The sequence below is a fragment of the Cupressus sempervirens genome, chromosome 4, assembly GCF_028749045.1.
Source record: "Cupressus sempervirens isolate cs-2001-9-10 chromosome 4, ASM2874904v1, whole genome shotgun sequence".
NCBI classification, from domain to species: Eukaryota; Viridiplantae; Streptophyta; class Pinopsida; order Cupressales; family Cupressaceae; genus Cupressus; species Cupressus sempervirens.
The window spans coordinates 914,704,019-914,848,197 of NC_143121.1; positions in this window are offsets into that span (position 1 = coordinate 914,704,019).

The following is a 144,179-nucleotide window of genomic DNA, read 5'->3' on the forward strand; positions in this document are numbered from 1 at the left end:
AATCAGTTATTCAAGGTCTAAATGCCCTAATAATATTTTTTCACCAATTATAGTGAGCCCATTAAACTATTCATCCATCCAAGCTTAAATCATCCATCAATAGCAAGTTACAAAAAATCAACACATAAGAATAAAACAAGCAAGATCAACACATGACACAATGATTTATGTGGAAACCAATTTTTAAAAAAACCATGAGTAACCTGCTACTCAATTCTCACTCTTCTGAAGTGATGCCCTGTTAAAAGCTTACAACACACTGTTAAATGTAACCTTATTAGAGGATTTCACCATACTATTAGGAATGGGCCTGGTCAAAGGACTTTTGAACATTCACTTGGAATGTCACCTTGTTAAAGGATTTACAACATGGCTATTAAACCAACCTGAGTCCATAAGATTTATACTAACTATTAAAATTGCTAGAGAGTAACAATAATGGCTTTTGATCTGATACAACTTACAACATATCTTGCAGATTACAGATCACACTTCAGTTCAATCCTTTGCTTGGCCTTAATCACTGCAGCTCTGACAACTTGTCATCTCAAGCTTCGTCACCTTGAGTCTTCTAGCTCATCATATCAATGCAATCATATATGTGGTCATCTTTCAAAATAGAGTATCTATGCTCTTTTTCTCCTTAGCACATTCTTTAGCACTTCATGTTTTCATGCTTGACCCTATCTCCTACTTCGTGACCTTATGACTCCTTATATAGAAATTTAGAATAGCTTTCCTGCTTGATTCTTCCTCCAACTTTAGGGTTTCAATAGATTAGGTAGGATACAATGTATCTGTCCCATATCTTGCTCTTATCTAGAAACTTTGTCTAGAATCCAATTGTATTCGCTAAAAACATTTTACATAGTGTTATATGCCACTAGCTCATCATTCTTATCTTTTATCTAGTTCACAAAATTCTAGATAACTACCATGTCGACTCGAATCTTCGATTTTCAAAATAATGTATCAACTTTGCATTATTGATTTACTGATGCTCGGCTCCTTCCATGTTACTCGACACTTGAATCATGCTCAGCACCTAATCTTTAGTCGAAACTCACTAAAGTTAAACTTTGCTCAGCTTCAACTGAGAATTAGTTTTCTCGGCTCTCTCTAATGAACTTCGTTAGACTTTACAAATGACTTAGCTAAACCTTACATCTTTGATGTGTTTTAGTGTGCCCATTCTCTGTGTCTTAGAGTATGACATCAATACACTATTTCATCAATGGTTTAGCTGATCCTTATACTTCATTATAACATCATAACTTCAACCTTTCTCTAGGTGCTCTAGTTACATCTTATTGATTGCCTCCTCCTTGTCAATCAACCAATTGATAGTATTTGGATCACTTAAAGAAATTTTCATTCTTGCAAGTAGCAAGTTTGAAATCAATGACAAAATAATGATTGACAACATTCTGTACCAGTTCCATTACTTTTCATTCATGATATTTTCAATCATTTCCAACAATATCCCTCTGTGGCATTGATGGCAAACCAAACTGATCAATTGTGATCAATTTAGTTACCACCAAAATTAGATACATTTTCTACTACTTTCTGCTTCTCCCTCTTGACTGCTACATCCTTACTACTAATCTCATATGTCTCCATATCTTTACCTTTTAGTTTCTCATAAATCTCCCTCTTTCATATATATCTCCCTCTTACTTTGTATTGATCAATTTTTTGCATATATCTCCCTTTTTGACATAAATGCCAAAGATGTAGCATCTTTAATATGTGAAATATAAGCTTTGCATCTCATGTTTTTTCCCTCTATCACTATGCTTGTGACTGATTTGGAGTTTTTATTCCTGTTGTCATCCTCTGCATCATTCTTCTGATATTTCAATGATTTGATCCTGTTGATGCAGGGTAGCTTCTTTGTTGCTTTAAACTGCTTGAGTTAGGGGCATTACCCCCAACTTGCCTCTAAGATATTTAAAAGAATCCTTGGGAAATGGTTTGGTGAAGATATCAGTAGTTTGTTCTTTTGTATTGATATATTCCATCTTCACTTTTTTGTCTTCTACCAATTCTTTGACATAGTGATACTTGATTGCAATATGCTTGATTTTTGCATGCATTACTAGATTCTTGGATATGTTTATAGCACTTGTATTATCACAATAAAATATCAAAGGTTTGGTTACCTCTTCTTTCATTCCTTTCAATAGATGTGTGAGAAACACAATGTTTTTGCAATTGACTACTACTACCACATATTTTGATTCTGCAATGGACTGAGATGTGCATGTTTATTTCTTGCTAGTCCAAGTAACTAGCCTTTTACCTAAAAATAATGCACCTCCACTTGTGCTTTTCCTGTCATCAATATTGCCTCCCCAATCTACATCTGTGTATGCATTTAGCTCAAAGTTTTCATTCTTTTTGTAATATAGGCCAAAATCATCAGTTACTTTGAGATACCTCATTATTCTTTTTACTGCTATGAGATGATTTTCTTTAGGATTAGTAGAGAATCTAGCCACTATTCCAACTGCTAATTCTGTGTCTGGTTTGCTATGTACAACATATTGTAGTTTTCCAATCATGGATATGTACATTATTTGATTGACTTCAGCTGATACATCATTTTTGGATAGCTTATGTCCTGTTGCCATTGGTGTGCTGACTAGTTTGGAGTCTTCCAATCCAAACATTTTAAGTATCTCTTTGATGTACTTTGATTGTGTCACAAATATTCCATGTTTTAGTTGATGTACTTGCAATCCAACAAAAAATTTGATCTCTCCAAACATAGACATCTCAAACTCATGTTTCATTGTGTCAGCAAAACTTTTGCAAAACACTTCCTTTCCTCCAAAAACTATGTCATCCACAAAGATTTCAGATACAAGAATATCCTTACCTTCTTCTAATTTGATGTACATGTTGTTATTATCATTAGTTCTTTCAAATCCTATTTACACTAGATACTTGTGAAGTCTCTCATACCATGTTCTAGGTGCTTGTTTCAGAGCATAGAGTGCTTTATGTAGTTTACAAACCATATCCGTATTGTTCTCATCAACAAATCCTTCTGATTTTTCAATATAGACTTCCTCTTCCAATATACCATTCAGAAAAGTAGACTTTACATCCATCTGATAGACTTTAAAACCTTTATATGTAGCATATGCAAGTAAAGTTCTTACTCCTTCCATTCTAGAAATAGGGGCAAATGTTTCCCCATAGTCTAATCCTTCCTCTTGAGCATAACCCTTACATACTAGTCTAGCTTTGTTTCTAGTAATATCACGATTCTCATCTAGCTTGTTTCTGAATACCCACTTGGTACCAATTACATTCTTGTCAACTGATCTGGGAACCAAACTCCAAGTTTTGTTCTTCTTTATTTGATCAATCTCTTCTTCCATAGCCTTATACCAGTCACTATTTTGTAATGCATCATATACTATCTTAGGTTCAAATTTTCTTAATAGACATGATTCATTTCTTAGTCTATTCCTTGTCATTGGTCTTGCATCTTTGTCACCAATTATCTATTCAGCAGGGTGATGTCTCTTCACATATTTGGATAATCTTGGTTTTTTCCTTGTTTCCATGTTTGATCTTTCAGATTCAAGGCCATTATGCAGTTCATTGTTAGGTAGTTCTACATCTCTTTTATGTGTACTAACTTCAGAGTCAGAATGTGCATTCTCTTCATTCTGCAACTTGACTTCTGAATACAGCTCAACATTCACTAGTTGTGACTTGGCTGAAACTAAAACTTGCTATTGAATCCCAATTTGATTGATAGCATCCTTGTCAATAGACATTCCTTCATAAGAATACACAAAGGTTCTGTATTCATCCATTCTCTTTGGTTCTTCAACTTGGACTTCTGTATGCTCATTAAAGTTTACATTTGCACTTTCCACAATTTTATTAGTGTTAGTATTCAAACACTTATATGCTTTACTTCTAGTGGAGTAACCAAGGAATATGCCTTCGTCACTTTTTGCATCAAATTTTCCATTTATAGAATCTTTAAGGATAAAACATTCGCAACCAAATACTTTGAAATGTTTTACATTGGGTGAGTGACCATACCATAATTCAAAAGGTGTTGCACTTGTACCTTTCTTGACTTGTACTTAGTTCAGTGTATGAACTATCATACTTATAGCTTCTCTCCAATATTTTAGAGCAAGAGTCTTTTCCATCATTAATGTTATGGCAAGTCAATCATAGATATATTTCTTCTCTCAGCAATTCCATTCTGTGGGGGAGTTCTAGGAGTTGATGTTTGTCTCTTGATTCCTTTGTCATTGCAAAATGTCTCAAATTCATTTGATGTGAATTCACCACCTCTATCTAATCTCAGGCATTTCAAACTGTTTCCTATTTCCTTTTCAACTCTAGCCACATACAACTTAAACATTTGAAAAGCATCAGATTTTTTCTTTAAGAACATAACGGTTATCATCCTAGAATAGTCATCAACAAAAAACATTATATATTTATCTCCTTTGTAGCTTTGTACTTCTATTGGACCACATAAATTAGTATGGAGTAACTCACATACTTCTTTAGATGTATAGTTTTTACTCTTGAAACTTGACTTAGTCATCTTTCTTAGCTGACATTGTTTGCACATGATGTTATTGGTCTTCTTCAATTTAGGTAAACCTCTAACTTTCTTCATTTTACTGATATTGACCAGATTATTAAAGTTGACATGACATAGCCTTCTATGCCATAACCACTCATCATCAAATTTTTCAATAAGACAAGAAGCATTTTCCATATCAATATAAAACATATTACTTCTTGTTTGATCTCCTTTTCCTATCAATTTAACATCAATATCATAGATTTTTGTAGTTTTATTTCCAAATTCTACTTTGCACCCTACATTGCCTAACTATGAGACACTTAGCAAATTGTAGTTTAGTCCTTTAATATAGTATGCATTATCAGATGAAATTTGCTCTGTAAGCTTAATGGAGCCTTTTCTTTTGATTTGACATGGAGCATCATTACCAAATCTAACACTATTTCCATCATATTGAGTAAAGTCAAAAAACTTACTTTTGTCTCCTGTCATGTGATGTGAGCATCCACTATCTATGATCCATTTGTCATTCTTGTTCATACATGTTACTAGTGCTGTAGGCTCTTCTTCATTAGACTAGTCCTTCATGGACACATAAACAACTTCACCATCATTATCATCGGAATCCTCTTCAGCAATATAGCACTTCTTACCTTTGTCTTTGTAATCTCTATTGTCATCTTCTCTTCTATGTTTGTACTTATTGCCTTCCTTGTATTCCTTTTTCTATGTACACCTTGTAGAAATATGTCCTACTTCATTGCAATTGAAACAAATGATAGGCAGCTTACCCTTGAATTTTCCTTTGCCTCTATGAAATCTTCTAGCTAGTAATGCTTCCAATTGTTCCACATCTTCCTCATCAGTGCTACTATCACTGGATACATATTTTATCTTTCTTCCCTTCTTTGATTTCACCTATTCAGTATTTTTTAGTGATAGCTTAGCTTTGAAAGTAGATTCAACATTCTCAGGTCTATAGTTGTCAAAGTTAGATAACTCAAATGCAGTGAGTCTACCCACTATACCTTCAAAACTTAGATTGTTTCCTGGTACACATCTTAGCTCTTGTATAACTGATACTCTAATAGCATAGATAGGGAGAAAGGTTCTTAAGAACTTACTATTAATAGTATCACCATCTAATTGACCACTTAAACATCTTATTACACTTACCACTTCCTTTATTCTAGAGGCATACTAAGCAACATTTTCACTTTCCTCCATTTTCATATCATCAAACTTTCCTCTGAGGCTTTCTCTTTTTGCTCTTTAGATATTCAGATATCCTCCATAAATTTATGATAGGGCTTTCCACATCTTGAATGCAGTGTTGCATCCTTTGATATCATTGAATTCAACATAGTTGAGTGCAGAAGAAATTTGCATCATTGTCTGATTGTGTTCCTATTTGTTTTTCAAATCTTCTCTAGTAAGATTACAAATAGGAACAAAGTAACAAAGTATCCTTCTCTAGTTTTTCAAATATTCTCTAGTAAGAAAACAAATAGGAACACAACATCTTCAAAGTGTTCCTATTTCAAATCTTGTATCCTTTGATATCATTGAATTCAACATAGTTGAGTGTAGAAGAAATTTGCATCATTGTTTGATTGTGTTCCTATGGATACAAGATGTAGCTTCATAAAACTTTTCCATGTAACAAAGTTGTCTTTGTTGAGCTTGGGAACTTCTCTCTTAGGCATTTTGATCTTTTTTGCTTCTAGTCCCTTTAAACTAAGTCAGCAGCAAGGCTCTGATACCAATTGTTGGAATTATTTAGAATAACTAAGGGTGGGGGGGGGGGGGGGGGGGGGAGAATCAACTATTCAAGTTCTAAATGCCCTAATAATACTTTTTCACCAATTATAGTGAGCCCATTAAACTATTCATCCATCAATAGCAAATTACAACAAATCAACATGTAGGAATAAAACATGCAAGATCAACACATGACATAGTGATTTACGTGGAAACCCAATTTGGGAAAAACCACCAGTAACATGCTACTCAATTCTCACTCTTCTGAAGTGATGCCCTATTAAAGGCTTACAACACACTATTAAATGTGACCTTGTTAGAGGACTTCACCATACTATTAGGAATGGGCCTGGTCAAAGGACTTTTGAACATTCACTTGGAATGTCACCCTATCAAAGAATTTACAACAAATCTATTAAACCAACTTAAGTCCATAGGATTTATATTAACTATTAAAATTGCTAGAGAGTAACAATAATGGCTTTTGATCTGATACAACTTACAACATATCTTGTAGATTACAGATCACACTTCAGTTCAATCCTTTGCTTGGCCTTAATCACTGCATCTCTAACAGATTGTCATCTCAAGCTTCATCTCCTTGAGTCTTCTAGCTCATCATACCAATGCAATCATATCTATGATCATCTTTCAAAATAGAATATCTGTGCTCTTTTTCTCCTTAGCACCTTCTTCAGCACTTCATGCTTTCATGCTTAACCTTGTCTGCTACTTCATGACCTTATGATCCTTATATAGAAATTTGGAATATCTTTCCTTCTCGATTCTCCCTCTCCAACTTTCGGGTTTCAATAGATTAGGTAGGATACAATGTATCTATCCCATATCTTGCTCTTATCTAGAAACTTCATCTAGAATCTAGTTGTATTTGCTAAAAATGTTTTACATAGTATTCTGTGCCATCAGCTCATCATTCTTATCTTCGATTTGATTCACAATATTCTAGATAACTACCATGTCGGCTTGAATCTAGCGAATCTCTTTGATTTTCAAAATAATGTAGCAACTTATAATTATTGATTTACTGATGCTCGGCTCCTTCTATGTTACTCAATACTTGAATCATGCTCAGCACTTGATCTTCACTCAGCACCTGAAGACTGCTCGACATCTGATCTTCACTTGGCACTTGATCTTCACTCAGAACTCATTAAACTTTTCTTAGTTTCAACTAAGAATCAATTTTTCAACTCTCTCTAATGAAATTTGTTAGGCTTTATAAATGACTTAGCTAAACCTTACATCTTTGATGTGTTTTAGTGTGCCCATTCTCTGTGTCTTAGAGTATGACATCAATACACTATTTCATCAATGGCTGAGCTGATCCTTATACTTCATTATAACATCATAACTTCAACCTTTCTCTAGGTGTTCTAGTTACATCTTATTGATTGCCTCCTCTTGTCAATCAACCAATTGATAGTATTTGGATCACTTAAAGCAATTGTCATTCTTGCAAGTAGCAAGTTTGACATCAATGAAAAAACAATGATTGAAAACATTCTTTACTAGTTCCATTACTTTTCATTCATGATCTTTTCAATCATTTCCAACATGAAGTTGTTTGCAGTGATGATACTTTGTTCTGCTAATTGATATTGTAATTCCTCTATTTTGCTAAGTCACCTTGAATGTCCTCTTATCACTTCACCGATGTACTCCTTCTATTATTTTCTCACTTACACTCTATTCTACCTACGAAAATATGAGGCTTCGACCTCCTTGAAAGGTTTTTGTGACTTAAGGTTAGATATGAATCTATGACTGAGATTCATCCTTTTTTCCTTTTTAACATTTCATTTTTATGATTGGTTACATGTTAATTACATAGAGAATCAAATAGGTTTGATCTTATCTCTAAGCTTTGAGATCTTTCCATTAGCTGGCATGCACAATGGTTTACATCTTAGTTTGTGAAGACACAAACTCTTATGTCAATACTGTGTTACTCGACACTTGATAAAATTGTTGCTCGACACATAATAAAATTATGTCTGGCTCGATACCTAAATATTCTTGGCATCTATTGTTGACTCAACACATATACTCGCTTGGCACTATCTATTTGCTTGACATCTAAGTGACTCAACACTTACTCTATTTCTAACTTGGCACCTATTGCAACTCAACACTTGCATATACTATACTTCAAATATGTTGCTAGCTCAGCATGAACTTAGAAAATAACTTAAGTGTGTTGACACTCAATTGTCAAAACCATTTTGAGATCGACATCTAGGTGTAGATAGTTACCTTTTGATTCCATTTTCTTCAGAAAATATGTTAAATTCTCTACAAGTGATATCTCCTCCTCTATCAGATTTTAAACACTTAATCTAAACACCAGATTCATTCTCAAATCTCTTCTTAAATATCTTAAACTTATCTCAAAAGCTTTAGATTTCTCTTTAAAAAATACTACCCACATCATTCTAGTGAAATCATTAACAAAAATCATAAAATACATTTCACCATAGAATCCTCTTGTTCTAGAAGGACCACTCAGATCTGTGTGAATGATCTCTAGCTTCTCTGTGGTAGTAAAATTCTTCCTAGGGAATAATGTTGTCTTCTACTTAGCCAAAATAAATTCCTTTCATAGAACATTAGTTAGCTTGAAAATTTTAGGCAAACCTCTAACTGCAAATGTTCTACTAACCTTCACCATGTTATCAAAGTTTACACAACCAACTATTATCCACTTTGGTTACCAAACATGTCATCTCAGTAGGATTCAACTAAAATACATTACCTCTACATCTAGTGCTAGTTCTAATCATCTTACTATATCTATCTTTGATAGTGAAGATCTTCTTAGTAAATTGCAACTAATAACCTTTGTCCACCAACTATCCAACACTCAAAAAGTTATGTCTTAATCCATCAACAAAATAGATATCATCAATGTTACTTTTACCATCAAGAGTAATGTATTTAATTCTCGTTATATGATAGGTTGCATTGTTACCAACTCTAACAATACCTCCATCATGATTCTTGAACTTAAAAAACTTATTCATATTGTATGCACCCTAAAATTTTCAAATTGACTATGGGCCCCCATTATTATATTAATCAAAGTTCCTAAATCAATGGTTTGCAATATGTTATTAAATCAATTTAAAACAATTTCTTTGATCAAATTGTAATTAATTCAATTATAAAAGCACTCTGTAACTCTGCTATCCAATGCCACCCCTTTTCAAATTTTGAATTCATTCATGGTGGGACCTAAGCTTCTAGACCCTCCACCCTACCTTGACTTGTAGATGGTGTTAACCTTATGCAGAGATTTGGAGGTCATGATAGATTGGAGTGGGGCTATAGAGGTGGAGAGGAAGACTTTATTTGGCCCTACTCTCTTGGGAAATGGTGAACCTACTAGTAGTCTAGTGGAAGGCAGATAGAATGTGACAAAGGGGACCCTTGGAGGTTGGAAGAATGCACTTGTGGGTTCCCAGGTGGTTAGTGTTTCTATGGAGGATCCCAAGATTGCTCATAGTGCTAATGAACTAGTGAACTCCCTCCTAGATACTTTGGTGGACAAGGTTACCTCTAGCCTCAAACTATGTGTTGTGGGTAGATTTGTTGTCTTTAGACCCACGATAGAGATGATTCATAAGTCGGTTAGCCAAAAATGGAAGATAAAGGGTAGTGTTGGTAATCCTTCAATGCCAAACAACCTTTTCTATTTTAAATTTACTGTAGAAGAGGATATGAATTTTATACTCTTAGGAACTTGGCATTATGGAAAGCATTGTCTTGCTTTAACAAGGTGGCACCTGGGCTTTCATGCTAGCATAGAGCTCAATAAGCTAGCTCCCATTTAGGTATGGTTACCTAGATTACCCCTTGAATTTTGGAATGACAAGATCCTAAGGTGGATAGGGGGTTCCTTTGGTCACTTTGTTACTACAGACAAGGTGACAATACAAAAATCTAGACTGGCATATGCTAAGTTCTATGTGAATGTGGCATTAAATTAGGCTCTCTCGACTATGGTTACTCTAAAACCCAAATGGGGAGAGAGATTTCAACCCATAGAATATGAGAATGCAGGACTTTTTTGACAAAAGTGTGGACAATTTGGGCATCTTATAGTTGACTGTAAAGCCCAACTATAGAAGGAGAAACAAAAAGAAGGATCATTGAGAATCATAGAAGAAGCTATTGGGGAACTCTTAGAAGATCCAAGACTAGAGGAGGTGGTTGCTGACACACTAAATATGGAGGTTGAAATGATTCAAGATAGCCCTGCCAAAGGATCTGGGGGGCAAAGTGAACCTCAAGTTGGGGAAGCTTTAGAGGATAAAAAAAAAAAGGAAGAGTATCCATTTAGACATGAGATAGAGGAATTAATAAGTTCACCCTTGGGGAGACTTAAGGAAGGAGAAATGATGGTAGAAGGTGAAATAGTGGCACACCACTCCCTTCCTAGTTCGCTAGCAAGTTTGAGAGATAAGGGATTACAGGAACATATAGCTGCATATTGTTCAACCCAGGAGTGGGTATACACCCCTCTAAGAATTATAAAGGCCTCTTTAGCGGAGATAGTAGCAAAAATGATGGAAAGTTTAGATAAAGATGAAAAGGAACTAAGCCCCACTTCACCACATGAGGGTGATAATAGGGAATGGGAAGTTTAGAAAAAGAAGAGAAGGGGGTCAGGGGAGAAACTAGATGTAGGAACATGTGGGACAACTGGAAGAATGACTAGTAGAGAAATTAGGACAAAACAAGCAGCAAGGGACATGGCTAGTGGTAAGCAACTTACACTAGAGACTGTAACAAGAGGTAAGAAATGAAATTCCTCTCTTAGAATCTAAGGGGGCTAAATAACCCCCAAAAGCAATATGCTCTAAAGCAATGTATATTCTAGGAAAAGGTTGACTATGTGTTAGTTCAAGAAACAAAAATTTATAGTGCTAAATTTGATAGATTAGTAAGTCATGTTTGACCTGGGGCTGCCTTCATGTATATGGATGTTGACAGAGCCTCAGGGGGTATTTCCACCACGTGGAACTTGTGTTCTATGAATGGGGTTGAGATGTGGAAGGACACCTTTTTTTATAATAACTATGTTCCAAACTAAAAATTAAAAATGACGGCTTATAAATATTTATGCTTCTAATAACAAGGTAGTGAGGAAGTAAACTTATGGAAAGTTAGAAAGGATTTTAGAAACTATAAAGGATAAATAGTTAATGTGCATGGGATATTTTAATACTCCTCCTTTATCACTCAAAAAAATTAGGTGGAAAAAGAGACTGTCCTAAAAGCTTGCAAGATCTTCATGATTTTATGGGAAGAATGGATTTAATTGATGTTGAATTAAGAGGGAACCCATTCACATGGACTAATCATAGAAAAGGAAGTGATCTCATTCAAGTTAGACTGGATAGACTATTGGTGATAGGGGACTAGAACCAATTAAGTAATTCCCTTTTGGAGAACCTCACAAGAACTACTTCTGACCATTCCCCTTTAACCTTTTATTGGGAGGATGGTTTAAAAGGAGGACCAAAACCTTTTAGGTATGAAACAATGTGGCAATCCCACCTAAAATTCAAAGATCAATTCCAAGAATGGTGGAACATAAGGATAGATGGTACTACTATGTATAGACTAACTCAAAAGTTAGATAATATAAGGAGAAATGTTAAGGGCTAGGCTAAGAGTTCCTTTGGAGATCTATTTAAAATCAAAGGTGAAGTGGAGGAAATACTTAAAAAGCTATAAGAGGAGATTATTGAGGGTAATAATTTGGAAGATGCTACTTAGCAAGAGGAAGAATATAGAAAAAAATGGAAGGACATCATTTTGAGGGAAGAATTTTTTTGGAAGCAAAGATGAAGGGTTCAATGGTTAATTGTGGGTGACAGGAACACTACCTTTTTCCATAGGTCAGCTAAAAGAAGAAACACAATCAATAGGTTGGAAGGTGAATGAGGAAGAGTATATAAGGACAAAGAGGAGATGGAAGACTTGTGGTGGATTATTTTAGCAGGGCTTATAAAAAAGATAATAGTATAGAAAATCATGTTATCTGAAGAAGTTTGATAAATATGATCCCACAGGTGCTTGGAGAAGTGGAAAATAATAGCATTCTAGGAAACGTCTTAGAGAAGGAAGTGAAAAGAGCTATGTTTTCTATGAAAGTCTACAAGGCCCCAAGACCTAATGGTTTCCCCCCAACATTTTTCTAGCAATTCTGGGAGGTTGTTAAAGGTGAGCTGATTTGAGAAACTAGAGATTTCTTCAAGACGAGGAAGATGCTAAAGAGGATAAATAAGACTTTTATTGCTTTGGTCCCTAAGACTCCAACACCCATGAGTCTCCTATATTTTAGGCATAGAAGCCTTTGTAACACAATGTATAAGATTTTTGCAAAAGTTTTGGTCAATAAGATTAAGCCCTTCCTTGAGAACATCATAGGAACACCATAAAAGAGGTTCGTGCCAAGAAGAAAAATTCTAGATGTTGTGATAACTACTCATGAGATCATACATTCAATGGAGAGAAATAAAAGACTTGGTATGGCCTTCAAGCTATATATCTCTAAGGCATATGACAAGGTAAAGTGGGACTTTCTTTATCATGTGCTTGAAAGAGTGGGGTTCAATGGCAAAGTCATTAACCTTATTAAGATGATGGTGGGTATGGTTTAGTATGTAGTCCTTCTTAATGGTTCTCCTTGGGGTAATTTTGAAGTGGAGAGAGGATTAAGACAAGGGGACCCACTATCTCCCTATCTCTTTATTATGGTGGCTAAAGTGCTAGGGAGATCATTTTCTAAATTGGTTAATATAGGATGTGTTAAAGGAATTAAACCTGTTATTGCTACTGATATTGAAGTGTTACAACAATTTGTTGATGAAAAATTTCTCTTTGGAGAATCCTCTATTATGGAAGTTGAGGCATGGATGAGTATCCTTTGAAATTATGAAGATAGTTTAGGTCAACAAATAAATTACTCTAAAAGTAAGCTCTATTTTTTTAACACTGATTCTTTTATGTAGAGGAAGAGTAGGAACATTTTAGGCTATCAGTTAGCCAACCTCCCGAATACTTATCTTGGCCTTCCATTAACCACTAAAGAGGTGACCAATGATTTCTAGAATACCATTGTTGAAAGAATCCAAAAGAATTTGGTAGGATGGAAAGGGAGAATTTCAATTAATGCTGGTAAACTACAGGTACTCTTTGTGGCTCTCCAGGGCATCCCAATCTACTTTCTATCCCTTTTTAAAATAAACCAAAATGTGGTAGACAAAATTGAGAGAATATAGAGGAATTTCCTTTGGTTAGGAACAAAGGAAAAGAACAAATTAAGTTTGGTCAACTGGGAGGATGTCTATAAACCAAAGGAGGGGGGGGGGGGGGGGTTGGGAGTGAGAAGACTTTGTGATCTAAAAAAATCTCTTGTTGCACAAATTGGATGGAGACTAGGAAAAGACAATACAAATTGGAGTAGTATCATGAAAGCTAAATATCTATCAAACTCCCTTTTCACTCATAATCTCTTAAATAATGATCTCTTGGGAGATTCCAAAACATGGACGAATATTGTTAAGAGTAGAGGCATGTTGAGGGAAGGGGCAAGGTGGATTATGGGAAATGGGCATAGCATTAGGTTCTAGGAGGATAATTGGATGGGGGGGAACCACTAATTTACAACAAATTTAAAAGACTAATGGAGAAATTGAAGGAGGAAATGGGGTTGAGAGTGGTGGATTATATTGACCTGGGAAGAAAATGGAAGAAATTGCAAAATGATACATATTCCTAGGAGGATATTCAACTTCTTAAAGAACTGGAAGAATTGATAGAAGCACAAAGACTCCCAATTCTAATTTAGGAGGATAAAGTGGTATGGGATTTAACTCATAGTGGCAATTTTACTGTCAAATTGGCTTATAAACATCTCTTGAGTAAGGACTTTTGTCCCCCAATATGACGTAAAGTTTGGATTAGTAATCTCCTTCCCAAAATCAAATTTTTTTGGTGGACTGTTCAACTTTGTAAAATAACTATGTTACTTGGGGACATGTTTCCAGAAAAAATTGACCTCCTCCCCATGTCCCCCCATCCTAAAAACTTGAAAAATTCCAAAAACCTTTCCCTTCGCTATCCCATAAAATTAATGTTTCAGTTTTGATAATTTGTTTGATTTCCACTCTCATGTGAACTTTAAAGTTAAATTATTTAACACAAACATTATATGTTAAGGTTCTATAATTTATATAAGCATGTGTTAACCATATTTTTTTAATGAATATTTATAATTTCCTTTTACGTTTTAAATTTTCCCTACTTTTTTATATAGTTGTTCCTACTGTCATCCCCTACTCCAAGAAAAAAAATCCATCCCAAAAACTTGTTTCCCTGTCCCCACGTCCCCCCATCCTGGAAACCTAGGGTAATATAGTAAAATACTAATGCTGGACAACCTGAATAAAAGGGTTTCTCTAACACAAATAGATGTTATCTTTGCAAAGAAAAAGAGGAGAATATCTCCCACCTATTCTTGGACTACCCGTATACTCTAAAGGTTTGGGCACTAGTTTGGGAGAAATTTGGACTATGTTGGGTGTTGAAGGATAACTTATGTCAATTTTTGGAAAATTGGGACTGTCCCTTCTATCACCCTAAGCTAGTATTCCTATGGAGAATTGTTCCACCATATATAATCTTTTTGGAGGAGGAAAAACTTGAGGAGGTAGTCATGGGAGTTATGGAGAAACTGCTGAAGGAAAATATAAGGATTGCTATGTGTAAGACACCAAAGGAAGAACTAGGTAGGAAAGAATGCCAAATATTGGAAAGATAGGGTATTTAAGGGGATTTTAACCTTTTTTATAACTCTAAGGTTTTAAAGAGGTAGAAAACAAGATGGAATCCACCAACTTTAACACAACTTAAGCTAAATTTTGATTATGTTGCAAAAGGGGGCATAGGTGCAATGGGGGGAGTGTTGAGGAATGGAAATGGTGATGTAGTGCTAATCTATTTTGGGAGTGTTGGTGGAGGAAGTAATAATTTGGCTGAAGTGATGGCTCTACTTTGGGGTCTACAATTGTTTAGTGATATGAAAATAAAGGAAATAACTATAGAAGGTGACTCCAAATTAATAATTGATTTGACAAAGGGATTTTCCCAGCTAGGCTGGAATATCCAAAATATCATCATGAATATTAGACATATTATAAATGGGATGGAGAAAGTCCAGTTGTAGCACATATAAAAAGAAGGTAATATGGTGGTAGATGTTGCTACTGCCATGGGGTTAAAATTAAGGAAATGATGTGTTGGAGAAGCATAGATAACCTAAACGAGGAAATTAAGGCCTTGATCTACAAGGAAAGGGGGGGAGCAAAAGTTAAGTATCACTAGGAAAATAAAGGTCAATGCCAATTTTGGCAATATCATATCTAAGAAGGCAAAATTTTCTAAATTGAATACAAAGTTTAAGGGAAGAATGATGAGACACTGTTGTATTAATCAGATAATAATAAATGGATGTAAAATAAGGTGCAATGTATTTCAGCATTATGGTAACATAATACAAAATTTAAAATATTTCCTTTTTGAAAGTACAAATAATATCATCACTAAGGTTGTCAAAGATTTCAAGGATGGTAGAATAATGATGCTAAGTACGCACAAATCCCATAATGAAATTGAATGGGATTTCAAAGTGCCCTGAAAACTAGCTTGTGAATCATTTAAAAGTCCTATAGATGTTATTTATGTCATTGCTGTGCTGTTGGGGATTAATAATATTATTCTTCATAGAAAGCTCAAAGGAAAGAAGGTTCAGATGTAAATTATTGAGGTTGGAGGATCAAAAATTAGTAGGGAAGAAATGGGTGGAGACTTCAATTGACTAGAGCCAACAAAAATTAAAACTTTAAAGATAGGATGGAAACTTAGTTCCTATTAAAAGAGGGGGGATTTCTTCTTTATATGTAGTCGATGGTACGGTATGACGAAAATTGTGCTCTCCAGTTCATGAATGGGTGGAATGATCATAAGGTTACCATAAATGGTATTACATTCCAAGTTAATGAGGAAGTAATTGCAATGACCACTAGGCTGTCCATGAAGGGGGAAAAATGGAGGAAGGTTATAAAAATGCAGATGAGGCTAGCATGATTAGTTTTTTCATAGAAGATGAAGAACCAATGCACTATAGGGGAGGATTTAGGAGGGATAAGCTTTCGACTCCTTGGGATGATGTCTATTTGGTGATAATGAGATATCTCACACTTGAAGGTAGGTTTGGAGTTTATTACTACTATTAATTTCCCCTCCTGAACCATTTTAGAAATAGAGATCTTTCATTTCTATTCCATTTTTTCTATTACATTCTCTGGAGGATATAGTTAGTGATGCTAGGGAAAAGAGGAATAAGGGTTAGAATTTTACCATTATTCACTAGGGCCTAATTTTTAGACTTTATCAATTCCATCTTGCCCTTTGCTCCCCTAGGTTGTTGTGGTTGACAACTAGCACCACCACTAGAATTCCCCTTTGAGTACTAGCACTAGAACTAGAATCCACACCTTGTGCCCCTCACCTAGTAGAGATAATAAGAAAACGAAAAAACCAAAATTGGTTATTGAAAAAAAGGGTAGTTAAAAAAACAAGGTTGAAAAACTAGTGGAGCTAGAAATTGAGGATTAAGAAGAGGAGGGAGGAGGAAAGGGTAGGAGAAGGTCGGGAAGGATTGCAAAAACCTAGGTAAGGTATAAGCAAAAGTCTAATAGTTTTAAGGTTGAAGAGGAAGAGGAGGAGAGTTCCAAGAACAATGAAAGGGAGCTAGAGGAGGAGAAACATTCTAACTCCAAGAGAGAAAAAGGGGAAGAGGAGAAAGAAAAAAGTGGAAACTCTATTGATAATACCCAGGTGTCTACTAGAAATACCTAGGGGTCTACTAGAAATTCCATTACCACTAAGACTACATGTGTTAGCCAGCTTTACCTTGCAACCTATTACCTTTTGTGAGGACAATAGCAAATTGGACACCTCCCCTATAACCATTTCTTCTCTGGTAAAGGAAAAATCCAATATTTTTACTAACTCGTAGGTTTTTTAGGATGAAAACCAAGTGACAAAGACTAATGAGGGGGTTAGGAACATTGAAAAAGAAAGCAAGGAGAAGGAGGAGGAATAGAATGAAATGACTACATAGTTGGAAAAAGGGTCAAAATTTTAAAGGAGGGGTTCTACCCCTTCTCTAAATTTGTACTGAAGGTCACTCATTCTATTGCTACCACCCTCCAACTTCTAGCTCAGGAGAAGGATGATACGGGGATGGACATGGAGGAGAACAAGCTCCTCTATAAGTTCCTAGCTAATGATTGAGCTCATCTTCTTCTAGATGGGAAAGGAAAGGAAAATAATGAGAAATAATATGGTTGTTTTTGGGGGATCTTTTGATCCTAGTTGTCCTTTGTTTTTTAATGCTACCCAGTTTATTGGTCTATAACTATTACTTAGACTTGGATTGGCCTATTTATGCCAACAGTTTTATATTTTGAACCTTATTAGTATGTTTAGTACTATATCTTTCCACTATAGAATAGATGTTACTGTAAATAGTAGTGGGCTATTTCTGGGTTGGGTTGGTTTACTTATGCCAAAAGTTAATACTTTGAACAATCATAGTATGATTAGAACTATAGCTGTAAAGTTAGATTAGCTTTCTTCTTGTTGGAAGTCTCTTGGTTGTTAGTGTAGTTCTCTATTGCTGCGATGCCTTCTGTTGGTTTTTGTTGGTAGTATGTTGGTTACTAGCTTTTTTTTTGTAGGGGCTGACCCCCTTGTTTTGGTCACTTTTTATTTCAATCACTTTTTATATCAAAAACATTTCCTAAGGTTTGATCACTTTATCCAAAGTCTTATTTAATTTTTTTTTAAAACATCTCTTTTAATTAAATAACTAATCCACATTTAGTTAATTAAGAGAAAAACCCCTCTTTTAATTTAATTACATATTTCCTATTGAATTAAAAGAACTTACTCCCTTTTAATTAAATAAAATACCACTCGAAAAAGGAAATAAAATAAATTAAAATTAAATAAATTCTTTTTTCCTTTGCACTTAAATGCACATATTTCTAAGTGAGATTCCATTTCATTTTCCCCCTCTTTTCTCATTGGTGGAATTTAGTCTCACACGGATCATTCTTTCTCCACCCTTGATTAAATCCTATTGCCTCTTAATCTTAATCATCCATTCTTCTTTGTAAGGGAGAGCCCTATCCTCATTTTTGACATCCACTATTATGCTATTGTTATGTTGCACATTTGAAGGACAATTTTTAGAAGAGTTTGGGCATTAAAAAATTTTGTGAAGAATTTCTATCTTCTTGTCTTCTTCTCTCATGTGTCCATGGCTTCCATCATCATGCTCCATCCTTGCATTTTCATATTAGCTTATATCCATGTTTTCTTTCATAGATTAATATTGCATTGTTATTTCTTTTCATAGATTAGATTTCCTTTCTTGCTTTACTTTGCATTGTTATCATTTAGATTAGCTTGCATCTTCATTTACAGTCATATTTTGATTCTTGAATCGCTCATTTATGGTGTACTTGCATGGGCACAAACTAGGTCAAAATTGAGGGCCTCTACTACAAAACTTTTCACTCCATGACTAGAGAGCTATGAGCCATCATTCGAAACCTCATTCTTGAGAAATCTTAGATATAATGAATAATAGAAGTGTGCTCAAATTTTAGGCATACATTTTTGGCACCCTTCATGGGCCAACCCACCTTTACTTGTTGGTTTTAGATTTTTTTGGAGCTAACCCCCTTATGCGAATTTGTTTGGAGACAAAAAATGCTATGTCTTAAAGATTTGATCATATCTCCCAAAGCACTTAGTGTTTTGGTCTAAATTTATTTTTTCAGGTTGGCAACATATCAGAGAAGCTTTAGTGAAAGTTTCAAATTTTTTAAAAATATTTTTTTATTTTTTATAACTATTTCTTAATTTTTCATGAAAAATAATTTTAGGGCACAAATTAGAATTTTTTTCAAAAATGTATACATTTATGGAAAGGCCTCTATATTTTAAATAGGCTTGATTGTTTGTGTTTTGATTATAGAGATCATATTAAGGCTCAATAATCTAATTTGTAAAGACTAGTCTATTTTGACAAAATGGCTCCCTAAGGCATAAATGAAAAGATCTTTTCAAAATTTTGACATTTTTGGAAATTTCTATAATTTTTGATAGGGGTCTCATTTCTTCATTTAGGGTTTTGGATCTAAATTCATATAATATAGGTCCAATCTTGTTGACTAGGTCAAAAATTATTTTTTTTAAAAAGGGCATTTAATGAATAGCTTGCGTTTTATTTTTCACATAGATCAATACATTATGTGAGATTTCGTTTGGGTTATTTTCTGGTTATTATCACTCTTAAAAATCATATTTTCTATCTAACCCAAGTTTTACATAAGTTGGATATATATTGCATATCTTGTGTTTGCTTGTTTTGCTTGTTGCATTATTTATTGTGAGTGAGCGTTCAAGAGTAAATGAAAGGTACAATAGAGAAAAGACATGTTCCAAGGATTACTAGGTATTTTGGTGGATCTCTATAACATTTGGATTTGGAAATAAAATGAACCCTCTTGCTTTTATGTGCTTTCATAGATTCACACTTCATTTGGTGCTCTAAAATTGGATCTAGATTTACTTTCATGCATATGTGTTTCACATAGTAATTAGGCCCTATGAACACTATTTTTGGAGTTCTTAAGGGAATGTACTTTATTTACTTTCCTTACATGCAAATCTCTTCTCAGTGATAGATTCCCTTGTAGATAAGGAAGGATAGTTGTTATTATCTCATTATTCTACTTGGGTTTGTCTTCAACATCCATTGGTGCTTTCTCTTATGAGATTGGTGGTGTTTGTTGTTGGCTTTTCCAAAAAATTGGTGAGCTGATTTTGAAATAGTGTATCAAAGAATCTTGTTTTCTATGTTTGGGTAGGGTGAAGAGGCTAGAGGAGTATGCTCTATTCCCTCTTGGGCACATTAGAAACTTGGAACCCTTGAATCTAAACCAAGTCCCCATGTGGTACAACTTTGTGATTCTTCTTTGATTAGAGAGGGTTAACTTTATTGGACATTCCCTTTATTGGGTCAACCATGTGGATGGAACCTCAAGAAATAATAGCCATTTTTGACATGGTAGTAGAAACTGCTATATAAATGTCCTTGTAGGGGGAATCCTCACAAGTGTAGTGTTTTATTGGGTTGTCAGATCTCCCCAATATCTCCAATTGATTGAATTCTTAGAATATGTCAAAACCCTAGTGCACTAGGATTGGATTTTGCCCACTCAAGATTGAAAATTTTTTAGAGTTGAACATTACTAAGAACCATAGTGCAGCCAAATTTTATTTTCGAGGTCTATGTGCATGATTGGAAAACATTTTGAGAACATACACAGTGGTGATTGTAGGGATTAGACTGATACTATGACACTATTCTTGTTCATGTGCAAGGTTGCTTTGTCCCTCGCTCATTTTTTGAAGATGTTTTCTTGAAATTATTGATTATTTTCTTTCATGCCTGGTTCATGATTCAAAATTTATCACACCTAGTTGGATATTTAAAACAAATAAAATCTGAGTTCCTAAGTTAAGACTTTATGATCAAACTACTTTGTTATCCTATTATTCCTAGTCTCCCTAGGTTGATCTAGTTTAGATTAGGATACTTAACCCCTTGTTAGAAGCTTGTTTGTACCTTGGGTCATTGTGCTTTGACCCCTTGAATTAGTGATCTTTGATTTCACAAGTGACATTGTTTGGAGTCGATGAGTTAGAGACTGTTCTTGTTGAGAAAGATATACCTTCAAATTCTTTCATATTATGCTTGGAGATTCTTAGTAATCTCTTGTCCATCCACTTTCATAAAAATTCAATTTTAATTATTTATAATTAGGGTAAATCACCCTCCTGGGGTAGTGTTGTTTCATGCCTATTGCAAAATTCTATCTTATCACATCTCTTTTGGACAAGTGAATGCTTTTACTATCCTAGTTTGGTACTAATGTTTCTTAGGGTTATCCTATCACCTAGTACCTTTTCTTTCAACCAATTACAAAAAGATATCAAGTAGATCAAGGAAAGTGACCTCAAGTCATCTTTAAATAATTACCTTTAGTTCAAACTCATCAAAGACATAAGGGAAAAGAACCTGTGTTTGTTCAATCACTTGAGAATATTCTAGAAGCTTGTTTGACCCTAGTAGATACCTTATTGAGTTGAGTATTCCCTTAGCATCACCTCACTTAGATATGGATATGAATTTCACAATGGCTCCTCAAAAGAAGAATCAAACTGGTGAAAACTATTTTGACCTTTTGAGTGATGATCCTGCTCATGAAAATAGACCAACCTCACCCCATATTGAGGATAGATATTTGGATTCACACCAAATGGATAGGAAAGGTAAGAGTTATACCTATCAAGAAGATAAATCCCAATATGATGATCAACTAGTGAGCCTTCTAGTGCTCATGTGAATGCAACATTTACTAGTAACTAGTTTAGATAGTCAAGATTGTGTACACCGCTCATGACACCTTTAGGTTATGTGAGTGATAAAGTCAAAATACTTGAATGTGAGAGAAAAACCCTTCTAGAGGAACAAAATAAGAAGGAAGAATAATTTAGATGCCTAGAGGAAGAAAGGCAAGTTGTGATTGAGATAGAAAGGAAAGCTAGTCAAGAAGTATAAGACCTTCTCATGCCTCCACAACTTGACAATAAATTCAACAATGTGCAATTTAGTGGTGGAAGCAATTCTCCTCCAATCATTACTCTCAAGACTCCAAGAAATGGAAAATATTGGAGAACACCTTCACCATCTCCTAGTCCTAGAGGAAGGAGAGCTTCAAGACATGATTATTATAAGAGACCAACACTTGCTAGAGTTTCAAGGCAACTTTCACAACATGCTCATCATGGTTCACAATATGGAAGTGGTAGCTCTAACTTTGAGCACAATTATTATGATTTAATGGCTATGCAATGAGACCCCCATTTTCAGCAACATATGCAAGCACATATGGAGCAAAAAAAAGATGCATGCTTTTAACATTTAATCAACAAAGGTGCTAAGGTCCCTTACAACTTTGATGTAGACAAAAAGATTCAAAAGCACAATAGAAATAACTAAAGCAAATATCATCACCCAAGAGTTATTTTTCACTTGATTTAGTTTGTCCTAATCCTTTTGATAAGAGTGTTGACATGAAAGATTTTCCTAGAAAAAATGAAATCCCCCAATATGACAAATATGATGGAAATGGGGATCCAAATGATCATGTGCATAAATTCTATACTATGAGTTTTGAGTTTCATCATGAGGACTCATACGTTATGATATTATTTCCAAGGAGTCTTAAGGGTCAAGAAATAGAATAGTTTACCAATACAACTCCTATTAATATGCTCCCCAAGTTAATTCAGATTTTGTTTAACACTTTGCATACGATCTTTCATGATATGTCTCACTATTGGACTTATGTCACATAGAGAAATATCAAGGAGAATCCTTTTTACTTTCTTATAAAGATGGAGACAACAGTGCTCTCACTATTCTAGGACTATTCCTGAGAAAGAAAAGATTAAAATCCTCATTAGTAACATGGTTCCTAAGATGAAGTACAAAGTTAAGAAGATGGTTTCTGAGTCCTTTGATACCATGGTTGAAGTCACATTTAGAATTGAGGATGTTTTGAGAGAGAAAGTTATTTTGACGAAAAATAGAAATAACAACAACAATAACAAGGATAAAGGAAAGAACACATATTGGAATAAGAACAAACAGGTGATTAATGATGGAGTTGTGGATTCCTCTAAGCCTAATAACCAATTTTTTCTCTATTTGGCTAGTGCTAATCAACAAAGTAAAAAGCCAAGATATCAAGAAAGGCCTAACTTTACACAATTGGGTGACTCATATGAAGAGATATTAATGAAGTTCATTTCTCATAATCTTGTGTGCCTTTATGATGTCACAAAGTTTTTCATAACTAAACTTAAGCCATGGTGGTAGGATGAGAACACCTATTGTAAACTTCATAATGGCATTAGACACGATATTGAAAACTATGGGAAATTTAAGCATATTGTTAAAGATATTATTGAGAATGGAAAACTTGAAATAGTTGGATTAAATACCAATGTTGATCACATAGCATTCAAAGAGCCTTTTCCCAAGTATGAGAAGGGGGAAGCTTCCCAACCTAAGAATATAAAAGATGCAATCAATTACACTTATGCAGACACAAAAAATGTTGTCAATATGCTTGAGGTTGTAGAAGAAAGTGTCAACCTGAAGATAAAGGTCCCAGTGATTATGATTTAAATTTGAGCTCTTCTATCCTTGGTGAAAAACCTATTTTGGTGCTAAGGGATGCTCACTCTACAGAGTCATCTCAAGGTCCCATTGTCATTAGAGGACCCAATTTTAACCAATCAAGTAAACTCAAGTGTCTTCCCAAATTCTCAATGTTGTTACATGAAGTCAAGGTCCCCTTGTCATCAAAGGACCTAGTTCAAACCAACCAAGTAAGCCAAAACAAGTGTAATCCAAGTATGTTCCTTCAAAACTAGTGGTTAATCCTAGGTAAAATTATAATCTTGTTGATCAATTATAAATAACCGCCGCTCAAATTTTGATCTTTGAGCTTTTAGAGTTGTCTTTGCACCACAAACAAGTCCTTGAGGATGTTTTACACATGGTGAATGCCCCCAACAATTTAGATGTTAATCAATTCCAAAACATGGTTAATCATACTGCTAGCCCTCATTACCTTTCATTTTTAGAGGAAGATGATAAATTTTTGAGCCATCTATGCAATCTTTCCCTTCATATTGAGGTCATGATCTATAGAACCCATGTTAGGCATGTATTGATAGATGGGGGTGTTGGGCTTAATATTTGTTTTTTGAGTCTTTTAAAGACATTGGTTTTCTCTAAACAAGTTATTGATACTAGAAGGAAGATTATTATCAAAGCCTATGATGTGATAGAGATCAGTTCAAAGGGATTGGCCATCCTTCCTATTAGGATTAGTCCTATTGAAAAAGCATTTATTCCAAATAGTTGATGTTGGACCCCTTGCATACAATATTTTACTTGGTAGACCATGGATTCATGATATGCAAGTAGTGTTGTCTACCTATCATCAGTGTGTTAAGTTCCCTTACAATGAAATAAAGATTTGTATACCTGGGGATAATACTTTGTTTATTAACTCAACTTCAGGAAGTACTCATGTTCACCTCGATAGAGAAGTAGATGATTTTGATGCAACCTTAGCTAAATGTAATGACAAGTTAAAATCCATAGACCTTGGCATGGGGGGATATCAACTCAACTCCCTCGTAGCATTACTAGTTTCACCTAGGTCTTATGGTAAACCTTCACAAGAGATGAAACCTTCCTCTTCAGCTATGACATTATTTGACACATTTGTATAGTTTTCAATGCCTATTCAAGATGAGAAAGAAGATGTGGCTATTAGAGATTTAATTTATAGAGAAGAGAAGTATATGCACAATGAGAAATTCACTCCCTCTCCTAAAGCTTATGGAAGATAGTATAATTTTGTCAAGAAGATGGGCTATCCTAGACATGTGATGGGGACACAACCCAAGATCAGAATGGACACAACAGAAATGGGAAATTGTATTAACTAAAAAATAAGCTAGTACATTCAGTACAGAGAAAATAAACTTCAAAACATGCCCTAAGGGCTTACAATAGCATAAATGTGGAGATAATTTCTCCTTTTAGTACCTCCTCTCAAACTCCACTTCGAACTGCCTTTTACAATGCCAAAAATCTCCTTAAATAGACCCTAGAGGGTTAACGACTAGGAGTACATTCTAGAAAGTACTAGTAGGCATCCATCGACCAAATAGAACGTTCCAAAAGCTGCGTTAGAAGTCAATGCAAATCTAGAAGAATCCAGAAATGGTAACCGAACTTCTGGGAGGCATAACCTTTGAACCGTAGCTTCGATTGATGAACCGTTTACATTTTCAAAAAGTTCTTGAAGCGCTCTATAGCCCTATGGACAAGCTTCACTCATCCCCCATTTTTTGGCCCTTTTTGAGGTCATTTAATGCCCTTAACCTAACTTTGAAGCATTCTAAGGAGGTCTCCACAACCCAAAAAATTGCAATAACTTTCAAACCGTGGGGCCTTTTGACCTAATTCTTTTTCTGGAATGCTCTAAATTACAATTACATTAATCTAGCCAATTTACACCTCCTAGTTCACCAAAATGATGGCTCAATCACATACTCCTATTTTTTCAGGATTTACACGAACACTGATAGTGGAACTGTGAGATTTGGAACCTTTATTTGACCCAAATGGGTATCCAAAAATGAAAACACATGAAACAAAAACTAAGTCTAAGTATATTTTTTGGGTGACACAGGATTGCCCTTCTGCCTCTGGATGCTCCTGCATCAACATGGCCCTCTTAGTAATAGATTGGATGCTAGAGTTGAACCCCTTGATCATGGTCTTTTTAGACACAAGTCTAAGAAGCCCATTGGCATGGGATATCCAAATCACAATAAGAATGTTGCTTCTATCCTTAATAAGTTGAATACTGAAGAAGAATAAGAGTACATACCTAATTTGCAAAATTAGCAAGATATATGTGAAGATTGGGTCCCTTACACTAATTTCCTTTAGGGAGATTCAGATAGTCTAGTATCCCATGATAGATTTGAAATTTTAGAATAAGAGAGTGTGAACCTTGATGATATTAAGGCTTCCACATCCAAGCATCCCAAACCTTACTAGTGTAAGCATCCTAGTCAAGATTTAGAAATAAATTCTAATGAGTATGAATGGGACTCCCTCTCAGAGCCTTCTACATTTGGTATGGATATTTATATAGTTCATACATATAGTTCTCAATCCAAGTTATTTGATGATTGAAATGTAGGATTAGATGATTTGAACTCACATGTTACCTTAGTGGATGATTCATTTCTTGTTAGGATGAATCTTGATTTGGGTAGTTTAGGAAGTTACTTGATGGACCCTAACTCTTTGGTCACCAGAGATATCACTCATATTCATAACCTTGAACTAGTCATTGATTTACCCCTTGTTCATCCTAATTTGATTGATTGGTCCCAATGTAATCATGAACTTGAGCTTTTAATGCTTTAAAATGATTATGAGATAGCTTGGTATTTGAATGCCATTGAACCCATAGTCTCTTCAACCAATGAACTAGCTACCAACATGATAGAGCTAGATATCAAGTACCTTAGTCACAAAATAAAAAGAAAGGAAAACAAAAAGAATAGGATTTCTAATGGTGAAAACCACTATGTGGCAATGTCAGAACCAAAAAAAAGTAAAAAGAAAGGACATATCTGAGTGTGAAAACCTCTCTAAGGTGCCTAAGGATGAGGTATTTGATTGTCTCCCTATTTATTTTCAAGATAGATCTTCAATCATTATTGAACCAACACAAGCAGTCAATTTGGCTATGGATGAAGCTCCACAAATGGTATGTTTGGTCTTTATCATCACAAGAAAAAGAAGCCTACACTAAGTTTTTACGAGAAAAGAAGAGCAATTTTGCATGGACTTATTCAAATATTCTAGGGATGGACACTAATCTTATTTTGCATCACTTATCCATAGCTCCAGGTGTTAAACTAGTTAAGTAGAAATGGAGAAAGATGCATCCTCCTATAGCTCTCCTAGTCAAGGAAGAATTAGAGAAACTCCTTGGTGCAAAATTTATAAGAGTTAATGACTATGCTGAATGGATATCAAAAATTATACTAGTTCAAAAATATGATAAAACCATTTGAGTTTGTACAAATTTTAGAGATGTTAGCAGAGCATGCCCAAAGGATGATTTTCCACTTCCTAATATAGACATGATAGTGGATATGACTGCAGGTTATGAGATTTATTCCTTAATGGATGGTTTTTCTAGATATAATCAGATTAACATAGCTTCTGAAGATCAAGAAAAGATCGCATTCACTTGTGCATGGGGTGCCTATTATTGGAATGTTATAGCTTTTGTATTAAAAAATGAATTAGCCATGTATGAATGAGCTATGGAAACTATTTTTCATGATATGATGCATAAAAACATGGAAGATTATGTAGATGAAACCTTGTCTAAGTTTAAGAAAAGAGATGCACAATTAGATGATTTAGAAGTCATTCTAGATCACATGGAACAATTTCAACTAAGGTTAAATCCTAGAAAGTGTGCATTTGAAGTTACCTCTACAAAATTACTAGGATTCATTATTTCAAAAAAGGAATAGTGGTGGACTTTGAAAAAGTTTAAGCAATTATGGATATGCCACCTCCTAAAAACATTAGTAAATGAGGAGTCTTTAAGGGCATCTCAATCTATAAGGAGGTTTATTTCATAGTTGGTAGATAGAGCTCAACCTTTAAACAAGAACTTGCATAAAGGAGTCAAATATATATGGAATGAAGAATGTCAAAAGAACATAGGTCAAATAAAAAAATACTTGGCAAATCCTCCTATTTTAATGTCTCCTATCCTAAGAAACAACTTATTCTATACATTTTAGTGATAGATTCTTCCTTGGGGGCATTTTTAGCTCAATTGTATGAACATGGGAAAGAAAGATCAATATACTACATTAGTCGTACTCTTATTTCATATGAGTTTAATTACACTATTATTGAGAAAGCTTGCCTTGCAGTTGTGTTTACTTCCCAAAAGTTGCAACATTATATGCTTGCGCACACTATATAGCTCATAAAAAAAATTGATACACTCAAGTATTTACTAGGTAACACTACCCTCAAGGATAGACTTGCTAAATGGATGATGATCCTTTCAGAGTTTGACATAGAGTATGTTGAACATAAATCAATCAAAGGGCAAACCATAACAGATGAATTGGCTGATTTCTAACTATAAGATGATGCACCTATTCAAGTTGATTTCCTAGATGAGAACCTCATGTAGATGACCAAAATAAAATTGAAGATGTTCTTTGATGGAGCCTTTATGCACAATGGTTCTGGAGTTGGGGTGTTGTTTGTTTCTCCTCATGAGTACACGATTCCTAAATCTTACAAGTTATTATTTCCATGTACAAATAACATTGTTGAGTGTGAAGCTTTAAAAAATGGAATTAAGATGGCTAAAAATGGAGAATTATAGACTTACACATCTATGAGAATTCACAGCTAATAATCAACCAAGTCAATGACAATTATTTAACAAAAAATGAGAAATTGGTACCTTACAAACAAATAGTTGATTCCTCGAGATGTTACTTCACATTTGTCTCATTTCATCAAATCCCTAGAGAAGTAAAAAAAGTAGCTAATGCTATGGATACACTTGCTTAACTTATTCAATTAGAGCAAGATGAATCAATATTTGAATTCCTAGTGGAAGAGTTGCATCACCCTATCTATGATTCCCAAGAAAGTTATGTTACTTTTTGGTCGTCAGTCATCCTGTTATGGTGCCATTTATTGATAGCTTCATGATGGCATTATACATGAAACCTCTAATTGATTTGAATGCAGAAACCTTATTTGAAATGCCTCACACCATTCCATTATCTCTAGTGATTTATATAGGAGGAGTCTAGATGGAACACTTCTTAGATGCTTAGGAAATGAAGAATTTGATCAAGCGTTAGTTGACATCCATGAGGGCATTTGTGGGGAACATTCTAATGGTCTTTCCATGGCTTGAAGGTTACTTAGGGTAGTGTACTATTAGTCCACAATGTAGATTAATGCAGTAGCTTTTGTAAAGTCATGTGAAAAGTGTCAAAAATATGGTAACCTGATACATGATCTAGGTAGGTAATTCATTCCTTCTATCTCTCATTGGTCATTTCAATGTTGGGACTTTGATCTTGTTGCATAGATTCATCCCAACTCATCATGGTAACACAAGGTTATTATCACTGCTACTGATTACTTCACTAAATGGGTAGACATTGTCTCACTTTTTGTTGTCTCAGGAGAGACAAATTCTCTATTTATTCTACATCATATTATCTATAGATATGGAGTTCCTTCCAAGATTATCACTAACAATGGAGGCTAGTTTAAAAATAAGGACCTTAAACAAATCTATTATAAATTCAAGATAAAACAACATTGGTCCTCCATTTACTTCTTGCAAGGAAATTTTCAAGAAGAAGCATCAAATAAAACCATTCTCAAAATCTTACATAGAACAGTTCATAAGAATGGTAGAGATTGGCACTTATAGATAAATCTGGCTTTGTCGGCCTATAGAGTGAGTATTCATACTCCTTCTAGGGCTACTCCTTTTTCCCTTACATATGGTGTTGAAGCAGTGTTACCTTTAGATGTTGAGATTCCTTCACTCAGAGTTTCCCTCAAACATCTAGTTATAGATGAAGACTAGTGCACCATGAGACTTCAAGAGTTAGAACTTCTAGATGAGAAATACCAAGCATCATTTGACCATATGATGGTCTATGAAAAGTGCATGTTAAAAGCATTCAACAAAAAATTTCACCCTAGAGAATTCCAGGTGGGAGATCTTGTCCTATGTGAAAATCCTAAGAATCAATAGAATAGAGATCAAAAGGGTAAATTTGAACCTAATTGGGTTGGACCTTACATTATTACAATAACTTTTGGGTTTGGTGCCTATTTATTGTCTATAGAAAAGGGAGAATGGCTCCCTAATCCTATTAATGTCTTACACCTGAAGAAGTTATACCCATGATGATTGTTCTATTTGGGGGCATATTTGTACATATTAATTGAACTTGAAAAAATACCAAAAATTGATATATTTCAAAAATTCAAAAAAATGATATACTGTCAAAATTCTAAAAATTGGAAAATGTCCTGAAAAAATGATCATCTTAGTAATAAGCTCTTTGATGTATCTCAAAAAAATTTATATATTCCAAAAATAATAATAATAACAATAATCATAATCATCCAAGTGGTGAAAAACTAGAAACAGGCGCTACTTGAGGCCTTTTCACCCATGTTTCTTAGCATGTGTCCTTGACACTTGGCCTTTCTCCATCATGCCTTGTCCTTATTTCCTTAGTATGGAATTGGTCTCTGTCTTTTTCTAGGGGGCATAACTATGCTAGCTTTGGTCTCTTGGTTGTGTTAGTCTTTAGAACACCTTGCAAATGGTATTTTTCAACATGACCCCAACTGTATTTTTCAATACAACCCTTGACATTGAGTGTTTTTCAACACTTATCAGTTTGGTCTTACCTAGTTTCATCATGTGACCTGACCTACTTGCAAGAATTTGATCCTTATCCTTAGAGCTTAGTATTAATTAACAAACTTAAAATTTTAATCGAAAACACTTAATGCTTGACCTATGTCATGATCTTTTCTTTATGTGTTGACTGTTATTGATTTTCATTGAGTGTCCTTGTCTAATAAGTCTCTCTAAGATGCATACCTAGAGGAATTGGGACATGGGGCATGTTTTTATATGTTTTCTACTTGTGGGTGTGGTCTTGAAACTGTAGAGTGTCTCTTATTGTCCCTTGAAACACTTCAAAGATTTGAGGCATCATCCTTGACTACTTTTGCACAACTATTCTTATGGTCATCCTAGCATCTATGCCTTGATGTGAGCATGGTTTTGTTACATTAAATTGGGTAAGCTAACATCGAGGTCATCTTGACCTTTATGTCTTTGATGCTTATGTTAGAATATTTTCACATTCCAATGTGATATAAATTGCATTCATATCTTCATAGTTGTGCATGTGACTAGTGATGATTGTATAATTTTTTGATGTCCATTAATAATGACCCATAGATGAAAACAAGATCTTCTATATTCTCTAGTGAATGGTGAACACAAAATCCTATGTTACAGCTGCTCTAGTGCAAGTACACCTTGCATTTCCATGTAGCTTGCATTATTAGAATTCATGTTAGTTTTCATTTTTAGGCTGTATTATGAGTGTGGAAGGGTTTTCCCTTCATATTTCTTGTGGATTTTTAATCAACCGTGGTCATGTTTTGATCTTTATTTTCTTATCTTCTTTCATGATCTTAATTGAAATTTCAATCTTAAACAGCTGATTGATTTTGGGGAATTCTATTTCTTATGGAAAATTTTCTTTTCTTCTTTTTGTTTCTTTCCATATCTTCCAAATTTATAATTTCCATTCACTTTCACTCCACTTCTTTTCTTCTAATTCACCTTAGGGGCATAATATTTTATGCTTGATAATCTACCTTGGTTCTATGAGTCTTATATATTTCATCTTACATCAAGAACTTTATCTTTTGTTCGATTTGATCAAATTTATCAATTTGTTGTTTCTCCTCTATCTCATTTTGATTTTGATCATGAGGCGGTAGTAGCTATCAACTTCAATCCTTGATTCAATTTTATCAATTTTATCCTAAACTTTTTTTTTAAAGTCAAAATTTATTTGTATTCTTTGTCCTAATGTGTTCTTGAATCGACCACACATTTGGGTTGTTTTGTGATCCCAAATCAATCTTACACTTCAATTTCTTTCTTTAACTACATGTGTTCCCAAATAGATCACAATTTAATCAAAGAGGGCTAAATGTATGCACCCCAAAATGGTTACCTAGACTATGGGCCCCCATTATTCAATTTATCAAATTTACTGAATCAATGGTTTGCAATATGTTATTAAATTAATTCAAATCAATTTCTTTGATCAAATTGTAATTAATTCAATTACTTTAACATTTCCTAAGGTTTGATAATTTTATCCCAAGTCTTATTTAATTAAAAGAAAACCTCTCTTTTAATTAAAAAATTAATCCACATTTAATTAATTAAGAGAAAAAACCCTCTTTTAATTTAATTAAATATTTCCTATTTAATTAAAAGAACTTTCTCCTTTTTAATTAAATAAAATCCCACTTGAAAAATGAAATAAAATAAAAATAAAAATAAATTAATTCTTTTTTCCTCTACACTTAAATGCATGTATTTCTAAGTGGGATTCCATTTAATTTTCCTCCTCTTTTCTCATTGGTGGAATTTTATCTCACATGGATTATACTTTCTCCACCCTTGATTAAATCTTATTGCCTTTTAATCTTAATCATCCATTCTTCTTTATAAGGGAGAGTTCTCTCCTCATTTTTGCCATCCACAATTATGATATTGTTATATTGTAGGTTTGGAAAGAAATTTTTAGAGGAGTTTGAGCATTAAAGCTTTTTTGTGGAGAACTTCTATCTTCTTGTCTTCTTCTCTCATGCATCCATGGCTTCCATCATCATGCTCCATCCTTGCATTTTCATATGATCTTGTTGGAAATATAGAAAGAGTAATTGGGTGGGGGTGGGGATGGTGGTGAATCAGTTACCACTAAAATAAATCCCAGATCCCTTAGATGTCAACAATAAAATTTAGACTGATAAAACTGATTGTTGTTGTTATTCGGCAAACACATAGAAAGTGTTGTAACTTGGTAAATGTAGAGTGTGATTTACATTTAGCTGATCTTAAAACATTAACAGTGATTAATTTGCAATCATAAGAGAAATAAAATGAACAGATGAGACACCAAGATTTAACATGGAAACAAAATATGAGAAAAACCACCAATGTAACTAGTTACTAGTTTCACTTTTCTGAAGTGATCCTTGTTAGGAGCCAACCTGGTTAAAGCCTACAAAACACACTATTAGTTGTGACCTTGTTAGAGGATTTAATCACTCTGTTAGGAGTGGCCTTGCAAGAGGTCTTAAAAGTATTCAATGGAAATTTCACCTTGTTAGAGGATTTACAACTGGCTGTTAAACCAACTCTGTCAAGAGATTTTAAATCACTGCTACAATGGTTAAAGAGTAACAATGAAATGACCTAATTGTGATGCAACTAAATTGTTGATTATAGATCTCTATTCTACTTCATACTTGATCCTTCTTGATCAAATAACACTTTTCTGCTCTACAAGGATATCTGCTTATCCTTCAAGTTCACTCTCACTATTTCCTTCTTAATTCAAACAATACACTTGCACACACATTAAAAATATCAACTTGACCTTCCATTTATACCATCTAGATTGTCAATTTGGCTCAGATTCAAATCACAATAACCAATGATCACCACCATAGTCAGCTAGAAACAATACTTAAAATAAATAAGCTTCTTATGAAAAAACAACAAAATCCTTTATTAGCTGACCTTGCTTGGTAAACACTAGTTCTGAGATGATTTCCTATGTTAACCAACATAAGCTTGGTTAACACTGAAAACTTGCAAAAATCCTTTGGCAACTGAGTGAACTAGGTGAACACTGACTCTGTCCAAATTTTCTTCGCTAACCATGTGAACTCGGTTAACACTATTTCTTGCCTGAATTACTTTGACACCCAAGTGAGCTCGATAGACACTATCTTCATAGAGTAATCTTCAAGAACGCTAGATAGACAAGGAAAATTGTCTTGCTGACCAAGTGAGCTTGGTGAGCACTAACTAGCAACTAATATTACATTTGTGTAACATCAAGGACAACACACAATAAGATAATTGTATCCAACAATCTCCCTCTTTGGCATTGATGGCAACACAACATGTGATAGAAAAATGAAATTTGAGAACAAGACTTTCTCTGATAGAAAGTTTCTCCCTCTTAGATTTTTATCAAAAAACTTCTTTCCTTTCATGTAGTAATCTCCCTCTATGAAGGAATTACATAACTTCTATGATAGTATACTTCTCCCTTAAAAAGATATAAACAAATTACAGAAAGATATGATAGTAATCTTTTCCCTCTTTGACAACACATACCAAATTAGTATCAATGTACCTTGAGTACTGATTCATATGCAATATTCTCTTTGACTATGCTACATCAACTGATTGATCTTCAACTTGGTTTCTATTGATGCATCACTAAAATTTTATTTAGTGAGCTTCAGATAGGGGAATGACCCCTAACTTACCTCTTAGATACATGAATGCATCCTTAGGTAATGGCTTGGTGAATATGTCTGCAATCCATTCTTTTGTGTGAACATATTCCAATCTAATTTCTTTGTTTTGCACCAGTTCTCTTACAAAATGATATTTTATAGCAATGTGCTTAGTTTTGGAATGCATCACTGGTTTCTTTGATATGTTAATTGCACTGGTGTTATCATAATACATGACAAATAGTTCTTTCATCTCAACCTTCATGCCTTTCAACAACTATTTAAACCAAAAAATGTTAGAAAAATTCACTACTATTGTAACATATTTTTCTTCTACTATAGATTGGGATGTGTAGTTTTGCTTCTAGCTTGTCCAAGATACCAACCTTTTACCAAGAAAGAATGCTCCACCACTTGTACTCTTTCTGTCATCAAGATTTCCTACCTAATTAGTATCAATGAATAATTTTAGGTCTACATTTCCTCCAAGTCTATACCATAAACCATAGTCTTCAGTACCTTTTAGATATCTCAAAATTCTTTTGATTTCCATCATATGATTTTCTCTAGGTTTAGCTGAGAATCTTGCCACTATCCCAACTACTAAAGCAATATTAGACCTTGTATAAACTACATACTATAATTTTCCAATCACTAATTCGTATAAGGTCTAATCTACCTCTTTTGAATCATCATCTTTGCTAAGCTTTAGTCTAGTACACATGGGGGTTCCAACTAGTTTAGAATCTTCCATTCCAAACTTCTTGAGTATCTTTTTGATATACCTAGATTGAGTAATGTAGATACTATTCTTGCTTTGCTATATTTCTAATCCAGCAAAGAATTTTATCTCACCAAACATGGACATTTCAAATTATTTGCATGGATCATCATTCCTTGCAAATAGAGTGTTACCACAAATATCTTTGGCAATACAATCTTGTTATTGGGTCCTTCCTTGATATAAAAACTATATTGTTATCATTAGTTCTCTGAAAGCCAATCTGTATAAGGTAGTTGTGCAACCTTTCATACCATGCTCTAGAGCTTATTTTGGACCATACAATGCTTTGTGTAATTTGTAGACAATGTCCCTTTTGTCTGGATCAACAAAACCTTCTAGTTGCTCAATGTAGACTTCTTTATCAAGAATACCATTGAGAAATGTAGATTTAACATCCATCTGATATACTTTGAATTCTTTGTGAGTAGCATATGCAAGTAGAGTCCTAACTCCTTCTAATCTTACAATAGGAGAAAAAGTCTCACCATAATCAATTCTTTCTTCTTGAGAGTAGCCTTCACACACCAATCTTGCTTTATTTCTTGATACTTGTCCATCTTCATTTAGCTTACTTTTAAATACCCATTTTTTTCCAATCACATTTTTATCTTTAAGCCTAGGAACAAGGGTCCAAGTTTTGTTCTTCTCTATTTTTTCTATTTCTTCATTCATAGCCTCAATCCAACTTTCATTTTCCAATGCATCTTTAACATTTCTAAGTTCAAAATCATCAAGTAAACATGTACCTTTTATCTTACTTCTTGTCATAGTACCTTTTGATTTATCTCTAATAATCTGATTAGGTGCATGATGCCTTCTAACATACTTGGCCAATATTGGTTCTTTTCCTTTTGAATGAATTATACTATATTCATTTTGAATTTCAACTTCTAGCTTGGGTTACTTAGATTCGATAGGCATTGGCTCTTTAGCTTTAGAATGTGACTTGAGTCCTTGTGACTCAATTTGAACGTCTTACAATTCGATAGCTGAGGAAGAATTGGGAGGTGAAGTCTCCTTATTGATAGATGTGTTTGGCAATGTGTCACTTTTGAAGTAAACAAATCTTTTGTAATCTTTTGGTTCCTTTTTTCTTTCTTCTTTAGTCCTTTTTGCAAGCTCATCAATTCTCACATGTGCAGTTTCTACGATTTTATGAGTAGACAAATTCAAACATCTATATGCCTTACTTCTACAAGAATATCCCAAGAATATACCTTCATTACTTTTCACATCAAACTTTCCTTTTCTAGACTCTTTCAATATATAACATTTACTTCCAAATACTTTTCAAGTAACTTACATTGGGTTTATAGTCATACCATAATTCATAGGGAGTTTTATATGAGTCTTTCAACTATACTCAGTTCAAAGAATGAACTACAGTGTTGATGGCTTCCTTCTATTATTTGATAGTAACGTTCTTTTCAATCATTAGATTCCTTGCATTATCCATGATGGATCTATTTCTTCTTTCAGCTATTCCATTTTGCTAAGGAGTACCAGGGGTTGATACCTATCTTTTAATTCCTCTTTCAATGCAAAATTTATTGAATACATTGGAGATGAATTCACCACCTCTGCCTGATCTTAAGCATTTCAATCTTTTTCCTGATTCCTTCTCTATTCTTGCTAGATACCATTTGAATTTCTCAAATGCTTTTGACTTTTCTCTAAGATACATAACAATCATCATTTTGGAATAGTTATCAACAAAAAGAATAAATATTTTTTCTCCTCTATAACTTTCCATTCCAATGGGTCCACACAAGTTAGTATGCATAATTTTGAAGAAATCTTCAGATTGATAGTTTTTGCTCTCAAAACTAGTCTTTCCCATTTTGTCAATCTGACAATTTTTGCATAAACCAACATCTAGTTTCTTCAAACTAGGAATACCTCTTACTTTTCTAAATTTTCTTATCTTGACCATATTATCAAAGTTAACATGACATAATCTTTTGTGGCATAACTAACTTTCTTCCATTTGAGCAATAAAACATGAATAATCACCAAGATCAAGATAAAATAGGTTACCTCTTGTTTGTTTGCCTAATCCAATCAGATTCCCTTTGTCATCCAATAATCTTGCCTTGCCATGCATGTATTCTACCTTGAATCCAATGTCGATTAGTTGTGCCACACTCAGAAAATTATGTTTTAGTCCTTTAACCCAATATCCATTGTCATATGCATGTTCTTTGGTTAATGAGATTCAACCTTTACCTTTTATGCAACAATATTGATTATTTTCAAACCTTACACTATCTCCATCATAGTCTTCAAAGTGTTCAAACTTTGTTTTGTCTCCAGTCATTTGATGTAAACATCCACTATCTCTCTAATCCATGTGGCACTTTTACTGACATGAGAGATAAGTGCCATCTTATCTTCTCCATCTTTCACAACAATGTATATTATTTCATCTTCATTGTTATCAAAATCTTTAGCCATAAAACAAGTCTTCTTACCTTTGTCCTTGAATGATTAGAGATTTTTGAAATCCTTCTTGCCATTGCACTTGTGACTTTTCTTCTCATCCTTGCTTTCTTTATTTGGGCACCTGGAAACAATATGACCAATTTCTTCAAATGAAAAATAGATTAGGGTTACTTTACCCTTGCATTTTCCTCTGCTTCTAGAATATTTCTTTGCAAGTAAAGCTTCAACAACTTTAAGATCACTATCAGAAATTTCCTTTGATTCCTCTTCACTTTCTGGTTGAATGTCCTTTATTTTCTTGCCTTTCTCTGAGTGAAAGTTTGGCCTCAAATGCAAATTCAATATTTTTGGAAGCTGGAACATAATTATCATAGTTGTCTAGCTCAAAAGCTGTTAATCTTCCTACTAAGGTATCCAAACTTATCTTGTGAGTTGGCTCACACCTCATTTCTTGAATAGTAAATACTCTAATTGCATAGATAGGAAGCAATGTTTTAAGAACTTTACTTACAATGGTTTCATCCTTGATTTCTCCTCTAGAAGCTTTGATTGCACTGACATTAGCTTTGATGCTTTCCACATACTTGGCAACATTTTCATTTTCTCTCATTCTCATTTGATCAAACTGTCCTCTAAGGCTTTCTGCTTTGGCTCTCCTCATATTCTCATCACCACCATAGATGTCCTTTAGCTTGTTCCACATATCAAAAGAAATTTTGCAGTACTTGATCTCATCAAATTCATTATAGCTAAGAGTAGATGCAATATCAATCATCATGATGTTATGGTTCTTTTTCTCAAAAATATCTCCAATAGATAATGTACCAATAGGGGTTGTGTATTCTTCATCAAGGTATTTCAAGTCTGAATCACTAATGGAGGCTAGATGAAGTCTCATAAGTCACTACGATGCTGAAAATTTGTCTCTATTTAGCTTTGGAATCTCTATCTTGTAAGATATCCTGATCTTTAGCTTAGGTCCTTGAAACCTTTCCTGCAAGCACCAAAAGCTTTGATACCAATTGTTGGAAATATAGAAAGAGTAAATGAGAGGGTCAGGATGAATTAGTTACCACTAAAATAAATCTCAGATCCCTTAGATTTCAACAATAAAATTTAGACTGATAAAATTGATTGATGTTGTTATTCGGTAAACACACAGAAAATGCTATAACTCGATAAATGCAAGGTGTGATTTACATTTAATTGATCTTAAAACATTAACAGTGATTAATTTGCAAGAATAAGAGAAATAACATGAACACATGAGACACTAGAATTTAACATGGAAACCCAATATGGGAAAAACCACCAATGTAACTAGTTATTATTTGAATCACTCTTCTGAAGTGAGTCCTATTAGGAGCCAACCTGGTTAAAGGTTAGAAAACACACTATTAGGTATGACTTATTAGAATATTTAATCACCTTGTTAGGAGTGGACTTGCAAGTGGACTTAAAAAAATTTAATGGAACTATCACCTTGTTAGAGGATTTGCAACTGGCTATTAAACCAACTCTATCAAGAGATTTTAGATCACTACTACAATGGCTAAAGAGTAACAATGAAATGACCTAATTGTGATACAACTGAATTGCTAATTATAGATCTCTCTATTCTACTTCATACTTGATCCTTCTTGATTGAATAACACTTTTATGCTCCACAAGGATATTTTCTTATCCTTCAAGTTCACTCTCATTATTTTCTTCTTATTTCAAACAATACACTTGCACACACACACACACACACACACACATTGAAAATATCAACTTGACCTTCCATTTATACCATCTAGATTGTCAAGTTGGCTCAAATTCAAATTACAATAACTAACTATCATCACCATAGTTGGCTAGAAACAATACTTAAAATAAATAAACTTCTTATGCAAAAATAACAAAATCCTTCATTGGCCAACCCTGCAAGGTAAACATTGGTTCTAAGATGATTTCTTGTGTTAACCAACAGAAGCTTGGTTAACACTATGAACTTTCAAAAATCCTTTGGCAACCAAGTGAACTTAGTGAACACTGACTTCGTCCAACTTTTCTTTGCTAACCATGTGAACTTGGTTAACACTATTTCCTACCTAAATTCCTTCAATGGCTGAGTGAGCTTGGTAGACACTGTCTTCCTAGAGTAATCTTCAAGAACACCTGATAGACAAGGAAAACTATCTTGCTAACCAAGTGAGCTCAATGAGAACTGAATGACAAGTGATATGACATTTGTGTAACATCAAAGACAACACACAATTAGACAATTGTATCCAATAGATCTTAGATCCATATTTGCCTTCATAGATTAATATTGCATTGTTATTTCCTTTCTTGCATTTCTTTGTATTGTTATCCTTTAGATTAGCTTGCATCTTCAATTTCATTCATATTTTTATCCTTGAATCTCTCATTTTATTGTGTACTTGCATGGGCACAAACTAGGTCAAAATTGAGGGCCTCTATTATAAACCCTTGCACTCCATGAATAGAGAGTTATGAGCCACCATTTGAGACCTCATTCTTGAATGTGAGAATTCGGTATAGTTGCGATACCATGTAAAAATATGCCTAAGGAAAGAATCAAATTCCAAGATCTAGAAGCTCAAGAGATAGTTCAAGAGAGGCAAGATATGATCAAATGAGAATTGATATCAGATAATTCAATGAATACAACACAGAGGGTGCATATATATATGGAAAACCAATATGTCTAGAAGTAATACAAGAGATAAGGATTACAACTTAGCACATGTCCACCAAAGGTGGATTATCCTTTATTGAGCATAGGAGTTTGTGAGATGATGAGAGGATAAGTTTACATAGGTGTATTTCATAAAGAGATGTTGCAGACACCATGTGCTCTAATAAGTTGCTAACTCTTTTCTTGTAATAAGACAACTCATATGTCTATGCATATTCCTAACTAAACTTAAGAAAAGTGTAATAATAATTAATTATCTACACTAACACACACACCCCCCCCCCCCCCCAAGTGCAACTTAGAGGAATGCACTTAAGCTCACAAAGCTAAACTCAAGATGCAAATGTGGGTCTCAGCTGCTAGGCCATGTTAGGTACCTATGTACAAATGCAATGCTCTACATACAATGTGATGCAATGAATAAAATGCAATCTCTTTGAAAATGGAGAAAAAGGGAAAACCTCAAGGGAAAAACCTCCTCAAAAAAGAGAGATGAACAAATACAAGATGCATGCAAGGATGAAGTAATCAAGACCACCCTAGTATGAAATACATCATGCATGTACAAGAATATATCCCCAATAAGAAGAAATGCATGATGGCATCCCCCATATTGAATAATATCCTACAAGGATGTCATGTAGATAGAAAAGTATCCAATGCCTACAAATGATGTTTATCTCTTTAGGAAGAAGATACACTGAGTATAGGTGCAAGTATACTTCCCATTGTGGATAGAAATATGGATGAGGAATCCATATGTAGTATGCTATGGAGGTTGGCTTTGAATTCTACTCATATGTTGACAAGTCCTTGATGAACATAGATGCCACAAGATAATCTAGTGGATGCCCAAAAGAAGGTGGAAAACAAGGTAACATGTCCATGTATGAAAGTGAATCAAACTCCAAAGACAAGGAATCATCCTTACAGGAAGATATGGGAAGAGAATAAATGTAGCCTCCCCTCAATGATGAATGCACACCAATGAAAGAAGCTCCTTGATGACTAAAGAAGCTGCATCATGAAAGCTAAATGATGTTCCTTCTTATAGGAAGAAGTGGTGTCATAGGTGTAGTAAAGAATTCTCCCCAACTAGTAGGAAGAATCCTCAAAAGATATGATGTCCAAGGAAACTGGAGTAAAATCTCCAAAGACTAATATGTCTCCTTTGAAGTAAAAGAATCCTCCTCAAACTGCTGAAAAGAAATGTCCACAATCATGTCAGTCTCAAAAGAAAGATCAAGTTGTTGAGGGTCAGAGTGTTCCCTGATGACAAGTGAAGAAGAATTCTCCTCAAAAAAGAGAAGATGGATGTCATCAATAATGTTTCCCACATCTTCAATGTAAGACTCCATAAACAACACTGCAATGTCTGGAAGGAAGTCATCCCATGAAGCTGAAATAGGAAGACACGGTGTTTCTTGCTACACTAAATCAGAAGCATCTTTGGCTAGAACTAGATTAGTAGAAGAAATAGGAGCATCAGGAGGTATGATCTCAACAAGATTTGTAGGTACCACAACTGGAGTGACTGGAGGTAGAATGTCCTCTAGTAATGGAGGGACTCATGGATCTCCATATGCTTCCCAAAGATACATCCAAACGTCATAAGGACTACTTGCCTTACTAAGAGGAGAAAAAGATTCCTTACTCATTTTGTTATACATAAAGAAAAGAACAAGAGAAAGATGTCCCCAATTAGTATTAGGTGGAAATATCTTTGAATATAGATAAGGAAACACTTCCTTATGTTTTCTTAGATGATCAATCATCAAAACACTCCAATTTTTATAGTTCCTTTTTTTTCAATTTGAATCTTAAAAAAAAGTGACACTTTTGACATGACTCCATGAGATCAAATAATTTATGCACCCCAAACATGAAAAAAAATCAAAGAACCCCCCCTCATGCATGATTTGGAACTTTATATTTAGTGCGATTACAATAGCCACTTGCCAATTTAGGGCCTACATGGACTTCTAATTTTGACAGATACAACAATAAATATGAAACTATATCAGACTCAACAAGATAAGACACAAGACCTCTCAAGGATATAATTAATTACAAGTGCTAATAGGCCAAAATGAGACCAAAATTTGGAAGTACTATCTCTACTGAAAATTACTCCAAACTAATACCAGATTTGGAAGGTAGACAAAAAATCATGCACTCACAAAAAAAAATAGCACCAAAATATGTGTCCAGATGAGCCTAAACTAAGCCTTTGAAGTTGCAAAAAATTGGGATTTGTGATTTTTAGAAAAATTCAAGAACAAGGATTGCAAAATACCTATAGCAAAGTGTAGATCATGAAATTCTACCCCAAAGCATTAAAAAATTTCTCCAAAAAAGGAGCACATATGAGGGAGATATCATTGTTTGAAAATCACCTCTATAATTATTTTTCCTAAATCACCTTTGTTGCACCTCCAAAAATCAAATGACTCTAGATTTCACCTCAAATGTCCAATTGCGATGAAAAAAAAGTTAGTTTGGGGGTTTTTTAAACCTTTTGAATGTGATGCCAATATTTGATTTGCACCAGGAAGCTTCAATCTTGACATGCAAAAAAAATCTCTCTAATGGCTATGCAATGAAACTCTTATGGCTCTGATACCATGTAAGAATTTGGTATAGCTATGATACCATGTAATAATTTTCCTAGGGCAAGAATCAAATGCCAAGATCTAGAAGCTCAAGAGATAGCACAAGAGATTCAAGATATGATCAAATGAGAATGAATATCAAATAATTGGATAATTCAATGAATACATCATAGAGGGTGCTTGTAAATAAGGGCAACCAATATGTATAGAAGTCATACAAGAGATAAGGATTACAACTCATTACATGTCCACCAAAGGTGGATTATCCTCCATTGAGCACAGGAGTTTGTGCGATGATGAGAGGATAAGTTTACATAGGTGTATCTCATCAAGAGATGTTGTAGACACCATGTGCTCTAATAAGTTGCTACCTCCTATGTTGTCAACAAGACAACTCATATATCTATGCATATTCCTAAGTAAACTTAAGTAAAGTGTAATAATAATTAATTATTTACACTAACATTGAGATATCTTGGATATAATGACTCATAGAAGTGTGCTCACATTTTAGGAATACACATATCACCAATCATGTGATGTGAAACACCATTGTCAATTATCCAATTAGTCATCTTTTCCATTTGGCTAACCAGAGCTTTTTCTTCTCTAATTTCTCTTTCAAGATCATCTTCTTTTATAACCATAAATCCTAATTCATCATCACTCTCACTTTGACCTTTCTCATCAAATTCTTCATCTTCATTTGCATATAAACAATTTCTATCTCTATCTGTTCTAGGGTTAAATATCCCTTTATATTTTTTCTCTCTTTCAGGACATTTAAATGCATAATGACCAAATTCATTACAAGTTCAACATTTAAAGATTTTCTTTGTTGAAATTGCAATCAAGTTTGTTATTAGTGGCACACACTTATTTAGACAAATATTATCTACCAAGCTTATTGTACAGTTAACAATATTAACAAAGAAATTTAGGCTTTACCAAGTTCTATAGTTACTACTGAGCTCAAGGAATAGCATTCAGTTTGTGCTGAGTAGTTTCTACCAAGTTGGTAATCATTAGTGTAAATTGAATTTCTTAATGTTTACTAATTCACTTAGTGCAAACTAATTTGTGCAATGCTTACTGATTTCATAGTTATAGTTATGTGAATCTAGTATTGACCAGACCACTTAGTGTTAACCAAGTGATTTAAATTATATTGAGCTCATATTAATAGCATTGATTGAGCTATGCAGTGTAAATCAAGTGATTCAGTTCACATGTCAAATTTCATATTTTTTATTGAGTCACCAGTGTATACTGAGTTTAGACTACTTGAAAGTGACCAGTATAGGCCAAGCTTCTACATCTACCAAATGCATGACAATGCCAAGCATTGATGGTAGATGCCAAGTATCAAAACCTCACCAAGTTAGTCTTTAGAACTCAAGTTCTTGTAGTTAGGCTGACTTTTTATATTTTGTAAACCTACATTGTAGCTAACCTTGTTGATTTGTAAATTACATTGGTATATATGTAATGTATTGTATCACATCCAAAGGTATGAAATAAAAGAGAGAAATATATGACATGAATATGATACAAATTAGAGTAGAAGTGTGAAATATAAGGCTATAATAGTATAAGGAGTAGAAAATATTTATCTATCATAGCAAGGTGATCATTGCACTCAAACAAATTTCATTCAACAAACCAAGTTGTAGATTAGAGATTAACCACTATTTCATCCTAATTTGCAAGGTGGACCTATCAATCCTTATTGCTCATAATAGGGAAGATGATTAGAAGTGATCATTTTAATCCTTAATAGGCCAACTTTATACTATAGTACTAAAGCTTGTGGGTATCATCCCCACCCTAGTTTTACTTTCTATTTGGAAGGTTTATGGGTCACCATATTGTGTGTCAAAAGTGTTATGAATGTTTTCATGCTTTCAATGTTATCATGCATGCAATTAGATTCAAATTCACATGAAGGATTAATTGGTGAAATAAGATTAAGTTTTATAAGTTATTGATTCACCCCTCCCCTCTCAGTAACTTAGACTATCATATATATTTCCAACAATTGGTATCAGAGCATTGTGGTTCTCATGAAAGAAGTTTAATAGCTTGAGAAAAGATCAGAGGCTATGGAGGTATTCAGACTTGACAAGGCTATTAACAATGAAAAGATGGATTTGGAATTGACTATTGGGAAACTCAAGAAAGAAAAGGAGAAACTCTCTCAATCATTGAAAAGATGAAAATATCATATAGTATAGATGAATGACCAACTCTATGTTGAAGAAAGAATTGAAGACATCTATTTGTTGCCCCACTTTTCATGCTATACCCATTTTGCAAAGTGGAAAATGGTTTTGTGTCTTAATTTGGTCTAGGTATGTTCAATTCTAGTTCTTTCCCTTCAAAGTGAAAAGTTTCTTCATCGGGATTTCATCTTTCCTCTTCCCCTGCATTACATAATTGGGTGGGTTTCCTTATTGTCATGAGTTTGTGGGTAGTCTAGAACCTAACTTGATGGAGATTCTTGAGTCACATAATGATTTTAACAAAATTATCTCTGAGGATGAACTTGCTCATGGATCATTATAGTTTGCATATAAAGAAAATGGAGTTTGTGGAAAATCCAACATTATCTTCTCCTCGATAGGTTTTTGACCTGTGAAGACAATTTTTTGCAAAGGTCAATAAATGAGGTCTACAAGCTAAAGAAAGGAAGACATGAGTTGTTTTATGGATATATCATCCCTAAATTTCAATATTATACAATGGAAGTCACTCAAAATTCATCACAATGATCAGGATAGCATCTGGTGGAAAGCTCTGAAGTAACTTCTCCATTGCAAATTTTTGACCCAGGAAGTTAGTTTTCTGACAAAAGCATTTCTAAGAGAGAAAAGAAAGTAAGTGGGTTTCTTTTTCACCTTTTTAACCCTTTTTAGATTTTTCAAATCTTAGAGACACATTGACTTAGAAGGTAAACCAAAATTAAAGGAAAAAGTGAAAAAATAGAAGTTGCCTTCTCCTTAGTGGGTTTTCAACCCCAGAAGGTGATTTTTCGAATTCATTGAAAAATCACTTTTGCAAGCATGTTGGGCTCATAGATCAATCACAAGATGTTTAAAAATGGTATTGGAAGCAAGTTAATCACATTTGGAAAGGTATCTTAAGCAAAATCTAACTGAGCCAATTTTTCCTTACTGAGTACTTTGTTCTTAATTTTTTGAAACTTAAAAATAGGAAAGTAAGTCTATAATAAAGGAAAGTTACCATTGGGCCAATCAAAATAGTGAAAATACATGGAAAATACATTAGAAACCCCTGCATTTACTAACCTAACAATCTATTCTTTAATTCACTTGTATGGCACGGATCTTGAAGATCAATGGGTGAATAAGGATTTCTATATAGAGATGACCATAATAGATTTTCAAATTACTACTCTCTTTATTGAACTGTTATGTTGTTGAATTGAATAGTAATTTCAAAACTCTCATGGTTTTCAAGTTCGACTCTCTACACTACTTTCAGTTTTAAGATTTCAATTCATCTCTACCTCAGATTAGATGGCAACTAGATTTGTTGGTTTCAATGGGTTGAACAGAATTAAGTCAACATTGTAGAGCATTACAGACACCTCACTCTATTTCTTTGACATGCAAGATTTCCAAAGGAGGCTGACGATGGAGCTAATTGACCACATAATAGAGAAACTCTAAGGAAGCAAGCTAGTAGAAGTAGTTGGTTTTCTAGTGGAAGTTCAAGCTCTCGAGCTAATTGTTGAATGTATAAACCACTATAATCCAAACACTAAAAAAATCTTGCTGCCTAATCATACTATTTTGATCTTTATTGATATACAAACTATGGTAAATTGCCTCTAGATCTTAGAGTGAGAAGAATTTTCTGAATTGACAATAAGAGGAGCCATGTCTGAGTTCTCCTTGAAGAAGATGGTGTGGTAGAAGAAAATTATGAGGTCCTGGTTCCAAAAGCCCTGGGGATCTAAAAGTAAGGTTCCTAAGACTCTTTTTGGCAATGATCTCAAGCTCAAGATCATGGACATTCTAGTTCTTTTGCAATGATTGAAAGTTGAGGTAGAAGCACTCAATTTTGTAGAATAGTATTTCTTTTGGTACAAATTATCTGCTCAGATACACATTATGTTGATTGGGTATATGAGGTAAGTGAGCATTTGTCCAGAGCCCTCAGTGCTGCAAGTTCTACAATACCTTCTACATGTCTTCTTTCCTAATTTGTATGTTAGCTTCTCTACAATTATGGCCAAGCCTTCCTAAAATAGATAATTTCCCTGGTGATGTGAAAATTTATGAATTTTATCCATGCTTGCAGTTATAGAATAGCTATGCAGAGTATGTTAGAGTTAATGATTCATTTATAATGAGGATTTGTAGGGAACTCCAAGGATGCCTAGAGAGGAGGTTCAACCCAGAAGTGATGGTGGCCATCAGTTAGTTTGGTAACTATTTTATTCAATTCTCATCCTTCTCGTATTTGTGTCTTGCAACTTTCAATGGATTTCCTTTGAAGCTTCCCAGGTACCCAAGCAACATGATCGTGCTGATAGAGATTGTGGAACAAGCTATCTAGGTGAACATGCTGAGTGCTAGTTTAAGGAAGAAGGGGTATGAATTCCCCATGAAGGTCGGAGCTTACAGTTGTGAGTCTTAGTCTAATGCCAAAAACATGCTCAAAGCATTCAAGAATAAGTACAAATTGGAAGAATATGAGGTTGTGAGATCCATGTTTGAACAAAATGGATATGCATGAGAGGTGCTACAAATTGGGAGCATGATCAAGCATGTCAAAACTATAGAGGATTATTGGGAAGATTGTATGGATGAGTTGGAGAGCCAAGATCATGCTTTCGCTAGGCTCATAGTGGAATAAATAAAGACATATGGCATTGATCTCAATGTCAAAGGATTGGAAGATGATGGTCAAAATATGTATAGCAATACATATTTGACCAAATTAAGGGGGATTCATATCAGTTTTGAGCCATATGTAGATGTCAAAGAGAATCTTGATATCATGGTGGCTAGGATCATCAAAAGAACTAGGAAATGGGTTGAGTGGACAACTAGGAAGAGTCAAAGCAAGGGTGCATCCACTCAAGCTTCTTTAGTAGTTGCAATGCCTACCTCATCTCAAAGTGCTATAGTGGGTGTGACCATAGCTTCCAACCAAGGGCCAGCTCAACCTACAGGTGGAGGTGATCAACCTCTAAACAAGAATGTTCCTATGGCCCAGACCTATCATGATGCTCCTTACCAGTCATAGGAACCCAAGCTAGTACTGAGGAGAAGAAAATAGAAGAACCAAATGACAATGTCTCCACTCCAATCCCATCCCCTCATGCTACTCTTGTTCCATCTTATTCTAGACTTATTCCATGGAGAAGGGCTAGACTTATTCCAAATTTATCTCTAAGGATTCAAAGAATCCTTTCTCTTCAAGTACTGTAACAATGACTCTAGTGAAGAAGAAAATGTTTAGTATTGAATCACTTGAAATAGCTTCAAAAGTGATAGGAATAGATTCTTGGTTACAAGATATTTTGGAAAGGAAAAGAAAGAGAAAAGATGAAAGTGTTTTTGCAAAAGACACTATATCTCTCATAGTTTGTTCTGGGACTGTGTTGACAAAAGTCAAGAGGCAAAAGACTTTGTCAATACTTGAGCAAGATCCAGAAATAGGACACTTAACAATGGAAATAGCCAAGCCAAAAAAAGGAGGGAGAATTGAGGATATGATGCTTGATGATTTTAATTTGCACTCAATTGATCATGGAGAAGCTAGACATGATACAAAAGTTGGCTTGTGGAGATCAAGTAATGAAGTGATAGAAGGACAATTGGAAAGTCTCAACTATCAAAGATCAAGATAAAAGCTAAGATAAAAGAATTGAATAAATTTATTAGGCAACTAGTCAATCCACTAGCAACTATTTTTGGTATGTCTGTGACACAGACTCCTAATGAAGCTAAAGTGCAAGCCCTTATTTCCTAGCTCTAGGAAGATAGGCATTATAGCCCGATTGGTAAAGAATGGATTAGGAGACTCAAATTAGAAGAAGCTTCTCTTATAGATAAAATTGGAAATACTATCCTCAGACTAGAGATAGAAAAGGATAACATATTGTCTAATAGTAATACTCTGGCTAGAGAAAGGGTCAGATGTGATGAATGCATCTCCCTTTTAAAGATGATCATCCAAATGAAAGAAAAAGAAGTAGTTGAAGAAAATATTCTAAAGAAAGGAAATGAAGCCCTATTTGAATGGCTCCAAAGTATGTAGTTCAAGTTGGAAATGATTCAAGTAGCTAAGAAGGGACTTAAGGAAATAGAGAATAAACTAAAGAAGACTCAAGACAGAGGATTCAAGCTTATGAGAGGACTACACACTGATTCACAAACTAGTGGTCAAGGAAAAGCTCTCGTTAGAGTGGATGTAATAAATAGTAGCTTCTCTACATTTTTGGATAATTAGTCTGGAGTAGCTTCCAGTAGTCAAAATAGAATCTCAGAACTCTAAGAGCTCAGTGGTTATATACATGTAGCCGTGAAGGATTTGCCAAATCAGTTGAATGTTGTAAAGGAGCTACTAAGGGAACATTCAAAATGGCTTTTGAGATTCACTAATATACACATGCCCAACCCCAAAGAGCTAATCCCAATAATGGTTTTTGCTAAGGCATATAGGGCAAAAATTGAGAAGGGGAAGAAGTCTAAATGATTCATATTATGCCCCCTTTTTGCTATCTTTTGTAATTTTTCAAAATAACAAATTGGCACCTTGCCATTTGTGATCCTCAAAAGATGAACCAATTAAGCTTCCATTGTAATGGTCATCTCAAAAACTCTATATGTATGAAACTAAAAGATTAATGAAAGGTTGGCAAATTTTTGGTGTGAAGTACTTTTTGTTGCAGAGACAATTGAATGGTATTTTATATTAATCATTTTCTATTCCAGTGAATGTTATATTTAGTTTACATTTTCTCTTTTGTTAAAACTAAGATGAGAGAGAAATAGAGTTTTACCTCCCCTATTTTGAGGTAATGAATGAGCATAATAGGTGTTGTTATTTTTCATTCAAAGAGAAATCTTTTCAGTGTTTTCAATTTATTAATCAAAGTTAAGATTCAAATTCACTTAGTTCAGTATTCAATATTGTTCAGATAAGTTTTATGAATTCATAAGATGTGTGAGTGCATAAAACCATTTTGGTGTTGAGAAACTTCTATTTTCCTGAGTTAGATTCTATTTAGGTTTAGCTTGGTTATACCTCTATTGTTCTCAGGTTAAGAACATTCCCCAAAGTAATTTAGGAAGAAAACATAATTCATTGCAAATCTATTTTAAGGAGTTGTATCTACTAATTCAAAAGAAAGCCAAAACATCCATAAGTAGCTTTGCAACTATTTGTGATCAGATATTGTTCCAAATTGGGCATTAAAGAGTAATAATCTAAAAGAAAAAATCTATTTACCAACACTATTTAGCAAGAAATTTAGATGAAGCAAATGAGGCAATCAAAGAACTATTAGAAAAGAATGGTACACTTCAAGAAGAAATAAGAAAGATGAGAAGAGGGCAAGAAATTTAGTTAGTAAGATTGTATGAAGTCATTGAAGAGAAAAATAAGATAAAAGAAGAGATAGAAGGAAAGAACAATGAAATTCAGTACCTATCCCTTAAGTAGGCAGACTTCATTAATTAGCTCACCAATGCAAATGAAGAAATCATGAATCTAAGATCAAAGAATGATAGATTGCAGAATGATCTAAACACTAAAAGAAAAACCAATGAGAGGATGAGGAAATCTCAAGTAGACATGGATCAACTAAATGAGAAAGTCCAATATAAATAGAAAGGAAAAGCAAGAATTGGATGTACAGAAGAAGGTGAATTATCTAAGCAAGGAGCTCAAAAGAATCAAAGATCTACTTTCAATTATAGTGGTAAGATAGGTCATACATAAAACAAATGTTGGAGCAATGCCAAAGCTAAATTCAATGGAAAATTCTAAAATTGCAATCACCATGGTCATAGAGCTAATGAATGCAAAGAGAAACCTAAATATGTGTTAGGATAAACCACGGACAGAAATAAAAACTACATGCAAATATAACCAATAACAGAAAATAATAGAACACACAGAAATGAACACAAGGCACCAAGATTTAACGTGGTTCACCCAATCCCTGGGCTACGTCCACCAAACAGCAAGTCCGATCTTATTACAATCCAGTGATTACAACCTGATTACAATCCGTAATCCCTTACAACTCAATACCGCCGCAAGAACCAATTTCGTATCACCACATATATAAAAAATACCCAACCCTAAGCCCTTTTTATACAAGTATTAAACCGCTTTAGGGTTATAACATGTCGGCCATATGTCGGCCATAATATGTCGGCTACCATGTCGGCTACTTCCCAAAAAAATTTCTTTCGGGCCGATGCCCCGAACCCCACTATTTATGAAGTATGTACAGTACTTTCCTGATCAGTCACCACAATCTAACAATATGAATGAAAATATCACAAGTGCAAGAAGTATGGGCACAAATATTTTGAATGGAAAACTAAGATATTGAACCCAAAAGAACAGATTGTAAAAGCTATATTTGGTTAGAACTACAACACTTAGTGCAAATGTCATTATACTATGGAATTTGGACACATTAGAATGAACTATGTAAAAAATTACATGAGGATAAGAGATACCACTAGAAGATGTTTTATTTGTATAGAATTTGGTAATCTTACCAAGAATTGTATGAATACTAGAAGAATTGAAGATGAAAAGAAGCAAAAAGATGATAACATTAGAAAGAAGATGAGTAAGCAATGGATTCCAAAAACTTCTGAGAATTTTAGTCTAGGAAATGAAACACGTCACTCAAGAATTAGGTGACTCGAGCATTTCCACTTGATCTCCGACAAGGATAACTAGAACTAGGATTCTAAAGTAGGCATTTTACATTAGCAGAGTAGAAAGATCCATATCAGCATTAAAGATGCAAAGGGATCACCAAGCATGCTAGTCATTACTGATTGAGGTCAAGTTGCAAGACTCTACCAAGGAAGGTTAGGAGTTAGTGAAATTGTTGTGTGGACACCGAGTCATGGATGACTCTACTGAGAATTCAATGCAAGAAAAGTGGAAGATAGTCTATAATAAACCAAGTGATTATACCAGGCATTTATGGAAATCAAAAGTTAAAATTTGATAAAAGGGAAAAATCAAATTCATTTGTCACCACAAAGTTTGAAGAACTATCTGTGCAAAGTAAATTTTAGTGCATTTGAGCAACCTGTGCAAATTATTATTGAAGATTTTTGTAAATCCTACGAAGAAATAGGTATCCACTAGCACCAAGGCTAAAAAAGGGTCAAAAATGTTAATTCAAGGTGTGGAATGGAAGGCAGCAGACTTTAAGATTAGTCTAGCAGTTATAGAAATCCTAAATCCAATTGAAGCACAATCATAAATTCTAGGGTATTTTTGATTAATGATATTCGTTCCCATTTTTGATGTGTTATCCAAGAGATGGGAACCCTAGAAATGGATGAAACCTTGGAGAAGCCATGTGTGAATGGTGTATTTAAACTAGAACATCAACACCTTGAAGCTAAGGGTTTGACTCACATTCCTCACATGCCACGAGACTTTCAAATTAAGTGGATAAGATTTAACCTCAGTCATGTGCATAGTGGATAGTTGTGGTTGGAGAAACCTATTGTGATAAGAAAGAAAATGATTCACAGGATCATAGGTCTTCCAATGCTAACCAAGAAAAAATGACTAAAACCCTAAGCCAAGTAGAGCTAGAGAAGATAACCCTTGCCGAGTGGGATGGAAGGGGAATGAAAATTAGTTGTGTCATGGCTATGGAATTGAAATTTGGGATATATGTCATTACACATAAGATATACATCTTGAGAAGACTAAATAGTATATCATGTGGAGTTGTGGATCTTGCGTACAATTTGGTCAATAATAATATGCCATTTGACCTTATTGAGTTGGTGTTAAATTAGTTCAACAAAAACATGGAGAGCAACAAAACTTCAAAGAACAACCCTTCTAAGTTTGACTCTTAACTTGTCTATTTTTATTTGTGAAAAATTTCTTCCCATCTAAAGGTATAGTTGTATGGATAAAAGATGTACCTATTGTTTACCAAATAAATAAGTATATAGTAGAAATGGGAGAAAACTATGTTAGTATTATGGATAACTATTTTGACACATTTAAGGACAAAATGAATAATAGATTCATGATGCCAAGGAAACTTGTAAATGACTACAAAGATGATACTTGTTTCATGGTTGATTGTGATAAGTGTACATATAAGTAGTTAGACCAAGAATTGTATGGCTCAAGCCTCTAGGTTATGAGGTTAATATAGATGACACCAAAGATATCATTCAAGAACTATTAAATGAGCTCATTGATCCAAAAGCTACATATTTTGGCACATTTGATGAAGCAAAAGAAAGAATAGAACTAGAGATAAAACTTCCCTAGGTGGTCAACAAAGGGAAGAAGAGAATAGCAAAATTGAAACAATCTAGCACCACTCTTCTATTGACAGAAGGAAAAGGAGATGACATTCAACATGTGGTAAGGAATGAAAATAACACATGGAAAAACATTTTTAATCTTCATAAGAAAAGTGATTTTTTGGTTCATGTTAGTGATAAGGATGATGATGATGAAGATGACAAGGAAGAAGAAGGAAATAATGATGGAGAAGAAATACATTATGACAATATAGATGATGAGGAATAGGAACAAGAAGCTAATGAGGAAAATCTACTAGAGGTTCAGAACATTGAGGAGATCGACCTCATAAAGATTACAATAGCAGTCATAGCATCACTTCCTCATTCTCCAAGAAAAGCATTGAAGACATCAAGCTCAGAGAAAGCTACTATAGAATTTATTATGTCAAACATTGCAAGTACAAGAACTCAATCAATTTTTGCACTTTTTTAGCTCAAAACTTCATTGATAGAAGTGACATGCACTTCATCTATTAAGCAATCAACACTTCCTCCTCCATCAATTTTGCTCGCACCAGGTATTTCTTTAATAAGTGTAGTATCTTATTTTTCTACCAATCCTACTATTTCAACTATTGTTTCCATTCCTAGCATGTAAATAATAAGTACAAGGATAGTTGAGACCGGGCCTCAATTGAGTATAAATTTTTTGAGTAAAGGCAAAGAAAAGGAAGAAGAAATTGGTCTTGATGAGGAGATAGTTATCTCAAATTGGGATATCTCCAACCTTAATCCTCATCAAATGTACATAATAGAACTTATTTAGAATAAAGCTAAGAAATAGAGGCTTAGAGAAGAAAGGAATAAATAATTTCAAGTGCTTGAAGATGCTAAGAATATTCTTGCAGAGGCACTGAACACAAAGGTTGATACTTCACAACCAATTTTGGTTCAGTTAGCAGAAGTAGTACATAAATTCATCGATGACTTGAGTGGACAAGAGAAATTGTTGAAAAGAGCACAGAGAAAATTGAGTATAAATTTTTGGAGCTAGTAGCAGAAAAGATTGCTATTCATCAAGTAGACTTGTCTACTATTCTAGGCCCATTGGAAACCTCATGCAACAATGTGACTTCTTTATTCCGTAAAATCTATGACTCTTCAAATTTCACTAAGGAAATTCAAGATAAACTTTCAAAGATTGACAAGATCTAAAGGCAAGTGCACAACAATTGCAACTGGACCCAAGTTACAAGTCTTCCCACTATACAAATACCATACATTTAACTGATATGTAGGTAGAAGTGCTAAGAGAATAATCCAGGATAAGAGCTACATTGGTAGACATACAGAGCATGATTCTCCCAATCATTGATGTATTTCATAAACACATTGCACATGCTAAAACCATTGCAGACCACATGATAAAACTCTCAGTAGAAGTTTAGGTTGCATTGCACACAAGCAAGGTGTTGTGAGAAAATTGGGCCAAGACAATGGCACTAATTTTAAAGGTACATTCTAATTTCTTGTCACATTTTGGCATTAATATATAGTATATAAATTACATCTTTAGAATTAATGTCAACTAGGGGGAGATGATGTATATAAAGAATATAGAAAGAGGGATAAGATGTGAGAAAGATGTATAGTACATTGAATATATATGTATGGGGGAGAAACATCATATTAGATACATGTATAGATATTCAAATATACATCTTTTTAAAAAGATTTTTTAAAAAAAAATCTCAAAAATAGATTATGCTTGCCAAGTTGAAGACACAAGATGAATAATAAAAAGTGTTTTGAACTTTTTGAGAATTTAGTTTTGACTGATAAGTGTTTTTGTCACTAATGCCAAAGATTTGAAAAAGAAGAAGGAACACAATCAAGCAATCTTGGAGATTGCCTTTGCCCTAAGCTATGCCAAGTTTGATGACATCAAAGGTTGTAAGACTACAAAGAAGATGTAGGATTCCCTATACACCATATATCGAGGAGACAAGAATTTACAAAGAGCTAAATCTGAAAGTCTAGGAGGTAAGTTTGATGACATGAGAATGGAAGAAGGTGAAAAAATTTCTCAGTATGTTGCTAGAATAAAAGAAATGGTTAGCACAATTAAGGGTGTAACTAGTCAAATAAATGATGAAACCATTCTAAGAAAAGTCCTAAGAACATTATTGCCTATCTATGCCATTAGAGTATCAAAAATCCAAGAATTAATATGCATTCCAAGGAACAACCTAACTCTTGAAGGTCTAGTAGGTAGACTCACTACTTTTGAACTATCTAACTTTGACAACTACAAACCAGAGAGTCTTGAATCATCTTTCAAGGCTAAATTGCTATTAAAAGATCCTAATGAGAAGAAGCAGATGAAGAAAAGAAAGATAAAGCATGTGTCCAATGAAAATGACATAGATGAGGAATATGTTAAACAATTGGAAGCACTGCTGGCAAGGAGAATCCTCAGAGGAAAAGGAAAATTCAAAGGTAAGTTCCCTACCATTTGTTTCAATTGTAATGAAATAGGACATATTACTGGTAGATTTCTAGAGAAGAAAATTTACAGGGGTGGTGACAAGTTCAAAGGAAAAATAAATGTATACAATAAGGATTACAGAGATAAAGGATAAAAGTGCTACATTGTTGAAGAAGATGATTCAGATGAACATGACGATGAAGTTGTTTATGTTGCAAAGAAAGATGAATTATATGAATATGAGGTGATTGCACTTGTGACAAGTGTAAAAAAAAATGATAGATGGATCATTGATAGTGGATGTTCACATCACATGACTGGAGATAAAAGTAAGTTTGTTACTTAAGTTTTCTTTTTATAAAGATCACGTTGTTTTTATCTTCTACAATTAGACCTCTTATTTTCCAAGCCTACCTTAACCATGGTCATGTTTCCTAAGCATTAATGTGAAACTTTTAAAGCTTAGATGAATAATTCTTGCCAACCATCAATCTCAACAAGATCGACAGATGGTACTTACCTGCAAGATGGAATTGCAAGATTTTTAGATAATGTAGGGAAGTGCTTTTGAGCCACATAGTATTTGTTGAAAACATATCCTATTTGTGCCATAAAAATTTGACATGATCTATTTTCTTGTGATCTCATTGGTTGGCTTGCTCCAATTGGGTTTTTCTATTCTTAGTTATGTTTCATCATTGATCTTTGGCAAATCAACGATCAATGCTTTACTACAAGATGGAATTTCTCGAGCTTTAACTAATGCAAGGAAGTGTTGTGTTGACACATGTTCAAAGTGACAATAGGAGAGATGTCACATATAGTTCTCAGGTATGCTTCTTACCTATCGTTGATCTTTTCAAGATCAACGACTGATGCTATATGAGAGATTTTTAAACAATGTGAGCAAGTGCCTTGTTGACATCTAGCATAGGGTGATGTCATCACCTCATTCTCTAAAAGGAATTATTGCTACTGATAGGTGTCCTATGCCAGTACCACAAGTGTAATGCATTCATTGGCTAAGATATTTGACTTTGTATTACCTGGTGTAATTTTGTTCCACCATTGATCTTTTAAAGATCAATGGATAGCGCTTTCCCGCTATCCTGAGTTGCAAGATTTCTAAACAATGTGGGCAAGGGCCTCAATGAAACATGTCCATGATGACATCATCTATGGTGTCTCACACCATTTGAAAGGTATAGATCATTCTACCATTGATCTTTTTGACATCAATGGCTAGCACTTACCCACTTTAAGAAAATGATAGATATTTTGATAATGTGAGGAAGTGCCATCAGGACTTGTAGTAGATAATGATGTCATGGATCCACCCTTTTCAAAGGTAATAATGAAGTCTCTCTCATGGTAATTATTAGGACACATTGGCTAGAAATAAGATATGTTATTGGTCAATTTAGCTGACTTGGTGCTACAAAGGTGCAAATTTTTTTGATTGTCGATTTGCACAAGATCAATGATTGGTGCTTACCCATAATTTGAAGTTGCATGACTTTTAAGTAATGTAGGGAAGCACCAATCTAACCCATGCCAAGGGTGGGACGAGTTGTGATAGAAATTGGTTGACTTATGCCAGGTTAGAAAAAGCTACCGTAATGGAATGCTAGTTGGGTCGCAATATTAATTATCTTATTTGCAAGATGTTGTGAATCTTCATGACCATCGATCTTGAGGGGATCGATGATTGGCACTTACTCACATCTTCAAAATGCTCAAAATTTAAGTAATGTGGGGAAGCACCTACTCAACATGTGGCCATGGTTTTCAAAGCTTTAAAACAATCTTTTTTTTGAAACAAAGTTGTCCAATAATATGAGATCAATGGATGAAATTCAAATTTGAAGCACGAGATAAGGATAATAGCTAAAGGAAATTAATATTGCTCAAAAATCCTTTGTGTGATCTTAATGCCTTGGTATAATTTGAAAATTTTCCATTATTGAACCACACAATTGCAAACAATTCTCAACACAAGGGTTTTAAGAGCTATGACACAAAATTTTGCAAAGTCTTTAGTGAATTATAGTACGATTTATAGAGAAAAGGAAGCATAATTCAGTGGGTAAGTGGTATGTAACTATTGAAAATCATAGAATTAGAATTTTGTGAAGTTGAATTTCTCAAAAATGCCTCTATGAATGGAAATATTTGATTACAATGATTATCTTAAAAAATCTATTCACGACGATTTCCTTGAATAGTTTCCACTATCTGTACATGAAATAACAATAGGTAAATAGCTTATTCATAAAAACCCTAGGTTGGTTATGAGTGAGGATTTTTATGATAAGGCCAATTGGTTGAGAGATGCCAAGGTTTCTATAGGAGGGTTAGAATTGTTTAAAAAATGATTTGTTAAACGCAGTGTAGACACCCCTTTGAGTAATGTTTGGGAATTTGATATCGGTAAATTAGTGGTTCCTAGGGTTTTCTTTGATAGTGATATTTTGTCTGATATGGCCAAAAAATATGACCATATCACTAGAATTGTAAAGAATCATGCTAGAGACAATCTTTTTAGGGTTTCACCTGAATTGATCAATGAGGTTTTTAAGATCAACCCTAACCATGTAGTTCATGAGCCTACTGATATGGATATTTTCAAGAAAGATATGATTCATAGAGGGTGTATTTGAGAGCTAGGCCATTGTAACAACATATTGTCAAGATTGGGTCACTACCCTTGGTCACACCAAGCACCCCAGAGCCATTAAAAAAGATGTATTTTAATCCTAGAGCCCAAGCTTTATATTTCACTCTTTACAAGATATTGGGGATGGATGAGGAGGAACACATCCAAGGTTATATTGTTCTTATTATGGCTCAAACATTGTAGTTTGGAATGAGCACCATTCTTGATTTTTCTACTTTCCTTGCTGAAGAAATTCATAATGGTTTGGTGGTTATATCTCAAGGTAAGCTGAACAAGCCCTTTTGCTGGTACTCCCTGTTGATGCACATATGTCTTTATAAAGGAGTTACCTATTTCTCTAAGGTAATGAAGTTAGAGCTAGAAAAGGATGGATAGAAGCTCACAGTTCAGCTATGGAGTGCTGACATGACTTGGGAAGCTAGGGATGCCAGCGATGTTAGATTTGACAAGTATTTTGCATCAAGGCTCAGATTACTCCTGAGAGGGGATAGCCCAAGAATTCCACAACCTCTGCTAGAATTAATTAGACCCAAGGACCATGCTAAGGGACTTTTGATCAGTCATAATTGGGGGGATATAATCCCATATAATGTTTCAACTGTGATTAGAGTTAATGGTTTTTTGGGAAAGCCTCATGTTTTACCTTTCTATATACCTTTGAAGATAGGAACTACAGAATTACTATGGCAAATTGGAACCATTAAAGAAAGGGATATGGTCAAAAAAGGTAAAGGCACTTTCTTTCATGTAGTTATTGTGGCTCATGATTTTTTCTTTGTAACGAAAGGATGGAGAAATCTCAATTTATTTTTGAATAGATACCACATGGTAGAATCCCATGCAAGATATATTGATCTAGAAGGATTCTATGACCTCCTAAGGGAGAGGAAAAAGGTAAGATTATTACCCAACATGTATACTTTCTTGAAGATATTATTAGAAATATTTTTTCATTATAGGAATAGGAAGTTAAAAAGAGAAATGGATAGTCTTTAGCAAAGTCTTAGAATTCATTAATGCTTTTGATCCCAAATATAATCTTTTGAAAGATAAGAAGTATTGGGGCCCCAGAATGAATGTATTAATGAATAATTTTTCTATAATAATGCAAACTATGAATGAGAAGGCTACCTTTGTTAAAGAATATCCTGATAAAGTAGTAGAGTTGGAGAGAAGAATGAATAGCAAGATGATAGTTACTCCAAGCCAATATACATTACAGAGAAGGGTAGGATATATTGTAGCTCAGAATGTACAACATGTTCCCCCTTAAAGAAGGCTAAGACCAAAGAATCCATCTTCTACCAGTGCACCCAAGAGACAAAAACTAGCATAGGGATCCTCTTCTCATGTGGAATAGTATTCACCAACTAAAACTCCACTCCAAATAGAAGATGAAGTATCTTTAAGAGAACAATTAAGACAAATGGGCGGGGAAGGAGATATAGTTGTTACCACTACTAATATGGAAAGAGAAGTGCTTGAGGAGCCTCTTATGCCCTCCTTTGACCTCACCATTAATGATTACAGAGGTAAGGAGATAGATCCTATTATAGCTCAAGCTTCTCAAAAGTTCATAGATGATGAAAGTTTTCTTAAATCTAGGGCTTTTGCACAATTTTTTTGGAGAAGAAACTGTTGGTAAATAGATTGTTCTTTCCAATGTAACTCTTACATGCCCGAACCTGTGAGAAACAATTTGATACCAACAGTTGGATAATCTATCATGAGATTGATAGATTTCCTCTGAATTGAAAGGTACAGCTCCCTTATCAATGATATTCAATGAATTTGTTTGTTCCTAAACTAATTGGGTATGTTCTTAACCCGAGAACGGAAGAGGAAAACCAAGCCAGCCCTAGATAGAACTAACTCAGGAAAATTTTAACTCCTAAATCTAGCCAATGCCAAGAATCCACAACTCCTATGACTTCTTGATATCGGTAATGCAATATAGATGAAAATTATGTGAATGCAATGAAGAAATGAAGATTTAATATTCAGATTTATGCAATAGGACACCTTAACAACATAGTGTATTGATGATCTTCGGAGAGACTTAATCTCTTCTTTTCAGCTTCAGCAATGCTTTGTTTAAACGCAGTCCAAAGAAATTGTAAATTGAAATCACTTTCAGCTTCTATCTCTTTGAATGTGGGTTTTCTTCTAGTTTTCTTTCTTGGTTGAACCTCTTGTTCACTCAGGACCAAAAAATTATAGGAGATGTGATGGTGCAGAACTTCTGCAATCTCATCATTATCTACCTCCAATTCTTTTCTTAGCTGCAACACCCTTTCTCTACAATGCTGCAATAACTTTGATTTTATTTCCAGCTCCTTTAATTTGTGATAGCTGTCACAAACACTTTTCCATAAAAGGATTGGTGCATGATCTTCTTCAATGCTCAAATTCATTTTTCTTCCATGGGTAATGCTTTCTCTAAAAGCATCAAAAAGATCATGCAAGACTGGATCTTGAGTTTGATGAAGTTCAATCAAAGAAGGATCTGGCCTTCTTCCTTTCACAACTTTAATGGGCATGGTCTTTTAATAACAGAGTCACCAATCTCCTGCAAGTAGAGATAATAATAATTCTGAAAATGAAAGCACTAGACTCTTCAACCAAAAATGATGAGAATCAAAATAGAGTCGCCAATCTCAAGTAGAGATAATAATATAAATTGAGGAAGTAAAACTTCAGCACTAATCTTCTTTTCTGCTTCCCTAGTGGAGTCACCAAAAATCTGTTGGTAAATAGATTGTTCTTTTCAATGTAACTCTTACATGCCCGAACCTATGAGAAACAATTTGATACCAACAGTTGGATAATCTATCATGAGATTGATAGATTTCCTCTAAATTGAAAGGTACAACTCCCTTATCAATGATATTCAATGAATTTGTTTGTTCCTAAACTAATTGGGTACATTCTTAACCCAAGAACAGAAGAGGAAAACTAAGCCAGCCCTAGATAGAACTAACTCAGGAAAATTTTAACTCCTAAATCTAGCCAATGCCAAGAATCCACAACTCCTATGACTTCTTGATATCGGTAATGCAATATAGATGAAAATTATGTGAATGCAATGAAGAAATGAAGATTTAATATTCAGATTTATGCAATAGGAATACGTGAAAATACTCTGATCTACAACACATTCATTATTTGACGCAAGATGCAAGATAATGTCCAAAACTGAACACAACAATACTCTGATTGAATATATTCAAAAAATAATACTCAAATTCTCTGATTTGAAGCAAAACTCTTCTTTGTTTTGAACACAACAAATACAATGCTCTGATTTTTATTTGTCTGCAACTCTAGCCAAATCTATTACAGAAATCAATGCATGAAATGAAATGCATAAAATAAACTATTGTCTTCCCTCTACTCTAGCAATACCTACTCTTGCAGAAAAGAAGCCCCTCTCAATGGAAAAGGTTTTACAATAAATACATTCTCCAGCAACTGTTTGGTTTCTTCCAGTGACTTTTCAGTTCTGTAACTGATCTTGTCTCTTTGACTTCTCATATTTTTCTTTTTGAAAACTGATATGCTTATTAACTTTTAAAGTTAATAATGATAGATATTAACATATTTAAATTATATGTTAACAATTGACATTTAAATATGTTAAATCAATATCAAAGTCTTTCTTTCATTGAGTGGACAGCAAAATAAATAGTTCTGCTAGGTAAAAATGAGCCATTTTTCGTGGGGCATATCTTTGTATTCCACTGTTGGATTGAGCTCATTTTTGGATATGTTTTTCCAAACTTAGTTATCTTCATCCTAACTGGAGTGATCAAAAAAATAATCAATGAGTAAAAAGATATGAATTTCTGAATTCTGCTCTATATGGCTGCAACAAAATCAGAATTAATAAAATAAAATTTTCAGCCATTGCTCTTTCAATGCTCTATAATCCATATCTTCAATCTGCAACAATGTTATCTTCAATGCTTACAATGTTAATTCTCTTCTAAAATTTGGGAGAAATTCTCTGGAATTCTTATAGTGGAAATCTGACTCTTGTCTTCTCCCTTTGGTGGAAAATTCAACTTTGACTGCGAAAGTCACAGTGGAAAATGAATTTTCCATTTTCATGTAGTGGGCACAATTTTGATGTAGGTTGATTCACAAATTATTTTTCTGGAGTAATCCTGATGCTAGACCGCATATACCTTCATCTTGGATTGAGATTTGCCTTTTCTCTCCTCATGTGAAAAATTGGACTTTGCCTGCAAAAGTCATAGTGGAAAATGAATTTTCCGCTATGCATTTTTCTTTTTGCTGGAAAATGAAATATTTGCTTCTCCAATGGAAAATTAGAAAATGACTGCGAAAGCTGAAGCAGAGAATGAGCTTTCCATTACACATTTTTCCTTTGGTGGAAAATCCCAAGTTGACTTCTCCATTGCGGAAAATTAGAAAAGTGCTTCTCCATGGAAAATTAGAAAATGACTTCTCCATGTGGAAAATTAGAAAAGTGCTTCTCCTTGGTGGAAAATTTGAAAAGTGCTTCTCCATGTGGAAAATTAGAAAAGTGCTTCTCCATGTGGAAAATTAGAAAAGTGCTTCTCCCTGTGGAAAATTAGAAAAGTGCTTCTCCATGGTGGAAAATTAGAAAAGTGCTTCTCCATGTGGAAAATTAGAAAAATGCTTCTCCATGTGGAAAATTAGAAAAGTGCTTCTCCATGGTGGAAAATTAGAAAATTGCTACGAAAGTCGTAGTGGAAAATGAGTTTTCCACTATACTTCATTTTTCCTTTGGTAAAAAACCCCAAGTTGACTTCTCCATTGTGAAAAATTAGAAAAGTGCTTCTCCATGGTGGAAAAATGAACTTTGGCTTCTATTTGCTTCCACATTTGTATATTTGGACCCAGAAATAATTCAATCCTTCATAGAAACTTTGTTAAGTATACTGGGAACATTTTTTGAGAAATTCTTTATGGTAGGCAACTTTAAAAGTTTTTTTTAAAAATGGCGTATTGAAAGTGCACCTACAAAAACAGGAAATTTTGAGGAGAAATGTAAAAAGATAAAAGTCGAGTAGCCAAATAAGTCAAACTTTGACATTGAGGAAGAAGTGAAAGAAATTTTTTTGGAGGATTTTGCACAGTTAAAACCTAAGGTCAAAAGGCAGTTGAGTAGGGATTCAAAAGTCTTAGTTTTGCCTCAATGGGACATAGCTAATGCTATGATTTTTTATTCCATCAGAAAGGAGAAAGATGTAAAATATAAAATAGAGGAAGAGATATTACAAACACATAGGGGGATTAAATTTAGTAATGATCATCAAGTCCTAGTCATATGGTCAATGAAAAAAGAAATAAGACCATAATGTAGGAAATTTCAAGTGCAGAACATACTAGTGCTCTTATAGTATACAGGGATGATGAAATGGGTAGTCAATAGGTTACAAGAATGGCTAAAAAAATGTTAGAGTTTGGGGATGTGGTGGCTGGAAAAGAAAAAAGTAGATTTTTAGAACTCAATGCCAAGTTTGAAGAAATAATTATGGCATATGAGGAAAGAGGGAAAAAGATACAATTACTGGAAAATCAAATATTCCAAATGGATAAACAACTCAGAAAGAGGAAGATAGAGAATCCAATAGGCCAAGAATTGTATATACTCGGCCCCTAGTTGATCCATTTAAATCCACTCCCATTGTTGAAATACCAGATACCACATGGAGGCTTGAATTCTATATCGCTAAATAATTTGAAGAGGAAAAGAATAAATTATGGGAAATGCATGTAGAAATGAATAATCAATATGAAGAGAAACTTAGGAAAACAATTTTTTTTTAGTAGATAAAATTGATTGGCCAACATTTTATGATTAGTTGGCAGGAATTCTAGATATGTGGGATGAGATGAAGAGAGATGAAGGAATATTAAAACCCATTGGTCAGAAGTGGAGTGAGAGAGATAGTGATGTCACTTTCATGTGTATCTCCATCATCCAATCATCTTGTGATTAGATTGAGAAAACTTTTGATATGGTTAATAATCTGATAGAGTTTAGTGAAAAAAGAATTTTAGTTTAGAAGAGGATAACAATTTGTTTGTCTAAATATATGGTAGAAAAGTTTGATCTCTTCCCTAGTGCATTGAAAAAAGTTGACAAAATAAAAGAAATGGATGAATGGGGAAAAGAGTTAGATGAATTTTTGTGCCCAAGAATGAACAGTGTCATAAATGAAAAAGGGCATGTACTATGGTCAATAACCAATGAGAAACTTGTCAAAGTACAATTATTATACAATGCCATTAGTAAAGTGTTTGTTGAAATTGAAAAGGTTGGAAATTTTGTGATAAAAAAGTAGAGGGAGATCCTTAATTTTGATTGGCTCGATGACACTATTTTCAACAAATGGAAAGAAGAAATTTTGTCTTTGGAATAGATGGTAGAAGATGATGGGGCAGGTGAGGATTCATTAACAACTGTTACTTTAACAATTCATGATGAAGATAGTGGAAACCCCTAGGTTGAGGTTAACTTGAAGGTATTAGAACAAGACACATCACTAGCAAGCTTGATAGCCACATATTTTGAGGAGTCAAAATAAAAAAATAATTAATCATAAAATTCAATGTTTTGGAAGTGTAATAGAAAAATGGCCCACCTCAAAGAATATTTTGATGTAATTTTTTTTTGTTGAATACATTTTTGTCTTGTTGTGACAGTTACAAAATGTAAATATCTTTTGTCAAAAGGACAGCTATTAGTTCTCTATACTTGAAGATTGTTGCATCTCACACTATATGAGTGAGATTCTAGGGCTTGAGAAAGGGTCTAAACTATTATCTTTTGAAGTTATGTACTAAGTCTATTTGGTCTAGTTTTTTGTGTGTGTACTTTGTGATTTTTTTCTGCAAATTTAAGAGAATGTCTCAATGTGATTGGATCTAGATGCTTGGTCTTGAGTTATTCTAAGTTTTATTCAATTTTATGCAAACATTTCACAAGAAATTAATGCAAAGATGAGCTATCACCACATCTTTTCTGGCTCAATCTTGTCTCCATTTTTATTGTTTGGTTGCCTTGAAATTGTATGAGCAAGTCTTATTCGATTGAATGCAATTAAATCAGATTATATGTCAATTTGCTATTGCTTTTAATTCAAAGAATTAAGTAAATTCTTTAGTGAAATTGATAGGATCACCATAATAATAGAAGGGATATCTATAAGACTGAGTTTTAGTAAGAATGGCTGATAATATTGATTTTAATACAATCAGTAAGATCTAGGAATTGAATAGACTCTGGGTCCAAATAGATTAGGCACTGATCTAATTATTTTAATTTGTAGAAGGAAAGATCATAAAGAATAATCATACTTAATTTCAAAACCCATTTTATTTTACTATTGAAGATTATCAATGTTGGTTAGCACTTGTTTGCATTTGATTTATGGGTCTTAGTTAGCTACTATTATCACAAATATTTGTAAACCTGAGAAGAACTATGACCAAATCTATTGCTAAGGGATGTGTATAGTTGCTAAATATCATGGAATGAATCAAGAATAGCTCTGATGTTATATTGAAAATCTTTCATCCCTTAGGTACACCCACCTTGGTTTTGCATATCCTAAGATTAGAAAATTAGTCTTGATTTTGTTGAAGTTGGCTCTAGATAAGAAGCACATATAAATTGTTAATGGGAGGTAGTTGAACTTTAGATTTTATGAGTTTCATTATCTTGGTACTTTGGATGCTTAATAGTTTGAAAAACACCAACACCTTAAACTATTATGATGGAAATACTATTAGATTTGGTAATGATGCTACATGTCTGATAAAAGGAAAGGGTTCCATTAAACTCACATATAAGATATCATGTGATAATGCTTATTATGTTGAAGCATTAAATTATAATCTATTGAGTGTATCACAATTAAACAATTTGGGATGTAGAGTTGAATTTGAAAACAAGACAACTAAGATCTATGACACAGATGGGAAATTGATAGGAAAAGGAGATCAAATTAGAAGCAATCTATTTTACCTTGATATAGAGGATGCTACTTGTCTTATTGCAAAATTTGATGATGTATGGCTATGGCACAAAAGGTTATGTCATGTTAAATTTGATAACCTAATTAGTATCAGTAACATGAGAAAGGCTAGAGGTCTACCTAAGCTAAAAAAGCCTAAAAATATAATATGAAAACAATGTCAGCTAGGCAAGATGACAAGGTCAAGTTTTAAAAGAAAAACCTACACCTCTAAGGAGATACTAGAGATTGTTCATACTAACTTATGTGGGAAATTTGATGTGCAAAGCTACAAGGGATACAAGTACATAATGCTATTTGTAGATGATTATTCTAGAATGATGACTGTCATGTTTCTAAAGTAGAAATCTGATGCTTTTCAAATGTTTAAGTGGTACTTGGCTAGAGTTGAAAAAGAAATAGGAATAAGTTTGAAATTCTTGAGATCAGACAAAGGAGGAGAATTCACATCAAATGAATTTGAGATGTTCTATAATGATAGAGGGATCAAAAGATGGACATCTACACCTAGAACACTTCAACAAAATGGAATAGTTAAAAGAAGAAACCAATCTATAATGGACTATGCAAGAACACTCTTGATTGAAAACAATGTTGCTTTGAAATACTAGAGAGAAGCTATTAGTACAACTATCTATACCCTAAATTGAGTACAAGTCAAGAAAGGTACACATTCTACACCTTTTGAGTTATGGTACGGATATCTACCTAATGTAAAATACTTTAAAGTATTTGGAAGCAAATGTTACATTCTTAAGGATGTTAGAAATGGAAAACTTGATGCAAAAAGTGAAGAAGGCATATTCCTATTAGGAATAAGGTGTCTCAACCTTGTATAATTCCTATTCTTATTATTATTTGTTTTGTAAAATGTATTTTGCAAATAATATGTAAATGTTGAGTGTACATGTCTAGTTGGCATGTTGATCACTTACATGTGTCGGCATCTTGAAGTGTGTGAAGGAGATCATGGCTGAAATGGTTATGACGGATTCCTATGACGTGTAAGAGCTATTTAAGGAATAAGCTATGACAGGTGTAAGAGCATCTTATGACATGAGACCTATTTGGGCACCCAAGAATGAGTGGATGGTGTGTCTAAGAGAATATGCCAAAAATAGGTTGGTATGATGGATTCCCTTACACTTCTCTTGTGACTGCTATTTTTGGCGGATTCTATGACAAGTTTTCATTGCCTATTCAAGGGATAGACGCCCTTTTCTTGGTATTGGATGTACATGTGGCATTGTGCATGTTTCTTGGTGGTTGAGCCATGAAAAATGCCCAACTCCTTTGTGGGCATTTTGTTGGGTCTTAAGATGTTCATAAAATGAGTATTGCATGTTGTAATGCAATAGTGTGATAGATGAAAGTTTGTAGGTACTGAGGTGTTGTTGGAGTCTTCTATCATTTCTATTGAACTTGCATTGAAAGTGTAGTGTAATCTTGTGTTGAAGATAATACATTGTACAGGCTTTGGAGGGGTGGGGTTGTTTTATCGAAAGGTTTTTCCCCACCGGTAAATCTTTGTGTTATGTGTTTTTTTCTCTGTCTATTTTTTGTATGCATGGTTGGCTGCTATATTGGTGTTTACATGATATTGAATCTATAAGTGTAGAAGATTTTAAAAGGATTTGCACCATACTTTCCTTATGAGATTAGTGTAGGAAGTTGTTTCTGCACCTGAGTTTCCTTACAAGTGGTATCAGAGCTTGATCAACTTTTGATCCTAGTTGTTGGATAGGATTTTTTGAGCTAATCTCAAGTTGAGTGGGAGTCTTGTGCAAAGCATCCTGAATCTTATAGCAGATTAAGATGGCGAGTTCATCATATGGAAGAATGGAGGTGGAGAAATTTAATGGCACTAATTTTGAGTTGTGGAAACTCAAGATGGAAGACATGTTGGAAGATTGTGACCTATGGGAAGTGACTACAAGTGCTACAAGACCAGCAACTATAACTCAAGTAGATTGGGATATCAAAGATTGTAAAGCTAAGGGTCTCATAAGACTCTGTTTAACTAATGCAGTCCTTCTGAATGTTCTAGATGAAAAAACCGCATATAGTTTGTGGGAGAGACTTGGGGCCATGTATCAAGCCAAATCTCTGGTGAACAAGTCGTTCTTGAGGAAGAAGTTGTATTCTCTATGAATGGAAGAAGGTGGATCCTTAACGAATCATTTAAATGCATTTAATATGCTGGCTGCATAGTTGACATTAGCTGGTGTCAAGTTAGAGGAGGAGGATCGTTGCTACACACTTTTGTGTTCTTTACCGGATTCATGGGACCATCTTGTGATGGCTCTTGGAAGCACATTAGTCACCTTCAAAATGGATGATGTGGTGTCTTCACTGCTATTAGAGGAGATGCAGAGAAAGGCTTCCATTTCAAAAAAAAAAGCCCTTGCTATTCGTGGGAGATCCACGGAAAGAGGAAAGAAAAATGACAATAAGTCTAACAATAAGGGTAGATCCAAATCCCGTGGGAAGTCAAAGACTTCCAATAAGTCCAAGGCAAAATGTTGGAACTATGAAAAGATTGGGCACTTTCATAAAGACTGTAAAGAGCCTAAAAAGAAGAAGAAAGCCTCAGATTCTGGTTTTGAAAATTCTCAAGAAGATGGTGATGCATTCATCATAGCTTTGGCAACCCATGCATCTAATGATGTGTGGTTGGTTGACTTGGGTGCATCTTTTCACATGACCTCTCATCGAAACTGGTTCTCAAGATATGAAGAGTTCGATGGTGGAAAGGTGTACTTGGGTGATGATTCTCACTTGAAGATAGTTGGATGTGGAAGGGTCACTATCAAATTTCTTGATGGACGAGTAAAGGGAATCAATGGAGTTATGCACATTCTAGGTCTAGCACGAAACCTATTATCTGTAAGTATGTTGAACGATGTAGGTGTGCAAGTTGTTTTTTTGAAAGAAGGATGTAAGATGATTAGAGGATCGATGGTGCTTGCTAAGGGTACTAGGAGAGGTACTTTGTTTCAACTAGATGCATGTATTCCTCTATGTAACAGTTCTTCATCCTCCCCATCTAAATGAGTAGTGAAGAATTTTGTGGTTATTGGTTCCGATGGCAATGCAAACACTTTGGAAGGAAAACTTCTTGTAGAAAAGACAATGTTGTGGCATATGAGATTTGGCCACATTGGTGAGAAGGGTCTCAGAACCCTGAAAAACAAAAATCTCGTTGAGGGGTTAAATGATTGCAATCTCAAGTTTGACTTTTGTGAACACTGTGTATATGGTAAACAAAATCGTGTTCAATTTTACTCTAATTCTCACAAATCTTCTAATGTTTTGGATCTTATTCATTCTAATGTATTTGGTCCTGTAAAAGTTCCTTTGATCTCCAAGTCTGTATTTTTTGTATCTTTCATAGATGATTATAGTAGAAGGACAAAAATTTGTTTCCTTAAAAGTAAGACACAAGTCTTTAGTCGATTCAAGGAGTTTAAAGCCCTTGTAGAGAATTAGACTAGTAAGAAGATTAAGTGTGTGAGAACTGACAATGGTGGTGAGTTTTGCTTAGTAGAGTTTGAACAGTTCTATAAAGAACAAGGTATTGAGAGGCATAAGACAACTCCCTATACCCTAGAGCAAAATGGAGTTACAGAGAGAATGAATAGGACACTGATGGAGAAGGCTAGGAGTATGCTTAGTGGAGCTGGTTTAGAACAAAGGTTTTTGGCTGAAGCTGTGGCCACTACTTTCTATTTGGTTAACAGATCTCCTACATCAGCCCTTGTTGGTAAGACACCCATGGAGGTGTGGTCTGGTAAGAAGCCTTCAATTAGACATCTTCGTGTTTTTGGTTGTGAAGATTATGCATATGTTCCAAAGGAGAAAAGATCTAAGTTGGAAAACAAAGCTATTAAATGTATTTTCATCAGGTACAGTGTTGGTGCGAAAGGATACAAGCTTTGGGATTCTGTGACTAGTAAGGTGTTGTATAGGAGAAATGTTATTTTTAGAGAGCTAACATCTTCTCCTATTGTGCTACAACCAGATGAAAAAGAAAAGAAAAAAGATGTTGTTCAGTTGCCTCCTACCCCTAAGAAGACTGTATAGAGAGACCATGTTGGGTCTAATGATGAGGAGAGCTCTAGCAGCTCTGACAGTTCAGAAGAAGAGGAAGAACAACCTCAACCTCAGCCCTTGAGGAGATCCACAAGAGAAAGAAAACAACCAAAAAGGTTTGGTTATTCTATGTTAGATTCTAGTTGTGCTTTTGCTTTGATTACTAACACTAATGAGCCTAGATCTATGAAAGAGGATTTGGGCATGGAAGATGCAAGTTCTTGGATTGAGGCTATGGATGATGAGATTGTTTCATTAGAGAAAAACAAAAATTGGGACCTTGTACCTTTGACTAAAGGGAGAAAATCTATTGGCTGTAAATGGGTGTTCAAGAAGAAATTTTGTGCAGATGGCAGTGTTGAAAGGTACAAAGCTAGATTGGTTGCAAAGGGGTATTCACATGTTGTGAAGAACCTCCTTATGGCAATATCGTGAGAATGCTCGAAATAACAGAATACAAAGTGATAGCAGAACTCAGAATGAATCTACTGATCGCAGGCCACTTCGAGGGGGTAACCTCCTTTGAGCAAGCTCAATACAATAAATTCGTCCGTGCCCATCAAGGGCCTCAACCTATTCTTATATACTGAGTACGATCTAGAAAAGTAATACTACCTATGCATGTGGGATAATAAAATATACTCACGGGACGACTTACAAAGCATATGCGTCCAACAACACTACTCTAACAAAATAAACAGAAGAAACACACAGGTTCCTAACATCCCCTCTCCCTTAGAAAAAAGCTTTGTCCTCAAAGCTTAAGGTGTGGAAATTGTTGTTGAATCTGAAGAAGGGGTTCCCAGGTAGCATCCTCTGGTTGCATGCCATGCCACTGAATCAAGACCTCAGAGATGGAGCGAGAGCAAAGCTGGCGAGTGCGCTGGTCAATGATTGCCACCGGCTCCAGGATAATGGATCCTTCCGTATCCATTTCAGGGAGAGTAGTTTGTGCTCTGACAGTGGTACCCAGAACTTTCTTTAGACAAGAAACATGAAAGACTGGATGAATGCGGGAAGAAGGAGGAAGTTCCAGTTTATAAGCAACTGAACCAATCTTCTGCAGAACCTTATAAGGCCCATAAAATTTTGGGGCCAGCTTATGACGCCCTTTCAGCTTGAGGGAGGATTGTTTGTATGGCTGTAGACGAAGAAAAACCATATCCCCAACTTGAAATGAGCGCTCAGAACGGTGTTGATCTGCTTGCTATTTCATCTGATTACGGGCCATGTGAAGATTATCCTGTAAGGTACGAAGAATCTGATCCCTGCTGCGGAGAACTATGTCAACTGCCTGGACTGGTGAGCTGTTGGGAGTGTAGGGAAGGAGCACTGGAGGTTCCTGACCATAGACTGCTTCATATGGAGTCATTTTAGAGGCAGTGTGGTAAGAGGTATTGTACCACCATTCAGCTAAAGGGAGCCACTTGGCCCACTGATGTTGCTGTTCGGAAGTGAAGCAACGAAGATAAGTTTCCAAGCATTTATTGACAATTTCAGTTTGACCATCAGTTTGTGGGTGATAGCCCGAACTCATCTTCAGTTTGGTGCCAGTTTTCTGAAACAGTTCAGTCCAAAAATGACTGGTAAAAGTTGCATCACGATCAGAGACAATGGAAGAAGGGAGTCCATGAAGACGAAATATCTGGTCCATGAAGATTTGTGCAACAGAGGAGGCAGTATAGGGGTGGCTGAGGGCACAAAAATGACTATATTTCGAGAGACGATCAACCACAACCAAGATCACTATCTTGCCACCGGATTTAGGAAGCCCTTCAATGAAATCCATAGAAATATCAGTCCAAATCCGTGTAGGGATGGGCAATGGTTCGAGCAAGCCAGGAAGGAGGGTCGTTTCACCCTTGTGGCGTTGGCAAGTATCACATTCAGCCACCATCTGTTGAATCGTCTGTTTCATCCCTTTCCAAAAGAAGTTTCTCCTTGCTCGCTCATAAGTTTTGAGGAAGCCTGAGTGCCCTGCTGAAAGAGAAGCATGGAGTTCATAAAAAATAGCCTGATGTAGAGCTGGGTTCTGAGGAAGCACTAGCCAACCCTTGTATCGAAGAGAAGCACCATCCCAAGAGTAATGTGGTATAGCAGAAGGATTATTGGCTAGCTGGTGAATGATTTGAGATAAAGAAGAGTCACTGTCATAGCCCTGCTGAACAGACGCTAACCAATAGGGAATGGGCATAGAAATAGCGGAAAGGGAAGCTTGATTATCAAATGTGCGAGAAAGAGCATCTGCCACAATATTCTCCTTATTAACCCGAATTTGATGATACCCAGAACGAAGATCTAACTTGGAGAAAAAATGAGCCCCATGAAGTTCATCAAGAAGTTCATCAACAACTGGAATGGGAAACTTGTCGTTTATAGTGAGATGATTAAGTGCTCGGAAATCAATGCAGAGTCGCCATGACCCATCTTTTTTGCGAACAAGCAGAACTGGAGAAGAAAAGGAACTGGTACTAGGGCGAATAATACCTTGCTTCAATAAGTCACGGACAAGTATCTCGATTTCGATCTTCTGATGAAATGGGTAGCGGTAGGGCCTGATGTTGGGCGGAACACTGCCAGGAAGGAGCTGAATACGGTGGTCCTCTGGACGAGAAGGAGGTAATCCCACAGGTTCAGCAAATACACCAGAATACTTGTCCAAAATGTGTTGGAGATCGGCAGGAGTGCTAGAGACTGCTGATGGCTGCATCTGAATGGAATGGAGCTGAGCGATGACACCATGTGAATTCTTCTTAAGAAGTTTTTCCATACGGTGTGAATTGATGATGCTGAGAGACCCTGGTTGTAAGCCTTTCAAAGTGTGTTGGTGCCCCTCGGCTGAAAACTGCATCCAAAGTTCAGCAAAATCCCAGAGAATGGGGCCAAGAGTGCGTAACCATTGGGCACCCAAAACCACATCACAGCCACCTAAGGGTAAGGCAAACATGTCAGAGCGCATGTTATAATCGCCAATAGAGAGACGCACATTGCGACATTTCCCTTTACAAGGTAAAGTGCCCCCATTGGCAATCATGACTTCAAAGCTAGAGCAGGGATGGATAAAGCAATCAGCCTATATGGCTATTCGTGGATCAATGAAGTTATGAGTGCTACCAGAATCAATGAGTATAGTAAGAGGGATCTTCTTGAAGAAACCCTGGACCCGCATGGTTTGTGGAGTAGTGACTCCTGCCAAAGCATGGACAGATATCTCTGGTGGAGCTTCTGGTGAAGGAGGTTCAGGTTGGTGAGGCTCAACCTCATCATCCACTGTTTCCTGAGCATCTACATATTCTTCCAGTTCCGGTGGAGAATCCACATCCAAGAGATAGAGCTTTTGCTGAACACATCTATGGCCCCGAGACCATTTCTCATCACAATTATAACAAAGCCCTTTGTCTCGCCTGACTCGCATCTCTGTTTCAGACAAGTGCTTGATCGGAGTAGTTCTGGGAGCTGGTATGACTGGAGGGTTGTGAGAACCTGTATTTCTGAATGGAACAAAATTAGATCTGGAGCGTTGGAGAGCACTAATCTTGTCTTCCGCTAACTTAGCCAACCCAAGGGCTTCCATCATTGTAGTAGGTCAAAACATTTTGACTTCTGAGCGAAGTGCATCCTTCAGACCACTGACAAAACAACTACGGAAGAATTCATCAGACAAGCCCTCTGTGTGATTAGCTAATTTTTCAAACTCTGTCTGGTATTCTCTTACAGTGCCTATTTGACGCAGTTTAGTGAGTGCTCCTGTGAAATCATCAAAGGAACTAGGGCCAAAGCGTTCCAAAATGAGGGTGCACAATTCTCTCCACGTTGGGCCTACATTAGCCTTGAGGTACCAACGGAACCATTGAAGAGCTTCATGTTCCAAATGAAAAGATGCAAGGGGGACTTTGTGGTTATCCAAAGTATTATGCAAGCTGAAATACTGCTCTGCCCTATAGATCCATCCAGTCGGATCAGAACCATCGAAGCGTGGAAAATCAAGCTTTGGTCCGCGGAAATTGCCAGAAGAGGACCCAGTATCTCCTGAATGGTTTCGGCTCATGGCTGACTGCTGAAAGTTAAGACCCAGAATTTTGTCATCCAGATCTTGAAGTTTGGTTTTGAGGGATGCCATTTCTTCTTCCATGATTTTTGCTCCTGTACGCGTAACAACCATAAAGCAAGGTTTTTTTTTTTTTTTTTTTTTTTTTTTTTTTTTTTTTTTTTTTTTTCTGGAATGGGTAGAAGATGAGAAACAAAAACTTTTTTAGTTACGGCAAACTTGGATTTGGGTAAAACTCAGATAGGAAATGGGTGTTCGACAGGTGGTGGGAGACTATCTGGGGACAAGGGAAACAGAAAAATGAGGGTTTCAAGGGTAGGGAGGCGAAATGAGGCGAACAGTCCAAGAGGGATAAGGGAGCAAAATGAGGAATTGAATCTTGTGGCTCAGTTTGGGGGCGATTGGATGAGAGGTGAAAAAGATAGGGCAAACCCTAAAATTAGATAAATGAGGGATTTAGGGCTTTGATATGTAAAATTTGGGGTTGGGTCGCCAAGGAAGGAAGTATGCGAAATGATATTGCAGACGTTCTGCGGAAGTATGAGCAGAAACAGAAAGCAAACAAGGAAGCTACGACTAAAAAATAGAAAAATTTTTACTCTTTTTTTTTTTTTTTTTGAACAGTCGACTTAGAAAAATTCACTCACAGACAGAACAACTAAAAAGAGTTATTGCAATAACAAGAGATATTAGAAGTGAGAGGAACCTGAAGGCCACGACAGAAAAAAAAATTTGATGTAATTTCCACCCAGCGAGCCCAAGAGAGTGCTCTGATACCAGATGTGAAGAACCTCCTTATGGCAATATCGTGAGAATGCTCAAAATAACAGAATACAAAGTGATAGCAGAACTCAGAATGAATCTACTGATCGCAGGCCACTTCGAGGGGGTAACCTCCTTTGAGCAAGCTCAATACAATAAATTCGTCCGTACCCATCAAGGGCCTCAACCTATTCTTATATACTGAGTACGATCTAGAAAAGTAATACTACCTATGCATGTGGGATAATAAAATATACTCACGGGACGACTTACAAAGCATATGCGTCCAACAACACTACTCTAACAAAATAAACAGAAGAAACACACAGGTTCCTAACACATGTAGAGGGAATAGATTATGGTGAAATATTCTCTCATGTTGCAAAGTTGACATCCATTAGATTTTTGTTATCTCTTGCTGCATCATATGATTTAGAGATAGAATAGATGGATGTGAAGATAGCTTTCCTTCAAGGTGATTTGGAGGAAGAGATTTATATGTCACAGCCTGAGCACTACATTGTTAAAGGTAAAGAATCCTTTGTTTGCAGATTGAAGAAATCTCTATATGGTTTGAAGCAATCTCCTAGGATGTGGTACCTTAAGTTTGATGCCTTTTTGTTGTCAATTGGATTTGTAAGATCGAAATCAGATCATTGTGTTTATTTTAGAGTTGAAAATGATCACCTTCTTATTGTTGCATTATATGTTGATGATATGTTGCTATTTGGGAAGGGTAAGGGTATGATTTCTGATTTTAAATCTCAATTTTCAGCACAGTTTGAGATGAAAGATCTTGGGGCAGCTAGGTACGTCTTGGGTATGGAAATCAGTAGAGACAGGTCTAACAGAAAACTTTGGTTGAGTCAGAGTAAGTACGTGAAGTTTTTGTTGGATAGGTTCAGCATGGCAGATTGTAGACCACTATGTGTTCCTATTTCTGTGGGAACAAAGCTATCTGTAGATGATTGTCCAAAATCTCCTAGTAAGGTGGAGGACACGAGTAGAGTACCTTATGCTAGTGCAGTTGGTAGTCTTATGTATGCTATGGTCTGCACTAGACCAGACATTGCCCAAGCAGTGAGAGTCTTGAGTCGATTTATGGCTAATCCTGGATGAATACACTGGGATGTAGTCAAGCAAGTATTCAGATATTTGAGGGGTACATCAGATTACTACATATGTTATCATGGTAACTCTTTTGGATCTCCACATTTAGTTTGTATTCATGGGTTTGTGGATTCAGATTGGGCAAGTGATATTGATCATAGGAGATCCACCAGTGGTTATGTGTTCACTATGTTTGGTGGTGACATCAGTTGGATGAGTAAGCAACAACCTGTGGTTGCTTTGTCCACTATAGAAGCTGAGTACATGGCTGCTACTCATGCTTGTAAGGAATCCATTTGGCTTAAAAGATTGTGTTCTGATGTTGGTGTTGATGTAGAATAGATTACTATTTGGTGTGACAGTCAGAGTGCTATTTGCCTTGTGAAGAATCCAACTTTCCATGCCAGAACGAAGCACATTGATGTGCAGTTTCACTTTGTGAGAGATATGGTGGAAGATGGAAAGGTAAATTTGGAGAAGGTAGATACTGTGAAAAATGTTGCAAATGCATTAACGAAACCAGTGGGCACTGAGAAGTTCAGATGGTGTTCAGAGTCTATGGGCCTTTTGGCCGATAGCAGCTAGTTCCTGTTATGTTCATGTTGCTCTTACAAGGTGTTCGTCAAGTGGGAGAATGTTAGGAATAAGGTGTCTCAACCTTGTATAATTCCTATTCTTATTATTATTTGTTTTGTAAAATGTATTTTTGCAAATAATATGTAAATGTTGAGTGTACATGTCTAGTTGGCATGTTGATCACTTACATGTGTCAACATCTTGAAGTGTGTGAAGGAGATCATAGTTGAAATGGTTATGATGGATTCCTATGATGCGTAAGAGCTATTTAAGGAATAAGATATGACAAGTGTAAGAGCATCTTATGACATGAGGCCTATTTGGGTTCCCAAGAATGAGTGATTGGTGTGTGTAAGAGAATATTCCAAAAATAGGTTGGTATGACGGATTCCCTTACACTTCTCTTGTGACCGCTATTTTTGGTAGATTCTATGACAAGTTGGCATTGCCTATTCAAGGGATGGACACCCTTTTCTTGGTATTGGATGTACATGTGGCATTGTGCATGTTTCTTGGTGGTTGAGCCATGAAAAATGCCCAACTCCTTTGTGGGCATTTTGTTGGGTCTTAAGATGTTCATAAAATGAGTATTGCATGTTGTAATGAAATAGTGTGATAGATGAAAGTTTGCAGGTACTGAGGTGTTGTTGGAGTCTTCTATCATTGCTATTGAGCTTGCATTGCAAGTGTATTGTAATCTTGTGTTGAAGATAATACATTGTGCAGGTTCTAGAGGGGTGGGGTTGTTTTACCGAAAGGTTTTTCCCCATCGAAAAATCTTTGTATTATGCGTTTCTTTCTCTATCTATTTTCTGTATGCATGGTTGGCTACTATATTGGTGTTTACGTGATATTGAATCTGTAAGTGTAGAAGATTTTAAAAGGATTTTCACCATACTTTCCTTATGAGATTAGTGTAAGAAGTTGTTTCCGCACCTGAGTTTCCTTACAATTTCTTGGTTATTCTACAAGAAGTAAAGCTTACAAGTGTTTAAATACTAACAATAATAAGATTGTGGAAAGTGAAAATGTAAATTTTGATGAGTATATAGAAGTTTATTAGGAGGAATCCATGAAAGAACAAGAGGTATACAAGTCATTTGTATATTTTTTATGAAGGAATTCTTGCAAAAGAAGAAGTTGCAAATCAAGTTGGAAACCAACAACAAGTTTTAGTGACTATCAAGTCTCACCCTATGAATGTCAAGCCACATTCAAGAATTGGGTTGCATTCAGATGCTAAGTTACAAAATCAAGAAATCACACATTTTGATTCTGAGGTTAGTACACATGAAAGAGATGTTGAGATATCTAATAGAGATGCACATAGTGATACTAAATTTGAAAGACAAATGGAGGAAACTAGGACTGAACCAAGAATGTCCAAGTATGTCAGAAGACACCATCTTACTGATCAAATCATTAGAAAAAAAGATGCAAGGCCAATGACAAGGAATATACTAAGAATTGAGTCATGTCTACTAATCATGAAAGAGCCCAAGATAGTGAAAGATGCATTAGAAGATGATGGCTAGTGAAAATCCATGGAAGAAGAAATTGAGTAGATAGAGAAGAACAAAACTTGGAATCTAGTCCCTAGACCATAAAACAAAAATGTGATTGGAACCAAGTGGGAGTTTAGAAATAATTTAAATGAAAAATGGATAAATCACCAAAAATAAGGCAAGATTGATTTCCAAAGGATATGCACAGGAGGTGTTGGAATAACTTTATGGAAAGAATGCTTCTGAGAGCGGGGGGGTGAATCAAAAGTACTAGCTTTTGACCTATTTTTAAACCCTTAATAACATATTATTGAAATGAAAATGCATGCATATCAACATTAAGCAATGATGAAAAAAACATATGCATCACCACATAACACTTGAGATTTTGGTAACCCAGAAACCCTCCAGGAATAAGAAGGCAAAATTGGGGTGGGGATGATACCCACAAAATCACTGCAACAATAATGTTTGACCACTTCTGATAGTCTTCCCTATTAAAGGCTTTACATTGTATCAATAGTGACCTGGTTAAAGGATTTACAAACAGTTTACATGAAGTGTTACCCTGTTAAAGGATTTAATCACCTATTTAAAGGATCTACAAAATAGTTGTTAAGCTAACTTATCACCATAGGGTTTCCATTCTAATATAATTGCTAGAGAGTATTAGGTATAATAAACCTGAAAGATTACAATCCTTTGATTGCTAAATATAGGCACTTGATTTGCTTTCTCTGATCTTGATTCTGTGAAATCTGATGTCTATTCATATTCCTTGCTTAGTTCTAATCAACTGAATGCTTTTACTGTTGCTCACTTCCTCTAAGTCTTTTACTCTTCACTTTGAACTCTAGTATAATTTTCCCATACACTCCTTCATCCATCACCTTGATTCATCTCCTTGATTCAATGAGATTTTGTCTTCCTTATAAAGACATTAAAAGACTTAGGGTTTGTTATGGATCTATGATCCATATTGAATCTCTGTTTCCTGCTCATTCCTTGCACTTTTATTATTGGTTGCATGCCTTCTCCATTTTTCTTATTGGCTGCATGTAGATTGCATAGGGAATATAAAAGATTCGATCTTATCACTTAGATCCTTCGATATTCGTCATATTTTGGCAATGAAAATAGTTTATATCTAAATTAGTGAAGTTACAAACTCATATGTGCATTCTGTGTTACTCGGCACTTACTAACTCTTGATGATTGACACATATAATAAACTGGCTTACTCGGCTCTTGTTGCATTCTTGTTTTGCTCGGAATCATCTATGACTCGGCACTTGAATATTACTTAGCACTTGTATCATGCTTGGTACCTGAAGTCACTCAACACTTGATCTTCACTCGACACCTATTGGATTTCTTGACTCGACACATGTTGTGGCTCAGCATACATAGTGTGCTTGGCTCAATTGTAGAGAGTGGTTAAGTGTGTTGGCACTCAAATGTCAAAACCATTTTGAGACTAACAAGAGGAAGGAATTGACTATGGGGAGACATTTTTCCCTATTGCAAGACTAGAAGAAGTAAAAATTTTGCTTACTTATGCTTCTCACAAAGGATTGAAGGTCTACTAGATGGATGGTAAATCTACATTTCTGAATGGCATACTAGAAGAAGAGGTTTACATAGAATAGCCAGAAGGATTTGTTGATGTTAATCATAAAGACATGGTATGCAAACTACACAAAGCTCTATATGGTTTTAAAAAAGCACCAAGAGCATGATATGAGAGACTTCACAAGTATCTTGTGAAAATTGGATTTCAAAGAATTGATGATAACCACAATTTGTATATGAAGATAGAAAAAGGTAAAGGAATTATGTTAGCTGAAATTTTTGTTGATGACATAATATATGAAAGACAAGATTCTTTATGCAAGGATTTTTCCAAATAGATGAAGCGTGAATTTAAAATGTCAATGCTTGGCAAAACCAAATTCTTTGTAGAAATGCAAGTACATCAAATGAAGAATGACATATACATTACTCAGTTAAAGTACATCAAAGAAATATTTAAAAAATTTGGACTCGAGGATTCAAAACTAGTAAGCACACCTATTACAATAGGACTCAAATTGTCCAAGAATGATGATTCAGCAGAGGTAAACCAAACAATGTATAGGTCTATGATTATTAAGTTGTAATATGTTGTACATAGAAGACCTAATATTTCTTTAGCTATAGGGATAGTTGCAAATCCCAAAGAAAATCATTTAATGACAATGAAAAGAATAATGAGATACTTGAAAGGTATAGAGGATTTTGGCCTATATTATAAGAAGGATGAAAAGTTTGACTTGAGAGACTAAACTAATGTTGATTGGGCTAGTCACATAGATGATAGAAAGAACACCAGTGGAGGAGCACTTTTCTTAGGCAAAAGACTAATTACATGGACTAGTAAGAAAAAAAGTTGTACATCAGAGTCTATTGCTGAAGTTGAATATGTTGCTGCTACTATAAACTACACAAGCATTGTATGGATCAAGTAGCTACTCAAAGGAATGAAGGAAGAGATCATAGCTCTAGTGATACTTTATTGTGATAATACTAGTGCTATTAATATATCAAGGAATCTAGTGATGCATGCAAATAAAAAGCACATTGCAATCAAGTATCATTACTTGAGAGAGCTAGTAGAAGATAAAGAGGTAAAGATGGAATATGCCAATACAAAGGAGCAAGTTACCGACATCTTCATAAAGCCATTACCTAAGGAAGTAGATGAATACCTAAGAGGTAAATTAGGGGTGATACCCCTATCAAAGGCAATATAAGCAACCAGAGAACTGCCTTGAATCAAACAAGTTGATTGCAAAAATAATACAAATTGATATAGAGGATATTACTTTAGGAGCTACTTGAATTGATCAAAATGCTGAAAAATCCAAAATAGTCTCAAGCAAGGTGATAGAGGGAGAAATTAGTCAAAGATGCTGAAATTACAAAAGTCTATAGCTGTATGTTAAGATGTAAAAGATGATATGTCTTTGACATTATTGTCAAAGAGGGAGATATTCTACTGATCAACAAGTTTATTGTTCCAAGAGGGAGCAAGTATAAAAAGGGAGACATTGATTAGAAAGGAAGATTGAATATCAGAGGAATATTAGAGGTAACTGTTCCAAGAGGGAGCAAGTACAAAAAGGGAGACATTGATTGGAAAGGCAAATAGAGTATTAGAGGAAGATCATTGGTAAACACATGTATAATGAATCTACCTAGTAAGAGGGAATCATAAGAAAGGAGTTTTGTAACCTAATCAGCAGAATGAAGTTGTTGATAGAGGGAGCAATTTTAATTCAAAATTTCTTTTTGGTATTGCCGTACTATTTTAAACTAGTCTGTCTAGTAGAATAAATTGTTTTACCATCTAGGTGGCTTGGTTGATCAATTTGGTTTTCCATCAATGCCAAAGACGGAGATTGTTGAAATCTAACTGAAAATATGATTGCTAAAAAAGATTGTTGAAGTAGAAACTATATTTCAATAATTGTTTTGTCACTAATGTCAAACCTGCTATTAGCTAGTAAGACAAATTCTTATAAGATTCAAGTACTATCACTTAGTTGATTAAATAAGAGGATTTGATCAATAAGATGTAACAACAACACCTAGAGGAGAGGTTGAGTTATGCTTACATAATGAAGTAAAAGGATCAGTTAAGACATTGATGATATGATGCATTAAAAATCTACTTAAGGTTGCAAAGGCTAGATACATTTAGAAACTGTAGAAGAACAAGTTACTCAAAGACTGTCTACCAAGCTTGACCGAGTTGGTTAGTAGGAGCCAAGAAAATTTAGTTCAAATCAAGAAAAAAATCAATTGGTGTCAAGTAAAAGAAAATTCTAGTGTATGCCAAGTAAATAATTAATGCTAAGAAAAACACAATAGGTGTCAAGCATCAGTAAAACATAATTGATATCAAAAGAACTCACAGTTGATGCTGAGAAATGTATAATGTGTCAAGCATCAAAAGATTAATAATTTTGAGCTACTACATTATTAGAAAAGTCAAAGATTTTCCAAATCTAAGCTGGCAAGTTTGTTTTCTTGAATTTTGTGAACCAGGTGGAAGATAAGGATGATGAGCTAGTGGCATAAAATTTGAGGTAAACCATTTTTAGGTGGATTCTAATAGATTCTAGGAGAAGTTTCTAGAAGAGATAAGATATAGGGTAGATACATTGTATCTTACCTAATCCATCCAAACCCTAAAATGGACGATAGAGAACAAGGCAGAAAAAGTATTTTAATTTCCTATTTAAGGAATATCTAGTCATGAAGAAAAGTGTAAAAGGGGGAGATTGTAATGCCCCACTTGGAAATCCTTGGAAACAAGGATGAAATAAAAGCCAAAAAAAAATTTTTTTACAAGTATGAATGCACATGACAACATCATACAGGGATCACAAAGATCGCAATGAAAGACTTCACCACAATCTCGACAATCAATAGATCTCCAAATGCCACTACCAAACTGACACACGCAAACAAAAGCCAAAAACCACCACATACAAGATGAGGGCTCAAGAAATGAATACTCATCAAAAAAACACCAAGCTAGGGTAAAATTCAAAATCCTAAAATTTGGCTAAGCCTAAAATCTTGAAGCCCTGAAATTTCCTAGAATCTTTATCTTATCTCCGAGAGGTTTGAAACCTATCTCAAAAGATTCATCTCATATATTAAAATATATCTTAAGTATAAGGAATTAAACTTATACTTAAACAATATATTTTAAACCCCAAAGGACTACAATAGAAACACACAAAAATTAATTGAAAGAAAACAACCTGAATCCAAAAAGCCACAACATAGGGTTGAAGAACACCGAAAAGGGTATCCAAAACAACTCTCAAAAAGTTCAGATCAAATCAAAAAGTGCCTACTATCAGTCTGTGCAAGTTTTTACAAAACTCGTGCGATACTTTAATACAACACTAAAAAGTATCGCACGACATTTCTAAAGGAGGGCAACACTTTCAGAGTTTGAGCGATACTTTTCTTAAGGGCGTGCGATACTTTCAAGGTATCATACAACATTTCTTCAAAGGAGGTGCAATACTTTCTAGTATTGCATGACATTTCTCCAAGAGGTGTGCGATACTTTCCAAAATCATACAACATAGTTTCTATGTGCATGTGATACATTTTTATGTCACACCATGCTGATAAAATGTTGCCCATAGAAACACAAAAACACTTAAGGAAAATACAAAAGGGGAAAAACAAAGAAAAATTGAGTTCAAAACCTCCACACTGAGGAGTATCGAATCCACATAGATCGAGGAGTGAACACTTGAGTGCATAAACAACAAGATGCCAAGATCAAGAAGGAGATACATCTATCCATCTAAAATTACAGCAGGAAAGAACGTACTGAAAGCAACATCATAGTGAACATAAGTAACATTGCAATGTACAGAGATAATATCACAATTACAAAACAACCAAATTAAGTATGCAGTTCCTCCAAATCGTCAATAGCATCATAAGACCATCATGGATCCTAGCCATCCCCCGCACGTAACATCCCAAGCCATCGATCAGATCATTGGTACTATCATAATAGGGATGTCACTACTACACATGCTACCAACATAAGCATAAGGAAATCTAACATGCTACTAGTAAAGCATCAAATAATCCTACAAGTAGACAACATCACCTATTACATGTTGAACATCATAATAAGGAAATCTAACATGCTGAACCAATAAGTAATAGATAAACTAATACAATGATTCACATCATCTAGGCATATCCTAAACATCATAATATGGGAATGCGTCAAATAAACTAACATCATCTAAACATGATATCTAGGCATTCCAATGAAAGCATAAATCACAAGAAAGCATACTCTGAAACAAGAAGCATCAAGTGAAAACATCCAACAATGGTCACACTAGGATAAGAGACTCTCTATACACTGGTCCCTAGCAGTAGTGAAGGTAGCTACACCTCCCAACCACATGGCACCTATAGGTCCACACCCACGGTGCTGATGGAGATAATGATCCAACCACAAACACACATAAAGCACAACATCCAAGGCTAAGACTCATGACAAATAGTATGATGGTTGTAACCAAAAACTTAAGACAATGCAAGGAGTATAGGTCTTGGTTAGACACTCAATAGGCTACTAAGTAGAGGTTGACATCATGGAGAGTCACTTGGCATCCAAAATCCCAAGCTAGTATAGGCAGCTACTCTTCTCAACAAAAGGCACACAACCTAGGGCAGCAACTCTTCACGACGGAAGGCGCACAACCCACACATTTTATTATCTTGTATTTATTACCACCCAATTTTTAAATTTAATTATCACTTATATAAAACTTCCTCTGCCAATCGGGGAATAGTCACTAGGTTGCAAGATAGAAGCCCCTCCATATGCTACCCTACCCTACCCATGCTCATCCTATGACAAGTGCCCATGGGCATGCATACTCACATCCCAACCCCAATGATCATAACTCCTGGAAAATCCATAGAAGATCGGTCCTCACAAGTCACCCAACAAATTTACACACACATACTTGTGTCTGGCACACTACCATCACGAAGATCAAAACTCAAGGACAGGATGAGAACATAATGCAAAGAAAACACCCAACTGAAAGCAACATGGGAAGGACAGATTCTACATGAATCCCAAAGCCAATAAAACCCTACATCATGAAATCACTCAATCGGCCTCAATCCAAGAGTATGGATTCTACACGAATCCCAATGATGTAACAAGACCAAACATCATGAACTCACTCAACTGACCTCAATTCGAGAGTATGGATTCTACACGAATCCTAGTGCTCATGAAAAAAAAGAAAAGGTCTAAAAGAAACAATAACACCAAGTATAAAATCACTCAACCAAACACAATGTCGAGATTTTGGATGTAACATACATCCTAATGCAGTATAAAAGTGCAATAATGGTCTGACTGATATCCAAACAAATCATCAAGATCCACGACCCACATTGTGGTAAGAAAACTTGAGAAAATAGGGTGGCACACAAAATGAGGTAAAAACCCCAAATTTTGAAAAAATAGCAAAATTAAAACCCATTTGACCTTTGGGCACAAAAACTCCAAAAATCCAAAAATAATCAAATTCGAACATCGTATGCAAAAATGGCCAGCATAATGACATAAAACCCCAAACCCTCATCTCAAAAAATAAGGAAATGTTTATACTCGCCCAACCAAGTAGAACTAACATACAAAAACATAGGGGAACACTAGTTCTCAACCTCCAAACAAATGGCTACCAAAAAGAGAAGCAGAAATAGAGCCAAAACAATAAAATGAGAAAGCCTTACCTTACAGCCAAAAGGGAAAAATGGGAATCTAAACTAAAAAATAAAACACTCGCAGAAGTGGTCAAAAATTGCGACAATCCAAGGTTTCCCCAAGCTAGATCCAACGAGCTCAACCTCGTGATGATCCCATGCCCATAGCTCCCATAACGAACAAAACAGTAAATCCTCATGAAGAGGATTTTGGGTTTTACTCTCCAACTTTCTAATTCAAAAGTGAGAAGTGAGGAATTAAATTATTTTTTGGATACTCATTCACTTTTCAAATGAATAATCGATTGGGGTAAATAACTAGCCAACCTAGTTAAACCTCGAATTGACCCAAACAAAAATAGGCTATTCCTATACATAGGAATTTATCTATGGCAAAGCTGCTAGAAATTAAAATAAATCAATTAAAAAGCTTAAAAATCCAAAAACACATAAATTTCTTAATAACTTTCGCAACAATGCGAACCTCTAAATGCACAGACACGCTTATTGGTCTAATCACATAATGCAAATGAGTTTAGATTTAATAATCACTAAAAGGTTTAATTTAAACATTTAATTAAGGATACATCGACCATATAAGGATGAAATTGGTAAAATATGAATGGTTGAATCACTAACTCCATGTGCCACTTCCAGGGATATAAATCCTGCACACTAAACAACACGATCAAGTGCAATTGCATATAATAACATAGCCAAAGTAATAAATGCATTAAATCACCTAATTTAACCATTTATTTGATTATATTAAAATAATCTATTTACATCACTCATTTTTGCATAAAGCATAAAAATGCAGGAATGAAGTAAATAACCATTGCATTAAATCCATCACCTAACATAATCAGAGGTATGCCCAAATACCAGATAAGTAGATATCATCATAAAACACACTCATCTCAAAATGGCATCATCATGCAATATGATTAACTAAATAGCATAGAAGTCTAATATCTATGATACTAAAATCAAGGTATAACATTTGACCCTTGGGTCATCTCAAATGTAAAACATCACATAAGTAACAAATATCTCATAGATCAAAATATAACAAGGTAAATTTCTATAGCACAGAACCAAAGAATCCAACATGAAAAATCTATTTTAATTACTTAAGCATTTAATAATGATTGTTTAAACAACATTAATAAGGCACTTAAAACACATAAGAAAACACAGCCATAAACATGACTACCCACTGCTACAGGAACCTAGTTCAGTGTAGCATGGTAATAGTACATAGTGCAATCTCTACACACATCTCAGGGTAATCATGGAACAACCTAATGATACGACATCGATCCTGGTAAGCACTGGCACAAACCTCAGTGAACCAAAAATCACATCATAATCTCATAGATTAGTCAAAAGCATAATCAAAGTAACTAATACAGAAACATAGATCCAAACACCTTAATGGTGTAGACCACTCAAGGTCACAATCATGATCCCATCACAACAAAAGATCAGAAAGGTTACATCCATAAGGATGACTCATAGAAGTCAAATGGGAGAGGCACTACAGAGATATTGAGAAGGTCAAAGAACACTAGGAAAGAATAGAGACAAGGACTCTACTTCATCAAGTGACCAAGAGGTTGATTGCATTGGCATACCAAGCGAGAAGGCTTAAGGAGAAATATGCTTGAAGGGAGAATAAGCTATTAGAGCTGCAAAGAATGAAAGCCAAAGTGAATTGAGGACTAAAATTAGATTTGAAATCTACAAAGGAATTGTAAGTCAAATCAAATCAAGCTCTACTATAACTTTCTCACAATTGTATCAATTAGGGTAAAATACTTTGGACTAAGGTTGACTTAATAGTAATTAGAAAATTCTTTAATAGGGTGGTATTCTCCCTTAACCAGATCACATTTAATAGTGTGTGTTGTAACATTTAATAGGGTTGGCCTTTCATAGGGCATCACTTTAGAAGAGTGAGAAATGAGTAGCATGTTACTGATGGTTTTTCCCAAATTGGGTTTCCATGTTAAATCATTGTGTCAAATGTGTTGATGCTTTATGTTTACATTTCTTCATGGTTGATTTAACAACAAGCTACAAGTTTTAGTGATTGCATGTATATGAATTATTTATGGGTTCACTGAGGTGAGGAAAGAAAAGTTTTTTTAATACATTAGGACCTTGAATAGCTGAATCACCCCCTCTCTCAGTTATTCTAAAGAAATCCAATAACTGGTATTAGATCCATCTACTAAGGAAGACTAGTTTGAAGGTAATAGAAGCACACATATCAAGATGTCAAAGAGAGATGTATCAAAGCTTAACAAAGACAACTTTCCTACATGGAAAAGTTTGATGAAGCTACATCTTCGAGGGGTTGGAGATCATGCATAGTCCACCATCATAATAGAACATGTTGACTTTGCTAGAGTTCCTTTTGCCAAAGATATGAAAAAGAAGAAGGAACACAATCAGGCAATGTTGGACATTGCCTCTGCCCTAAGCTATGATGAGTTTGATGATATCAAAATTTTTAACACTACAAAGAAGATGTGGGATGCCCTACACACCATCTATGTAAGAGACAAGAATGTACAAAGAGCTAAATATGAAAGCCTAAGAAGTAATTTTGATGACATCAGAATGGAAGAAGGTGAAAACATTTCTTAGTATGTTGCTAGAATAAAAGAAGTGGTTAGTGCAATTAAGGGTGGAAATAGTCAAACATATGATGACATCATTCTAAGAAAAGTCCTAAGAACATTATTGCCTATCTATGCCATTAGAGTATCAGAAATCCAAGAATTAAGATGCATTCTAGGGAATAACCTAACTCTTGAAGATCTAGTGGGTAGGCTCATTGCTTTTGAGTTATCTAACTTTGATGACTACAAACTAGAGAGTCTTGAATCAGCTTTCAAGACTAAATTACTATTAAAGATTTTGATGAGAAGTAGTAGAAGAAAAGAAAGATAAAAATATGTGTCTAGTTGTAGTAACACATATGATGAAGATGTTAAACAATTGGAAGCACTGTTGGCAAGGAAATTCTACAGAGGAAAAGGCAAATTCAAAGGTAATTTTCTTATCATTTGTTTTAATTGTAATGAAATAGGACATATTGTTGCTAGATGTCTAGAGAAGAATAGTTGTAGAGGTGGTGACAAGTTCAAAGGAAAAATAAATGAAGATAGCAAGGATTATAGAGATGAAGGCAAAAAGTGATACATTGTTGAAGTAGATGATTCAGATGAACATGATGATGAAGTTATTTATGTTGTAATGAAAGATGAATTAGCTAAAGATGAGGCAACTGCACTTGTGATATGTGTAAACAAAAATGAGAGATGGATCATTGATAGTGGATGTTCACATCACATGACTGGAGATAAAAGTAAGTTTGTTACCTTAAACTATTATGATGGAAATAGTGTTAAATTTTGTAATAATGATGCTCCATGTATGATAAAAGGAAAGGGTTCCAATAAACTCATAGACAAGTTATCATGTGATAATGCTTATTATGGTGAAGGGTTAAATTATAATATGTTGAGTGTATCACAATTAAACAATTTGGGATGTAGAGTTGAATTTGAAAACAAGACAGCCAAGATCTATGACACAAATGGGAAATTGATAGGAAAAGGAGATCAAACTAGAAGAAATCTATTTTACCTTGATATAGAGGATTCTACTTGTCTTATTGCAAAATTTGATGATGTGTGGATATGGAACAAAAGGTTATGTCATGTTAACTTTGACAACCTGATTAGCATCAGTAACATGAGAAAGGTTAGAGGTCTGCCTAAGTTGGAAAAGCTTGAAAAATATAATATGCAAACAATTTCAGCTAAGCAAGATGACAAGGTTAGGTTTTAAAAGAAAAACCTACACCTCTAAGGAGATACTAGAGATTTTTCATACTAACCTGTGTGGACTAATTAATGTGAAAAGTTACAAGGGAGACAAGTACATAATTTGTTTGTAGATGATTATTCTAGAATGATGACTATCATGTTTCTAAAGCAAAAATTTCATGCTTTTCAAATGTTTAAGTGGTACTTGGCTAGAGTTCAAAAAGAAATAGGAAAAATTCTAAAATGCTTGAGATTAGACAGAGAAGGAGAATTCACATCAAAAAAATTTGAGATGTTCTGTAATGATAGAGGGATAAAAAAATAGACATCTACACCTAGAATATCTCCAAAAAATGGAATAGCTAAAAGAAGAAGCTGGCCTATAATGGACTATGCAAGAGCAGTCATGATTGTAAAGAATGTTTCTTTGAAATACTAGAGAGAAGCTATCAGTACAGCTATCTATACCCTGAACCGAGTACAAGTCAAGAAAGGTACACATTCTACACCTTTTGAATTATGGTATGGATATCCACCTAATGTAAAATACTTTAAGGTATTTGGAAGAAAATGTTACATTCTTAAGGATGTTATAAATGGAAAACTTGATGCAAAAGGTGAAGAAGGCATATTCCTTGGTTATTCCATAAGAAGTAAAGCTTACAAGTGTTTAGATACTAATACTAACAAGATTGTGGAAAGTGCAAATGTAAATTTTGATTAGTATATAGTAGTTTATGAGGAGGAATCCAAGAAAGAACTAGAGGTATACAAGTCATTTGTATATTTTTATGAAGGAAATCTTGCAAAAGAAGAAGTTACAAATCAAGGTAGAAACCAACAACAATTTTTAGTGACTATCAAGTCTCACTCTATGAATGTCAAGCCGCATTCAGGAACTAAGCTACATTTAGATGCCGAGTTGCAAAATGAAGAAATCACACATTCTAATTCTGAGGTTAGTACACATGAAAGGGATGTTGAGATACCTAATAGAGATGCACATAATGATATCAACGCTAAAAGAAAAATAGAGGAAACTAGGACTAAACCAAGACTATCCAAGTATGTCAGAAAAAATCATCCTCCTGATCAAATCATTGGAAACAAAGATGCAAGGCCAATAACAAGGAACAAACTAAAAAGTAAACCATGTCTACTAAGCATGAAAGAGCCCAAGACAGTGAAAGATGCACTAGAAGATGATGACTAGTGCAAAACCATGGAAGAAGAAATTGAGCAGATAGACAAGAACAAAACCTGGAGCCTAGTCACTAGACTAGAAGATAAAAATGAGATTTGAACCAAGTGGGCATTTAGAAATAAGTTAGATGAAAAATGGATAAATCATAGGAAATAAGGCAATATTGGTTTGCAAAGGATGTGCATAGGAGGAAGGAATTGAATATGGGGAGAGATTTTTCCCTGTTGCAAGATTGGAAGGAGCAAGAATTTTTCTTGCTTATGATGCTTACAAAGGATTTAAGGTCTACCAGATGGATGTTAAATCTACATTTCTAAATAGAATACTAGAAAAAGAGGTTTACATAGAACAACCAAAAGGATTTGTTGATGTTAACAATAAAGAAATGGTATACAAACTGTACAATGATCTATATGGTTTAAAACAAGCACCAAGAGCATGGTATGAGAAACTTCACAACTATCTTGTGAAAATTGGATTTGAGAGAACAGATGATAATAACAATTTGTATATGAAGATAGAAAATGGTAAAGGAATTCTATTATCTAAAAATTTTGTTGATGGCATAATATTTGGAGGACAAGATGCTCTATGCAAGGATTTTTTAGAATAGATGAAGCATGAATTTGAAATGTCAATATTTGGAGAAATCAAATTCTTTGTAGGATTGCAAGTACACTAGATGAAGTATGGAATATAAATTACTCAGTCAAAGTACATCAAAGAAATATTAAAAACTTTTGGATTGGAGGATTCAAAACTAGTAAGCACACCTATGACAACAAGACTCAAATTGTTCAAGAATGATGATTTAGTAGAGGTAAACCAAACAATGTACAGGTCTATGATTGGTAAGTTGTAATATGTTGTACATAGTAAACTTAATATTGCTTTAGTTGTAGGGATAGTTGCAAGATTTTTTGCAAATCCTAAGGAAAATCATTTAATGGTTGTAAAAAGAATAATGAGATACTTGCAAGGTACAGAGGAGTTTGGCCTATAGTATAAGAAGGATGAAAAGCTTGACTTGAGAGCCTACCCTAATGCTAACCAGGCTGGTAACATAGATGATAGAAAGAGCACTAGTGGAGGAGCACTTTTCTTAGGAAAAAGACTAGTTACATGGACTAGTAAGAAACAAATTTGTACACCACAGTCTACTATTGAAGCTGAATATGTTGTTGCTACTATAAATTGCACAAACATTGTGTGGATCAAGTAGCTACTCAAAGGAATGAAGGAAGAGATCACAGCTCCAGTGATACTTTATTGTGATAATACTAGTGCTATTAATATATCAAGGAATCCAATGATGCATGCAAAGAAAAAGCACGTTGCAATCAAGTATCATTACTTGAGAGAGGTAGTAGAAGATAAAGAGGTGAAGATGGAATATGTAATACAAAGAAGAAAATTGCTGACATCTTCACAAAGCCATTACTTAAGGTAGCACATGAATTCCTAAGAGGTAAATTAGGGGTGATACCCCTATCAAAGGCAATATAAGAAACTAGAGAATTGTCTTGCATCAAACAAGCTGATTGCCAAAATAATAAAAATTGATACAGAGGATATTACTTTAGGAGCTACCTAAAGTAATCAGAATGCTAAAAACTCAGAAATAGTCACAAGCAAGGTGATAGAGGGAGAAATTAGTCAAAGATGCTAAAATTGAAAAGTCTATATCTACATGTTAAGATGTAAAAGATGATATGTCTTTGGCATTTTTGTCAAAGAGGGAGATATTCTACTAATCAACAGGTTTATTTTTCCAAGAGGGAGCAAGTACAAAAGGGGAGACATTGATCAAAAAGGTAGGTAAAATATCAGAGGAAGATCAAAGGTAATTGTTCTAAGAGGGAACAAGTACAAAAAGGGAGACATTGATTAGAAAGGCAGCTAGAATATTAGAGGAATATCAGAGGTAAAAACATGTATAAGAATATACCTAGTAAGAGGGAGCCATAAGAAAGGAGTTTTGTAACCTAATCAAAAGAATGAAGTTACTGATAGAGGGAGTAATTTTGATTCAATATTTCATTTTGGTATTGTCTTACTATTTTAAGCTAGTTAGTCTAGTTGAATAAAAAAATTTAACATCTAGGTGACTTGATTGATCAATTTGGTTTGCCATCAATACCAAAGAGGGAGATTATTGAAATTTGATTGAAAAGATCATTCCTAAAAAAGACTGTTGAAGTAGAAACTTTATTTCAATCATTTTTTTGTCACTGATGTCAAACTTTCTATTAGCTACTAAGATAATTCCTTATAAGATTAAAGTACTATCACTTAGTTGATTGATGAAAAGGATTTGAACAATATGAGGTAACAACACCTAGAGAAAAGGTTGAGTAATGCTTATGTAATGATGTACAAGGATCAGCTAAGACAGTGATGATATGATGTATTGATAATCTCCTTAAGGTTGCAAAGGCTAGATACACTTAGAAACTTTAGAAGAACAAGATACTCAAAGACTATCTACCAAGCTCGACTAAGTTGGTTAGTAAGAGCTGAGAAAAAATTAGTTGGTACTGAGTAAAAGAAAATTCTAGTGTATGCCAAGTAAACAGTTAATGTCAAGAAAAATACAATAGGTGTCGAGCATTAGTAAAACATAGTTGATGCCGAGTGAACTCACAGTTGATGTTGAGCAATGCAGTATGTGCTGAGCTATTACATTATTAGAAAAGTCAAAGATTCACCAAATGTGAGTTGACAAGTTTGTTTTCTTGAATTTTGTGAACTAGGAGAAGATAAGGATGATGAGCTGGTGGTACAAAATTTGAGGTAAACCATTTTTAGGTGGATTCTAGTAGATTCTAGGAGAAGTTTCTAGAAGAGATAAGATATGGGATAGATACATTGTATCTTTCCTAATCCATCAAAACCCTAAAATAGATGATGGATAACAAGGCAGCAAAAGTATTTTAATTTCCTATTTAAGAAATATCTGGTCATGAAGAAAAGTGTAAAAGGGGGGATATTGACAAGGTCAGAGAAGACCAAGAAAGAAAAAAGACAAGGACTCTGCTTCATCAAGTTACCAAGAGGGCGATTGGATTGGCAATCCAAGCAAGAAGGGTTAAGGAGACATAAGCTTAAAGGGAGAACAATTTGTCAAAGTTGCAAAGAATGAAAGCCAAAGTGAATTGAGGACTAAATTGAGATCTAAAATTTGCAAGGGAGTTGTAAGTCAAATCAGATCAAACTCTACTATTACTTTCTCACAATTGTATTAGTTAGGGTAAAATCCTTTGGACTAAGGTTAACTTAACATCTATTAGAAAATCCTTTAACATGGTGGCATTCCAAGTGAATGGCCTAAAGTCCTCTAACAAGGATCACTTTTAATAGGGTGATAAAATCCCTTAACCAAGTCACATTTAACAGTGTGTGTTGTAACATTTAACAAGGTTGGCCTTTCACAGGGCATCACTTTAGAAGAGTGAGAAATGAGTAGCATGGTACTGGTGGTTTTTTCCAAATTGGGTTTCCACGTGAAATCAATGTGTCAAATGTGTTGATGCTTTATGTTTATATTTTTGCATGGTTGATTTAATAGCAAGCTACAAGTTTTAGTGATTGCATGTATATGAATTCTTTATGGGTTCACTAAGCTAAGGAAAGAAGAGTTTTATTAGTATATCAAGACCTTGAATAAATAATTCACCACCCCCACCCTCCCCCCCCACCCCACTCTTAGTTATTCTAAAGAAATCCAAATATTCATGCCTACTTTCTCAGTAACTTAGCCTATCATATATATTTCCAACATTTCTTACCATATCTTTCTCTTCTCACTAGAAGGGCTATTCCTTCCCCTATCTTCTTTTCTTCATCAACTTTACTGCTCCTAAAAAAATCATCATGGGTGCTTACATTGTTTATCAAATTAGGTCAAATGTTTAGGGTTCTAAAGATTGTTTTGACTCTTGCAAGTTCAAAAACTATCTCAAATCTTCTTCTATTGATTCTAATCTTCCAAGTCATGTTTCCTTAGTAAATTCCTTAGTGCAAGGCATCACTAGCTAAATCATCTCCACTACTGGCTGGAATGGTGGTGTCATACTTTTCAAGATCTTCCATTTAACTTCATCATCTTCCTTGGTTCCACCATTAGACTGAATACCTACAACCATTTACGATATTCTGTCAATATAACTTCTTACAAATTCATCTTCCATCATTCTAATATCTTGAAATGTGCATATCCAACTCTGTAATCTCATTCTTTTTACATGATTACCAAATTCAATAGTAGAACCTAAAGCTTTCCAAATTTCATAAGATGTTACAAGTGATTTTACTAGACTGTACTCATTCTATGGAAGTGTTGTTAGTAGAGCTTCCCTTTGTCTCATGTTACACATGAATAAATATCTCTTCTTCACTGCCTTCAAGATCTTATTCTTTAATGATTGTCTTCTAAATTTTTGTCAAGATCCAATATCCTAGACCCATGCATAATAGATGAGTCTTCATCTTCTCCTTTAATTGTCATAGTTGGCCCCATCAAATCTTGGACTATCGTTCTTGAACATATTCGTCATTGATCTCCCAAAACTATTAATTTTTTCCTTCAAGGACCTAAAGCTCTGATACCAATTGTTAGAATATATAGTCCACTAATATAACTAAAGGGGGGGTGTGAATTAGTTATCCAACTAATATCAAAATTTTGAATCTTAAGAAATCTCAACTAGATGAGTAATGTTAACTAAAACCATAACAAGATACTCATACACAATAACACCATTAATGTTAACTAGGGAAACCCTTGTTTAGAAGGGAAACCCTAGTGGGGATGGTACCCACAAAGTGATGTACTAATATAAATATTCCTTGTTAGAGGAGAGACCCTGTTAGGAGACCATTACAACATTTAGTACATATGAGTCCCTATTAGGAGACTTTGAATCCTTGTTCGAAGATTTCAACCCTGTTAGGAGTTGTGGAATATAGGTGGACCCACTGCCCAAACAACTTTAAGGCAAAGACCAATGAACCTAATGTCCAAATGATCTTTGTATCATTCCTTGTAGAATAATAGAACTAAAATATACTTCCTTCCTCTATCTCTATCATGTCAACCAAACATCTTCTCCTTCATATCTTGAAACCAAATCTTGAATCTCATATCCAGTAATCCCTTAGATTGCTTACATGCATTTAATAAGCACTCTGTTTCTTTCCACAATTCACACTTGAACAATGATCACAATACTTGAGCATGAATTACATTCAAGGAAAAAATCTTTCCTTTATATAATATCTTCATAATAATTTCTTGAGTTAGCCTTGAAGCTTTCCCAATTAATTAGAATAAGGTATTTAATTAAATTACAATTGTAATAGCATTGTTGGCTCATAGTCTATACAAAATTTCACACATGTGATACTAACTCTATATCTAAACTGCTCTCTGTAAATCAAGTGCAACTTTTGTATGCTATCAACTTAGACTTTGCACACTTAACCACATCATCAGGACAATATGATGTACATGACCATAACTACACATGACCAAAAAATCAAACCATTATCTTTACCATCAAGATCTTTGTTTGCTACCCTATTAGTCATTACATAAATAATGCTATGTTGACATCAATGACAAACACAATCATGAATGCAACATATCAATACTCTCCAAAGCTTAGGATACTCCCACAATGTAGTATCATAAAAATTCATGCTAACAACCCCTTATCCCCTCTTAGTATTGTAGACACCTAAATTTTATTACACTTCTTTGGTAATCCTATTTAGTTATCTCTAAAGGCATCATTAAATAAATTCCTATTTAATTAATCCTTTGCCATCCCCTAGCTGATTAATTTAATTAATCATCTATAGTCCTAATTGATAAATCAAATAACCTATCATTTATCAATTAAATCCTATTCTTCTATCTAATTCCAAAATTCCCATTTATCAAATAAATCTATTTGATAAATAAAGCTCTCAAATCTAATAACCCCTAAACTATCCTAAACCCCCTTTTTAGCCTAATCCACCCCATCCACCCATACTAACCAAGCTTAGACACTAACTCACCCACTCTCATTGAATGCCATCCACTTGCATATCTCTAACAAGCCTAATATAATTCTAAACCCAAGCCTAATCCACCCCCTAATGTTGTCACATTCTCTAAGTAAGCTTAAGACTTTCCTAAGCCAAGGAAAGTCAACAATCTCAACTCCCTCCAAAATATCCCAACCACCAAGCCATGAATGCTCTTACAAAGGCTATAAAGACTCTCACAAGCCCATTTATTTCTCTTACAAGCCATTATGAAAGGTCTTTATAAAGATATTATCCCTTGAGCCTCCTTTGTTGACTCATCCATTCCCTTGCCTCCATCCACTCACCTTGTGACATGTGTCACTCCCTAGTTGGTGCTAAACAAGCACAATCCATGTGATCCCCTTTGAGTGCATCCTAGCCCTCCTTAAGCTTTCATCTCTCCTTGCATCTTAACCCTCCATCCCTCAAGCCCTTAGCCTATAAATTGAATCCCCTCCCAAGCCATTTCATCACAACTTTTGAGCTAAAGTTATAATGCCATTTTAAGACCAAGTTTTATACCAATCTCATACATCTACACCAAAAATCTCAAAAATTTCCATTGAAGCTAGTTTGAAGCTTGAGCATACATCCCATAATCCTACCAAACTAATCCATTAGACTCATCCATACATCAAGAGAATAATCTCATTGAGAGAGCCATTCCATGGCTCATATTCCCATTTGAGGGTTTCTCTTTTGGTCTCTCTTATATGTTATAGTAATTTTGTTAGTTAATGCTTTGTTCTTTTAATAGATTAGTATTACTTGCTAACATATTTCTCATATATAATTCTAAACTAAAGCTTAATCCACCCCCTAATATTGTCACATTCTCTAAGTAAGCTTAAGACTTTCCTAAGCCAAGGAAAGTCAACAATCTCAACTCCCTCCAAAATATTATAACCACCAAGCCATGAATGCTCTTACAAAGGCTATAAAGACTCTTACAAGCCTATTTATTATTCTTACAAGCCATTATGAAGGGTCTTTATGAAGATATTATCCCTTGAGCCTCCTTTGTTGACTCATCCATTCTCTTGCCTCCATCCACTCACCTTGTGACATGTGTCACTTCTTGGTTGGTGCTAAACAAGCACAATCCATGTGCTCCCCTTTGAGTGCATCCCAGACCTCCTTAAACTTTCATCTCTCCTTGCATCTTAACCCTCCATTCCTCAGGCCCTTAGCCTATAAATTGAATCCCCTCCCAAGCCATTTCATCACAACTTTTGAGCTAAAGTTATAATGCCATTTTAAGACCAAGTTTTATACCAATCTCATACATCCACACCAAAAATCTCAAAAATTTCCATTGAAGCTAGTTTGAAGCTTAAGCATATATCCCATAATCCTACCAAACTAATCCATTAGACTCATCCATACATCAAGAGAATAATCTCATTGAGAGAGCCATTCCATGGCTCATATTCCTATTTGAGGGTTTCTATTTTGATCTCTCTTATATGTTATAGTAATTTTGTTAGTTAATGCTTTGTTCTTTTAATAGATTAGTATTACTTGCTAACATATTTCTCATATACATTTTAACATGCCTGGTGGGACCCCACTATGGGTCATTTAATCATCCATTTCTATCTATATGTTGTTTTTTCTAATAATCTAATATTTGTTTTTGTTTGAGTGGGTTGTAGGGTGTTTTTCTTATTTCTACAGGTTAAAGAACGCACTTAGGAAGAAGACATACCCTCTAAAAATCTGAAAATAACCAAAAAAAAAAAAAAAAATTGGAAAAAATTGCGCATTTCTATTCTGTTTGCACAGTGTCATCTCCGTAGATTAGCGTCTTCGTAGATTAGCGTCTGTGCCTGGTGAACTATCATCTACACTTGTTGAACTATTATCTCTGCAACCTCGACTATCGTCTACACAATTTGGCGTCTGTGCTTGTAAACTATCATCTCCGCCAGCTACTCTTTCGTCTTCACCGCCGCCTCTAGTCCTCTGTCGTCTCTGTCGTTGCCTCTAGTCTTTTGTCATCTCTGCCACCACCAACCTAAATAGTCATCTCTGCATCCTAAACTGTCATCTTCATCGCCGCCAACCTAATCTATCATCTCTACGGATCAGCATCTCCGTAGTTCAGCGTCTCCACCCAGTTTCCTAATTTCTACATCGCTAAACTAAACTATCGTCTGTGCCTCTTTCTTTGTCCTCTCTGCAGATCAGCGTCTTCGTAGAGTAGTGTCTCTGCAGTTTGGCATCTGCGGTTGATGAACTGTCATCTCTGCCTATCTTTATTGCATTTCTATTTTAACATCAAATTTTAACTTTTGGTGGTTCCATACTGTAGAAGTTATTTTAAACATTTTTACACCTAGGAAAAACAACAAAAAAAGTTTAAATTTTTTTTCCCATAGTTAAGCTTTCATTTTGAAAGATTTTGAGTGACTAATCAATTTACTTTTTTTTGTCTTATTGCAGGTTGGAGCAACAGATTTAATCATGTTTTTTAAGTTTTTTGTGAAATGAACTTGAATGGTTAAACACATTTTTTTTTGAATGTATGTTGTTCAAAACACACTCTTGAATGTCATGGATTAAAATCAATTTTCTTTGGAATGCATGCTTAAAACAAACAACTCAATCCTGAATGCAAAAGATCAATTAACCATTGCAATATCTCACACTTCAATTTTTGGTGCATTAAAAAGAACAAACAAATTTTTCTTTTGCATGCAACTTAGATAAAGTTAATTTTTGAACACTTAAGAAATTTGTTAAGTTAAAAATAAATCAGCAAAAATCAAATTTAGTAGTTTCTTCATTGAAATCACCCTCTTTGATCACCCATCAATTTAACCATTGGTTGCAATCTCAGCGCCATCTATGGGGATGGGTCCACCTAAGAGAGTGTTAAGTGTTCCATAATTAGATTCTACTTAATTCACTTTTTGAGGGTTTGTCTTAAACTTATAAGATTTTTTCAATGTCCAAAAATCTAGATTAAATCGATCACACTTCAAGTTTGGGCACTAAAATTGAACAACTATTGTCATGGAGGGCCTCCGAGTGCGCGCTTGACAATCGAGTTTCACACATCTTTGTTTTGAGTTTAAAATGAACAAACACTCAATCTTGAATGCCTTAAAGAAATTAATCGATACTTGACGTGGAGGGCCTCCGGGCACGTGGGTTTACTTTCTTGTTGACCCTAACTCTTCTTCTTGTTCGCATTCTTCGATCAATTTTTCTTTGTTGGCACATTTCAAAGTTGGAATTGAACATTTTCTTCTTAAACATGAGTGCTTGCAAAGTCTAGATCAGCACACATAAGAGTCAGTTGGAAAAGGAACAAGCGTGTTTTTTAGCCCAAGGTCATCCAAGTCTTCTCTCCCCTTGTCGTCTTTCGAGGCCATCTTGGGTGCATAAGATTAGGATCGAAAACCTTGTTTCTCTTTTTAGGAGGCCTGCTTGGAGATTTCATCACCCCTTGGGCCGACCTTAACTCCAGCATTTCGACAGAGTATAAAGATCGGGAGGTGAATCCAAAGACCCTTCTCTTGAAATCAAGATTTTTTCACTCGGGCTAAGCCTCAAGGAAATTTATACCCTTGAGAAGTGAAAGAGGAGAAGTGGGTTACCATTCCTCTCGGCTGTGTGACATCTTTTTGGTTTCATCTACGAACTTGGGCCTCACGTACCTTGGGTATATCAAGGACTCCCTAGCTAAAACAATTGTCAGCCTTGTAGACAACCATCTAGGATGTTAATGTGTTTGAAGTGACTGATCAAAACATTTGTAAAACATACACACTCCTCAGCGCAAGTATCACATTCTAAGAATCAAAAATTTCTATTTGGTTGTTCCTATCTATTGCTTGATTTTTTATTTGTTGAATGAATGTTTGCCAAACTTGGTCAAACCTAGCTTAGGGTACACTTAGCATAGTCACTACCTATTTCAAAAGTTGAACGAGATGAAGCAAAACAATCGAGATCTCTCAAAACCAAGCAGATTCAGGAATTGATGTCAGAACAACCCAAACCCAAATAGAAGTTTCACAAAGTTAAACTCAAGCCATCTTAGGCATACCAAGAACTTTTAGCCAAGAGAAAGGAACTAACACCAAGCCCATGAATTGCCAAACTCCACAAAGTAGAGGAAAAAGCTGTTGACAAAGCCCTTCAAGATGCTTGGTTAGATTGCACCATCCAACTTAACCAACATCCAAGAGTTAAAAATGCTTATGCCTTACCAACTAGGCATGACTTCTATGATTAGACCCCCTTGTTTCTCCACATCTTCTTGCATGAGCTTCACTTTAGAGTCATCTTTCTAGGAAAGCCAGCCATCTTTAGTCTTCCCCTTAAGCATTTTAGCTCATCCATCTCATTTAGAACCAAACCATCTAGCCAACAATCCAAAAGCTTCACATCCAAGCCTTAAAAATTGTTGTCACCTTGCCAAAAGTTTGCCATTCCTAACATCTTCCAAATCCACCAGCCTCACCAAGGTTATCCCTTTGAAAGAGCTTTGTCTAGGGTAATCTAGCTTTGTCTAGGGTAATCTAGCTTTGTCACTTATTATCCCTCATCACCTTGAGCTAAAGGTTGGGATCCATGTGGTCAATCTTGTGTTCTTCTTAAAGGATCATCAGTCTATCCTTAAGTTGACACAATCACCACCAAGCTTGTACATAGGAAAGTAGACCTTTCATGCTTTGGCAACATATCTTTGAAGTTAGAATCCCCAACCCAATCCTCCTTAGGTTTTTTCATATAGCTTTGCCTTAACCTAGGAAATCTTTTTCATAGAAAAGCCTTCCCCCCTTTTACATCCATCAGCATTGTTGCATCTCATCCCTAGGAACATTCTTCATTTTCATGCCACCCATCACTCGCTTAGGCAAGAAGAAAAAGGAAACAATGGAGCCCTATCATTTGGATCCAACAGCATCACTCCCCTTGAGCACTCAACCATCCTTCATCCCAGAGAATGCTATACCATCACCTACTGACATTGAATCTTTCATGAACCAACCAGGAAATGCATTATTGGTGAATTCCATTATAGACAAAAACAAGGAAACAATCATGGATAACTTTCGAAGGGACAACATTGGAGCCTTCAACTTTGGAAGACCTCCCCCCTTATCAGATCCATCTCACCCATTGTTTGAGCAACTCCCACCACCCATAGGCTCTTATGATTTGAATTATCCTCAATATGTGCCAAAAGAAGAGCCTCAACCCACCCCATATGATCCAACAGACCCAAACATACCAGCCTCCACTCAAGTTGAAATCTCCCTTCCACAAGCCAATCCAGCCACCACCACTCCACCATTGGTCCATACCACTCCATCCCAAACTCCCTTCACCCAAAACACCTCATCATTCACTCCACAAAGCTATCAAACCCCACAAGCTACTACCAATTTTATTCCAAGCTCTCAAGTAACCCAACTTCCTGCCACCACTCTACCAAGCTTTCAAATCCAGCCACCAAGCTATCAAACCCCATCAGTTCCATTCCCAAGCTTTCAATTCTCACCACCTCCACCACCAACTAATCCATTACCTCCTATCACCAACTATTTTTCTATGCCACTTCTAGGAGGAAATTGACCACCACCAACCACCAATTACTTGGCCTCCTTTTCCATGCAAATACCTTCCTAAATGGGGGCACAACCCACCTATATTGGTCAAACTCCTCAAATTCAAAGTCAAGTTCCACAAGCTCCCCGATCCTTCCCCCAAGCTTCACAACCATCTTATACCTAACCTCCACAAAGCAATCCATTTATCCCATAGCCAGCCTATGTTCCTCAATCCCAACCTCAAATCCAATATCAGCAGCAAGCCTCGCAACACATGCAACAATATGTGCCATGTCTACCTCAGCAACCCATCATCCACCATTCAGTTGCCCAAGCCATGTACAATCCCTACCAGCCCATACCTCAAAGCCATCCATATTCCATTGCCCCATCTAGCACATACCTACCTCAAGGTACTCCTACATTGGGGGCACCCCAGCCATCACCCATTAATTCAAAATGGGAAGCCATGAAGACTGCTTTGAAGAACATCCAAGAAGGAAATGATCCAAAAACCTTCAAGTTTGAGAATGTGTGTCCTTACCCATTTGACAGAACAATTACCATGACACCATTTCCCAAGCATTTTGAGACACCCAAGTTTGACAAATTTAGAGGAAAAGGAGACCCTATCACACATATCAAAGAATTTTATATGCACTGCCAAGAAGTGGCATACGATGACATATTCCTCTTGCGTCTCTTTCCCAAAAGCTTGGCCAGACCAACTCTTGAATGGTTTTATAGAATCCCCTATGGCAAATTAAAAATTTTGCTGAATTGTCTGAGGCATTTGTAGCCCAATATGCCCACCTTGTTGAAATAGAGCTATCAGTAGTTGATCTTGTCCACACTAAGCAAAAAGGTGGAGAAAGCCTTCCTGAATATCTGCAAAGATGGAAAATCCTTACCACCTGCATATCTTGCACCTTACCAGAGTGCCATTTGGTGAAAATGTTTATTGATAATGGCCATCCTAGCTTGGCTCACCACATGACCATGAATTGTTTGCAGAACTACAAAGATATCAAAGAGAAAGGAATGATCCTTGAGCAAGGACTCATTAAAGATGGTGTGGTCAAGATTTACAAAGAAGCCAACCAAAATCAAACACATTCCAATGACAAGTCTAGGTATTGGAACAAAAACAAGCACGTTGCAACAGATGGTGTCACTGACACCAGACATGTGAATATTGTTGGTCCTTCTCAAAACCAGTCCAACCCACCATATCAACCAAACAATCAACAAGCTATCAACTACCAACAGTAGAATAACCAAAGCTATCAAAACCACAATCCAAGACCCAACTTTCAAGGGTCTAGCAATCAAGCTAATGCCATCAATGTAGCTGTAGGACAAAAGCCCAGATTCCAACCTGCACCTAGAAATTATACACCCCTTGGTGAACCTTTGGATGTCATTTTTGTGAAATTAGTCAAGGAAAACCTCATCAAATTTCCTCCTACCCAGCAAATTGACCCAAGCCAATCCAAAGCTGCATGGTACAAAGATAATGAGTACTACAAATTTCATAGGGTAAAAGGTCACACCACCCTCAGATGCATGAAACTGAAAGATTATGTGCAGGACCTCATTGATCAGAAAGAAATCACCATTGGTGCCCAAACCTCTCCCAATGCAGGCTTACAAATCTATCAAAATGCTTTTCCTCCTTACAACAACCAAAATCCTGGAAAAGCACCTATCCAAACCAACAGCATGGGAAGAACAATGAACACACTTCATTCTATATAGACTATGGTAGCCTCATAGGTTGTATATCTGAGAAAGAGCCTTCTGTCAATGTTATCAATATCCAAGGACCAAACAATGAGTGTGCAGTCACCACTCGAAGAGCACGATTTAACATCGTAGGCCCACCTATTCCACTAGCACCATCAGCTCCATCAAAAAGCTAGTACAATATCTTGGAACACCTTGGGAACATGCCAGCCCAAATCTCCATTTTAGACCTTCTCCGCACTAGTCCTGTGTACAAAAACATCCTTGATAGTGCTCTCATAGAATCCCATGTCCCTTTAGATATCAATGCTACTAATTTTCATAATCTTGTTGGACACCTATCCTCCTGATGTGCCCTATCTTTCAAACCCACTGACATACCCGTGGTCGAGCCAAATCACACCCTTCTACTTCGCATAGCCATCATGATATCCAATTTTTTCGTGAAAAGAGTAATGATAGATAATGGATCAGCTTTGAATATTTTCACCCTAAAATTCATTAAACAAGCTAGGTATACTGAGGCAGATATCATCAATGAGGTTATCACCATCAAATCTTATGACAACATGGAAAGAACCATAGAAGGAACTATTTTGCTGCCAATCAAGGTTGGGCCAGTCATCCAAGAAACACTCTACCATGTTATTGATCTAAACCTAACATTTAACATCCTCCTCAGTTGCCCATGGATTCATGCCATGAAAGCCATTCCATACACTTACCATTAGTGTGTCAAATTTTTGCATCAAGGCACTGAGGTAACCATCCATGCCAATCCAAAACCCTTTGCTTACTACAATGTGGTTGAAGCTTCATATACAAACCATTGCCCTGAAATTGATATCAGCACATCCATCGCCAGCTCATCCCACACTTGTAATGACCTAGAAACCATCCTTGCCTCCACCCTATCTACCATGAAGATCAATAACAAAGGTTGTGGAGAGTATAGTTTTTTAGATGCATTTTCTATCGGGGCACTCCCACTTGATCCATATGCCCATGGATGACTGACATATCACAAAGGTAAGGAGATTCCACCTCCTCGATACAAATAGTTTGGCCCAACAACCTTTGTATCTTCAAAAATCCCTCTTCATGAGGAGCTCACTCTAGATATCAACAATTGGTTACATAAGGATGCACCTCAAAGAAATCAAGCACGCCTTGATCACTTCAGCCAAAAGTATCCCCAACAACATAAGCTCATCACTGAAAAATGGAACTATCAAGGTGGTGGTCTAGGACTAGAAGCAAGAGGCATGCAGTTCCCCATCGATGCACACAAGTGGGAATCGAAGTCAGGTCTTGGCTTTGGCACACCCACAACTATGGGCACCAATACAGACGGTCACACTTTTTTGAACATTCACCGTGACCTTGTCAAAATAGAAGACATTCCTAAGGAAGTTGAAAAGAGAGCCTACGATGATATCCTAGACCAAATCTCCCTTGGAGACTCTGTCCTCCAAGAACTATCCATCCACCTCATTGACCTACCACTTGCCCATCCACAACTCATAGATTGGGACCAACCAAGCATCATACACATTGATGAGTTCACATCAAAGGAAGCACTTCTAAGATTCATGGGAGCCAAAACTCCTCACAAGAAAACAAAGCCAGATTCTGCCTATATCTATAAGCTAGATCCCAAGGGGTATTTTGGAGAAAATCCCCAACCTAGTTCTGATACACCCAAAACTGGAACTAAGGTGAATTTGAGACTAGCTAAGGCAGCAAAGAGAACCCCTCAGCAAGAAAATCCAGATCCACAAGAAGAACATGAGGATTTAGCATTGCCTCCTTAAGGTAATTGACCAGAGGTGTCTTTTATTCTAATTGAGGATACTCAAGAAGTCAACATCGGTTCTTTAGAGATCCCTAGACTTGTTCACATTGTTGCATCCCTATCACAAGACCATGTTGACCTCCTCTTTGAGGTCTTAAGAGAGAACATTGGCCGATTTTCATGGTCATATCAATACATGCTAGGACTTGATCCAAAGCTTGTAGTTCATCATCTTGCAGTTAATCCAAAGATCAAGCCCGTCAGACAAAAGCTTAGAAAAATGCACCCCAAGGTGGCATTACTGGTCAAAGCTGAATTAGAAAGAATGTTAGTTGATAAGGTTATCTGACCTATCGACTACTCAGGGTGAATCTCCAACATGGTCCCCATCACTAAACAATCCGATGACATCAAAATCTGCACTAATTTCAGATATCTTAACAAAGCTTGTCCAAAAGATGATTTTCCCTTGCCCAACATAGATATGATTGTAGATCTTACAGTTGGACATAAAATTTTGTCACTCATGGATGGATTTTCTGGGTATAATCAAATCAAGATTGCAGAAGAGGATTACCATAAGACAACATTCACTACCCCTTGGGGAACCTTTTGCTACAACATGATGCCTTTTGGCCTAAAGAATGCTGGGGCTACCTATCAAAGAGCTATGATAGACATTTTCCATGATCTTATCCATAACATTTTGGAGGATTATGTAGATGATATCTTGGTTAAATCTCACACCTTCATGGATCATCTTGCTGACCTAGAGAAAGTCTTTGATAGGTTAGCCAAATATCATCTCCATGATGAATCCCAAGAAGTGTGTCTTTAGGGTCACATCTGGAAAGTTTCTAGGCTTTATAGTTTCTAAATGAGGTATACAAATTGACCCCAAGAAGGTCAAGGAAATCTTAGACATGCCTCCTCCCCAGACACTATGAAAGCTTTGCTCTCTTCAAGGAAAACTCCAATCTGTATGGCGCTTTATCTCCCAGCTTGCAGATAAGTGTATGTCATTTACACATTTATTGAAGAAAGATGAAAACTTCAAGTGGGATCCTTTATGTCAATGCAGCTTCGATCAGCTCAAGTAGTATCTCGCCAATCCCCCTATCTTGGTTCCACTAGTTCCTAGTCATCCCTTGATCTTGTACATATCAGCAACGCCTACTGCTCTAGGGGCACTTCTAGCATAGCTCGATGACTACGGCAGAGAAAGAGCCATCTACTACATCAGTAGAACCCTAGTTGGTTATGAACTCAATTACACTCCTATGGAAAAAGCTTGTTTGGCAGTTGTTTTCTCAACTCAAAAGCTTCACCACTACATGCTAAGTCATACCATCCAACTAGTCTCCAAGATTAACCCTCTCAAGTATATGCTCTCTAGAACAGCACTTACAGGCCGTTTGGCCAAATGGGTTATTCTCCTTAGCAAATTTGACATCCAGTATTTGGATAGAAAGGAAATCAAAGGGCAAGCTATAGTAGATCACCTAGCTGATGCACCTCTAATAGATGCATATCCTTTGATCACAGAATTTCCAAATGAGTATATCTATCTAATTGAAGAATAGCCCCCATGGAAACTTTATTTTGATGGTTCATACACATCTTGTGGATTAGGGGTAGGGATATTGTTGGTCACACCTCAAGGAGATTACATTCCAAAAGCCTTCAAGCTACAATTCCCTAGCACCAACAATATAGCTGAATATGAGGCTCTCATAGCAGGATTAAAGATAGCTGCAGAATGGAACATTACTGAGTTACAAATCTTTGGTGATTCTCAGCTCATCATCAAGCAAGCCCTAAATGAATATCAAACGAAATATGAAAAGCTATTACCCTACAAAGAGCTAGTTGATCAGATAACCTGGCATTTTACAAAGGTTCAATTTACACAAGTGCCTCGAATACAGAACAAAGCAGCAGACGCTATGGCTACTATTGGCTCGCTCTTGAAAATTCCCCAAGCAGTTACATAGTATGAGTTTTTAGTCGAGCAGCTCTTCACACCCGCCTATGTGAATGAGGATTCAAACCATGTTTGTATCTTGGTTGGTCCTCAATCCCCTTAGTACCATGAGATTCACGCTTACCTTAACGATGGTATCATATCCCCTCACCTCACACGTACCCAACGCCAAAACCTTATTCAAAAATCATCCTGCTATGTTATCATAGCCAATACCCTATATTGTCGGGGTTATCATGATACTCTCTCTCTCTCAATGTTTAGACCAAAACGAGGTCGTGATGGTGTTAAAAGAAGTACACTCTGGAGTTTGCAGTGCCCACATGAGTGGTATTGTCCTAGTGCAACAAATCCTTAGAGTAGGCTACTATTGGCCTACCATTGAAGAAGACTCCTATGACTTTGTTAGAAAGTGTCTCCCATGTCAGCAGCACACAAATCTTGTGCACGCTCCAACACAGGATCTACAACCTATTGCACCACCTTGGCCTTTCACTTGTTGGGGCCTTGATCTAGTTGGAACTATCACGCCCCTCTCATCTAATGGACATAAATGGATAATAACAGCTACAGAATATTTCACTAAGTGGGTGGAAGCAGTCCCCCTAGTCTCAACTATGGGAGTTCAGGTCTCCAAGTTCGTCTTGTACCACATTGTTTGCCGCTTTGGCATCCCATCCACCATCTTCACCGACCACGGAGCTAACTTTGAAAATCTCAACATGGAAGAATTATGCACTTCCCTCCACATCCATCACCACTTTTCTAGCCCATATTTCCCACAAGGTAATGGTCAGGCAGAGGCAACTAACAAAACCCTCCTCAAAATCCTAAAGAAAGTTGTCAATGATTCCGACCGCAATTGGCACCTACAAATAAATCCAGCCCTATGGGCCTATCGAACTTCCTTTCGTACATCCATAGGAACAACTCCATACTCCCTAGTCTATGGTGCCAAAGTGGTACTACCTATAGAGGTTGAACTTCCCTCCTTGCGCATATCTTTGCAAGGGCAAATATCAGATGAAGAATATAGAGTAGCTCGGCTCACCCAGCTAGATCTCTTAGACGAGAAGCGACAACAAGCCTATGATCATCTCACAATCTATCAAACTCATCTCAAAAGGAATTTCAAAAAGAAGGTGCTCCCACGACACTTTCAGCCAAGTGACATCGTCCTCAAGGAAAATATGAAAGTCCAAGTAGATCGAGACAAGAAAGGTAAGTTTGAACCTACATGGCTTGGTCCTTATGTTGTCACTACCTCCTTTGGCTCTGGAGCCTATTAGCTATCTACACCAGAAAAAGAACTCTTGAATGATCCTACTAACATCATTCATCTCAAGAAGTTGAATGCTCAAAGATCCTTTGTATACCCAACTTTTGAAAAATACAAAAAAAAAAAAATAGTAAAGAGAAATAAGCGTCCAATGGTGAAAACTTGGCAATTCAAGCACCTTGGATAGGTACCTTGGTGAAAACTTGGTAATTCAGGTGCCTTGTGTACTAAGACTAATCCATTATCTATCACTATCCTATCCCTCATCCATTCACCCACCATCCCATAACACACTTGCTTGTTCCCTTGGTGTTCCAACCAAATATCCAAAATCTGATGAAGCTTGTAAATACTGCCTATATAGCTTGTAAATCTTGTACCTTAGCTTATAAATCTTGTACCTTAGATTGTAAATCTTATATCATCCCTTGTATCATAGCTTGTATATCCAAATCTTGTTCAAATCTTCTACCATATTTCAGCTTGTAAATAATCTTGTATCCTAGCTTGTATCCTATCACATGCACACAAAGAATCCCATTTTCCTTAAGCTTTTTGCAAACCATCTACCTATCTGCCTATCAACTATTGCAGACATCCCACCCTTCACAAATCTTTCCATCTCACATAACCCAAACATGAAAAACCTTGTACATTTGTAACATATCTTGGTCCGTCAGCTTGTACATCCCTTTTAGCTTAGTACCATTGTATCTATCTAGCTTTCGTGTCAGTTCCTCCTTGATCATCATCTTGCACACATTGCACAACCCTTGGTTAGCTATTCCAATGCATCCTTTAGCTAGATCTCTTGTCACCAAAGTGTTATCCTTCCTAGTTCAGCTTGCCAAACGCATCACTCATCCAGATCCATCAGCTTAGGTTCTCTCCAATAGATCCTTGTAGGATATAGCTTTCCTCATGTCTGATCTTGGTCTGTTAGTACCTTGTCCCACCCATCTCGTTGGAAAATGGTTCTCTTTTGGATTTTCACTTTCTTTTGATTTTGAATCTTCCCTTTTGGGTCTTGAAGTATCTTTTCCAAGCAATCTTTTTGTTCCCTCCTCAAGGTTGCCACGATCTTCCATATCATGGTATGTTGTGAATGGGGCAATTTGAGCTTAAGGTCTTGATCAGGTCTTTTGTTTGTTTTTCTTTTCTACTTTTGGGTTACCCAGTGTCGGTTCCACTTTGATTCTTCCGAGATTCATGTGTGATGCTAGGGCAATCCTTGTGTGTTTTTTTTGAGTCAGTTTGTCAGTCCTCTAGACGGTTGGTGAAAAGGCCTTGATGTTCTTGGTAACCTTGGCAATTAACCACCAGTCCTATAGAAAATCTAGTGCTCAACTATAGGGTGGTACTTCTCTTCGAAGTATCCCCTCGCTCAAAAAGCTTCAATGGTTTTCCTTCATCTCCATTATCCCCCATCCATATCCAGCATTTGTCTCTCCTCCCCCAGCTTGTGCAACTGTATCTCTTTGAATCAATCATCACTCTTAGCTTTAGGGATCCACAATCCTAGTCTTAGGGATCCACCAATCCAATCAATCCACCAAGCCTCATCTTTCAAGATCCACCATCCTAGTCCTAGGGATCTCCAAAAGCCATCTTCTGCCAATCTGACTCTTTGAAATCCTGTTGCATCAGCTTTATCAGCCCATCATCCATCTTCCTATAATAGATTCCTTTTTATAGTGCCCTGCTCCTTCATCCTCCCCCCAATCCTAAAAGTCATAAGCTTGCTTCCTCTTGTGCCTCTGATTCTCCTTTATCATTCTCCCATAGTGAGAGTTTGAGCTAATTCAGCCCCTCCTCTTTGCCAATCTGTGTCTCTGCTCATCTCGATTTCTTGTACTTTTTAAGAAGCTGTCGAGCCTCATTTCTCTCTCTGCCGCCTTCTTGAGGAGGCATCATCTAAGTCTAGTCTCTCCTCTTCTTATTCGAGACTGGGGCAACCTTGTTGCTAAAACATCTTCCTCGTGTCGTCTTCGTTCAAACTTCTTTGAAATAATGTTGTCTCAACACTATGTCAAACAGGGGCAAAATGTAGACACCTAAATTTGATTACACTACTTTGGTAATCCTATTTAATTAATCCTTTTCCATCCCCTAGCTGATTAATTTAATTAATCATCTATAGTCCTAATTGATAAATCAAATAACCTATCATTTATCAATTAAATCCTATTCTTCTATCTAATTCCAAAATCCCCATTTATCAAATAAATCTATTTGATAAATAAAGCCCTCAAATCTAATAACCCCTAAACTATCCTAAACCCCCTTTTTAGCCTAATCCACCCCATCCACCCATACTAACCAAGCTTAGCCACTAACTCACCCACCCTCATTGAATGCCATCCACTTGCATATCTCTAACAAGCCTAATCTAATCCTAAACCCAAGCCTAATCCACCCCCTAATGTTGTCACATTCTCTAAGTAAGCTTAAGACTTTCCTAAGCCAAGGAAAGTCAACAATTTCAACTCCCTCCAAAATATCCCAACCACCAAGCCATGAATGCTCTTACAAAGACCATAAACACTCTTACAAGCCCATTCATTGCTCTTACAAGCTATTATGAAGGGTCTTTATGAAGATATTATCCCTTGAGCCTCCTTTGTTGACTCATCCATCCCCTTGCCTCCATCCACTCACCTTGTGACATGTGTCACTCTATGGTTGGTGCTAAACAAGCACAATCCACGTGCTCCCCTTTGAGTGCATCCTAGCCCTCCTTAAGCTTTCATATCTCCTTGCATCTTAACCCTCCATCCCTCAAGCCCTTAGCCTATAAATTGAATCCCCTCCCAAGCCATTTCATCACAACTTTTAGCTAAAGTTATAATGCCATTTTAAGACCAAGTTTTATACCAATCTCATACATCCACACCAAAAATCCCAAAAATCTCCATTGAAGCTAGTTTGAAGCTTGAGCATACAACCCATAATCCTACCAAACTAATCCATTAGACTCATCCATACATCAAGAGAATAATCTCATTGAGAGAGCCATTTCATGGCTCATATTCTCATTTGAGGGTTTCTCTTTTGGTCTCTCTTATATGTTATAGTAATTTTGTTAGTTAATGCTTTGTTCTTTTAATAGATTAGTATTACTTGCTAACATATTTCTCATATAAAAGTATTACCTATTTTTAATAATTAGTATCAGAGCCTAGTTAATCAAAAGAAGTTTAACACCTTGAGTAAGATCCCTAAAGATATAGAATAGTTGAAGAAAATGTTGGCAGTATGACTAATCTGTCAAATAAGGTGAGTTATGTGGTTTTCATTTATGGTGACATATGTTTTTCAGTTTAGTCATGATTATTTTTGAAGGAAAATTATCTAAGTATTAGACAGTGTTACAGAAGCATGCCAAGATTTGTTTCTAGTGGAATACTCCCTTAGAATATTCTCTTGCATAGTTAACGATAGATGCATGAAATCATCCTAATGATGTATACCAGTGTGCATGTCTATACAAACAACCGAGTTCAAGTTATTAAGGAAATGTTGATGCAGTTATTTCGCAATGCAGAACAGAGCATGTCAATAACATGAGTTAAATGACTTGAATAATTGTTTCAATTATTAATTCTTGATGAGCTAACTCTAAGGACAATATGAGAGCTGACTAAGGAAGAATTTATTAATATGTTTGGTATAAGTGAAGAACTTAAATTGTGAAGTTAGTGTGTAATTTGAATTATGAAGTGCTATGCGATAAGATGTTATGTGATGCAATGTGAAGTAATGTTATGTGATGTAATATATAATGCAAACTTATATATGCACAGTCACTTCTTGTATGAAGAACTAATAATCAAAAGATTTGAAAAGTACAACAAGTGTTCCAATTTTGTATGTATATCTATTCTCTTAAAGAACTCAATTGTATAGTTGCATGTTAGGGTAGTGGCTCTTCTTGCACACATTTGTATATGATCTACCAACTCCTAACAGGGTTGAAGAAACTCCTAATAGGGTTGAGGCTTCTAACAAGGCCTAGTCTCATAACAAGGACTTGAGACAATATAAATTCTTCATAGTCTCCTAATAGGGTCAATATCCTTAACCAGATTTTTTATATAAGTGAATCATCTTGTGGGTTCCATCCCCACCAAGGTTTTCCCTTGGTCAGGTTTTCCCTAATTAACAAAATATGGTGTTATGAGTTCTCTTTATGTATGGTTGTTTATACTATTTAGCATTATTAGTTCTCTTTCTTATACATGTGGAAAAGTAATTAATTATATTCAGTTGTGGGCAAAAATATTGAAAATATTGATTCACCCCTTCCTCCCTAGTATTATCTATTTCTAACAATTCGTATCAAAGCTTAGTTATTCAAAAGAGGCTTACTAGCTTGAATAAGATCCCTATGGATATGGAACAGTTGAAGAAGAATCTTGAAGAAGCTCTTGAGAAAATTGATCTACTTATTGATGAAAAAGATGGTGTAAAGGATAGATACAAAGATGCAAAAGCTTATATTGGTGAACTAAAGGACAAGATAGATAACTTGAAGCAAAAAGGACCTAGTGAGAAAATTGGTGATGATGATATTGAAGATCTAAAGAAAGAAAATGAGATCCTAAAACATGAGTTAAAGATAGTTGAACTTAAGCTAACTCTTAAGAAAAATGGAGGAAAGAATGACTCTGAAATAAAAGCTAAAAATGCATATCTAAGATCCCAATTGAGAAAAGTAACATCTGAATTTGAATCTATCAAGTTGGAGCATGCAAAATTAGAGAAATAAAATACTATTATGAAAGGTGAATTGCTGGAAACCAAACAACAACTTGAGAAATTATATACTAGTAGTGAAAAGATTGAAGAACAAATATCTATACAAAGACCCAATTATGACAACACTGGACTTGGATTCTTCCTTGGACAATCTGTGAAGAAATCTATTGAGAGAAAAGAATCTATTACTCCTGAAGTCAAAAGGGATCTGAGTATAAGAAAAAAATATGATACATCTAAAGACAAAGAGAATGTTACTTTGGAAAATATAAAGAATCTAATCAAGATGAGGTTAATAAAAGAAAGGAATCTCATGGAAGGTGTAATGAACCTAATGATTGCAAAGGTAAGTCTTTCAAACCTATTTCAAATTTTTATTGTTATAATTTTCATGGATATGGACACTATGTAATAGATTAAAAGAAAGATAAATTTGATAGTAATGATGCAAATAGTATAATGTTTAGGAACACTAACCATGCAGGAAACAAAAGAAGATCTAACAAAAAAAAAAGTGGAGAAAGAAGAAAAATTATTTGTTATAGATGTAATAATCTTGGTCAGATTGCAATGAATTGTAGAGCTATCTACGACTGGAAAAATGAACAAAGAAGGAATGTACCTATATGTCAGTTATGCAATAACTTTGGACACATAGAAAAGTTTTGCACAATAGATAGAAGAAATCTAAATAGGAATTAGAATTATAGAAGGAACAATAGAAGAAATGATGACATTATAAAGGAAGAATTGAAGGAATAGACAGAAGAATTCAAGGAAACATTTGTAAAGGAAAAATAACCTGAAAGCTCTCATGCAGTTCTAGAAGAAGTACACACTAATGTACCTAATAAGACAATAAAGTCACTTATGACCTGTGATTCAACCAACTAGAATTAAGAATTCTTAGTGAAACATTGTGTCAATTAATGATAACTAATGTTAGAAAGAATAGTATAGGTTATGTAGTTAGTAGCATATACTAGACATTGAGAGGAGTCTATAGTGAAGTGCACATTTCTTAATATGATCTATGTAAGGTTATGTAAGAAGAATAATCTCTCTATTATAAAGAGATAATATACTGAACTAGAGACAATATACTGAACTAGTGTTAGATACACATTTAATGTGAAGTATAGATTATGAAAGATTTAAAGGATGCAAATTGATTTGCAAATATCATTTGCAGTGCAAAATCTTAAGTGTGAGATTGAAGCAAGAATTGAAGTGTTAAAGAAGTTTCTAGATACACGAGTTTGCTAAAAACCCTAAAATGAAAAATTAAGGTATTTTTAAATTTTTTTGAGTATATTTTCAGAAATGGCAAGAGAATAAGTGTTTAATGTCAGCAAAAGACCTAGATATAACTTCAAGAAACACCCATTTTTTTCTCTTCTTGATGACCCTATTGGATCATTTTTGTAAGTACCAAAAAATGTTCTTCATGTCGAGGATATAAGAGGTTATATTCACTATAAAATTGAAAGAATAAGAGATACAAAGATTCATAAGGAAATGGAGAAAATGTGCAACAATGATTTGTCACTAAAACTAGAACATGCATACCTAGAACAACTTACCTAGTTAAGCACATGTTTTACATGAACTTTGATAACCATGAATGGACAAGTATAATTTTGAGCAGAGTTCATTATGAACTTCTATGGCTAGGAGATTCTATTATATGCATCAACAATGACCTTATTCGCAAGGTCATAGTTTGAGCAATGAAGGATGCAATCCTATCAACATAAAGAATGTGTGAAAATTAGTTGAAACCAATCTCAACACAAGTTTTGATGGCAAAAACATGAAGATGAATACCATTCAAGATGATGGAGTGAGACTTATTAGTAACATTTTGGGGTATAAATTCAAGCATGGATCTAGGGTAGATTTATTCCCTGTCAGATTTCTTCATGTAGCTTATATGGTAGTAAAGGGTGAAAAGGTTGATCTATGTGACATTATCCAAACATAGTTGTTGGATAATGTATCAAAAATTAAGTCTAGGAGTGCAGTCTTTAGGTTTGAATCCCTACTAACACATATATTCTTCTACACAGCGAAGAAGTTTCCTGGTATTTCAAATTGGGATGGAAGTTTGTTCGCAATGTAGACTATCACTCGCACATATAGAACCAGATCAAAAATAGTTAGAGATAGTGATATTGACAAAATGATGAATTCATTCCAAGATGAAATGAAGAAAAGGTATATGATACCTCCTATGTTGGTAGAGAAATATAGGGATGAACTATGTTTCATGGTAGAAACTAATTTCACTTGTATGGAGGCAGTAGTTCCTTGAATAAAGTTCATTGAACTTATGGGTTACAAAATGAGTGAGGAGCTAATTGAAGGATATGCACAAATAATCCTAGAATCTCAAGTTGATTTTGAATGTCCTAGATGGGGGACATATACTAATAAAATGAGAGAAGTCAAAACAAGTCAAATAATCAAGGACTCAAAAAGAAGGTAGAAAAAGTGATTGATTCTATCTTGAAGGAATCAAGAATGTCAAGAAAGGAATTTTAAGATGTGAAAGGGATAGCATTCGAAATGAAGAGCAGTGGTCAATTTGAACTATTGAACCCTAAACCTATTGTAGTGGTTGAACCTACTAAAGAGGTCACAATTGCATAGACAAGTGTGCAAGCACCTACAGTGCCATATGCAGTAGTTGCGTAGTAGTAACCTCTGAGGAATCCAAAAAAAACTAAGGAAGCACCAGTACCAAGGAAGTCTACAAGGCTTGAGAAGACCAAAAATCCTCTTGAGAAGAGAGTCAAGCAAACTAGAAGTGGACCAAGAAAGAAGAGAAGAACCTTGCAAATTAGTTCGTCTAAATCTAAAGAAGAGATTGGTAATAGAATAGTGGAGCTAGTAGATTAGGAAGTGAAGACTTCAGCAGGAAGAAAAGCATGGAAACCAAAGGTATAGAATCTTAATACGCAAATTATTAATGACAATAACTTTGTGCAATTGAATAAGTACTATGACTTGCATAAGAATATGGATAGAAGATATCTAGATAATGTTGTAGTTATAAATATGATCCTAGAAGATAAAAGGTTTGATAGCATAAGAGGTCAAATACCTGAAGACTTATAAAATAGACTATTAAAAAAAAAAAGTAGAGTAATTGAGAAAGACAAGAAATAAAGGATAAATATGGTAAAAAAGTTATGTATTTTAAATACTAAGGAAGAGATAATAGAAATTCTAAAAGGAATAGCACTATTATTAAGAAATAAGAAGAGATATATTCTTCTTATGGGAGGTAATTATGAAGAAGTAAATATGGAAACTCAAAATTTTATAGTTACATACATGTCTAATATTCCTAAGGAGACTAAGAAGAATGTGCAGACAAAGGAAACAAGTCCTACTATAGTATCAGTCAGTCCACCTCACAGTTCTGAGCAACCAACTAAAACATCAATTCTGACTAATTCACCACATATTTCCATTGGCAGTGAATCTATGTAGGTAGATAACACAAATGTGAAAAAACATTAAATGTATGCATTAAGCTATTGGGGAAAATTATAGAAGATGGGAAATAGATTTATGCTAAGTGCAACTTGGCATACCTTTACCTTCAAAGTTTTGATCAGAAAATCAAAGAGAAGATAACTAAATTTCAGATGCTCACTAATAACTTTTTGAAAAAGAATTAGAAGTTAGAAACCTTTGAGCATTTAATTCAAGAAATTCATGATAGCATCTATGACTTACAAGTAGAAAAGGAGAAAGAGCTAAAAATATTTACTCTTTTGAGAGATCATTTGTCCCCATAGATTACATTTCTAGAAAATCAATTGGAGGAATGCTTGGCAGCAAAGACCTCATATGACAAGTTTGTGGCTACAAATTTGAATGCATCAGAGTTAGCCACATATACTCTATGTACACTAATTAGTGTGTCTGATACACTAAAAGATAGTTGGAAGAAACATCTTGCATAGTTGAAGACTAACTTCAGTGATTTTTTCTCCAAGTTTTGATGTAGTTTCTAGATTTTGACAAGTTTTTCCTTTTGTTGGCACCATTTTCATTGATGTCAAAGGGGGAGAAATAAGGAAAATTGTAATTATAATTGTAAGTCATGTAGTTGTATTCTAAAGTATAGTAGTAATTTTTTCTTTAAGAAAACTTTTTAATCAGAGTTATAAGGGATGTAATCTTTTTCAAAATATTGAATACAATGTTTTTATTGTGTTATGGCTATTTACTTTGATTGTTATGACAACATGTTTGGGACTTAGCCAATTTTTCCAACAATACCAAAGGGGGAGATCGTTGGCAATATGACCAATTAGTCAAATAAGGTGATTTATGTGGTTCTCATTTATGGCAACATATGTTTTTTAGTTTAGTCATGATTATTTGTGAAGGAAATTTGTCTAAATATTGGACAGTGTTATAATACCATAACAAGATTTGTTAATAGCAAAATATTCTCTTGTCTAGTTAACCATAGATGCATGACTTTATCTTGATGATGCATACTAGTGTGCATGTTTGTATGAGCACTGAGTTCAAGTTATGAAGGAAATACTAATGCAATTATTTCACAGTGTAGAACAGAGCATGTTAGCAAAATGAGTTAAACGACTTGAATAATTATTTCAATTATTAATTCTTGATGAGCTAACTCTAAGGATGATATATGAGCTAAGGAAGAATTTATTAATATGTTTGGTATAAGTGAAGAACTTCAATTGCGAAATTAGTGTGTAATATGAATTATGAAGTGTCATGCGATAAGATGTTATATGATGTGAGATATAATGCAAATTGATATATACGCAGTCACTCCTTGTACAAAGAATTGATAATTAGAAGATTTGCAAAGTAAAGCAAGTGATCCAATTTTGTATGTATATCTATTCTTTTGAAGAACTCAATTATATAGTTTCATGTTAGGGTAGTGGGCTCTTCTTGCACACATTTGTTTATGGTCTACCAACTCCTAATAGGATTGAAGAAACTCCTAACAAGGTTGAGGCTTCTAACAAGTCCTAGTCTCCTAATAGGGACTCAAGACACTATACATTCTTCATAGACCCCTAATAGGGTCAATATCCTTAATCAAATTTTTTATATAGTGAATCATCTTGTGGGTTCCATCCCCATTGGGGTTTTTCCTTCACTAGGGTTTCCCTAGTTAACAAAATTTGGTATTATGAGTTCTCTTTATGTATAATTATTTGTACTATTTAACATTATTAGTTCTCTTTCTTATACATGTGGCAAAGTAATTAATTATATTCAGTTGTGAGCAAAAATATTGAAAATACTAATTCACCCTCCCTCTCAGTATTATCTATTTCCAATAGAAAAACCTTGAAGAACCTCTTGAGCAGATTGACCTTGTTACTGAAGAAAGAGATAATCTAATAGATAGGTGTGAAGATGCAAAAAAAATTATTGGCAATTTAAAAGATAAGATTGATGATCTTAAATCTAGAAAGGAATTAATTGCACAGACTAGTAACAATGATGAAGTAGGAAATCTCTAGAAAGAAAATGAGATTTTGAAACATGAACTAAAAATTGTTGAACTTAAGTTGATTATTAAGAAAAATGGTGGCAAGAATGAACCTTAACTAAAAATTGAGAAAGGAGACCTTAGATTCCAGACAAGTCAAGTTACATTTGAATTAGATACTATCAAGATTGAGCATGGAAAACTAGAACAATACAATATCATTGTGAAAGGAGAATTGACACAAGCTAAGCAATAGTTAGAGAAACTTTATTCCAATAGTGAGAGGATATATCAATAGATATTTCATTAGAGACCTTCTTATGAAAAGATGGGACTTGGATATCTGATTAGAGATAAATTAGCCAAGAAAGTTTAAATCACGAGAGAACTGGATCCAGTTATTGGATCTCCTAAGGAATTTGATTTGAGTGAGGTAGAATCAAGAATATCTACTAAAGTATCAAAGGAAGTAGAATTAATTAATTTGTCAGAAAAACATGATGAGCCTAAGAAAATAGAGGAAGTTGATAAATCTAAGCAAAATGAACTACCCACAGACCCAAATAATTTTGAGTAGGGTAGGTGATGATTTGTTATGGCTAGGTGATGCATAGATTGTTATTGACAATGACCTAATTCATAAGGTCATAGTATCGAGTAATGAAGGCTATAATCCTGTCAATGAGAAGAATGTCAAGAATATGGTTGAGACAAACCTAAACACTAGGTTTGATGGAAGAAATGTGAAGGTAGACTTGATTCAAGACAAAGGAGTAAAGCTACTAAGAAATATATTAGGGTACAAGTTCAACCATGGATCAAGGCTTAACTTAGTACTAGCCAAATTTTTACATGCAACTTATGTAATAGCAGTACAAGGAAGAAAAGTTAATTTGTATCACCCAATCTAGTAGTGTAATAAAAGAATGCTAACTAATAAAAGCATTCACAAAACTAAATAAGTTAACATTTATGATAGGATGAGGTTATCACCAAAAGGAAGGAAAACCAAGAATGGTAAGCTCCTTAGGTGTAACCTATGATGACATAGATATGTCTCAAATGGATAGGGGATGTATGCTCATGATGTGCTCAAGCTTCCAATGGGTTAGGGTTTTTTAACAAGTGTGTAGATGGGTGAGGGTTTCAACAATGGAGGTGTTGATGTATTTTAGCATGGTGATAGTGTAAAATGGTTTTGATGTAGTGGTTAGTGGAGAATTATAAGTTTGCATAAAAATGGATTGATATATTGTGAGAGGGAAGGGCTTTATTTATAGGCTAAGGTGTAGTGAAATGGAGGGTCAAGATGCAAGGATGGAAGAATGGTGAGGGAGGGCTAATATGCTTTCAAAGGGAAGCACATGGATTATGCATGTTTAAAGCCAATAGGGGAGTGACATTTGTCACAAGGAGAATGAGTGTGAGGGGAAGGGATAATGGTTGGTCAAAGGGAGTAATGAAGGAGGATGAGTGTGTAAGAGGGATGTAAGAGACATTAAGAGGGATGTAAGAGGCATTAATGGCATGTAAGATACATTAATGCTCTTGGATAGGGATAGAAGAGGGATAAGGGAGACTTTTTGACTTTGACTTAGGTTAGCAAGTCTTAGCCCCTACTTAAAGTTGTGCACATGTTTAGGAGGGGGATTGGACTTATCTTAGGAAGGGGGTTATGGGGAAAGTGGCTTAGCTTTGATTGAATGGGTTAGTTAGGAGGCTAAGCGAGGTTAGTATGGCTGAATGGGGTGGATTAGGGGTAAAGATAAGTTATTAAATGATTCATTTAATAAATAAGGGATGAAGGATTAAATTAAATAGATTTGAGAATTTAATTTAATAGAGGAATAGGGATTTAATTGATAAATTAATTTTGGGTTACTATTTGATTTTTATCATTTGGACTATAGTTAATTTAATAATTAATTATCTAGGGGATGATGATTAATTAATGAAATAATAAATATTTAATTAGTAATGTCTTGGGAGATGGCTAAATATGATTACCTAGTAGTGTAATCAAATTTTGGTGTTTACATTTTACCCCTCTTTGACATAGTGTTGGAACAACACTATTTCAAATAAGTGTTTGGATATAAATGATGTAAAGAAGACTTTTTAAAGCAATATGGTTGCCCTAGTTTTGAATAGAAGAGCAATGAATGGACTAGGTGATTCCCCCTCAAGAAGGTGGTGGAGAGATAAGTTGAGGCTTGATAGCTTCTTGAAAAGTACAAGAATCTAGGATGAGGAAGAGGACTTAGAGTGGCTAGGAGAGGGGGTGTTAAGGAAGCTCATACTCTCACTATGGGAGAATGATACAAGAGAAAAACCTTATGTGCAAGGATAACCAAGGGTTAAGAGTATTGGTGATAGGAGGGGGGGGAGGGGAGGGTGATTGGTTGGTTTAAATTGAACCCAAGGAAGTGATACAGAAGATGGTAAGGTTGGGGAGATTATGATTCTTGGATTATGATTGGTGATGACTAAGATTATGATTGATGAAGGAGCTATGATTTTGATTGATGTAGGGGCTATGATTATGATTGATATAGTATTAGATACTAAGATGAATAGAACTATTGGATCATGATTGTAGGATTGATTGGATGAGATGCTTGAATAGGATGGGATGTGTTGTTAGGATGGGATGCTTGGATAGGATGGGATGTTTGGATAGGATGAGATGTTTTGATAGTATGGGATGCTTGGATAGAATGGGATGTTTTGATAGAATAGAATGCTTGGATAGGATGGTATTGTGAAGTAATCCATTGAAGATTAAGCGTGGGGGTGTTCCAAGGGGGAGCACCACCATGTAGTTGAGCACTTATTTTGATATAGGAATATTGGGGATATGCAAAGGTTATGAATAACATCAAGGCCTTTGCACCAATATTACATAGGAATGATGTAAAAAAAACACACAAGGATTGCCTCAGTATCAAACATGAATCCTAGAAGAATTAGAGTGGAAATGATACTGGGTAACCCACAAGAAAATGATATTTCCCAAGTGCACCATGTAACCACAAGTAATCACATGTTGGTAATTTGCAAGGGTCATATCTGACTGACTCACGAGTAGAAAAAAGAAAAGATGAAAGAATTGATCAAAACCTTGCTCTCGAATTGCCCCATTCATAGCACACCATGATATAAAAGATCATGATGACTTTGAGGAGGGAACAACCCAAATCACTTGGAAGAGATACTTTAAGAACCAAATTTGAAATCCTGAAAAGAAAATAAATCGAAAGAAAATATAAATCCATGAAAAAGTAACGTTTTGCCAAATATATTGATAGTACTGGATACTGACAAACCAAGATCAAAAGAGAGAAAGGATGGATCCTACAAGGATCTATTAGTAATATCAAGGACTAGGATGATCTAGATAATCAGAACTTTTTTGGACAATATTTTAAAGACAAGGGATCTCATATGAGAATTCACTAAAGGACATAACCAAGACAACTAAAATTTATGATCAAACATGAACTGAAATGAAGAGATGAGAGATATACAATGGAAACAAGTTAAGGAATGACACACAAGGAATATACAATCAAGAAAACAAAGTATTTATAAGGGATTAGCATATAAAAGCTTAGCATGATAGGATAGTAGTGGGAAAGATAAAGATGAGAAGATAAAAGATTTGGGATGAGAAGATTAGTGGATAAAAACCTTGGGATGAGGAGATAGCAGATAAGAAGATCAAGATAGTAGATGAAAAGCTTAAGATAGAAGATGAAAACATTAGAATGAGAAGATAGTGGATGCAAAGCTTAAGATAGCTAATAAAAAGCTCAAGATGGTGAGATAGTAGATGAAAAGCTCAAGGTGAGAAGATAACAGAAGTAAAAAGCTCAGGATGAGGAGATAGCAAGGGTAAAAAGCTTAGGATGAGAAGATAGCATATGAAAATCTTAAGAAAGTGGATGAAAACCTCAAGATGAGAAGATAATGATTGAAAATCTTAGGATGAGGAAATAACATAGAGTACAAATCTCAGAATGAGGAGATAGCAAGTGATCTGGGGGACATTTTCACCAAAAATTGAAGTATCTCCAAAACTCCAACAAACAATATCAGTTTAAAGTCCTTGAAATTATGAACCCAATGCAACTCAAATGGGCGAAAAAGGAGTTCGTATGCAAAAGTTATAGCCAGTCAAAGTTTGGTCAAAGTAAGTACAAAATTCATCAAAAGGTGAAAATATAATCATCTCAAAAGTGGTCAACAATGGATTTCAAATGGAAGATCTTGTCGAGAGCTTTCCAGTGGCATTTGTTTTGTCAAAAATGGAGCTCGTATGTGAAAGATGTGCCCAATCGAAGTTTGAGATGATGACGTGGGGAAAAAATAAATTTTTTTTTTAAAAGAAACTTTTTTTAAAAAAAATTAAAAATAATAATAAAACAATAAGTTATTATTAGCAATGTTGAGGGTTGAACCTGTGACCATCGGCCTCTAAAGTCTAGCCCGTGGCAATTACACCACCGAACATCCTTAATAAGCATTATGCAGTAGTTAATATTTGAATTTAGTAAGCTGCCAAGTTTAGTTACAACTGCCACTAGTGGGGGTTGAACCCTTGACATGGCGAGCAGTAAAATACAATGCCACCGTTACACCACATGATGGATTCAATACATATTTAAATAGATATGATATCTGACTTGTCATAAACAGTTAGCCCCTATTTAAAATAGGTATATTGTTATTTTGTTATTAAACAAACCCCTAAAATGTGATGTAATGCCAAACTTATGAATTGGCAAGGGGGTTAATTCAAAAATGCATTTTGTTAGTAGGCCTATAATTAAATATTATTGTTTTGGCCTATTTTAGGTAAATATTTTGTATAAAAAGAGGGGTTAGGGGCCTTTTCAAGGCATGGAAATTAAGGGAGAAATTATGCCAATGATGAGAGAGAGTTTGTGTATCTAGAGACTTAGTGATCTTTCTTGCACATAGAGGAATTTTTGTTGTGTGTGCTTGAAGGGAATTGTCATAGATCACTTGTACTTATTTATTGGAGTTAATTGGATTGGTCCCCTTATTGGAGCTGGACCTAGAGACGTAGTCCTAACTAGACAAACTTTGAAATAAAATGTGTTGTCTCTCTATCTCTCTTTCTATCATTTCATTCTATATTTTTCTTATTTGTAGTTATGTTAATTTTCTTTATTAAGCTTTAAAATTAACTTTATGTAATTGGTTAACATTCTCTGTAATAGTCCTAGATCCTAGAAATCAGATCAAATTTGGTATTAGAGCCTTTGTTGGACTAGTATTACAGAGTTGAATGTTAACAAGATCCAAGTTGAATCAAGGCAAAGGTGATCTTGAAGAATATATTCCTGAGATTGGAAAATGAAGAGTTAATCCACCATTCTAGATGGAAGATAAAGGTAGTGGAGAAGGTCCAGAAGACCAAAGTATCCAAAAGACTCTTCAAAGTTTGCAAACAATGGTAGAAGTTTTGGTAGAAGAAAGAGAAGAGGAGATGCAATGACATGCAGCTCGAAAGGACAAAGGGAAAAATAAAGGCATTGATCGTGATCCGCCAAAGACATCTCCATATTCTCCATCTTCTCCCTCTTCTCCTTCTCCCCCTTCTCCTTCTTCTACACATCCTAAGTCTTCTAATATTTTTAAAGGTGGGCATAAGCCTCGAATTAAGTTGGATGTAAAGTTTGACTAGCCAAAATATTGTGGGGAGTTAAATGCTGAGAAATTAGATGATTGGATTCAGCAAGTAGAAGTCTACTATAGAGTTCAAAACCTTGTAGATGATGTTGATAGAATTCAGTTACCCACTCTTTGGTTAGGTGGTGTAGCTCTAACTTGGTGGGAGAGTAGGACTCGGCATGAAACTTCACAACATGGTCAGTTCAATCTGTCTTGGTCAAAATTTGTTAGTGCGTTAAAGAAGCAATTCTACCCCCTAGGCCATATATAGCAGTTAATGATGAGCTAGCAGCATTATAGGCAAGGGAAAGGTCAAATTATCTAGGATTACACCCATGAGTTTCATAAAAGGGCTATTTCATTAAATGTCCCATTGTATACCCAAGACACTTTACTCAAGTATATAGGTGGTCTTCATTCTTACCTAAGGCACTCTATTCTCATCCTAAATCCTTATGAAGTATGTGTCCAAGTAACACATTTAGAGTCAAGAGGTAAGGGTACTTTCATTGATAACTTTGATAAAAAGCCATCTAAGTCTGAGGAAACATCCAAAAGTAAAGGGAAGGGTAAAAAGATAGCTATAGTAAAGCAAGAGGGTGAGAAACCCACATGCTCACATTGCAAGAAAGAGGGGCATGATGATTTGAAGTCCTGGAAGCTGCATCCTGAAAAGAGGTCGAAGCAATTTGGTGGAAATAAAAGCAAACAAAAGATTTCTACTATAGTACAACAACATCTTAGATCTAATTCTGGAGATGAAACACAAATTGTCACCACTGAGATCCAAGGTAAAGGAAAAGGTATTTCTCTTTCATTAGCTACCAGTTCTTCTAGCACAAGTGCAAGTACAAGTGAAGATTCTTCTCCTAAGAATGATAAGAAAAGGAATGAATTATTTCACATTCAAGTTGTCATCAAGAAAAATAAGGTTGATACATTATTTGATATGGGTTCTCAAGTTAATTTGATATCTGAGAAATTTTTTAAGAAGCTCAATCTGACTACAACACCTCATCCAAAGCCATATCCTCTTGGATAGGTTTGCAATGATGTGCAATTATAGGTAACCAAGCAATGTAAGTTAAGATTTGCTATCACTACAAACTTTGTAGATGAGGTAGAAGTTGATGTAGTCCCTCTAGATATTTGTGGTCTTGTACTTGGGAGTCCTTATTTGTATGATCAACAAGCTATCTTGTATAGGGGGGAAAATAAGTATCATCTATTTAAAGATAAAATTGAATACAATGTACAAGCATATAAGGTTAAGAATAATCTAGCACTAGTTAATGCTGGTCAAATGAAAAGGTTAGTCAACTCTAGTAAGAATTTTGTGTTGATGATTGTAAAAGCCAAAGAAGATGAAACATTTGAGGCATTTAAGGGATGTGATCCAAAACATAAAGTTGAAATGGTCAAAGTTGTTTCTGCCTACGATGACTTGTTTCAGGAACCAAAGGGATTGCCTCCTAAAAGAGAGATACAACATGAAATTTAGTTGCAACCATAAGCGTCACTTCCTAATATTGGCATGTATTGTTTATCAATCTTGTAGAATGAAGAAATCAAGAAGCAAGTTCAAGAGCTTGTCGAGAAAGGAGTTATTTGTCCTAGTACTTCTCCTTGTGGTTCTCCTATCATGTTGGTTCCAAAGAAAGATGGAACTTGGAGAATGTGCATTGACTATAGGGCTCTAAATAAGATAATGGTAAAGAACAAGTACCCTCTTCCTAGAATTGATGATTTACTTGATCATTTGAAAGATGCAATTTATTTCACTAAGCTAGACTTAAGTAGTAGATATCATCAAATAAGAATTACAGAAATTGATATTTGGAAAACTACTTTTAAGACAAAATAGGGACTTTATGAATGGTTGGTTATGCCATTTGGGCTTTGTAATGCACTAGCTACATTCATGAGAGCCATCAATGATGTCTTTCATCCTTTTATTGATGATTTTGTCATTGTCTATTTAGATGATATTCTTATATTTAGTAAGTCTTGGGATGATCATGTAATTCATGTAAAGAAAGTACTTGATGTATTGAGAAAAGCAAAACTCTATGTAAAGATGTCAAAATGTGAATTTGCAAAGACATCCTTAGTTTACTTAGGCTATTCTATAGAAAATGGTTAATTAAAAGTAGACCCTGCAAAGGTCGAATGTATTGTAAAATGGCCTAAGCCAAGTATAGTTACAGAAGTTAGGAGCTTTTTAGGTGCAGTTTAGTATTGTAGAAAGTTCATTGCAAACTTCTCTTATATTATATCACCGTTGCATGCATTGACCAGTACCAAAGTAGCTTTTCAATGGGGAGGTCAACAACAAAAGGCTTTTGACACTTTGAAGGAAAAGTTGAGTACTACACCATTGTTAGCTCTACCTGATTTACATCAACCATTTGAGATTGAGACAGACATGAGCAGGTTTTCCATGGGAGTTGTACTCATGCAAGGAGGTAAACCAGTCTGCTAGCACTCTAAAACTTTTTCAGGAGTAGTAAGTAACTATCCTACTTATGATAAGAAACTTTATGCTTTAGTTTAGAGTGTTAAAAAATGGAAGTACTACTTAATGGGAAAGGAAATTGTAATCCACACTGATCACCAACTGCTACAATATTTTCACTCACAATCTAAGTTGCAACAAAGTAGGCACTTTAGGTGGATGCATTTTCTACAACAATTTCATTTGGTAATTAAGTGTAAGAAGGGTTCCCATAACAAAGTAGCAGATATGCTCTCTAGGCCTCTTGTTAAGAATGCTTTGATAATCCTTTAGAATAGTTCCATGGTTCATGAAAGTTTTCAAGAACAATATGCTAATGATGGGAACTTCAAGGATATCTATACAACTTTAAACTAGGGTAAACATATGGAAGAGAAAGATTACTATGTGCAGGACAGCTTATTGTACCACTTGGGAAAATTATGTATTCCTAAAGATGAGCAAGCACATGTAATCCGTGAAGCACACACCTCTTTGATTGTAGGGCATTTTGGGGTAAGTAAGACATTACCTCAATTGCAGAAATATTGTTACTGGCCTCATATGTAGGAAAATATCACCAAGTATATAAAATGATGTGTAATGTGTGTAACCAGCAAACCAAGTAATAGGAAATTAGGTTTGTACACACCATTACCTATACCATCTTGTCCATGGGAAAGTGTGTCTATGGACTTTGTGTGGGGTTTACCTATGTTTAGGAAGAGTCATCATTATTTGTATGCAATAGTTAATTGGTTCAGCAAAATGTGTATTTTAGTGCCTTGTAAAAAACAAGTTACTACTGAATTGACAGCTCATTTGTACTTTCAAAATGTATGGGTTCATTTTGGGTTACCCACTTCTATTGTATCAAATCAAGATTCTCAATTCTTAGGGGAATTTTGGTCATCTTTGTGGGGACTCATGGACACCAAGCTGAAGAAGAGTACAACCTTCCATCTACAAAGTGACAAACAAATAGAGGTAGTCAATAGGATAGTGGTTCGTCTACTTAGAGGTTATTGTAGTAAGCATCCTATGTTGTGGGATGAAAGTCTTCACTATGTGCAACACACTTACAACCATGCGGCACACTCTTCTACAAAGAGGTCTCCTTTTGAGACTTACTTCAGTTACTTGCCAAAGACACCAATGGATTTTTCTTTTGGGAAGGATGATGTTGTAGATGGATGTCATGATGTAGAAGGGGCTTTAAAGTTCATCCAAAAGGTCCAAACAATCCATCAGGTAGTAGAAGCATAGTTGGAGCAAAGCCAAGCAAAATACAAGGCTCGCCATGATAAGCATTGCATTGATCATCAGTTCCAAGTTGGTGATAGAGTTTGGTTACATATTAGTATGGAAAGAATGCAAGGTGAAGGAAGGAAGCTCAAACCTATTAGGTATAGTCCTTTTGAAATCTGGAAAAGATTGGTGCCAATGCCTTCCACCTTAATCTTCCTCCATACATGCACATTTACTCAGTTGTCAATGTTGAGAATCTGAAGTTGTATGAGCCTCCAATGATCTTGGATGAAGACATTAGTTCTCAAGTTCCATTAGTTGATGATCTTTCACCAGAGTATATGTCAAAATTGCCAAAAGATGTTATCCTAGACTGGAATGTCATAACTTCATGAAGGGGACTAGTAGAATAGCATTGAGTGGGATTGAAAGGGAAGCATCCAAGCAAGGCAAGATGGATGGAGATTGGTAAAGTGAGGGAACTATACCCTCACCTACTTTCTAAGTAATCAAACTTTTGGTGGTCTAAAAGCTCCTCGGTGGGGAGGTTTAATTCGGGGGATATTTTCACCAAAAATTGAAGTATCTCCAAAACTCAAACAAATAATATCAGTTTAAAGTCCTTGAAACTTTAAACCCAACGCAACTTGAACAAGTGAAAAAGGAGTTTGTATGCAAAAGTTATAGCCAATAAAAGTTTGGTCAAACTAGGTATAGAGGTCATCAAAAGGTGAAAATATAATCATTTCAAATTGAAGATCTCATCGAGAGCTTTCCAATGGCCTCGTATGCAAAAGATATGGCCGATCAAAGTTCAAGATGATGACGTGGGAAAAAAATAATTTTTAAAAAAATAAAAATAAAATATAATAATAAAATAGTAATTTATTGTTAGCTATGTCGGGGGTTGAACTCGTGACCACTAGCCTCTAAAGTCCTACTAGTGGCCATTACACCACCGAACATCCTTAATAAGCATTGTGCGGTAGTTAATATTTGAATTTAGTAAGCTGCCAAGTTTAGTTACAACTGCCACCGGTGGGGGTTGATCCCTTGACCTAGCAAGTAGTAAAATGCAATGTCACTATTACACCACGCAATGGATTCAATACCTATTTAGACAAATATGATATTTGACTTGTCATAAATAGTCGAGCCCCTATTTAAAATAGGCATATTGTTATTTTGTTATTAAACAAATCCCTAAAATGTGATGTAATGCCAAATTTATGAATTGGCAAAGGGGTTAATTCTAAAATGCATTTTGTTAGTAGGTCTATAATTAAATATTATTGTTTTGGCCTATTTTAGGTAAATATTTTGTATAAAAAGAGGGGTTAGGGGCCTTTTCAAGGCATGGAAATTAAGGGAGAAATTATGCTAATGATGAGAGAGAGTTTGTGTATCTAGAGACTCAGTGATTTTTCCTGAACATAGAGGAATTTTTGTTGTGTGTGCTTGAAGGGAATTGTCATAGATCACTTGCATTGACTTATTGGAGTTAATTAGACCGGTCCCCCTATTGGAGCTAGACCTAGAGATGTAGTCCTAACTAGACAAACCCTAAAATAAAATGTGTTGTCTCTCTATCTCTCTTTCTGTCATTTCATTCTATATTTTTCTTAGCTACAGTTACATTAATTTTCTTTATTAAGCTTTAAAATTAATTTTATGGAATTGGATAACATTCTCTATAATAGTCCTAGATCTTAGAAATTAGATCAACAGGGGTAAAAAGCTTAGGATGAGAAGATAGTGGATGAAAAGCTCAGGAGAAGAAGACAGTGAGAAAACATGGGATAAGGAGATAGAGGAAAAGCATGGATAAGGTGGTGTAGATAAGGGAATGATATACCTGAAGATAAGGAGTGGGGAGGATAGATCTTGATGATGATAATTGGGGTGTGACCAAGGCATGCAACAAGGTTGGGTAGATTAAGAAGGTGATTGGATGAGTTGAAAGATATGCAATGGAATGGTGTAGTGGATGGTAGATTTCTAAAAGCATTAGAATAGGAATGGATGACACTGTGTAGATGAGGATAGCCTAGATCTAGATACCAATGACAAGGGATGTACTAGGAAAGGGAAAGATGGAGAGTTGGTGAGAAGTGTAAGGATAGAAGAAAAGGACATGACTGGTAGAAGGTTTAGGTAGAGGAATGTGAAAAGATAGGGATGGGGAGATGAATGGTTTTGCAGATGACAAGATGAAAATAGGGTTAGAATGGGGGGGTAGAAAGATGGACATGACATAGTCTTTGAGGACTATAGTACCTCAAATTATCATATTTTATTGATGAAGAGGTTTGATAAGGGTTGTGATAGGATGGATGATTTCTCAACAAGAAGATGAGGGAGATAGATGGAAGCTAGGATGTGAAAGGTGAATAAGGTAGAGGGTAAATAGGATGGGTGGATGAGGCTGATGGAGGGATTATATGTAAGAAAGAGTGGATGGATAAAGGATAGGTGGAGACAAACCTTGAGTGGAAATGGATGTCAAATGGATGACCAAAAGCATGTATCTATTGTTGGGCTTTATTTTTATCAAGATCTAAAGGAGGATGGCGGGTAAAAGGGATAACATGTGGGTTTTATTATTATGGAACACAAGATGTGATTTCATTACTAGCTAAAGGAGTCAAAGCTTTAGATATTATAGTTAGTTCTTCTTCTATGGATCTATCATCATGGATTATAGGGTATCTATGAGCATGAAGTAGAGGGGGTAGAAGGGTAAGATCTTGATTTGGATGGGTTGATGAGAATGGACCTTGAGATGGAGTAGGTAAGATGGTAGGATTCAAATATGGAGGGGATGGTAAAAGTGGATCATGTAGGGGAATAAGTAAGATGGTGGGATCTTCTTTTGTGTCATGGGATATTTCAACATGCTTTTGGACAATATCTTGATAGGATTGGATTGGAGTGGATGGTATGATAGGAGAAGTGTGGATGGTTTCTTTAAGTGAGGGAGGTTGATGGGTATAAGGTTCTTTAATGGGGATGAGCTGAAAAGGGAGGGACTCATTAGGTTTATTACATGGAATTTGGATAATCCTAGGAGAAGGAGATGTGGATGGGATTTGGAGGGATTCAATGGATGGGAGGCAGGAGATGGAAGGGGTTTGATAAGTGGGGTGGATGAAATATGGATGATAGTGATAAGGTGATATAAGAGGAATTATGGGTGTGGGAGATGGATTTTCTTTGGGTTTCCTTGTAAAATTCCTCGGAAATGTGTGTGTTTGATTGGGAAGAGTAAGGGTATTAGTGTTATTCATTACATAAATAGGATTGGCTGGAGGATTTGGAAATGGGTTTGGAAGATAGTGGGTTGGTAGGCTTGGACTAGGGAGTAGCTACTAGCAATTTTCTAGAAGGGTGGAGATTGAGATATGAGGGTGGAGGAAGATGGAGATATGACTGATGTATAAGAGGAATATGTGGGCACAATATAGGAAGAAGGTAAGGATGAGGATAATAATGGATTTCCCTTTTCAAAGGCATGGTAAGGAGTAGTAATGGGTATGCATAGAGGAATGATGGAGTAGTTGGGAGGAATGTTTTAATTTTGGAGGATGTTGGGAGCAATATCTCTAAAGCTTGCAATATACTCATCATAGTCGACAAGATCATCATCAATATTGGAATGGGATGGAATGGGGGGAAAGGTGGGATGACCAAACTCATCATTGTAATAACCTAAAATTGGCACATTGTCATATTAACCAACTTTGGTCTATTCAATCATTCTTAAGTCCTATTTTATTAGGCAATTCTAATTCTGATAATCGCTACTTGACCTAGATGCCAAATGCAAAAAACCCCAATCTTCATTAATCTCACTATTTATTTAATTCCTAAGTATCAACTCAAATTATCTATAATAAACCTATTTGATTTAATTTAATTTAATTATAAGTGTTCATGCTTTAATTAAATTAAAATTACTTCTTTAGCTGATCTACAAAGGAATTAAATACATTTGATTTAATATGATATCTCCTCTTTTTAATTATTGAATTTAATTATTCAATTAATTAAAGTTTATCCATTTATGGGATCATATTCTATTTTATTAAATTAAATATTCTCTCCAAAATCTTCTCTTCGGTTCAAAAATGGAAACTCTGGGTGAACTAAAATCAAAAAAGGAATTAAATTAGTTAACTCCTTATTCCACTCAAATTTAAATTAGTTAACTCCTTTTTGAACTCAAACACAATCAGTTAACTCTATTTTCCTAAGGAAGTTTCCATTATGACCAAGTCTCATCTTTAATCTTGATCATCCATTCTGATTAATCTTGACCATCGATCACTTCTTGGATTCTATATAAGAAGCTCTCCATTCCTCATTATAGAGTTTGCAAGTTGAAAGTATCAAATTTATGTTGGATTGTGTACTCATTTTTGTTAGCGTAAATAATTATTATTTACGCTTTACTTAAGTTAGGATGAATGCATTAGTTATTAGTTGTCTCCTAGGAGTAAACATAATTTTACGTGTTGACTTGTTGACAACATAAGAGTTTGCACCTACCTTGTCATACTTATCCTCTCGTCTACATGGATGATAATCCACCTTTGTGGATGTATGTTGAGTTGTCATGCTTATCTCCTAGCGCTTTCTACCTCATTTTAGAAGCTTCCTAGAGGCCTTTATAAACAAGCTCTCTTAGTGTATTTGCATATCATATTGTACAAAAATTTACATCAATTCATTTTTTATAGAAATCTTCTTTTTGTTCATCAAGAATGTCTCGTCTATGGATTTGGTAATTCCTGCCTCCATAGCTTTTTTGCCTCTCTCTTCTGTGACAAGTGTTTCCATGCAGGTGAATCGTGAGAGCTATGGAGTTGATCTTTCATCAACTTCAACATGGTATCAGAGCTCTAGATCTTCATGTCCATGTTCTATTATTGACAGATTTGACATTGGTTTTCAAATTTAAGCTTTTAGCAATTTTTTTTTTGGATCTGGGGGGTCATTTTTTTGTGCACTTTGAGCCCAAATGGACATCACCATTGAGCTTAGAGCATTCAAAAACCACCATTTCCATATAAAATATGTCCTATTTGGATGCTTTTGATATTTGAGACAAAACCATTTTTGCACCCAAGTCATTTTGACCTGGGCACCCAAATCGAGCCATTTGTGGAGAGGAGGAGCTATGGAGTATTTTGAGTCTATGCATGTTTGAGCCTACATTATTGGCTAGTCATCCCTACATGTTCCTCTTATGCATTCTCCAACTTCAACATTTCACTAGAGATGGACTCAAGGCTTTTAAAATTCGAGACCATGGGTAATTTGGAAGTTTCACTCAGCGATCAAAGTGTGAGAGTTTGGCAGATTTTTTGATAGATGTGCAGTATGGGTTTGTATTTTTCCCATTATGGCTCTGTGACCTCTGCATTGTTTCCTTCTCCTTTGTGGAGTTTCTCTCTACTTAGCCTTCTTTGGTCATTGTGTGATGGTTTCATGTTTTTTGGTGATAGCATTCTCTCATGGCGAGAATTTTGGATGGAAGTAGTTTCTGCTAGTCTTGGTTATGGATTTTGGGCTTTCCAAGAAATTTTTGTCTCTTTTTGGCCTTTTTTTTTTGCCCCTAAACTTTCCATTTTAAAGTTCATTCCCTTTCTCATGATTTGTTTACGAGTTTCCTTTATCTATGGTGCAATTGCAGGCCCCTTGCCATGACAATCAACACCTTGAAGGCCTTCAAATTTGACCTGTGCTTGTGGTTTTTCTTTAATGGAATTTGATATTTTCTTTAGGACATGGTGTATTTTGATGCATGGGATTTGTGGAAGGATGACACAATGGTAGGAGTGTGAGCATTTATGCCATATGTTGTGGACATTGCAGAGCGATATTTTTTTTTGGAGACCTGTACCTTTGGTCTGATGTTATTGGATGTGCTTCTCTATTTTGATGACCCTCCATGTCATTACTATCTTTGGAGCCTAATTCTATAATTTATTTTGAGACTCCTATCTTCTTCAATGCACAAGAAGGCTAACCCATGGTCACAACTTTTTTGTCAGAGATCACCTTGATTATCGCTCACAATTCAAGGTCCTTGACCTTTGTCACAGGCCCAATATGCAAAAGAAAGAGTTTGGCACTTCTTTTTTGTAAGCCATTTTGAGGGATATTAAGTTACATGGCATAATTTTTTCCCATCACACCATTGATTATGGAGCTTGGAGGCATTAGTCCTCTAATTTTGTTGCTTGATTAGCACATTCATTGTGGGAGTGCATGTTCTATTGGTGGACTTTTTTTTGGCACATGTCTTTAACAGCCACCAGAATATTTTCTTTTTGGTATTGGCTTCTTGACAAATCCTTTACCACTGGCTTTATTTCCAGTACCCACAAGTTTATTCCCGGCAAAGGGCAATATTCTAGCATGTTGGACATTTTATCCACATGATTTTGGCCACCAATTTTTAATTTGGCACTGGCCCTTTGATCCGGCAATAGTGACTTTTTCATTATCTTGCCTTGTTTCCAGTGGTCAGATATTCTTTTTCTAATAGGGGTCATTTTATGGCTTTTTTTTCCTTAATGGACATTTGACCATCAACTTTGGGCTCATTACCTGTTGACATTAGTACCACACCAACATTGCATCAGCACTTCTTGTCACCTCCTCAGCCTCTGTTTAGATCCATCTTTGGTTTTTTTCTCATATCTTGGACATACAAAATCCATTATTTGTAAACAAGATATCATTAGAAAGCTGGTTTCAAGCCCATCATAGTGATATAGTTAGTTTTTTGTTTTAGTGCATTCTTGATAGTTTTTTTTGTCAAATTTAGGGGTATAGTTTTGCACTCTAGGAGGCATATCTTGAGCATTCAATTTCTGATTGGAGAATTATTTATATCATTGGAAAGCTCTTTCCAGTGATGCTAGTTGTTTTTCCAGATTCTGCTTCAGGCACATTCTATTTACTCTTCTACATTTTTGCATTCTGGTGGATAACTTGGTCATTTCAGGTCTAGGGATTGATTTCTTTGCTTTAGATGATTCGTCGTATGTCTTTTCTAATCTTTGTAGACATAGTTTGTATGCATTCTTCCAAATGCATTGAGATAAAGTGTCACTCTTGCATTTTAGGATCCTGAACATTGTTTTGAGTTAGTTGTACTCGCACTCCACTATAAAGTGCCATGGGGGGATAGTTGATTTCCTTTTAGTGCCCTCTTCCTTTCTCAAGTCAATGTACCTTCTATGACATTAGCCCCATGATGTGTCGATGCCACATGCCTTTATAGGTGTTTTTATCTCTTCCTCACTCTCGTTGTTCTTGGTTCTTTCTGCAAGAGAATTTTTTCTTACTTCCTCAGTTGCCTCTCACCTCATCCAGTTTGCATTAGGGGAGGGGTTCTTCTATTATTTCTAATGCTTCCTTGGTTCATTGGAGTGAGCTATGTATTCAATATTTGATCCTATATACTAGGTGATTGCAGTGGTTGGGTACCTATGCATTTTAGTGAGATGGATCATCTACCATATAGACACTCTTCTTGGCATTCCTACTTTGGTTGTAGCCTTCTATTTCAGAGGGGGTTCTACAAATCAGCAGTTTTGTTTTGACAAAGTTTGTGGCTTCTTCATACTTCAGTGATGTTCTTCATGATCTTCTCTTTGTTCCTATTTTCTGCAACATTCCTCTAGTTGGAGGCTTCTTCAGTCCTTCACTAGGTTTTCATCTATCTCTTTTTGGAGTAGGGTTTTCATATTGGGTTTTCTCTATTGCCTCTAGTTTACAGAGATTACATTTCATTTCATTGCATTATTGCATTGCATTGCACTTGGGTACCTAACATGGCCTAGTTGTTAGGACCCATTATGCATTTCATCATAGCTTTTGTGAGCTTAAGTACATTCCCCTTATTAGAAATATAGATGGAGTAACTAAGAGGGGGGTGAATCAGTTACCACAAAAGAAAATTCACAAATCCCTTAAATGTCAGATAAAACTAATTATTTTTGTCACTTGGTAAACATACAGAAATTGTTGTAACTCGATAGATGCAGTGTATATTATACTTATTACTGATCTTTAAGCATTCACAGTGATTACCATGCAAGCATAAAGAAATAACATGAACACATGAGACACCAAATTTAACGTGGAAACCCAATATAGGAAAAACCACCAAGTAACTAGCTACTAATTTTCACTCTTCTGAAGTGAAACCTGTTAGGAGCCAACCTGGTTAAAGGTTACAAAACACACTATTAGGTGTGATCTTGTTAGAGGATTTAATCACCCTGTTAAGAGTGGCCTTGTAAGAGGTTTTTAGAACAATTCAATGGAACTGTCACCTTGTTAGAGGATTTACAACTGGCTGTTAAACCAACTCTACTAAGAGATTTTGGAATCACTGCTACAATGGTAAGAAAGTAACAATGAAATGAACTGAATGAGATGCAACTAAATTGCTAATTACAGATCTTTATTCTAGTTCATACTAGATCCTTCCTGATCAAATATAAATTTGTTGCTCCTCAAGGATATCTAACCATGCTTCAAATTTGCTCACACTTTCCTTCTCTAAACAATCAATACACTTGCATACTCGCTCATACATTTTAGAATCTCAACTTGACCTTTAATATATACCATTCAGATTATCAAGTTGGCTCGATTACAACTTATAATCACCAATAATCATTACCTTAGTTAGCTAAAATCAATACTTGAAATAATTAAACTTTATTTCTCAAATCAACAAAATCCTTCATTAGTCGACCTTGCTCAATAAGCACTATTCCTAAAATAATTTCTTGTGTTAACCAACAGAAGCTCAATTAACACTGCGAACCTGGAAAAATCCTTTGTCAACTGAGTGAACTTGGTGACCACTAACTCTAATCATCTTTTCCTTTGTTGACCATGAGAACTCAGTTAACACTGCTTTATGCCACATTTTCCTTCAATGCCTAAGTTATCTTGGTAGACACTGTCTACGTAAAGTAATTTCTAGGAATGCTTGGTAAACATAGAGAATTGCCTTATTGACCAACTAAGCTTGGTAAGCACTGTCTACCAACTGATAGAAAATTTTTGTAACATCAAAGACAACACACAATTAAACAATTGTATCCAAAAATCTCCCTCTTTAGCATTGATCGGAACACAACATGTCATAGCACAATGAAATTTGAAGACAAGTCTTTCTTTGAAAAAAATTTTCTCCTTCTTAGATTTTATGCCACAAACTTCTCTAATACAATAATATCCCTCTGTGAAGGAATTACATAGCTTCTTCTTCAAATAGAAAACTCTCCCTCAAACAAATTTTAGAAAGATATGATAGTAAAATCTCCCTCTTTGACAACACATGCTAAAGACAACACATACCAAATGAGTATCAATGTACCTTGAGTACTGATTCATATGCAATGTTCTCTTGATTATGTTACATAAACCAATAGATCTTCAACTTGGTTCCTGTTGATGCATCACTAAAACTTTATTTTGGTGAGCCTCAGATAGGGGAATGACCCATGACTTACCTCTTAGATACAAGAATGCATCCTTTGTAATGGCTTGGTGAATATGTCTGCAATTTTTTCTTTTGTATGGACATATTCCAATCTGATTTCTTTGTCCTGCACCAATTCTCTGAAAAAGTGGTATTTTATAGCAATGTGCTTGGTTTTGGAATGCATCATTGGATTCTTTGATATGTTAATTGCACTTGTATTATCACAAAACATGACAACTATTTCTTTGATCTTAACCTGCATGCCTTCCAATAATTGTTTAAACCAAACAATATTAGAATATTTCACTATTGCTACAACATACTCTGCTTTTGTTGTAGATTGGGATGTGCAATTTTTCTTTTTGCTTGTCCAAGATACCAACCTTTTTTCCAAGAAAGAATGCTCCACCACTTGTACTCTTTCTATCATCAATGTTTCCTACCCATTGAACATCAGTAAATAAGTTTAAGTCTAAATTTACTCCAAGTTTATACCACAATCCATAATCTTCAGTACCCTTCAAGTATCTCAAGATTCTTTTGATTGCCATTATATGATTTTCTTTGGGTTTTGCTGATAATCTTGCTACAATACCAACTGCAAGAGCAATATCAGGCCTTGCATGAACTACATAGTGTAATTTTCCAATCATTGATCTATATAAGGTCTAATCTACCTCTTTTGAATTATCATCTTTGGTAAGATTTAGTCCAGTACACATGGGTGTTCCAAATGGTTTTGAATCTTCCATACCAAATTTCTTGAGTATCTCCTTAATATAAGTAGACTGAGTGATGTAGATACCATTCCTACTCTGTTGAATATGAAGACCAACAAAGAACTTAATCTCACCAAACATAGACATTTCAAATTCTTTGTTTATTTGCTCTGAAAATTCTTTGCATTGACCATCATTCCCTATAAACAAAGTATCATCCACAAATATTTTTGCCAAAACAATCTTGTTATCTGGTCCTTCCTTGGTGTACAAACTACTATTATCATTAGTTCTATGGAAAACCAATCTAAATAAGGTAGTTATGCAATCTCTCATACCATGCTCTAGGAGCTTGTTTCAGATCATACAATGCTTTGTGTAATCTACAAACCATGTCCCTTTTGTCTAGATCAACAAAACCTTCAAGTTGTTTAATGTAGACTTCTTCATTGAGAATACCATTAAGAAATGCAGATTTGACATCTATCTGATATACCTTAAATCCTTTATGTGTTTCATATGCAAGTAAGGTCTTGACACCTTCTAATATTGCAACAAGAGAAAAATTCTCACCATAATCTATGCCTTCTTCTTGCGAATATCCTTTACATACCAATCTAGCTTTGTTTCTTGATACCTTACCATCTTCATTCAACTTATTCCTGAATACCCATTTTGTTCCAATAACATTTTTTCCTTTTGGCCTAGGTACAAGAGTCCAAGTTTTGTTCTTCTCTACTTGTTCTATCTCTTCATTCATAGCCTCAATACAACTTTCATTTTCCAATGCATCTTTGACATTTCTAGGTTCAAAATCAGCAAGTAAACAAGTACCCTTTAGCTTACTTCTTGTCATAGTACCTTCTGATTTGTCTCCAATAATCTGATCTAGTGCATGATGTCTTCTGACATACTTGGCCAATACAAGTTCCTTGCCTTTTGAATGAACTGCATTGCCATCCTCTTGAACTTCAACTTCAAGTTCTGGCTACTCAGACTCAATAGGCATTGGCTTGGTAGCTTCATAATGTGACTCGAGTCCTTGTGACTTGGTTTGAACTTCTTACAACTCAGTGACTGATGAAGACTCTAAAGTATAAGTTTCTTGATTAACAGATGTGTCTGGTAATGTGTAAGGTTCAATGTAAACAAATCTCCTATAATCTTTTGGTTCCTTTCTACTTTATTCTTCAGTCCTTTCTACAAATTCATCAACTTTCACATGTGCACTTTCTATGATTTTGTAAGTAGACAAATTCAAACATCTATATGCCTTACTCTTGCAAAAAATCCTAAAAATATACCTTCATCGCCCTTCACATCAAATTTTCCTTTTCTAGATTCTTTCAAGATGTAACATTTACTTCCAAATACTTTCAGGTAACTTAAATTGGGTTTACAACCATACCATAACTCATAGGGGGTTTTGAATGAGTCCTTCAATTGTACTCAATTTAAGGTATGAACTGCAGTGTTGATAGCTTCCTTCTAGTATTTGATAGCAATGTTTTTTTCAATCATTAGAGTCCTTGCACAATCCATGATAGATCTATTTCTCCTTTCAGCTATTTTATTCTACTCAGGAATTCTAGAGGTTGATACATGTCTTTTGATTCCTCTTTCAATACAAAAGTTATTGAATTCATGGGAGATGAATTCACCACCTCTATCTGATCTTAAGAATTTCAGTCTTTTCCTTGTTTCCTTCTATACTTTGGCCAAATACCATTTGAATTTCTCAAATGCTTCCAACTTGTCTCTTAGATACATAACAGTCATCATTCTAGAGTAGTCATCAACAAAAAGAATAAATAATTTTTCTCCATTATAGCTCTCAATTCCAATAGGTCCACACAAATCAGTATGCACAATTTCCAAAATATCTTCAGACTGATAGTTTTTCTTCTAAAACTAGTCTTTCCCATCTTGCAAATCGGACAATTCTTGCATAGACCAACATCAAGTTTCTTCAAATTAAGAATGCCTCTTACTTTCTTGAATTTTCTTATTTTCACCATGTTATCACAATTTATTTGACATAACCTTCTATGTCATAAACAACTTTCTTCAACTTGAGCAATAAAACATGAGCACTCACCTAGATCAAGATAAAACAAGTTACTTTTTGTTTGTTTGCTTGATCCAATTAGTTTGCCTTTGTCATCCAGTAGTCATGCCTTGCCATGCATGAATTCCACCTTGAATCCAATTTTGATTAGCTATGCCACACTCAATAGATTATTTTTTAGTCCTTCAACCTTATAGGCATTATCACATACAAGTTCTTTGTTTAATGAGATTCTTCCTCTTCCTTTTATGCAACAAGCTTCATTATTTCCAAACCTTACACTACCACCATCATAGTCTTCAAAGTGTTCAAACTTTTTTTTCTCACCAGTCATATGATGTGAACATCCACCATCTATGATCCATGTATCATTTTTTCTCACATGAGAGATAAGTGCCATCTTATCTTCTTCATCATTATCAGATTCATCTTTCATAGCAATGTAAACTATTTCATCTTCATTGTTATTAGAATCCTTAGCAATAAAACATGTTTTCTTACCTTGGTCCTTGAATGATTTGAAATCCTTCTTGCCATTGCACCTATGACCTTTCTTCTCATCCTTACTAACTTTGTTTGGGCACCTAGCTATAATATGACCAATTTCTTCACATGAAAAATAGATTAAGGGAACTTTACCTTTTTATTTTACTCTGCCTCTACAATATTTCCTTGCAAGAAGGGCTTCAACAACTTCAAGATCACTATCAGAACTTTCCTCTTATTCTTCTTCACTTTATGACTGAGTGTCTTTTATTTTCTTGCCTTTTTCCTTAAGTGAAATCTTAGCCTCAAATGTTGATTGAATATTCTTAGAAGCTAGAACATAATTGTCATAGTTATCTAGCTCAAAGGCTATCAATCTTCCTACCAGGGTATCCAAAGTCATCTTATGATTTGTCTCACATCTTCTTTCTTGAATTGTAGATACTCTAATTGCATAAATAGAAAGCAATGTTCTAAGAACTTTACTTACAACAGTTTCTTCCTTGATCTCTCCTCCATAAGATTTGATTGCACTAACACTTGCTTTGATCCTTTCAACATATGTGGCAATGTTTTCATCCTCTCTCATTCTCATCTGATCAAATTTTCCTCTAAGGCTTTCTTCTTTGGCTTTCCTCACATTGTCATCACCACCATAGATATATTTTAGTGTGTTCCATATTTCAAAGGTAGTTTTGCAGTCCTTGACATCATCAAATTCCTCATAGCTTAGAGTAGATGCAATGTCTATCATCATGGTATTATGAGTCTTCTTCTCAGCAATGTCATTGACAAATAATATACCCAAAGGAGTTGTGTATTCTTCATCAAGGTATTTCAATCCTAAATCTCCAATAGAAGCCAGATGAAGTCTCATGAGACCCTACCATGCTGAAAAGTTATCTTTGTTAAGCCTTGGAATTTCTCTCTTGTAAGTGTAGACACCTAAATTTGATTACACCGCTTTAGTAATCCTATTTAGCTATCTTTAAAGGAATCATTAATTAAATTCCTATTTAATTAATCCTTTGCCATCCCCTAGCTGATTAATTTAATTAATCATCTATAGTCCTTATTGATAAATCAAATAACCTATTATTTGTCAATTAATCCTATTCTCCTATATAATTCCAAAAACCTCATTTATTAAATAAATCTATTTGATAAATAAATCCCTCAAATCTAATAGCCCCTAACCTATCCTAAATTCTCCATTTAGCCTAATCCACCCCATCCACCCATATTAACCTAGCTTAGCCACTAACTCACCCACCCTCATGAATACCATCCACTTGCATATCTCTAACATCCCTAATCTAATCCTAATCCAAGCCTAATCCCTCCCCCCAACCTTGTCACATTCCCTAAATGAGCTTAAGACTTTCCTAATCCAAGCAAAGTCAACAATCTCAACTCCCTCCAAAATATTCCAACCATAAGCCTTCAGTGCTCTTACAAAGCCATAAATGGCTCTTACATCCTCACTCATGACTCTTACATCCTCAACCACCCTCATCAAGCCTTTGACCAACCCTTATCACATCCTCTCACACTCATCCTCCTTGTCACAAGTGTCACTTCCCTATTGGTGCTAAACAAGCACAATCCATGTGCTCCCCTTTAGGTGCATCCTAGCCCTCCCTCACCATCTTTCCATCCTTGCATCTTAGCCCTCCATCTCTCAAGCCCTTGGCCTATAAATTGAACCCTCTCCCTTCACTAAAATAATCCACCTTCCATGCAAAGTTATAATGCTATTTTGAGAGCTCATAAACTACCAAAATACCATTATAATGAAAAAATCACTTCATGATTCTATTGTTGAAACCTTGTTTCACTCACTCCACCCATCCATTTGAAGTTTGAAGCATAACTTGTGAGCATACATTCCTACAATCAAGGGCAAATCCATTGCATCATTGTGTTATACCATTTGGAGCTTACCATTCTTGGTTTGCCTCCATTTTTGGTGATAACAAATTGGTCCTATCATAAGTGTTTACTTTTTTTTAGTATTGAGAATTCTTTTTATACATTAGTGTTCATGTTGCTTTACTAATCTAGGTGATACATTTTGGCATGCCCGATGGGACCCCGCATTTGGGTCAATCTAATCATTGTTTTTGTTTTGTTTGATAAACTAACAAAACTAACATTGTTTGCTTGCAATTTTTTGTGTTAGGT